Source organism: Acanthochromis polyacanthus, chromosome 5 (assembly GCF_021347895.1).
Source record: "Acanthochromis polyacanthus isolate Apoly-LR-REF ecotype Palm Island chromosome 5, KAUST_Apoly_ChrSc, whole genome shotgun sequence".
Classification (NCBI taxonomy): Eukaryota; Metazoa; Chordata; class Actinopteri; family Pomacentridae; genus Acanthochromis; species Acanthochromis polyacanthus.
The window spans coordinates 33,779,965-33,881,611 of record NC_067117.1 but is presented as its reverse complement, the minus strand read 5'-3'; the positions used below and the strand labels follow the sequence as shown (position 1 = coordinate 33,881,611).

The window sequence follows — 101,647 nt, the reverse complement described above, 5'->3', positions numbered from 1 at the left end:
TTTCTGCATCACTGACAGCTACTACGCTCTCAAAGTGCTTTTCTAGTTTGTTTTTTTTAGTTGGCATGGAATAATACTTGTTTGAGATTTTAATAGTTATCTGTAATTTACCAAAACAGGAAGATCAGTAAAAGCAAACACCAAGCAAACAGTAAATTGTTTGTAAAAATATGCTAAAAATTCTCAGTTTTACGGTGTGTATTTCAGTAGGAGTGACAGCAGTCAGAACTGCTTAAAATGTACAGACCTTTTCACAGTTAAATATTGTCTGAGTAGATTCTTAAAGGGTGTAATAGTTTCGCCTTAATTAAAGTTGCTTCTTAATTCCACCTTCAGTGTTCCTAATGCAAATAAAAATTGTTGCTTTATAAATATTTTTCAATCATGAACAGTTCAACAACCGTCGTGCAGGTCTTTCGTAAACCACAGTCATGCGCCAGAAGCTTGTATGATGTTGTAACTCAGAGCTGTATGTGGACATTAAGGGGTGTTGCAGTGATTTCGTCTTACAGGCTCACTGTGTGCGCTGCCTACACTGCATTAAGGTATAATTACAGAGATAAAGCATGTAAGCAAACAGGGTCTCTCTTCTAATCTATGCGAGTCAAGCTACTACAGCAGCGATAACTTCACATTTCCGTAATGTGACCGGCACGGTTCCCACATCCCCGTTCTGTCTCAGACATCAGTTTCAAAACAGGAACTCCAAACCTGTTACCCTTTCAACAGACTGGAACAAGTACAAACGATGCAATCGCTCCTTCTCCTCCCACTGCTGTCACTGCAATCTGCACACTAAAACAGAGTGCACACTTCATGAAGCGCTCAGTGAATGACGTGTGATGTTACACATTTTTCACTGAGCACTAATGACAGTGTGGCTGCGAGCATTTTAAGGTTTCAAACACTTCATTTAACACTCGTGATGTGACAGAACCCACTAATTTCTCCTCTACTCCATGAAGCCGGAGCGTATTCCAACAGATCAACATCTATCAGAGGCTGTACAGCATGTGGTCTGTAATTTATTGACTGTAAACAGGATTTACATAATAAGACCTTCACTGATGTGACAATAACTGTAGGAAGGATGGACGAAACTATTACAGAAATCAACAATCTTAATGTTTTCATGCATTTCATTTGGACTTTGCATAGATACTAAATAAGATAAGAGAACAGTGTTGCACTGTGTGCCACACTGTACTAATAACCTAATTTCCTATGAAGAAAGGCCAGTAACGTCAGAATTAGTCATCATGTCTTCAGTTCAGTTGAAGGATCTCACAGCTCACAATAACTGAAAAAAGGCAAACGGTAACTTCTAAGGCACAGCATTACATACAGTATTTTCAATTCTCTCCTGTTTCTAACAGTCCAGTGTTTTCAGCGTTGCTACCAGCAAATATTCATTGAATTTTGCATACAGGGAGAAAATAATAAGTTACAGAACACAAAGAGAAATTCTTCATGCCTGTAAGTGCCACATTCATTATAAAAAAGACTCAGTATAACAGTTCCATTCAACACCTGTCTACTTAAAATAGTAGGTGGTAACAACAGTAACAGCGTGGGAGCAGGATGAGAGTTTTTCCTCTGCATTTATTCAGCAATTTTGTAGCCAGCTCTGCAAATAACACGACTGTCTTTGTGAAATTAAATTCGATATTCTGCCACATTTCACTCTAAAACCCAAACAGATAATTATTTTACCGTAATAAAGGTTTCAGCTCAGAGAAACTAACTGTGCAAAACACAGAGACAGCATAGAATTTGATGGTAGAATTTGCCTGTAACGTTTGCACTGCTGCTTGTAAGTCAGAGGAAAAACGCTGCACTGTTCAACGCCTGCTGCTCTCAGTATGTGCGGCCTCCTGGTTTGCTGTCCTGGGCCTGGTTGAAGGGATTTGCTGGACTAGAAGACTCATCCGGATGGTCGATGGACTGATAGTCGTCTCTGTTTCGTGTTACTGAGGGGAAACCTGTAGAGACAAGCCAAAAGTCTTCAACACACACAGCATCTGCCATACAAATGCATTACTGTTCATCATTACAGCCCTCAAGAGTCTGGACTATTGGTGATATACATATTAAAAACTGTTCCCAGACAGAATAAATCCTTAGAGGGCTTCCACGCAACCTCCTCTGATGTTTTTCACACTCCTTACACACAGATTCATGACACAGTTGGGCAGATTTGTTATCTTGACTCGAGCATCTGGCTGCCTCTGGATAAATTTGGATTATACTGTTGGAAACGGTCTTTGCCAAGATATAGAACACACACGTCCTGCTTCTGATGAATGCTAGATTACTAAAATTGACAATTTTATATACAATTCTCCTTTGAGTGGTGCTGAACTTCCTCCCATTTCATCACCAGTGGTTCGTAGATCCACTCCTGTCTGATTAGCCATTTGTATTGTGGCTTTTAGAGGACAGTTCGACCACAGGTGCAATCTATGATAGGAAATTGAATATGAAAAATCTCTCTTTGGCACAGAAAACTGGTTTCTGAGTGTATTATACCTCATGTAAACATGTTTTAGAATGAATTTTATGCATGGAAAAATCATCTGAAAGATCTTATAGGACTTTGTGTGACGCGCTACAACAAAATGCCCTGACTGTGACATGGCCAGAATACCAATGATGGGTTTTTTTAAAAGTTCAAAGCACTGCATACCTCTGCATGCCCCAGAGTCCTGTTATTATGACAAATAAGCCGTTTACTTACATTGCAAGAGAATACAATTTTAAATAAAAATAAGCTGTATTTGTACAATTTCATAGCACAACCATGACGAAACTATAAAACCAAAGGACGGCATCATGTTAAGCTCTGATGTGTGCACACAACCAGGTCACATTTAATGTCTATTACGAGTCAACATTATGCCGACTTTAATTAGGCTCCTTTTAGAATGTGCACCATCATGCAGCAGTGCTTTAAATATATGCAAACAGAACACAAATGAGGTGTCTGGAGACGAAAAATCTGAATAAAACATACAGTGGATGCAGAGTTGCAGAAACATGTAAACACATATAAAACAATAGACAAACACACTGTGCTGATAAACAGCTGTGCAGGCAGGTAGGAGAAGGTAATGTGGAACTGTTGAGGATGGAAACAGATAAATGGTTACAAAGAAGGACAACCGAACAGTCAAGATAAAAACCGGAAAAGAAATGGCAAGAAAAAAAAACAAAACAAACAAACAAAAAAAAAGAGTTCTATTTGTTGGGTTTGTTCTGCAGCCTGATTTGTAATCTTACTTCCAGCATGGAAGGGGAAGGAAGAGGATGATCGGAGAGGAGAAATGGGGAAAAAGGAAGAAGCCAGGAATCAATATCGGCGGCCAATAAAAGCACTGTCAGCACTGTCCGTAGTGCATCGACTGTCCACAGAGGTCTCTAAGTCTGAGAGGTTAAAGGTCAGCAGAGAACAGAAGAGAAGAGACAGAAAACATGAGACAACACAAGTGTTCACTCAGAAACAACATTTACAATGAAGTGTGCCAAAGACAGTGTGACGTCAGAAATGATGACATGCAAGAACAAAAACAGGAAAATGTAGCTTTTGACAAAGACACAAGGATTACAGATGGATTTAGTGTTTAACTATCGCCAGCTGGGAAAATTTACATGGCAGGTTATTTGTGCAGCTCCATCTGTTGGCAGATTGTGGCAGATTTTACCACTAAAACTTCTGAGGAACATCAGTTGACTTTTTTCCAATTGTAGGTAATTAGGTTGCCAAATCTCTCTTTACCTGACTGTTTTATGGCTAAATCTGACTTATATTAAAATGAGAAACCTGAAGAAGGGTCTCAAATGGAGTTTGATGATTTTCATTTACTAGACGGACACATGGCTAAAGCTATTTTTTTTCAGGGTTGCTGGATAGATAGTTAGTATTTATTGTCCGGTATTATTAGGAAAATGTAACATCAGAATGTCTTTTTTTTAAAAAACCACATTACTGTCTGGACAATACACAAAACACACGGTGATTTGTGCGTTATGTTTGGCATTTGAAGAATTGCGGTTTCATTTTGAAAATTTTTTACCACGTATGGGGAAACACTGGAGACGGCTTGGTGGAGCAACAGTTAGCATTATGTGCTAATGCACATTGCATCATGTGCACTGGATATGCTAACAGGACTTTTCCTAATACCTCTTGTAACCCCTGAAGAGGGTAGCTAATGACATGGAAGCTTCATCTACACTGCCAGTCAAAAGTTTGGACACACCTTCTCATTCAATGGCTTTTATTTAATTATTTTATACATTGTAGATTATTACTGAAGATATCAAAAACTATAAAAGAATACATTTGGAATGATGTTGTAAACAAAAAAAACTGTTAATCTTCAGTATTAATCTACAATAAGAAAGTGTGTTCAAACTTTTGACTGGTGTTGTAACAACTGTAGGTAGAATCCATGGATGTATTTTAGGAACTGGCCTCCAAACTTAAGGGGGGAGTACACCTTATATGCCTCAAAAAAAAATTTGAATTTTTTTTTTTTTAATTAAACTATTCATTAGGTATCAAAGAAATGTTTAGTTAGTGACATACAACAGCTTGGCAAGTACTTGTGCATGGTTCACAATCTTTATCTGCCATTTTCTCAAAATCTGTATTTTTTGGGACAGGCGTTACATAAAACCTCATAACTTTTAAACTATTTGAGCAATCATGCTGTTTTTTTTTTTCACAGACTGTTCTTAAGACAATACTTCTTAAAATAATGGATGCTTTTTAAAATACTTTATAATCTGACCACTTAAGACCATTTTCATTCAGGAGTAAAGAGTTATTTATATTGAAATGGTTGCTGTGGCAATAAGAAAAAGAGTTCTCCCCAAAGCACCCATTATTTGTTCTACAGTAGGTTACTCTATCAAAAGGTATAATAGTCATTAACCCAAAATTTATGGACTGAGTAGATAGCATCTAAAGATGGGTCACCAGGAAATGTGTATTGGCATGTTTATGACAAGATTTTGTCCCCAGGGATCACTGCATGTAACTTTTAACTGTTAAAGTGATAATTTGCAACTCATAAGCTTTAAAATGATGTATAGCATGTTAAATTGGATCATATCAAACATTGTTAAGAGCCTATACAATATAATGGCTTTGCGAACCTGTGAAATAATGTGAACTTCCCCCTTAAAAGTGAAGCCCACATGTTTGAATAAAAGTAGCTTACAATTGCTTTCCAGCTTCTAGATTTGCACAAAAAATCCCCCCAAAAGAACATACACAACACTTTTATTATGAAATACATGGTTACTAAACTTTAAAAGAAAAAAACAAGCTTTTTCCATTGAACTTCCATAACCGATTATGCAGGTTTGATAAGCGGTACCACACAAACTGAGGTATTACTGGCTAGTCTAACCCACATAGAACAGAGTTCTGGAGTTTTAAAATGGTGCTCAAAATATTGTAAGAGAAATTTGAATACGGACATATAATCAGACACCAGGGCTTCGATATTATTTTACCCATAATCAGAGATTTGATGTACTTGCCCAATATTTTACATTTTGAAACAATGGCATGAGAAGAAATAACAGTTAAGATTTCAGGCTCTCTAATCATGCCTAAGATATTGTCATTCAAACAGTCTGAAATTTAAAAGAGCAAGAAATCATGCCGAAAGTGGCTCAATGCACAATACTGAGTCATTTTTGAGAACGTTTTAGTCATTCTGGACAAGTTATGTTGAAATGATACAGAAAAAAACTGAAGCAAGTCAGAGATGACTGAGTAGAAAGACCCAGTTGATTTCAGATTTGAGAGCCCACTTTAGAGTGATGTTACACAAATAAAACTCATTTTTCAAGCCTCTGGAAATAATTCACCAATACTGAACTACTGAAAATCTAAAATTAGAAAGGGCAACATCGAATTTATATTGCAGTTGAAGGTGTCCTGTCAACAGTTTAATCAACTTTCTTATTCCAAACAGTGGGCTATAGACAACGTTTGGGCAGCAAGAGAATTTTTGTGGAGTGGAGTTTATGGCTCAGTGGGAGCAGACAAACACTTCAAAATTCCTCTCACAATTTTGCTCATGGATTTTGCTCTGAAAAGGTGAAAACAGAAAAGCTACGTCCATAAAACTCAACAACTGCTCCTACTCATCTATTCACACCGTTTCAATCTATGGACATGCCAGAGCTAATTACTGCTTACCGTTTCTGAATGTTGCTGTAATGTAGAGCTTCTGTCTCACCTCTGTGTTCGAAACGTTTAAATAAAGCTTCAATGTGCCTAGCTACTGTTGCTAAGAAATGATGCACAATTTTGGTGAAAATGTGCAAATGTCTGATCCGTCCGACTTGAAGCCTTTATCCTTACAAGCGACGCCAAAGTTCAACCTAATACACAAACTCAGTGGAATTTAGACCACCATGAGAGGGCTGCCAATCAAAGTTCAGGGAGCTCTGACTACATGAATCAACAATTCACTCACATGCACCTGATTGTCTGATTCCCAGAGCGTTGGATGCAGCGGGGAACCACATCAATGGCAGCTACGCAATCAGACGGCAATTAAAACACACATTGTGTGAAACTAACATGAGCGGCATTCATCAGCCAGCGCACAGTCTAATGGATGTACCTGCTGTGTGAATGTGGCAGTAAAGAAAAGCCACAGAGAAAGCACATTCATCAATATTCAATTATCCTCCAAACAGTCAGGAGATGTATTTCGTCGACTGCAGTTATGGGTCGCAATGCGGGGAAATTTCATTACTTCTCGCAGTGTGCAGTGAAATGACTTCTTTGTTTTGCTTGGTAATATTACAATTAATAGCAAAAAAAAAAGCATTATACCTGCAATTTCCTGGTTTATTTTTTGTCATTTTGTTGCTCCTATTCTTTAAATGAAGGCAAGAAAGTCCTATTTGGAACTACCATCAGCAAATGATGAATACGTCAGCTTTTAAAGCCAAATAGACAGAGCAGTGATGAAGATTTTTCAAAGAGCCCAGTGTACGTCACAGCTCAGTGGGACCTCTAACAGAAAAGCTCTCAGCAGAGAGAGTTCAAGTCTACAAACCAATGACCACACACGGCTGATCAAAGAGCACATCTCGAGGATCCCCCTGACTCTTCAGTAGGTTTATCACTTATTTGTCCACAAAGAGAAAGCTATAAACTCAGTGGTCGATTACCTGCATAAAATCTCCTTGTCCGTGTTATTCCGTACCATCTCCATCTCTGCTTCCTCTCACATCAGTTCTGTACTATTTTTGTCTCTTTGTGCAATCGTGGCACATCACACGTTTCTCAACCTGCACGGGTTTGATATGTTCGTCCCAGATGACACGCAGATGTCATAAAGAACTCAAAGACAAAAGGTTCCTTTGCTCGGCCGAGTCAGAGCTCAAATATTTCACTACATTTAAAGTCTTGTGACTGTAACTAATTAGTTTGACGGTGGAGTCATCCGCCTTTAGTTTAGCACAGAGTCTTTCCAGTTTGTGCTGCACTTGGCAGGTCTTTCATGACAAACAGCATAAAACAACACACGGAAAATCTAAGGACACATGCACCACACCGTGCACTCAGGACTGAGGATCATCTCTGTACGGAGCCTCACATATTTTTGGGTAATTTTCTGACTGGTTCTGAATATATACTTGTAGCAGTATGCTATGTAGTGAATCATGGCTTTCTGTCAAAATGGATTTAGGAAAATTGAACAAGGTTTTTCCTGCATAAATTCAAGGAGATGGAATCAGTTTCAACTGTAAGAATGTTTAAAATCCTGTTAATGAAACTGAAACACTTGGACAGGACCTACACTACCATTCAAAAGTTTAGGGTCACCCAGACAATTTAATGTTTTCCATGAAAACTCACACTTTAATTCATGTACTAACATAATTACACAGGGGTTTTCTAATCATCAATTATCCTTTTAACACCATTAACTAACACAATGTAGCATTAGAACACAGGAGTGATGGTTGCTGGAAATGTTCCTCTGTACCTCTATGGAGATATTCCATTAAAAATCAGCTGTTTCCAGCTAGAATAGTCATTTACCACATTAGCAATGTCTAGAATGTATTTATGATTCATGTAATGTTATCTTCATTGGGGGGGGGGGGGGGGGGGACCAGTTTTTCTTTCAAAAATAAGCACATTTCCAAGTAACCCCTAACTTTTGGACAGTACTGTACTCAGCACATGACAGCATTCTGAGAAGTCCACAGACAGCTTGCGTGACTGTAGTCGACTCATCAGATGACACTTACCAAAGTTGACATTGTAATCTCCTCCTCGTTCGCGATACATTTGGTAGACAAAGAAGCAGGACGCAGGTTTGAGCAGCAGGTTGAGGATGGCCATTCCTGCGCTGAAGCGTAACACGTCTTGACCTCTTCCTAATCCCAACTCACCGGAGGGGTAAAAGATCCCAATATGGATGATGTCAGTCAATATCGTCACAATCATCCCCATCAGAAACTACAGGGATGAAAGACAGTTTAATGTGTTAATGGACACATGTAGTGGATGAGACTGCTAAACATACTGTGTATAGAAGTCTGTGCCGATACACATTTGGAAAGATAAAATAAGGTCTAAGAACATGTGGAAAATAAAGTTATTCCTCTGCTCAAGAAAATAGTTTCAAAAGAGATTTTTTTTTATGGAGTCAATTCACAACATGCAGTGAGTCACCTCAAGGCTCTTCACATAGCAAAACCAAAAAAGTCCAAGAATTCTGTTTGAGTAAAAAAAAATTGCTGCCAGCATCATGATAAAGAAGTGCAGCAGAAAAAAAGAAAACACTGATTTTTTTTTTCTTTTTGCCTTTATCATCCTGTGTGGTCAACATCTACGCTCCGATATGAGAAATAACGCTCCAAAAGACCAAAAATGGAATGGAATTTAACTATGGGACTAGTTTAAATTCTAAAACATTTGAGGCATTTTATTTACTACTGATGAAAAAGGTCCAAAGTAGGTTACAGAGGACATGAAGGAGGAAGGCCATTTTCATTCCATGCAACTGAGTGCTGACTGATTGATCTGACCTAAGACGGGCTAGTGTCAAAGAATTCTGCTTATAAGTCACATTTAGCTCTCCCAGTCCACAACAAAACCTGAATATGAGCAACAGTGACCTTGGATTGGAGTGTAGACAAGGTAAAAGGCTCCCCTGTGTTTGGTCCAGTGGCAACCTGGTTCACAGGTTCACTCTGGTGACAGCCAGGATCCATCACTGTCCAAACTGTCACTTAGCAAAAACACAGGAGTTTTCTCAAGGTGCATCTCTTCAGTCAGAGCTCTCAAAGCTGTGACACACCAAAGACACACTCTGACTGTGGCTTTGATCAGTCCAATAGTCAGACCTCAGATAGTCCTGTGGATTCATTTATTGCACAAAGCTGTCAAGTTGTTGAACATCTGAGGTAGAATTTCTGGGGTTTTTTTTTTAAACGAAAGAAAGTAACTTTTTCCCTCACCCCAGATGGAAATATTTGCTTTTGGGAATAAGTCAATTTTTACTAAGACCTTCAGTTGGAAATTTCGAGAGTGTAACGGCTAAAAAAAATCTCAGATAGCATCAAATTTCCATGCAGTGCAGACTTGAAGCACAGCGTCCTCACTGCTACACATCCACCCATTATCTGTACACCACCTAATCATCAATAAGGTCGTGGGGGCCCGGAGTCTATCCACCCCTGCTGACTTGGGGTGAAGGCTGGGGACAACCTGGACAGGTCAGCAGTCGAACTGGACAAACAATCACACCTACGGACAATTTAGAATTATAATTAACCTCAGTGTGTTTTGGGATTGTGGGAGGAACCTGGAGGACACCCACACATGCACAGGAGAACATGCAAACTCCATGCAGAAAGATCCCAGGCCCAGCTCAGGACACAAACCAGGGATGTTCTAGCTGCAAGGCAACAGTGCTAACCACCGATCCACTGTTATACATTCAAATCTAAAGATCGTGTGCTCAAGGAACTCTTTTCACTCTCTTTGCTCACTATGCTTCAGACAGTACAGCATGTGGTTCATTAAGTGCAATGCTGGTGGTTCAACCCCCACTGTCCCCACCGGCTGAAGTCTTCTTGAGCAAGACACTGAATTTAAAGTTGCTCTTGATGGTGAGTGAGCACCTCATGTGGCAGTTTTATTAAAAAAAAAAAATACATTGTAGAACATTTTGCAGATCTAAAGGTTAGAAGTAAGGCTGCAACTTATAAATATCTCCACTGTTGATTCATCTCTAATCTCAAATACTCAATTGTTTGGTCTTTAAAATGTCAGAAAAGTCTAAAAAAATTAATTAATAAAAATCTTGTGTTTCCCAAAGCTCATGTCTGCAAAGATCTTTTTTTGACACCCAAAGATATTCAGTTCACTTTTTGTAGACTTTTTTTTTTTCTTTAAAAAGTAACTTACATTGCAGCTCTGTTCAGAAACCAACAATTTATGAGTCCGATTGTGGTCAGCAGGTTTCAGGTTGTTACAGTGGGAACATGAGTTCAGTGTCAGGACATGATGACCTTTTTTGGCTTGAATTGAGAGTTCCACTGACTTTACACAAATCTAAAAACAAAGTTAAGACTGAACTCGCACATGTTTGCTGCTGCAGCTGTGAACTGCCTGAAAGCCACAGCCACTGTACTCTGTGCAGAACTAAGAGAAGGCTATCCCTCTCAAAGGGATGATCTCAGACTGTCCTAGATTCCACAAACAAATGGGTTAGCGCAGATATGCAGCGCGGCGCCTATAGTTAGACTCCTGCGCGTGTCACATAATGTTGAGATGAAGGAATCAAGGCGAAGACTCACCATGAGCACGGCATCGATCGAGTCCCTCTGTGCAATGGCCCAGACTCCCACTGCTAAAACACTGAAGTTCCCCCATGCAAAGGACATGGGCAGCCAGGACGCCATGCATCCCCTACAGGAGAGACACAGCACGGCTTCTTAAACACACTCCAGCAGCTGTGTTTGATTGCACAAAGTTTGAGACGTGCAGGTGAAGGAGTAGGCCGGGATCAGGAGTGTGAGCATGTGTGTGTGTGAGCCAAAAGAGGAGAGAAATTCCTCAGGTTTGTGGGAAAAAAAAGTCTGTGTTCACACTCACCATACTGCAAGCAGCCAGTGCACCAGTACTATGGCCTGGAGGGGAGAGGAGAAGATGTGTTGAGAAGAAATGCAACATTGTTCAGGATTTTATCTTCTCTGTTTGGCCAGTTTAGTCCACAGCTGGAATGCATTATCAATCAGCACAAAATTAATTACCACCAGTTCTGACAATCGATCAGTCAGACGCCAGTGAAAACCTGGAACATTCAGTGGTTCCAGCTCCTCCACAGTGAGGGCTTCTTAAGCTTCTCTGTTCGACTGGATTAGGTCTGGTTTTGGATGGTTGATGCGACAAATAAAAGATCTAAACATGTCACTTTGAATTCTCGAGTTGGAAAAACTGATGAATGGGTAATAAAAAGGATCATTAGATGCATGCTGGGTTCAATCTAACTGAGCTTGCAAACATCATAACCAAAAACTACAGAAGTAAACCAGAAGCATGTGATCAGTTGCATCTGGATGCTTTTTCAACCCAAAGTATGAAGAGAGAAACGTTACAGTGTGGGAGTCCCCCTGCCCTGCTTTTCACATCACAAGTGTTGAGTCAAAGTTTGAAGACTTCTCGACATAGTTCAGCTCCGTAGTTCTCCATTTTAAAGGCTGACTTTAAAGGATCAGAGGTATCACTTCACTAATGGAGATAAAGCCACTGCTTTCAAGAGCATTTACTGCCAAAATTCCCAAATATAATAAACTTAGCAGCCAGAATTGACTAAAGATTTGATTTAGATGTTGAAATAACAGATTTTCAGTGGCTCATTTACTACATGGGTTTTTTTCCTCACATACACACAAATAAATAGTGATTATGTTCTATCTGATTAACACATTTCTCAATTTGTTTGCACTTCTCACATCCCCAAAGGCAATTTATTTTGTCTAAAGGCCTGCTGCCCATCACTTTAAACATATTTGTGAGCTGGAGGCTATAGCTCCTAAATACTTTTCTAACTTCATTAAAAAGCAGCAGCAGAAGTGCAGCTCACTGAGGTCTGTGGTTGCAACACAGAGGAATTACCGATGAGAAGTGAGCAACAAAAGCTGGCATCGACATGTAATTTACGGTAAGCCGAACAAACATTTGCCATTCTGAAACACAACAAGCAAACAGCAGTCTCACCTTTAGATTTATGGCAGGGATTTCCATAATTAGCTGTTCTGGTCAAAAGCAGCTCTTCCTTGATCCGTTTCAGCGTTTCAACTTGTTGAAGCGCTACATGGAAAGAGGAGAGAAAAAATAGAAAGGAAAAGAAAAATGCCGCTGCTTCTCTGTTCCACAAACTTCTTCTCCAAAAAGCCCTCCTCCCCCTTCAGCTCAACCTACAAACACAAGCCATGTGACAGCAGCCTGACTACTGCCCATGTGACTCCCTCCCCCTCCTCACCCCTCCCTCCCACCCACCCACCCGAGGATCCGAATCGGTCACAGCTGAGCTCCGTGTACTGGGCTGGTCCACGAGGGATCAGGAATAGAGCAGGAAAACAGCAGCCCAACAGAACATACGACATTTAGATTGAGCAGGTCAATGTGTAACTGAAGGACTTTTGATGTCTATGGGATGTATGTGGCATACATTTTTTATTAAAAATAAAATAATAATAATAATAATAATGATGTTTTTTCATATTTATTATGATCATGTCTTTACCAATTTTATAATTACTGATTATGAAAACAATCACTTAATAACAACAAAAAAATGACTGGATACCACTAAAACGTCAACTAAATATCCGTCCAAATTTAATTAGCTAAACAATAATAAAATCAGCTTATTCAAAAATAGTTTGGATTGTGTTCTTTTTGTTAAGTTGAGATAATCATGAAAGATGTTTCTTTTTTGGCAATATATGAAATTTTATATGGAAAATAACAAATTGTATCTGTGTCCAAGAAATCACTTTCAGCTAAGTTCCCCATTACAAAAACACCTCTCAAGGAAGTTTGCTAATTTCAAATCACATGACCTGCTCCACATGATGTCATTTCCTCCTGAAGGAAAGACTGGCAAGACTTCAAGGCTTTCTTAGTTATTTAATATAAAGTAGTATGTGAGTCAAGTGTGGATTTATCGCATGTCAACAGGTTTACTACGATATCTTTATAAATAACTTTCAATCGTACTCAATTGTATATATAATATTTAGAAGAATCTTTCTCTAAAAATGCCATGTGGTGTTTGGTTGTAGGCAGCCATGTTGGTTTTAGGCCTGAAAACAGCAAAAATGTGAACTATGATACCTGTCAACTATGTCACAAAAGTCCCGCAATGGTTTATTGACCCTAACAGTTACACATACACTGACTAGAGCTCCAAAAACCTTCTGAGAAAGTTCCTCCAAGTTTATCGGTCATTCCAGAAGTGGAGGACATTTTACGTCTCACCCACATCAAATTCCAAATAATCCATGTACAAAACCCTAAAGTATGCAATTGCTATGTAAATTTATTTGTCCTGGGACCAAATCTAAAGAAAAATGCAGCATTACTGCACAGAAACAAATGAGTGTCACACAATCAGGATGGCATCAAGTTATAAAACCACTGATGGTTGCTTTACTAATAATTCAGTTGCTACTTTATTGCACAATCAATTCATTGGTTTGAGTAATTTTAAAGTTAAAAAAAGCCAAAATTTACTTATTCCAGCTTCTTAAATGTTGATATTTTGTGATTTCCTTCCTCCTCTGTGACATTAAAGTAAAAATCTTGAAGTGTGTTGACATTTGAGAACATCATGTGGAGCTTCGGGTAATACTGATTGACATTTTTCAACATTTTCTGAAAGCTTCAGCTTGTAGAAAGTATCTGCAGATCAGAAGTGTACCTACAGAGCGGTAGAGAGAGGATAAAACACTGTTTTGGGCAAACTACAGGAGAGAAAATGGAAAAACGTTAATGGCATGTAATGTTGGCACATAAATAAAGAGGAGCGTAGAGGAGAGGAAAGGAGAAGTGTCTGGTGCATCATGGGAAATCCTCTAGCAGCCTGTGCCTATAGCAGCATGAATTAAGGGATGGATCACCATTACCTGAGCCAGTCCTAACTATAAACTTTCTTGAAGACTTTAAAGAACAGTCTTAAAAGTAGAGAGGGTGTCTGCCTCCTGAACTCACACAAAGAGCTGATTCCACAACAGAGGAACTGATAACTTAAGGCTCTGCCTCCCATTTTACTTCTGGAAACTCCAGTAACCACAAGTAAGCCTGCACTCTCAGAGTAAAGTGCTTTGTTGGGATAACAGTGTACTATGAGGTCTTTAGGATACAGTGGAGCTTGGCCATTAAGGGCTTTGTGTATAAGGAGAAGGATTTTACAGGGAGCCAGTGCAGAGGAGCTAATATGGGATAAACATGATCTCTCTTGCTAATTGCTGTCAGTACTATGGCTGCAGCAATTTGGATCAGCTGGAGGCTTTTCAGGGAGTTACTAGGACTTCCTGATGATAGCCCAGCTTAAAAGTAAGAAATACATAAACTCGTTTTCCAGCATCGTGATACTGTGCAGGTGAAAGAAGGCCTTCCTACAGACTTGTTTTATGTGTGAGTTAAAGGACATGTAATGGTCTAACATAACTCCAAGGTTGCTCACAGTAGAACTAGAGGCTGAGGCAACAGCATCCAGAGTGACTGTACAGCTAGACAGTCTGTTTCTGAAGCGTTTAGGGCCAAATACAAAAACATCAGTTTTGGCTGAATTCTACAGTTCTGTAATTCTGCTATTTCATTTCGCAGATGCTTTTATCCAATGCGACGTACATCTGAGAGTAAATACAACACAAGCAAGGACCTAGTCAGGAGAAAACAACCAGGATAAGAGCCTTAAAATCAATTCAAGTGTGGTAATAGGACCTTGGTACCTAGAGTACTTAATAGGAATATTATTTTTTTGCAGTCTGTCAATGCAAAGGTGTTAAGTGAAGAGCTGGGTTTTTAGTCTTTTCTTAAAGGGGAACTTCAGTTTTTTTTCAACCTGGGGTCTGTTTTCATATGTCATTTCATACATGTGAGTGATGGAGAAATGAATTTTCGACATAGCTCCAGTATTTAGCCAGACAGACAGCTTCGCAGCTCAGCTAGCGAAAAGTATGGGGCAACTTGTCCCCCCGCGTCAAAGTCTGCCCTAACATGCTTTTTTCCCCACACTGACCGGCTCGGATAGTCTCAACAAGTGTCCCACAACATACTAGAGATGAGAAGTGAACGAAAACCTCCACATTGCTTGGCGATAGCTATTTGTTGTGGTCTGTATCCAAATCTCAGGATGCTAGAAAGCAAATCTTGTTCCGAAATCGTGTGATAGCTCGCGAAATCGCGCGATAGCAGCGCGAGCTATCACGCGATTTCGGAACAAGATTTGCTTTCTAGTATCCTGAGATTTGGATACAGACCACAACAAATAGCAATCGCCAAGTAATGTGGAGGTTTTCGTTTACTTCTCATCTCTAGTATGTTGTGGGACACTCGTTGAGACTATCCGAGCCGGTCAGTGTGGGGGGAAAAGCACATTAGGGCGGACTTTGACTCAGGGGGGAAGTTGCCCCATACTTTTCGCTAGCTGAGCTGTGAAGATGCCTGCCTGGCTAAATACTGGAGCTATATCGAAAATTCATTTCTCCATCACTCACATGTATGAAATGACATATGAAAACAGACCCCAGGTTGAAAAAACCAAAGTTCCCCTTTAAGGACTGAGAGAGACTCTGCAGATTGAACAGAGTTTGGTAACTTGTTCCACCACCACAGCAGAGAAGAGTCTAGCTATGGACCGGCCCTGTTGTGGTGGTTGGATCAGGAGAGTTTTGTTGACCGAGCGCAGTGATTAGACGGAATGTAGACTTGAGTAAGAGAGTGCAGGTAGGTAGAAGCTGTTTTCGTTATAGCTTTTAATGCAAGTGTCAGAGTTTTGAATTTCATGCGGGCAGCAACTGAAAGCCAGTGAAGTGATCTGAAAAGTGGGGTGATGTTTTGTTTTTGGCTGGTTGAAAACCAGACGTATTGCTGCATCCTGGATCATCTGCAGAAGTTTGACCATGCATGAGGGGAGGCCTGCCAGTAAGGAGTTTCAGTAGTCGATGCGTGATATTACGAGAGCTGTACCAGGTGTTGTGCTGCTTGTTCAGACAGGATGGGTCTGGTCTTCCTCATGTTGTACAGAATGAATCGACATGACCGAGCAACAGAGGCTACATGAGCCTTGGGGGTTAACTGGTCATCGTTCATGACACCCAAGTTTCTGGCAGGTCTTGTGGGTTTGAGTTGGGTTGATTCAAGCTGGATGTTGATTTCTTGTTGTGTAGCGGGCCTTGCTGGGATGACAAGGAGCTCAGTCTTGCAGAGCTTTGAATTGAAAGTGGAATTTTTCAACCAGGCCGAGACATCTGCAAGACATGATGAGATCCGGGCAGAGACATCGTGGTCGTCTGGAAGGAACGACAGGAGGAGCTGGGTGTCATCAGCATAGAAATGGTATGAGAAACCATGGGAGTGGATTTTTTGCACCAAGTGAGGTTGTGTACATTGAGAAGAAGAGGACTTGGAGGTTTTCATCCAACTGTTAGGAGACCCTGGGGTAGACCCAGAACTTATTGTATGGAATTACATATCTCATCTGGCCCCAGGAAAAGCTGAAGAACGTTGCTTGGGAGAGTGTTGTTTGAATAGATGTATGGATGTATGGATGTATGGATAGACGGATGGACAGACAGACAGATGGATCTCCACATCTCACCTTTCAAAATGACCAGAATTATGAACTACAGACCATCTTACAGTGGGATCACACATGTAGTGACGGCTGTCAACATGTTGACATTATGACTCATGAGTAGATGTTACTACCTCAAGCCTATTACATGTGTGCTCAGTACTCATTGGTTGAACCACACAAACTTTTAAAATTAGCCTTCATTTCGGGGTGGCTGTGGCTCAGGTGGTAGAGCGGGTCGTCCAATGATCGAAGGGTCAGTTCCCGCTCTCGCCTAGTCATGTGCTGCATGCCGAAGTTTCGCTGGGCAAGATTCTGAACCCCGAATTGCCTACCAGTGACTGTTCCACTGGTGTTTGAATGTATACTGACTGATGTTGCAGGTTGATTAGCAACCTGCACATTAGTGTGTGAATGTGTGTGTCTGGGTGAATGGGAACAATTGTTGTAAAGCGCTTTGAGTACTCTGATGAGTAGAAAAGCGCTAAATAAGAGCAAGTCTATTTACCATTTGATCTCAACTGCACCTGTGAATATTCATGACTGTGTTTGTGAGTTGTAAAGCTGCTATGTTGACAAAGTCTGTCCACAATCAGTCAGTGGACAAGTTAAATAAAGCCCTGGACTATTGCCCCCTACAGGGAGCGGATGTGTTGGATCTGTTATGCTGTGGAGGAATTTTCCTGTCATGGTTTGGGTCCACTTGATTCCTTATAGGGAAGCTGCAAATAACACAAAATTGTTTAGTGCTCTCTTTTATCCTGTGATTCTGATGTGAATCATGTGCTATGGCCTTCACAGTCACCAGAACTCAGTCCAGCTCAATATCAAGGAGAGATTTTCAAATTAGCATTTTAGAAGCTCTCTGCCACTATAAGGCAATGTCTTTTGGAGAAATAGTTTTCCATTCCTCCAGTGTAGTTTCTGAGACTTGGAGAATCAATGCCAAAGTGCACTGAAGCTGTTCTAGAAGCATGTGATGACCTAACTCAGACACTTCAAGCTGGTTTTTGTTTATTTGTCACCCATTTGTATAAACCCCTGCCAAAGCACTCAGAAAGACTTTTAGAGTCGTTCTCACTACAATAAGTGTTTCCAGGATGACGTTTTGCCATTGTGACAATGCACAGAGACTCCTCAAGGTGAAAATAAAACCGGCTATTGTGGCTGGTAAATATTTGCCGCCTTTGCGTTCTGCGACTGACATTTCCCTTCCTTGCTGTTGCTCCTCTGAAATAATGTCGGAACTTGAGCACATTTAGCCTTTGAACTCACAGTGAGTCGCTGTGGACGAGACCAGCAGCCAAACCTTTTAAATGTTAATGTGAAATTGGTGATTTTTGCTCTGGAGTCTGACTCATTTCTTGGTGCTTCTTTCCTTTTTTACCTTGAAGCAGATGATTGATTGTGTGAATCCAGCAGGGCAGATGAGTTCCGTTCTATCCAGTTTGAACTCCGACCCCCAGGTGACCTCTGACTGCTGTGACGATGCCTGACTCAATATTCTTCTCTCTGATTGAAGTATTTATGCTTCTAAATCATTTAGAGCTGAATTTATCTGTATGAACATGCAGCGCTGAAGGTGTGGACTGAAAATGAGATTGTTGCATTACTGCTGTGGAGCATGTTATTTAATTTAGAGGTGTAGTGTCTTCAGAGATAAAGCAATCACAGAAAAGTGATTTAGGGGAAAATAAATGATTCCTTTAACATTCTGACCTGCAGTGACAGACTTGGAAAGTAAATGACAGTTCATAATGCTACACAGACTGTGCTGAAGGATCACCTTCTGCACTTCATTCACCCACATTTTTATCTGTTGTCAATACCTCCCATGAAATGATTTATGGACAGTTTTATTGTCTCTGGAGCTCCGGAGAAGAATTTCCTGCAGCTTTGTTTACTCACATGAAAATTCTTGTCAGTGTTGTTCTCGTGTCCTTTTGAGAGCAGCCTGATTGGGAAAAGTTGCCTTAAGATAGCAACTTCGGTAATTAATTATTTCAAGAAAGCATTAGAAAAGGTAGAAGTGCCTTTGTTGCAGCTGCAGCCCTGCCGGGATGTTGTTGTGTGTAATCTATCATGGCGCTGGCTGTTGGCCAGGTTTCAACAGGGCACTCCAGCAGAGCACTCTGTCAAAGGTAAGTATTAAAAATACATCACTACTGCTTTTATTCTGTAGCCGTAAATCAGGATGGTACAATCATAGTTCGACTGAGCTGCTCCTTAGGAAAGAAAGATGAGTGTTACTTTCTCCATCTAATCAATTATTGAAATGGATAGATTTTCGTAGGTCTTGTGTGTTCAGATCAGAGGCGTGTTTAATGTTATTGCGTGCACTTGCTCTACTGTGTCGTAAGCTTTGCATTGAAAGGTTCTGGCAGTTCGGGGATTTTGGCGGATCTTTTTATTACATGGAGATAGACGGTGCCTCATTACTGTCTGAAAGATCCCCATTTTCAGGAAATTATTATGTTAATAATCATCATGTTAATTCATTTTGAAGTGACAAAATTCTGTTTGTCTCAGTGAACCATATAATATCAGTCATGATCTTTATTCTACAGTAGTGTCCCAAAGAGGAACTGAAAATTTTCTCAAAGTTTTAACTGATAGGAGATAATAATGGAGAAAGGAGACTGGTTATTAAATCTCTTGCCCTTGTTCAAAGCACCCTGACTCTCCACAGGGTCAACTAAGTGCACTGGCCAACTCTACCACATCCATCCATTATCTATACACCGCTTTATCCTCATTAGTTTCACAGAGGGGCTGGAACCTATCCCAGCTGACTTAGGGTGAAGGCAGGGTTCACTCTGGACAGGTCACCAGTCTATCACAGAGCTACACAAACGGACAAGCAATCATACCTACGGACAATTTAGAGCTGCCAGTTAACCTCAGCATGTTTTTGGGGACTCAGAAAATCAGTCAGTATCTGGTGTGACCACCATTTACCTCATGCAGTGCAACACATCTCCTTCGCATAGAGTTGATCAGGTTGTTGATTGTGGCCTGTGGAATGTTGGTCCACTCCTCTTCAATGGCTGTGCAAAGTTGCTGGATATTGGCGGGAACTGGTACATGCTGTCGTATACGCCGATCCAGAGCATCCCATACAGGCTCAATGGGTGACATGTCTGGTGAGTATGCTGGCCATGCAAGAACTGGGACGTTTTCAGCTTCCAAGATTTGTGTACAGATCCTTGCAACATGGGGCCGTGCATTATCCTGCTGCAACATGAGGTGATGTTCTTGGATGTATGGCACAACAATGGGCCTCAGGATCTTGTCACGGTATCTCTGTGCATTCAAAATGCCATCAATAAAATGCACCTGTGTTCTTCGTCCATTACAGACGCCTGTCCATACCATAACCCCACCGCCACCATGGGTCACTCCATACACAACATTGACATCAGAAAACCGCTCACCCACACGACGCCACACACGCTCTCTGCCATCTGCCCTGAACAGTGTAAACCGGGATTCACCCGTGAAGAGAACACCTCTCCAACGTGCCAGATGCCATCCAATGTGAGCATTTGCCCACTCAAGTCGGTTATGACGACAAACTGGAGTCAGGTGGAGACCCCGATGAGGATGACGAGCATGCAGATGAGCTTCCCTGAGATGGTTTCTGACAGTTTGTGCAGAAATTCTTTGGTTATGCAAACCCATTGTTTCAGCAGCTGTCTGAGTGGCTGGTCTCAGACCATCTTGGAGGTGAACATGCTGGATGTGGAGGTCCTGGGCTGGTGTGGTTACACGTGGTCTGTGGTTGTGAGGCTAGTTGGATGTACTGCCAAATTCTCTGAAACGCCTTTGGAGACGGCTTATGGCAGAGAAATGAACATTCAATACACAAACAACAGTTCTGGTTGACATTCCTGCTGTCAGCATGCCAATTGCACGCTCCCTCAAATCTTGTCTGTGGCATTGTGCTGTGTGATAAAACTGCACCTTTCAGAGTGGCCTTTTATTGTGGGCAGTCTAAGGCACACCTGTGCACTAATCATGGTGTCTAATCAGCATCTTGATATGGCACACCTGTGAGGTGGGATGGATTATCTCAGCAAAGGAGAAGTGCTCACTATCACAGATTTAGACAGATTTGTGAACAACATTTGAGAGAAATGGTAATATTGTGTATGTTGAAAAAGTTTTAGATCTTTGAGTTCATCTCATAAAAAATGGGAGCAAAAACAAAAGTGTTGCGTTTATATTTTTGTTGAGTGTATGAACTTCTGGAGATAGTCCGAGAACCATCATCTTGTTTAGTTGCATCACTGAGCCGCTGCTTTCACATCAGTGCTCGATCATGACTGTCCTAATAGCATCATATCCGTCTGCAAAGGCACTTACTTTACTCTATTTTAGTTGTTTAAAAATACATCCATCCATTCTCTATACACCGCTTTATCCTCACTAGGGTCGTGGGGAGTGCTGGAGTCTATCCCAGCTGACTCGGGCAAAGGCAGGGGACACCCTGGAGAGGTCAACAGTCTGTCACAGGGCTACATATACAGACGAACAATCACACTCACATTCACACCTACAGATCATTTAGAGTAACCAATTAACCTCAGCATATTTTTGGACTGTGTGAGGAAGCCAGAGTACTTGGAGAAAACCCATGTATGCACAGGGAGAACATGGAAACTCCATGCAGAAAGATCCCGGGAAAGCCGGGATGCGAACCAGGGATCTTCTCGCTGCAAGGCGAAAATGCTAACCACTACGTCACTGTGCAGCCCCTAGTTTAAAAATATAATGCTAAATTGAATCAGTTACTCGACAGTGGTTCATACATATCTATTGTTTAAACACTGGTTTTGTTATCGTTTTACCTTCATCTCTGCTACCCTCCACATCTGGTTCTACCATGGTTAAAATGGATGTAGCATTCATGGTGCTTAATTGATTGCTTCAAAATAGAGTTGCAAATTTTTACAACAGGTTCAATTCATCACTGTCACTGACTCATTGTTATAAGGCTTTTAATAACTCTCTAATTTGCAGTTTTTGTTGATAAAAAGTTTTAGCTGCAGTTTTTTAAAGCTCACTCTGACCGGGATGTAAGATCAGGATTATTGTATTTCAAAATACTCCAAAGTGTCTTTCATCACCAGGTTGTTTAATTTGGCCTCACAGTTGTGGTGCTGTTACAAACTGAATTTGGGAATGTTTTCCGGGTGCAACTTTCAAAAAATAGCCTTTTACTTAACACATTAACTGCTCACATTGCACCACCCTGTATGGGTACAGGTAAAATAAATGAATAAGTGACAGATGCCTACAGTTCAGCTTGGATTATTTCTTTGGAGTTGACTATTTTCACATTGTTGTTTTGGTGCTTTGATCAATATTCCACCACTGTTGTGTCCTCTATGTTTAACTAAATATCGTATGAGGCTGAGTTAGACCTCTGTCCCATTAAATGTCTAAAACAGAAAAACACAAGGAGAAGTTTGTTTTGCCTCAGACTTCAGACTACACACACAGTGATGGACACTGAGCTCACCCTACCCCTGCTCAGGTTATGGATACTTAACTTAAGGCATGTTGTAATGGCTGAAAACTGCCTTATAGGACTACACATTAACATTAGTGATACATGCTAATAGCAAACATGGAAGAAAGTGCTGTAAGTCTGTGAGCACCACACAGTGTTTATCCTAGTAAGTGTTTAATCATGGAAACAAAAAAGGCAGAAAAACACAATATATAGACAAACATGTTGAATACAGAATAAATAAAACATATATTAAGATATGTAAAATGGAAAGTCCAACAGGCATCTTTGTTTATCATACTACCGTTAAGTACATAAGAATCATGGCATCAATTAAAAAAACGGTGATTGAAACACATTCATATTTACAATACAGGATAGCAGACAAATAGCAGTTACAAATAATTTGTAGCAATGTTTGGAGAACCATTGTTGGGAGGCGAGGAAAGTAAATGTAACAGAAAGTTCACACAATCATAACTAATATCCAGTTTTGTCATTTCTATAGGTGAGTTACTTGACTCAGTATGAATGGTGTCAAGGCTATAAAAAGCACCGATCAGGGACTCCAAAGACATTAACCAATACTAAAAAAGATTTTTAACAGTATTTCACTCAGGTCAGCAGGACACAGACAATCAGATGCAGAACAGACTCTGAGATTTGACAAAGAGGTTTCTCAAAACTCTCAAACTCTACTTTTTCCCTAAACTGAAACCATAACAATGGCAATCGTAATAGTAGCAAATGTTAGCACTTAATCTCTCTGACATCTACTAATTTTACTCGGCATATGAGCATTTTATTCAGTAATGTGTTGCCTGCTGACTGCATCATTTCAAACAATTACAAGTAGATAAAAAAACATTTTCTTACTGGGTGATTTTGGAAAGGCCAATTTCCTGCAGTGATGCCAAAGTGAACAAAACAGAGTTAAAACTAATTAACTGGATTAGGGTGCATGGTTAATCCCACAATGCAACATTCTCAGGATTACCAGTTTGGTTACCTGTTAATTGGCACAAACTGATCAGATTTGGCCTCTGGGTAATTTATATTGTGGAGTTGATCTGAAAAAACCAGCAAGCCTTCATCTTTAAGTACTTAGTAGTGTCATGTGGTATCTTGGCTGTTCTGTCATCTATGTCAGAGTGGTCATGGGGTCATTCTTCATGTCCGTCCTCCATCTTGTCCTCCTCCTCCTCATATAGTGATGAAGCCCCCTTGGTCACTGCTCACTGACTCTGGCACCACACAGCGACCCCTCCTCCTGGTCACGTGTCGCTTCCGATGGAATTTAGCATAACAGCGAAACCCTGAAAGATCGTAATGTGTTACGTGAGAAGAGTAATGTATAAAATGAACTAATACAGTTTAGATCAGGGGGGTCAAATTCATTTTAGTTCAGGGGCCACATTCAGCTCAATTTGATGCCAAGTGGATGACACCAGTAAATTCAGAGCATAATAACCTATAAATAACCACAAATCCAACTTTTTCCTTTGTTTTAGTGCCAAAAAGTACATTTTGAAAATGTTCACATTTCAGGAATTATCTTTTTGCAAAACATCATGAACAACATGAAATTTCTTTTAAAAAAAAAATTAAATTTCAACAATATTATACCTCAGTTTATCATTTAAACATTACAACTTACAGATCACAGTTTATCTACAAAGGCACAAAACATAGGCATCTGGAACTTAACGATATACATTTTACTTTATGATCAAAATGACAAAAGTCAGACAAAAACAAAACAAAACGAGATACAAAATGACAAAAAATGAGACAAGCGACCCGAAAGGAAACAACAAAGAGACAAAAAATACAAAAAAAGTTTGAAAGTGATAAAAAAATGGACAAATGACAAAAATGACACAAAAAATGACAAAAATGAGAAGCAAAATGACAAAAAATAGACAAACAACACACGTGAGACAAAAAACACGAAACGACAAAAACAATACACAAAACTACGAATAAAGCAAAACAAAATGAGAAAAAAAGACAAAAAACACAAATGAGACAAATAGGAGGCACAAAATGACAAAAAATGAGAAACAAAATGACAAAAACATGAGACAAATGACACACGTCAGACAAAAAACAACAAAAACCTGACAAAATATTACAAAAACAAAGCACAACATGACAAAAGAACAATGAGCAATATCATATTTTTATTTTATGATCAAACCAATCTGACATGGTCAGGAAGTTATTTTAAGTCTGTAGTTTTACAAATTTACAATTTGCAGTTAATGTCCTCTCTGTAATTTTTACACTTTGTAAAGTCGTCCCGTGGGCCAGATTGGACCCTCTTGCGGGGTGATTTTGGCCCATGGGCCACATGTTTAGCACCCCTGGTTTCGATGATCGGGAGCAGTTGTTTTCCAAGTTACTGACAATCCCTTCGGGTACACTTACATCCATCATTAAGAAACATGGGACGTGCATAAATCTCCCAAGAGCTCAAAAACTGAGTGATTTTGCAAGAAAGACACTTGTAAAAAAAAGTCCACCAAGACACCTATGAAGGTTTAGAAAAGACAGTGTTGAAAAAAGCTCATATTGAATCTTCACTACAGTTCATCAGAAGGCATGTGGGGAAGAAAAAAAAATGGAGGAAAATCTTTTGGTCTGACATGATAAAAAGTGAGCTTTTAGACCTCCAGACTAGACCTTCTGTTAGGTGGACACCAAACACTGCATATCATCATAAACATGAAGCATGGTGGTGGCAGCATCATGCTTCCCAGCAGCAGACCCTGGAATATTTCCAAAGGTAAAGGGTAAAATGAAAGCAGCAAAGTGTAGGGAGATTCTGGAGGGCAACCTGATGCAGTCTGCAAGAGAACTATGACTTGGGAGCAGATATGTTTTTCAGAAACATCCAGTGATGCAATGTATACAGCCAAAGTGACACAGAAATGGTTTAAAGCCAACAAAGTGAATGTTACTTCTTTGTTTTTTATAGGTACTGTATCTGTATGTGTTTTAGGATCACATGTTGTGGTTAATCAGCAGTGCTACAGTAGTTCTACTGTAAACTACCATCATGGTAGTGTGTGTTAAAGCCCTCTTTAGATGCTTATGGAAACAGACCCTGGAGTGCTTTACCAGCTCAGAAACAAAATCTATCAAATAAATATTTCTTAACATGAAAATTGAAATGCGTTAACAGTGGGACATTTTCTGTTGACCATAAATTCAGTCAGAAATCATTTTGTCCACCCTGGGGATCCATTCCCGTCACAAGTCAATGACTTTTAAATCTTAATTCTAAACAGTGAGACTTGGGAAAATGAGCTAAATGTAGTGCATTAAATGAAAAGAAGAGCTGCTGCTATACATTTTTCTGTGGAGTGCTTCTAAGTAGAGAAATGATTTTAAATTGAATGTTTCCCAGACTCACCTTCCTCACACATGCAGTCATCGTAGCATTTGTTGTTTAGGCCTCTGTTGTGAGGTTTGCACTCGTGTTGTCTCAGGTCACAGCAAGAACCTTGTATAAGACAAAACCAAAGCTTTTGACAACCAAACATATGTGATATTAGCACATACACATTTAACCTCCGAAACCCCAAGCCACTTCTGGATGTCTTTTACTATGCCAAGGAACATGGTGAAGTTATTGGATGGATGGATGGATGGATGGATGGATGGATGGATGGATGGATGGATGGATGGCTGTAACATTACTCAAAAACAGACAAATGGATTTGGATGAAATTTTCAGGGAAGGTCAGAAATGACACAAGGACCATCTGATTAGAGTTTTGCAGTGATGTGGCTTACAGTCTGGATCCATGGATTTGTTAAAGATTTCTGTATTGTGAGATAGTGAGACAGCGTTACTGTAACTGGTGAACGCTGCGTCAGCTGTCTGCTGCCAATCACACATCGGAAATCATACAAGAAACGATTAAATTGTGGGGGGGTTTCCGAGTCCCGTCAATTCTCATCGCCCGCTACATATTTAGGTCATACACTTTGGTATCTGTACATTAGGTACACATATATAACACACTCCTGTGCTCAGTGCAAGGAAATTTTTAATTAAAGATTTCATCCATCAGAAATGATGCAACCACCGAGCAGTCTTGGCGGAGTATTGAGCTCTCTGAGTGTTTTCTTGTTGCTCCTGTAGCATTTTTGTTCACTGTGGATTAATTTTTCCATGCAATATAAAGTCCTGCACCTCCATGGAAACAGCACAACTCTAGATAGAAGTAGAGAGAACTCAAAAAAGTCGTATGTGCAGTATAACATCTTTCTGATGCCATAAATCATTTCAATGAAAATGAAAGTTGGATTTCTTTGCTTTTTTTATTTTTTTTTATATAAAAACCTGGAGTTGAAATTTGCAACATTTTTCCAGACAGGTGCTGCAAATACTGTGAGTGGCTTTACATACTACAGATATTTACCTACATACATTTTAAATTATGTATAAACTTGTTTACTCTGTGTAAACAAAAACTGTAGTTAAAACCAGTTCAGCTGAAAAGTTTCAGAGAGAATCGATTTACAGCACTGACTTTCTGTCTTTTAGGAGAATTTTTGAATGACGTGGAGAATGAAGGGATTTTCATGAAATATCACGACGTTAAGCTTAGATTTGGTTATTTTTCCTGATGGAATACCACATCACAGATTAGTAGTTCAATAAACATTGTGAAATTGAAAATCTGATATTTTTTCTGTTTTGGCTCTGATAAATGGTGTAATTTTGGTGATTTCTTTGACATGCCTTTTAAACCTGGCAGCGAGTCTTGGGTTTCAGAGGCTTAATATATAGCAATGCGAAACAAATCAAATAAAAATAGATAAACTGTATATGGTATCCCACACCTAAGAGTGGACTCCATCTCTTGTACGGTGGTGACTGAATGCTCTCTGATGTATTATCACATGAATGAATGGCAAATTAAGGTACTTCTAGATGGATGTCGCAATTTGCCAAAAACTGTGAGCTGTCAGTGAGAAAAACAGCTGAGCGTTTATGTGTATTCAGTCCTTTGTTGTTTGGCTCATCACGGACTCGTGCTCCGGTCCAGACTGACGTGTATATGACTCATGCTGGTACTGACCTGGCAGGCAGTCCAGGTGGTGGTCACATGGCTCGATTGCGTCAGCATCTGCAGTCACGTTTCCACTGCTGAGGTTCTTACTCCTCCTCTTGTCTGCGGTAAAATAAAAAAGAAAAGGAAAAAGAAAACAACAAAAACATATAAACAGTTTGAACTTAAAGCTTTCCTATCAATACACAGCCTCTACAAAACAGACTGAGCATGGAAAATTAGGCTTTCTGCGTGTTTGGTATTTATGTGTGCAAAGGCCATTGTCAAACACAATTACTTCAGTTTCACAGTTGTTGCAAAACAAGCTTCCTATAAAATTACATAAATGTGCTATTACAAAAAAATACTCAACATCTGTGTTTTGCTGAAATATTATCAGGAATGCAGTTTTTAGTTTGCATGTCTGTGGAGGTCTGATCTACACTACCGTTTAAAAGTTTGGGGTCACTTAGAAATGTCTTCATTTTTGAAAGAAAACCATTTTTTTCAATGAAGATAACAAAAATAAATCAGAAATACAGTGTAGACATTGTAAACGTGATAAATGACTATTCTAGCTGGAAACGGCTGATTTTTAATGGAATATCTCCATAGGGGTACAGAGGAACATTTCCAGCAACCATCACTCCTGTGTTCTAATGCTACATTGTGTTAGCTAATGGTGTTGAAAGGCTCACTGATGATTAGAAAACCCTCGTGTAATTAAGTTAGCACATGAATGAGTGTGATTTTTTTCTTGGAAAACATGAAATTGTCTGGGTGACCCAAACTTTTGAATGGTGGTGCATCTCACAACTATCACATGGATTACAATGTAATCTGCTGCAGTTGTTCAAGATCTCTTGAGGATAAATTCAAACAGTGACGGAGAGCCTCGTGACTTCTCTGTTTCACCTCCAGCTGATGAATGTTTTCATTTGATCAGAAAGATATCTCAACAACAACTGGGTGAAATGTCACTAAATTGATCAGAGGATGAGTCCACGTGACTTTGATGATGTCGTACATCCAGAAAATTATATGATCCCGTGACAGTAAGATAGCGATTATGTCAAATATTGTAACTGCTAAACATCACCTAGTATTATCATTGTGGGGATGTAAGTATTCTAATGGTGAGTACTACTGTCTTCTGAAGTCTTATTTATTCATATCAACAACCATTGTAAAGTTTGGGCTCATTCAGACAATTTCATGTTTTCCATGAAAATTCACACTTTCATTTATGTGCTAACATAATTGCACAAAGACTTTCTCATCATCAATGAGCCTTTCAACACCATTAGCTAACACAATGTAGCATTAGAACACAGGAGTGATGGTTGCTGGAAATGTTCCTCTGTACCCCTATGGAGATATTCGACTAAAAATCAGCCGTTTCCAGCTAGAATAGTCATTTACCACATTAACAATGTCTAGACTATATTTCTGATTCAGTTAATGTTATCTTCATTGAAAAAAAAAGATTTTCTTTCAAAAATTAGGACATTTCTGAGTGACCCCAAACTTTTGAATGGTACTGTATTATAGAATAATTTAATATGGATAATCTGAGTTGGATTTCTGTTATTTCCACCCAACCTTTTAAACTAAATAAATATCCCATTACCAACCTTTCTTCCTGGAGGATGGCCAGGTGTCCACAGGTTTCATGTCCTCGTAGTCTGTCCAATCAAAGAGCGTCATGTCCAGCGTTGGCATCACCTCTCCTTGCCCTTTTCCACGTCCAGACCTCTGAAAGTACAAGCCACATCCTACAATTTAGAACATTTTCTTTAAAAAAAATCATTTGCAGTGGAAACATTTTCATTCTGACTTAACTCAGAAATCCACATGAGACAGCTAAGACATGCTGATATGTCGATCTATAAACATCTAATCCCATCTTCAATTAGTTTCAGCATGTTACCCACTGTATTTATGCATTCAAACTAAATTGTGATCAGAATAAGCAGATGTGTTTATAAACTAATCCAGAATTTGACGCTATCCAATACATGAGATGCTGCACAGAACACATCGGAGAGCTCACTTCTGAGTCCTCTGATTAATGCTCACTTACTTAAATGAAACCACAGTGGCAGCAGAAGACTGCGGTTTGATTTGTTCACTGTGTTTTGCAGGTAAAGACATTCAGGGTGTTCTTAATGAAACACATCGAACTTGTGTTGTGACCAGCAGCAGTAATGCCTCATTGATTCATAAAACGCCCTCACAGAGACTACAGAGATAGCAGCAGAGCTTTAAAAGCCAATCGATCGCTTACCGAGAAAATGAACGCCCACAGACCAGCATACTAATACATATCACACCGCATTCAGGTAGGCAATACATATACTGTTAACGCACATATAGATTGAAACTTACACATCATTACCCACAACCAAGAGCTGTACTTCTGATCAGTGAGGACAGCAGGCAACGAGTAAATACTGCCTGCAGGCAATCAACAGCTCAGGGTGGTCATTCTAGTATTCCTGTACTGTATGTGTGATTTAGTTAAGATATTTATTGTCATTAAAGTGAAATAAACCTAAGTAAGTAGTTTATGAGAGTAGTCTTGTCTTGTGCATTCATTTCAGCACAGCAGTGAGTGTAGTCTGCAATATCACTGTGTGCACAATATAAAGGGAATTTGAGCTGTAGTAAAGTGAAGTGCTGTTTCAAATGATTTATTGATAGCAATTTACTTTTGTGGATTCTATCAAAAGTTAAGTTTACTGCTTCTACAATTCTACCATTTAGAAAACGTTTTTATCCAAAGCAACGCACATGTGAGAGTAGATAGAACACAAGCAAGGATCTATTCAGGAGAAAACAACCTGGATAAGAGACATAATATAAACTCAAGTGTGATAATAGGACCGTGGTGTCTACAGGGAATGTGGACATAATAGGAGAAGGATTCTGCAGATGAAACAGAGTTTGGTAAATCGTTCCACCACCGAAAAACCACAAAAGAGAAGACTCTAGCTATCGACCTGTCCTGTTGTGGTGGTTGGAACAGGCGCCATTTGTTGGCCGAGCGTACTGAGCCGGAGGAAGTGTAAACCTGAATGAGAGTTCATGTAGGTAGAAGCTGGTTTCATTGTAGTTTTGAATGCAAGTGTCAGAGTTTTGAATTTTTTGTGTGCTGAAAGCCAGTGAAGTTATCTGAACAGCGGGGTGATGTGTTGTTTTTGGCTGGTTGAAAACCAAACGTGCTGCTGCATTCTGGATCATCTGCAGAGGTTTGACCATGCATGAGGGGAGGCCTGCCAGTAAGGAGTTGCAGTCGTCGATGCATGACAATTCAAGACCAGGAGTTGTGCTGCATGTTTAGACAGGAAGATCTGATCTTCTTGATGTTGTACAGGCACCGAGCAATGGAGACCACATGAGCTTTGAGGGTTAGTTGGTCATCAGTCATGACACCCAAGTTTCTGGCAGACTTTGTGGGTTTGAGTTGCGTTGAATAAAGCTGGATGTTGACTTCTTGTTGTCTAGCGGGACTGGCTGGGATGGCAACGAGCTCAGTCTTAGAGAGGTTGAGTTGAAGGTGGATTTTTTTTGTCCATGATCATCGTGAGCGAGAGGGAGTGTAGACCTGAATGACAGAGTTCAGGTCAGAGGGAGCTTCTTTAGCACTGTGCATCTGATGTCATGACACTTATGTTTGTTCAGTTTTTCTATTGCAACTCAATCAGTGTTTTCCTCTGTTTCCTCTGGTTCCTCTAGTCATATTACAGAGTTAAGATAAGGAAAGGAAAGCAAGTCTAATGGCATCTTTTTTGTTCAGTGTGTGTTGAAGGTCCTGTCTTAATCAGGGTTGCCAGTCTGAGTGAGAAAAAACTCCTTCATGTTTCCACTTTTTCCAGCCTGACACTTACGTGGTAAAAACATTCACTTGGAATCTTAGTTGTGGTTGAAAAACCATTAAACGTTGGAGAGGCTATGAGGCTATACAAACATCAACCATCTGACATTTCTGTATAGAGATTTTATGTCTGTCAAAGAAACATCAATAACTTTCATTAATTTGCTTAATCTTCCTCGGGGGATGCACATCATATATTTGTAACATTCTAAATCTTTGACTGAAATAACATACCGCTAAGTATCTCATCATCAAAATTATTTTTTCATTGGATTTGATTCAAAATCCTGGACAAATGCATTTTGGCCCTTCAACACTAAGGCTTGTCTACCCTGTCTTTGTGTAATTCATTGTTTCTTCCCTACATATGATGGTTCTGTCATTATTCTGTGTTGAATATTGTCCTCTTGCATTCTGAGCTGACTTTATTGCCTCAGCTTTAATTGCAAAAACCATCTCACGTTATCAACATGCAGGACCTTAAAAAGTCACAACGAATTTTGAAATAAATTAGCTTAATGGATTCAGAAAATCAATTAAAGAGTCATGGAATGGTTATTTTTGTGACAAACAGATAATTTGACTATTCCAATGGGACAACCTCACCAATACTGACGAAATTTAACTGAATAGCAATTATGCATTATGCATTTTTAATTATACTTATGAATTTTATGTTTTAAAACATTGTTCCTTCACATTTCTTTACACATTTTCAATAATAAAAATTTGGATAATAAAATGAACTATAATAAATCACTTAGATTTCTGCAAGCTGCCTTAACAGTTGAAATCAGCTGACCCAGTTCATTTAAGTTCTCATAAACATGAAGGTGTCATAAATTAAAATATCCTACCTCAATAAAATATTGTCATTCAGATAAATATTTCATGGCATTGCTATAAAACAAACCTCCTTGGTGTATGGCTCAGCCTTAACTTTCTGCAACAAAAGCCATAAAAACATTGCCACTGTCATTTTCCTCACACAGGGGAAGCAAAATAAAAATGTTACACGGTATAATTAAATCAGCAGGACTTTGAGCTGTCTCTTGGGGAACACTTCAGACATTAAAAAATAAGCTCTTCGTGGAAACAGATCCATACTTGTTTCTTTTCACCCTCAGGAAATAAGCCTATGGAAATATCAATTAGATTAATTGCAAGGGGCTACCTGCTTGTGCTCGGCTGCTCATTAAACCATCAACAGAAGATCGAACATTAATTAAGAAGCCTTGACGCGTGCTTGTGCCAATGAATCTGGGTTCAGGAAAGGCTATCTGTTTTTTTTCCTGTCTTCTATGGATCCCTAATGTCTGACTGCTTTCAAAGTAAAGAGACGCATCGTCACCAGGAGTCTCAGAAATCTCAATGTAAAGCAGAGTGATTGTCTCCAGACATCAAATATGCAGGTCGATAAGGGAGGTCAGACAGAGGAACCATGACTTATTCTAAAACTTCAGCCAGGTGCTCAAAATCTAAATACCAAGTTAATATCAGTCATGCAAGACTGGCTGTTTTGACGAATAAAATCAATGGTTTCGACAACTAATGAAAATCCTTAGTCGACTAGCTGGGCACCATACAAATCGAAAGATAATTTTCGGACTAAATTAATACTCAATTCTAAGCAATGAACAGGGGCGCCGTATAGGGGTGAAAAGTTAGGACAATTCCAAGGGCCCATGGATGACAGGGGCCCATTAGAGTGCCTATATAATGAGAGTGGCGACAACAGGGGATTTGAAGCCATTTTGTTTCCATTCACTCAATATGGGACGCGCAGCGCGAGGTGCACATTCACGGGAACTATGGATTGTTTACTGATTTCAAGACATGTTTTAGACAAAATAATTTACTGGCTTGTTTTGTCTGGATGTCCAAGGTTGGATTATGGACGTTTTTTGGAATATTTTCATCTGTGACTACTTTTGAGCCTTCAAAGGTGAGTTGTGCCGTTAACGTTATTTGCTGTTTGTCGGACAAATGTGTTTATATTACCCGCTGTGGTAATCACATCTGAAAGTGGTTTATACCGGCGGATTCATGAGAATCTAAGCTTTCCATGAGTGTATAATGTTTCTATCATCGAGCTTGCAGCTTCGGTCAATTTAGTAAAATACGTTTTCCCGTCCGCCTGTACGCTGCTGCAGCTGTAAGCATATGGCTAACAGCATCCTCATGCTAACGGCGGCTAACAGCCCAGAAACAGGTGAACAACACGGAGCCTGTTCGGGTCATATGAGGCTGATAAGTGACTGCAGGTTGGACGGAAAACAGAAAATAGGAAACAGAAAACTGTCAGCTGTTTGTTGAATTGGAAATCATGTGAATGAACAGGGAGGCTGTTGTCGAAGCTCAGATGGGCCGCTGAAGTTTAACGGGTTACCCCGTTAAACTTCAGCGGCCCGTATTTCATGCATCTCCATGCATGAAAATGGTCAAAGTCAAAATAACCACAACTGCCTAAAATCACATCAAACTTTTCTATCTGTCATTCACCCATACATCATAACATGAAAGTACATACAAGGGACTAACCTGGCACAAAAACGATGATGAAGTCGGTTTCCATCCCACTCTCCGGACTTTATTTTCCCAGTTTCATTCTTTCACTACTCCTGGGAAATCTAAACATGTGTAATCCCTTCTCCGATCGATTTGTGCACCCAAAGGCACAACAGCCCGTCATTTTTCAGGTATTTATGAAACCAAAAAAGACCTAGAATTACTCTCTGCGTTGTAAACAACGTTAACAGGCATAACCGGCGTTCATGAATTGGAAACAAAATGGCTCCTATAGATCACGTGACCAAAATTTTTTGGACCCGTCATGTCGCCACTCTCATTATATAGGCACTCTAGGGCCCATGGATGACAGGGCCCCCAAAAAATATGTAGAAAAAATTAAATTATTAAACTTAATATTAAGCGCAGTATTTTACTATTGTGTGTTTCAAATATAATACAGTTCATATTCGCTATGCTTTTATTGCACTAAAAGTTGAATATCCATTGACAAAAAGTAAACATCTATATTGACTGACCACCCCCCTGTATCTGCATGAAATGGTTTGGTCCGTTTTAGCGTCACTCACTAACGGTGCTTAATTGCAATCAGACAGGAGATGCGCCAAACAGACGTTGCTGCTGTGTGGCCACAATGTTGTCAAAAAACAAAAATCTGGCTACCAGAAGAGGAAGGAAAGGAAAGAGAGAGAGGAAAGAGAAAAGAAAGGCGTACGATCTCTGAGCCAGTTTTTCAATAAGAAAGGTGAGTAGCCTGTAGTCTGTGAATTTAGCCTGTTGGTTTAGGCTAATGTCCATGGTGAAATAAACCAACTAGCTATAGATTAGTGTTAGCTTACATTTTAGCAACATTTAGTCAGTGCAGGGAAACGTTTAGGAAGGTATTCATATTAAATCACTGCCCCTGCCCCTTTTAGCAGCTGATGATGATGAGTCAGCAGCACCCCAGTCTCCCCATGCCATCACCCCTCCCTGCCCCAGTGAAGAAGGTGAGCAACACTGTGCTAATGACATTGGCATGTCCGTTAGTATCATTGCAGGGCGTCTGAGGATTTCTGTCAATCTTGCTCTTTTCACCATTACAAAAAAGAAAATGAAATATTCATTAATGACATAAATTCCAACAAATTATTTTTTATCACATCATGAGCATTATGAAATAATTTATGAATAAACAAATAACCTTTTGTCTGTACTGGATGATACAAATCACCAATAGTAAATCTTGCTAGTACTAGTATAGAACTACAAGAAGAAAGACAGTTGCAAGCCTTTAATTAGAGTCATGTAAAGCTTTGATGGGACAGTTAGGTCCTAGAGATGTGGTAACAACGGTAGCGCAGCAGCACAGAGGGGGCCCAATTTAATTTTTTTTCATGGGGCCCAAAATTCCTGGCGGCGCCCCTGGCAATGAAACTTCACATTGACTTCATTTAAGCAAAATGCAGAACTGTAAGAAGAAAATATGGCACTAGCAAAGCAAAATATAAAGAAACTATATTTATCACGCAAGATATTTATTCAAAGGGCTTAAGTGAAGGGAGTGCTGGACTGTGTTGGTTGCTGCTTAATTTGTGCAAAGGAACCCAGACTGTATTTTTAGTAGCTGTGCAGAAAGAGGATTTTATCCACTGTATCTGGGTCCAGATGTGCTCAGTAGATAAATAGCAAAGCATTCTCTTTGCCATTTGAGCAATGTTGGAAAGCATGATTTTTTTTTTTGTTGCTTCTACCACTCAGACAAATGCCTTTGAGTTTGGCTCTGCAAGATACTACTTCAGCCTGGGTGTTAGCATCATCTTCATCTTATTACCTCAATTAACCCGACTTCTGGACTTGCAGAAAAATAGTCGACTAGTCACTAGCTAGTTGTAGTTGACTATCATGACCTTGGTCCCAAACCCAGTAAATGACAGTAGCAGTTGTCTGGTGTTTTCCCAACAAGCAGTCTCTTGCAAATTATGACTGTGGTCTCTGAGACAGATTAGGATGGCATTGTTAAAGGACAGCAAAACTTCAGGATGACTTGGTGGCAATGACTTTGATAGTGGAGATAATGATTTGCATCCACTCACCACTGAAAAGTATTTTTTTTTTCTTTTCATCTTCATCAGAAAGTTTTTAGGGCCTAGAAATGACCAGTTTCTGTTCACCGAAGAAGCAGATCAGGAAATGTTTGCATGAATCATTCAGTCTGTGCCAGTTTAATTGGTACCAGTTACATAATTCATATCATAATGAAAAACAGTCTGTGAATGTGGAAAAGATTCATAAGGGTTGTTTTTAGAAAGAAGACAATGGATTTATATGTATGTCTGAACAACAATGCTTTTGTGGCTTCTCTGTCTGTCCTGGACAGGGGAGATTTCTTCCATTTTTTTTTCCAAATTTTTTGGAAAGGAGTTTTTCTTTATACAACTTAATAGTCTACCAAAATGACTGATGTATAAAATGTAAACTCCCTTGAGAAAAATTTATGATCTGTGATATTGAGCTGGGGCTGCACAGTGGAATAGTGGTTAGCACTTTCGCCTTGCAGCAAGAAGATCCCGATTCGAATCCCGGGGTGGGCCTGGGATCTTTCTACATGGAGTTTGCATGTTCTCCCTGTGCATGCGTGGGTTTTCTTCGGGTACTCCGGATTCCTCCCACAGTCCAAAAATATGCTGAGGTTAATTGATAACTCTAAATTGCCTGTAGGTGTGAATGTGAGTGTGATTGTGTGTCTGTATATGTAGCCCTGTGACAGACTGGTGACCTGTCCAGGGTGTCCCCTGCCTTCGCCCGAGTCAGTTGGGATAGGCTCCAGCACCCCCTGAGACCCTAGTGAGGATAAAGCGGTGTATAGAGAATGGATGAATGGATATTGAGCTGTGAACATGCTGGACTTGACTCAATTTTATAAAATGGAAAAAGTCCTTCAACAACTCCATAGGCTCAATACAACCTGTAGGATAGTGGCTGCACCAAGAGATAATGAGCCACTGCTAAAAATCACCTGTGAAAAACACACAAATCAGCCACAACATTAAAACCACCTGCCTAATATTGTGCAGGTTCCTCTTGTGCTGTTCAAGCAGCTCTGACATTTTAGAGCGTAGTCCTCTGAGGATGTCCTGTGGTGTTTGGTATTGTGATGTTGGCAGTAACCCTTTAGATCTGGTGTTCGGTGGGGTGGGGCCCCTGTGAATCGGAGATTGGAAGGCAGCACTCAATGCCTTGGGTTCTTTGTCGTTTTCCTTGAGGTGTTCCTGTTTTCTTTTCGGGAAGCGGCTGCCACCTGGGAGTCTTATTGCCATAGCAACATGGTTGTTCATCGTAAGTGTCAAATTAACATCCACATGAATGTTAGGACCCAAGGTTTCCAAGCTGATCACTGCATTGTAACAACATGATCAGTGGCACTGACTTTACCCTTTAGTGGTTTTAATATTGTAGCTAATGAGACGACTAATGATGGGTCTCTGTTCTGGGTTTTGTTGGCCCATCCACCAACTCCAACATGTCACCTGACATATTCCTTCTGTATATCTGTTCATCTCAGTTATGTAGGAGGTATAAAATGAATCTTGAACTTGTATTTATCTTTATTTGGAACTTTCTCTGGTTAAACTTGATAAAATGTACCCCTAGGTTCTATTGTACTTCTAATTTATCTGTCATTCACAAAACACAACAAATGTCCGTCAGTTCAAGTCAGTCATCCAAGGGCAAATATTTCCCACAATCGCACTACAAGCTGATGTGTGTTTTTAACCTCAGATGTAGTGAATGTTAAGCTTCTCTGATGTCTGGAGTCTTTCAACATCCACTGACACCTAATTTGTAACGGTTCCAAGACTGACAGAGTCTCAGGAAAACATTTATAATTGTGTTTTCGTTTCATAAATGCTGTTAAAGCTTCACGCTGGGTGGATGTGACAGGTGGCGAGTGGTGCCCCACGCACCCCTGCAGATTTTTCATAACATGTGCCCACAGTCAGACAAAAAAAAATAATGAAAAAATTGTCATTGCTCAAATGATTTTTGTCCTGACATGGTTTCTAATAAAGGAACAGGAAGGTAGTTACAGAGAATGTGCTGCTGGACTCTGAACTGTGTGGTTTTGATCCCAGAGGTGTAGTTTTATTATACAGAACACGGTCACAGCTACAGTATCAAACACTCTGTGACCAAGAGCCGGTGAACTCGGCCTGCTGGAGGCCATTTTTCACCGGCAGCACTTTCAGGTTCACACTGTAAAACGTACCATTTCTAAGATGAGCTATGAGGTTTGCGGCGGCGTAATGGCAGTAATGGGGCCCATTTCCCCCACACACTGGAATCACACTGAGGCCCAACAGATGCAGCCTTTAATAAGCACTTGAGTTTCGTTGGGGTTACCTGGGGTTTGGTGGAGGCCGGAGGCAGCGTTGGGGGATGCTCGTTCATCACCGTGGTAACCATGGAGGAGCCGGAGCCAAAGACGCCAGCGATGGGGGAGGGGGGTTCACTGGGTGGGGTCGCACTGAGGGAGGGGGAGGTGGCAGAAGAGGAGGAGGAGGGAGGATCTTCGAACAGATCTCTGCTCTTCAATGCAGAGCTCAGCTCAGGCTCTGGAGGAAACCCTGGACAAACAGAGAGGAGAGAAAATATTGTTCCAAAGCTTTCATGACTGCAAAATGTTTCCCATCAAACATTGATTCAGTTTGTTCTGAATAATCTAGTGGTCCACAAATATCAGCTTCCCAAAATTACAATAAAGAAAATGTTCTTCCAGCAGTATCACAGCAAGATCCATGAACTGCAGATCAAATTTGAAGCCACTAAAATACATTAAAGATATCTGTGTCTGGAAATTCTTCCTCCCTACAGGTAAATAGCAGTGCTCACAGCACTGATTATATGAAGTGTATCTTCTTGTTTTAAGTTGGGTGAACTGACCTTTAATTAAAACTGAATTTATTTATTTTTTTCTATTTTCTCTCACAACAAATCATAAACATTAAATGGCAGCATCTACCTGATTTCAATGCAGACATTTACTAAGAAAAGCATAAATTAGCAATGTCACATTAACACATGCAGCTTTTGCATTGCCAGTGTGTTATTGAGGCACCTGGCACAATATGAAGCTCTCTACACTTAAACTAAACAAGATCATTTACTGTTAATTATACACGTGATTTTCCTACATTACAAAATCTCTTGTAAATGCCTATCGGTTCTTGTCAGTGAAGGAAGATTAGTTTGAAAGAGAATTTTGCTGCATGTGTCTGCGTCTATTTAAAGTTCACCTTTTCTATGCCGCCCCTTGTCACGTCGGCTCCCTTGCCTCCTGTGCTCAAAGTGGTGCCCATGTCCATTCCCCTGTCCATGTCCTCTCCCTTTGCGTGTCCCCAGGAGGTTATTTTCTCGAGTATGTGATGGACTCTTCACACCCATTCGGATTCTGTCTCTGTCCCTCCCAGGACCCATCTCTAGTCTGACAGGGCTCAGACCCTCCAGGCCTGTCCCATCATCCTCAGGCCTGGCCAGTGGGTGCAGGGGTCTGTGGGAGAGCAGCCCGGCTCCACCTTTGGCAGCGCGAGCCCCCTGGCCACCATGCCCTCCACGCTCCCTGCTGTAACCGTGGACCTGCAGACCCTGCAGAGGGTACTGCAGGGCATTGCTGCCACCTGCTGAGGTCTGTGCTTGCCTCCTCTTGCCATGAGGCGCTCCAGGCTCGGCACTGTGCGACAGTGCCAGGGCAGTGACCAGGAACGCCAGCAGCAGACTCCAGGAGAGGACCATCATCTGTCAAACACAACGCCACCTGCTGGGAAGAGAATTTGTATTAGTACTGAGCTGATTCTGCTTTGAAATTATATTTAAATGAGAAAAGTACTCAGAGAATGCAGTACCCCACCAAGCTGCTCATTCCTTCGATCATTTCTGACGGATAAGTCCCAATAAGTCTGCAGAGGTCTATTCGTAGCAGAATCACAATCATGTGATCATCCGCAGGTAGCTGATGTCGTGTTCACTTGTCACAGTTGCGGTGACGCCGTGCCGTTATCAATGATACAGAAATCATGGATCCAGACTATAAGCCACATCACTGCCAAAATCTAATCTATTGGTCCTTGTGTCATTTCTGACCTTCCCGGAAAATTTCCTGTAAACCTGTTTATCTGTTTTTGAGTAATGTTGCAAACAGACAGACAAACCAGTGGTGATCATCACATAACTCAGCTGCGTTCCTTGGCAGAATAATGTGGGTCCCCCAACATAAAGAGCTGGGTTCTGCTCAAAGTTTTTTTTCCCTGTTGAAAGGGTTTTTTTCTTGCCACTATCGCCTTTGACTGTAATTGGCGCTATATAAATTGAATTGAATTGAATTTAACTGATACAGAAACTTAAAGTAGATTTTATCAGCAATGGTGATCGGTGAAAACCAGGATAAGAAGACCTCTCATGATGTTTCTCCTCCTGACCATGAGTCCGTTTTCATTTCAGGTCTTTTCTTGGATGATAGTGTCTTTACTAATGTTTAAAAAGTATTGAAATAATTTTACTAGTCTGAGGAAGTCCAAAGAAATGGTTTTGAGGTAAGATGATGGAATATTCTGATGGCAACAAATCAGCCACTGTGGTTTTCATAAGAAATTAGATCTTCAAGCTTTTCTTTGCTGCTAACATCACAGTCATGTGGAGGGTTATCCACAATTGTAAACATAAATATGACCCAAACCTTTTCTCTAATATGTGAAAATGTATGAGTAAGACTTTTAAGAGAAGAAGTCCTCCTTTCAGATCATCAATTTTCAAAACTCCAGCGTTGTCAGTGTTAATCTCTGATACATTATATACACTATCATGTGATGCAGTAACATAATAGCTAACCAGGAGTAACACGTGTTATTATCAGTCTAACAGGCTAACCAGCTGACTTTATGTTAAGCTGATAATGTTTTGCTACATTAGCTTGCTTTAGCACTAGCTAGCTTGCTTGAATTCTTTTCTATTGTTGGCTAAATATCTCTTTTGATTTTGTATTATCTAATAAAGTAAATAAAGCTAAAATAAGCTTTTGTTCTTATCAGCCAATTTTTTAATAAGACGTTCTTACTTATTAAAGTGACTAGTGAGGTTCAAAACTTTCCTTTTTAAGATTTTACATTAAGTTTGAAAATAACAAAGTTGCAATCTGGTGTTTTATTTACCCTTTAAATTTGTGCACTTAGGCATACTTCTAGTGTACATATTATACTAATGTTCCAAAAATATGGATTTTAAATGAGAATAGACATCGTCCTTATGGGTGGGCATCATCAGCTGATTTACCCTACTCACTAAAATCTGATAGCTTCTTCTTTTTGAACTAGTTTTGCATTCTTGCAAGATTAGATACAGTTTGTTCAAGGAAATATCTTGTTTTTGAGTATCAGTAACTCTTCACATGTCTGTCATCACAGTCCTGTTATTATGTAATTATTATGTCTGCACGCTCATAGTTGATTCACAACAAGCAAAAACCCTCCTCTGTCTGTGAGTGACTGTCAGTATCCAACAGATCGAATTTAGCAATTTACTGCACAATGAAGGAACTAGTGATTTAAACCAGTGCGAGTGTGAGCAGGCATGGTTGTATAGAGTATGAACAATGGATGGATGGATGGATGGAACATCAGTTATCTGGGATCCAATGGATGGCTGAATGGAGAAGTAGACTATATTGCAGCAGGTTGTTGCTTGTTGACTGGATTGTCTGTTTATGGGCCCTCTTCAGGTCAGATGAAATTTCCAAACCACTTGATCGACTGAAATGAAATATACAGACGTTCGTGGCCCTCAGAGGATGAATCCTAATTACTTTTGTGATCCATACACTTTGCTTTTGGCACAAGCACGATGTTGACATTTGTGGTTTTGATTGAAATTAATGCTATGAACTTTGTCATACGTTTCCCTCTGGATACATTTTGTGCTTCTTTCAATTTTCCTCCAGCACTTTCAAACTTACACAAATAGAATTTTTTTTATCAAATATTTTGTTAAAGAAGTTGAATTAGCTGACTATGAGGACATGAAACCTGTGTACACCTGACCATCTTCCAGGAAGAAAGGCTGGTAAGGCGATATTTTATATATTTAAGTTTAAAAGGTTGGATGGAAATAACAGAAATCCAACTCAGATCATCTATATTATGTCAGATTACTTTATTATACATAACCGTTCAAGAGTTTGGGGTCTCTTAGAAATGTCCTTGTTTTTGAAAGAAAAGCTTTTCTTTTTCAATGAAGATAACATTAAATTAATCAGAAATACAGTCTAGACATTGTTCATGTGGTAAATGACTATTCTAGCTGAAAACGGCTGATTTTTTTATCTACATAGGAGTACAGAGGAACATTTCCAGCAACCATCACTCCTGTGTTTTAATGCTGCATTGTGTTAGCTAATGGTGTTGAAAGGCTCATTGATGATTAGAAAACCCTTGTACAGTTATGAGAGCACATGAATAAAAGTGTGAGATTTCATAGAAAATATGAAATTATCTGGATGACCCCAAACTTTTGACTGGCAGTGTACAATAATGTAACTTCTCTCAGAGTGGACACACTTGGTTTAGCAGTGATTGTTGGCCTCTTTGTGCAGAAGCCATAATCTACATTCACATGAGTTCTGAAACGTGGTGTTGTGTTCCTCCACTCTGCTGCGCTCATCATCACTCTATAGATTCAGACTACGTCACTGTCAGTCTCCTGAGCACATCCATTTATCTTGGTGGCTTGAAGGAAGCGATAAAGAGATGGACAGACACTTGTTCTTCTCCGTCTTTAGAAATGATTTTCCAGCCTTCATTCCACAACCTTCGTGCCTCACTCAGTATGAGAAACGGCACTGCACACATCCTTCATCGGCGCCTATTCAGTGGTCTCGAGAGCCCTCCTACCGTACCTTTCATTACAAAAGTCAACATATCTGTGAGATGTGACTGCAATGAAATATGAGGTTCTGTATATCTGCATTGAAAAGCCACCTCTTCCAAACGTGAACAAAATGGTGTTTAGTCTAAATGCAAAGGACTCAAGTGGAAACATCTTCCCTTTTCAATTCCAGATCCCGAGGTACACGGCAGACGGGCTCAATTTAAATTGTAATTTAATGTCCCTGGAGGATTCTTTGTGTTCATAATGATATTTACTTGTACATGTACTTTCAGTGATTATAGTGTAAGAAAACCCCAAAAATCTGCATTTCCTGGGAGATCTGCCTATAATTTGAAATCGCAGTATATTTAAGGAGCCTTTTCTTATTCTCAGTATGATGCAAGTGATGTTTAAAACCCTCAAATGGATTCTTAATGCAGTTAGCCTATATGCATGAAATTTTTTATGTGTTCAAGAAACTACTTTGTTCATCTGGTTTACTTCACATCAATTAGATTTGAAAGAAGTAAACTAAATTTGCAAATGTTGGTACGGCCAACAGGCAGATATAGTAAGAAAATCGGGAAAATATTAAAATCTACCTGAGAAAATAAGTTATTGACATTGAATTAATTCATTGAATAATGTTTTTAATTGACTTTAAAATAATAAAACTGTGTAATTTAACAGCCACACATTGTAGAAGAACTAATACACAGATTTAGATGTGGACATCTTTTATAATTTTGGCCTGTTTTTTGTTTCTTTTTTGAGTCAACATGTAAATCCATACTTTCTTTTCTGGGATTTCACAAGATCTGAAATTGAAATATGGAAAGTCTGTATAATAACAGTTAAAAAAAGATTTAGCTTTTTTTTAATCCTTAATGTTCTTCTTTCTAATAATGGCAAATATCTATTTTTTTGTTTTTCAAAGTGTGCTGATTTACATCTAACAAAAATATTAAAAATACAATGAAAATAAATGCAGACAAAATAATAATTATAAAAATACATCGTTTAGGCTACCATGTTAATGAATACTTGCTTGTGATTATCTGAATTTGAACAAAACTGGGAAAATCTCTAAAATAACAGTAAACTGTTCAAAAGCAACAGTTAAAATAGTTTTTATGGTGAAGGACCTGTGCACAAAGAATGGTCACTGCCATTGGTTTACAGTGTGGCTACCCTGCTTTCTGTTTACATACAGTCTGTGACTGATAGAAGCATTTATGTTACACAAAACAGCATTTTCATCATTTTTAAAAAGGATTTTTGCAAAATACCATATTTAGGTCCAAAGTAAATGCTTGAAATATGAACACTAACACACTGGTGAGAAAACATGTTTTGTTTTTACTCTGCCAAAAAAATGCGGTGGAGTTATGTGACAAGCTGCATATGTCTGTCTGTTAGCAACATTACTCAAAAAGGGACCAACAGATTTGAACGAAATTTTCAGAGAAGGTCAGAAATTACACAAAGACCAAGTCACTAGATTTTGGCAGTGATACAGCTTATAGTCTGGATCCATGGATTTGTTAAAGATTTCTGTATCATTGCCAGATAGAGACATGGCGTCACTGTAACTATGACAACAAGTGAACACTACATCAGCTGCCTGCTGATGATCACGACTGCGATTCTACTACAAATCCACTACTGGGGACTTATCGAGATTTATCCATTGGAAATGGAACAAGGAAAAGTTGATTAAATTGGGGGGTGTTTCTGAGTCCATCAATTCCCGCCATCCGCTACATATTTAGGTCACGCCATTCGGGATTCGTACATAACGTACACATGCATAAGACACGCCTGTTTGTAGGTACACTGATAATAAATGGCCACATTCTATAGTGCCGTGATTTCTGTTACGAATTTTTTCAAGATTTCAGCCATTGAATACAATATAACCAGGGGTGAAAGTAAGCTGGTATGGGCCGGTACTGCAAAATATCTGGTGGCAGTACACAGTACCGGGAAAGGATCGGGTGGTGGTACGCCACTCTTCCACTGGCACGTCACCCAGCTGCCTGCTATTGACTGCCACTCAGCAGTACGTGAGTGCGCATGCATGTCTACTTTCCGTAACACAGGGACTGCTATGGCCAATAGCAGCCAATAGCAAATAGGTGCACTTGATTTATTGCACTGGGACATTTTCCACAACCACTCAATAGACATCAACAAGCGCAGCTTGCACCGTGACGGGGTGAGCAATAAATTACACCTGAAATTCCACACGTTCTTGTGATTGGCTGAAAAAATTTCAACTGGATTTACTATGGTTATCATCAACAGACAGATATTTTAAATAAAAACGGAGAGAAGCACTACAAAACAGTCAAGATTTTTTTTGTAAAAGTAATAATGCAGAGGAAAATAACCTGTTTGATTAAAAGAAAAGACAGGGACACCGAAGATGGGTTACCACAGAAAATCAGAAACTAACTGCTACTACTATAACTACTTTAGGCCAGGCGTGAACTAACCGTGACGTCACCCGTTGAAACGGCGAGAAAATGAAGCCCGGATTTTGCTACTTCCTGGTCGCCGTTTTGGATTTTCTGGAGCCAGTGACGTAAAAAGCGTCATCAAACAGACTGGACCGGAGAGCAACTAGGGGCAGGATTGGCTGAGGACTCTCTTATCCCGCCCACGTTTTACCGCAGAGGCTTCTGTTGCTGTCTATCAAGTATAGCCACGCCCCCTGGCTCCGCCAACTTTAACGATTTATTTAAAATTCAGTATTGATTTATTTTAAGATCGGCCACCTGATCTCTCATTTTGACCATGAAAACTAACGGGGAAAAAATCCTGAGCTGTAGAAAATCTGTCTATCAAATTTTATTTTTTCCAAAAATGAATTGGGGAGCAAAAGCTTTTTGGAGCCAACCCTAGCGGACGGCGTGATATTGCAAGTTTTTGACACTTCCGGGTGGACTTCAATTCTGGAGCCAGATGCTACGTCCACTATACAGGACTGTCTCAGAAAATTAGAATATTGTGATAAAGTTCTTTATTTTCTGAAATGCAATTAAAAAAACAAAAATGTCATACATTCTGGATTCATTACAAATCAACTGAAATATTTCAAGCCTTTTATTATTTTAATATTGCTGATTATGGCTTACAGCTTAAGAAAACTAAAAAATCCTATCTCAAAATATTAGAATATCATGAAAAAGTATACTAGTAGGCTATTTAACTAATCACTTGAATCGTCTAAATAACTCGAAACACCTGCAAGTGTTTCCTGAGCCTTGAAAAACACTCAGCTTGGTTCAGTAAACTAAACACAAGTATGGGGAAGACTGCTGATCTGACTGCTGTCCAGAGGACCATCATTGACACCCTCCATCAGGAGGGTAAGACACAAAAAGAAATTTCTCAAAGAGCAGGCTGTTCACAGAGTGCAGTTTCAAAGCACATTCACAAAAAGTCTGTTGGAAGGGAGAAATGTGGCAGGAAACGCTGCACAACCAAGAGAGATGACCGCAGGCTTAACAGCATTGTGAAGAAGAGCCGCTTCCAGAATTTGGGGGAGCTTCAAAGACAGTGGACTGAAGCTGGAGTCCAGGTATCAAAAGCCACTGTTCACAGACGTGTCCGGGAAATGGGCTACAATAGCCGTATTCCCATGGTCAAGCCACTTCTGAACTCAAGACAACGGAAAAAGCATCTGACTTGGGCTATGGAAAAGAAGCACTGGACAGTTGAAGAGTGGTCCAAAGTTCTCTTTTCAGACGAAAGCAAGTTTTGTATTTCATTTGGAAGTCAAAGCGCCAGAGTCTGGAGAAAGGCTGGAGAGGAGCAAAATCCAAGTTGCTTGAAATCCAGTGTGAAGTTCCCACAGTCAGCGATGGTTTGGGGAGCCATGTCAGCTGCTGGTGTTGGTCCACTGTGTCTCATCAAGTCCAGAGTAAATGCAGCTGTGTACCAAGAGATTTTAGAGCACTACATGCTTCCTTCTGCTGAAAAGCTCTATGGAGATGATGATTTCATTTTCCAGCATGATCTGGCACCTGCCCACAGTGCCAAAACCACCAGTAACTGGTGTACTGACCATGGCATTACTGTCCTCGATTGGCCTGCCAATTCCCCTGACCTGAACTCCATTGAGAATTTGTGGGGTATTGTCAAGAAGAAGCTGAAAGACACCAGACCCAACAATGCAAATGAGCTAAAGGCCGCTATTGAAGCATCCTGGGCATCCATAACACCTCAGCAATGCCACAGGCTGATTGCCTCCATGCCACGCCGCATTGATGCAGTAATTCGTGCAAAAGGATTCCCAACCAAGTATTGAGTGCATTAATGGACATTTTCAAATGTTTGATTTTGTTTTGCTGTTATAATTTTGTTTTTTTACTTGGTCTGAGGAAATATTCTAATATTTTGAGATATGATTTTTGAGTTTTCTTAAGCTGTAAGCCATAATCAGCAATATTAAAATAATAAAAGGCTTGAAATATTTCAGTTGATTTGTAATGAATCCAGAATGTATGACATTTTTGTTTTTTTAATTGCATTTCAGAAAATAAAGAACTTTATCACAATATTCTAATTTTCTGAGACAGTCCTGTATATACAGTCTATGCTTTAGGCCTTTGTGGAAAATCTTTTAGGTGATGTGTTTTGATGTTTAGTGCCATTCTGAGTGTCATGTCTGTTCTTAGAGCCTTGTATTCTGGATGTTTATCAGTGTTTCAATTAAAGCAAAAAGTTTACCATATTTTCAAGTGTTATTAATTCCTACCTATTCCATTGGCCTACAGTAAAATATTAATATGTTTGCATTTGTTCGTGTTTTAACTTTGCTATTTTAAAATGCATGAAGTGAAACTGAGCAGCCTTGGCAGAGTACTGCACTCTCTGAGTGCTTTTCTTGAATATGGTATGTTTTGCATTTATGTGTGCTTCCCTAATGTTCTTTACATTTCTGTATCTACCAAGAGTAACTCATTTCTTTAAAGTGTCTATGCTGGTATGTTAGTCACATGACTAAGTAATATAACCTTTATAAGAAATGCCTCCATGATGAAGGTAAAACAGCTGAAAACATTTTGGGAGGTAACCAAAAACCAAAACTTATTTACACAAGAAAAGCACTTAGAGAGCGCAGTACTCCACCAAGGCTGCTCAGTCGCTGTATCAATTCCGACAGCTGAAATCTTTCAAAAATCCGTGGATCCAGACTATAAGCTGCATCACTGCCAAAATTGAATCACTTGGTCTTTGTGTTATTTCTGACTTTGTCTGAAAATTTCATCCAAATCTGTTGGTCCATTCTTGAGTTATGTTGCTGACAGACAAACCAACGCTGAACATCACATAACTTTGGCGTATTAAAGGAGTTACATTGTTGCTCACATTGCTCTCCATATGTGTGCATAAATATGTCATTTTTGCCCAGACCAGTTTTGCTGACATTTTCAATCATGACACCACAACATATACCAGCCCGATCTCACGAGGATTCGTGAAACTGTCACGTAAATTTTTGTTTCGGTTTTGTGCGCACCAACACGATTTCGTCATGTTTTTCGTGCCGCTCACAACGAAATGCACACCAATGTATTTTAAACGGCGGACTTTTCGTGCCACTCAGAACGTATTTCAAACGAATGGGTATATTATATTTTTAATGTAAAAGCGTTGTGAATCCAACGCTATATTTTGCATTACATCATCCCTAACCATAATCCTAACCACAACCCGGTGGTACACTTACCAATTTGCATAGGAATTTAAAGAATGTCCAAAGGCTGCAAACGCGATTCTAAGAATGTCCGACGGCTGCAAACGCGATTACACAAACAGTATACGCCGATGGACAGCTTAGATTGTCATGAATCCGCCGGTATAAACCACTTTCAGATGTGATTACCACAGCGGGTTTCGTTGTGAGCAACACAAAAAACATTTCGTTGTGAGCGGCACGAAAAACATGACGAAATCGTGTTGGTGCGCACGAAACCGAAACAAAAATTTACGTGACAGTTTCACGAATCCTCGTGAGACCGGGTTGCATATACAGGACCAAAAGTCCTTCGGTCTAAAAACTGATGTAAGGTGCCAGGTGGTGATGTCATTTCTAAACATGATGTGGTTGGTTTTGTCTTCTGCCTAAATAGACTGAGACAGCCCATCGTCACGGACATACACAGCGCCTTTATGGTGCTGTGGCAGGCGACTCCTTTGTGTTAAAAGACAAACAGCGGTGCAGGGCATACAGAAAATCAATAAGGGAGAAGTATTGAGCTGCTGCTGATGGTGGGTGTGTGTCTGTGAGGTGGAGCTGGGGGGATGATAAGGTCTCTGTTCCTTCATCACACTGACACACAGTAAGTTGAAGAAACACACCCTTGGATTTTACAGTGGGTTATTTAGGTGTTTCTAAAAACAGGACACAGGCGGCAGGTTAAAGTGTGTGTGCAGGTAGAAGAGGATGCTGGTGATCTCAGGGGAAATTTGCGGTGCCCCCCCCCGGGGGAGTTTAAGAGGCGGACTGCGTTGGTTGGCTTCTGGGAGTTCGGCCAGCTGTGCAGTTTGCAAACAAGAGTGTGAGGCTGGCTGCTGAGGTGAGACCTTTATCTCTAAACAGGCTCTCAGAGTGTCCAAGAGGCGGGTAATCAGCCGTGTCACACACAGTGTTTAGGCTGGATCACACTCTGTCTGACACATGAGGTGACGCCTGGAAACTGGATGGCCAAAAGGCTCATTTAGAAGAGAAAACAAACACAACATCCAAGTTTTATGTGGGTTAGAGCTGAAAAAATTCATTTCACATCTAAAGTGTCCAGAGCAGAAAGATTGTTTTAACAGATTTTTAAATGTAATTATTTTAACATTTTATAGATTGTTCTAATTTTGTGAAATTATGGATAATATCCAGTAAAAGCACAGAAGACAAAAGATTAATTTACATATTAACCATAACAAAATGGACCAAAACTATAAATAGTGTCCACATCAAAAATCGGCATTTGGTAATTACTCCTTCATGTAATGCAGCAGAGCCATGTGACAATCAGCGTGTGTTTGTTCGTCTGTCTGTCCATGTGCAACATTACTCAAAAACAGACTAACAGATTTGGATGAAATTTTCAGGGAAGATCAGAAATGATACAAGGACCAAGTGATTAGATTTTGGCGTTGATGCAGCTTATAGTCTGGATCCACGGATTTGTTAAAGATTTCTGTATCATTGATAGCGGCACGTCATCACTTTAAACTATGACAACAAGTTAACACTACATCAGCTGCCTGCTGACGATAACATGACTGTGATTCTACTACAAATCCATCGCTGTGGACTTATCAAGACTTATCCATCGGAAATCATACAAGAAACAGTTGATTAAATTGCATGGGTGTTTCCGAGTCCCATCAATTCCTGCCGTCCGCTACATAGTTCAGTCCTGTGATGCGGTATCCATATATAACGTACACACGCCTGTGCTCAGCGCAAGCTCATTTTGCTTGTGGGTGCATCTATGTTAAATGGCCACAGTCTATGTTTCCCTGATTTCTGATCATCAAAACATAATAAGCTGCATTTCTAAAAAAAAGAAAAAAATGCTGCATTTCTGACAATGTCATATAGGGGAACAGCTGATGGGTCCCCTCATATAAGCCAGGGTCTGCTCAAGGTTTCTTCCCATTAAAAGGGACTTTATCTTGCCAGTGTCACGCTAGGCTTGCTCTGGGGGTTCAGGCATATGGGTTCTGTAAAGCGTCTTGAGACAGTTTGAATTGTAGTTGGCACTACATAAATAAAATTGGATTGAAAGATTTAATTGAACCTCCTTGGTGGAGTACTGTGCTCTCTGAGTGCGTTTCTAGTTTATCCTTTTACACACCACAAAATTGCAAAATCTTTTTAAAAATGTATTCAAATCGGCAAAAAACATAATCATTTTACAGATATTTACTGTTATTTGAAGGAAAAAATACATATACAAAGGTTGAAAAGTGCAAAATAATGTTTTAACTATTTTTATGAAGGTTTCCACTCTTTTGGTAAATTACACATAATATCTAGCAAAACTGCTAAAAAATTAAAACATTTCATCTATCTGAATTCTGGACAGAGCCAGATGAGCGGTTTGTGTGTGTTAGCTTTGTGCTAAGCTAAGCTGATTGGTTGTTGCTAGAGGTACGGACCCGTACCCGTAGCCTGTAGACTACGGATACGGCACTTGCCATTTGCCAATCAGATACGCGAGATCTGGTCACGTGACTCCCGGTAGACGCTAGCGGTACGGACCCGTAGTATCGGTACTACAGGTACAGACCCTAAACCTGACCCTAACACTAACCCTAACCTTAACCTTTGCTTGCCTTTCAACAGTTTACAGTGGTTAGCAGCTTCTTGACTCGCGAGACTCGCGTACGGGTCCGTATCTGTCTGGCAAATGGAAAGTGCCGTATCCGTAGCCCACAGGCTACGGGTACGGGTCCGTATCTGTAGACACTACCAAGCAGATTGGCACCAGCTTTTATTTCTCATATTCTACAAGTAGTTTTTATGTTCAACTTAGAAATGTCAACCAAAAATGCTTGGTTGAGGCTCACTTTAGCTCTCTGAATGTAAAGCAGCTTCTGGGAGTGTTTTTGCTCATATCCCATTTCTACTTACTGTGGGCTCAATTTTCACTGCAATATAACGTCTTGAACATGGAAACAGCACAACCATGACTAGAAATAGAGAACTCAATGATGCATTTTGTGGAAAATACCAAAGATATGATTTCCACAAGTAGTATAATAAAGCAAGAATAAACAATTAATTTCTATTATCATATATTTTACAAAAAATGGGAAAAAAATTAATTTTTTTCATACATTTTTCCAAGTGCCCTGAGGCAATACCAAAAAATGTTACTCTGAATACTATGGATATTTAACTTGATATTGTACTACATTTTTAATGTGTTTCCAACGCCTCCATGCCATGTTTCTGTTATTTTTTATTTGTTTTGTTTTGTTTTTTACAGCATGTGGTTTTAAAAAATACTTTACTTTTGGTGATTTTTAAGACATGTAGAATAACGTGTTTGTGATAAAATATCTTGATTTTAAATTTAGATTTGACGTGAAAATATTTTTTCGAAAGCTAAGTTTTGGCCATGTACAGATGAGTAGTTTAAGTACCCCGGTTCTTGCTATTGTTCCAGTTTCTGGCTTGTGAATTCTATCGGGCCTTGAATCCTTTCACAGGCATGACATGGTGTCTGTGATGCTGTCTTTGTTTTAATAAACAACACGGTGTTGGCGGAGAATTTCTTTACCATCTTCACATCATCGCTACACAAGAAGATACAACAGGCTCTTATTAATGGCTTGAAGACAACGTGCCTTTTAAATTCTACTGTGTGTTATTGGGGTTCATAGAGTTCATCCAGACCAGGGTTTCATCTTTTTGTTGATAGAACTCAAAAGACAAGTCCATCCATGCCTTATGTGTGCCCACATGTGTAATTTAGGATTAAATTACAGATGGTTTTTCACAGTCACAGCAGAAGCACCTGGATTGGAAATAAAAACAAAAGCAAAGCAATGCCACAGTGATGTGACCCCTCGAAAAATTAATTTTCCCAACATGAAAGGAAGATGCGACACCTCCATAGAAACACAAGGCATCCAATCAAATGTGAGGTCTGAATAGACCTGTCATGTGAAAGGGAAAGCGGGCGGTGACGGAGGGAGCGCGAGTGTGTCGGCGCAGCAGTGCCCTGTTTTCCTCTCAGACTTTCATGTGCTGCTAACAGGTGGCCCTTTGAGGAGACACAGGATGGAGACGATAATGGAGCACTCTGGGTGGCATTCCGGGTTTTAAGCACAGCCTCTTGTGTGTGATAAACAACCTCGGCGAACAACACAGCCTCCTGCCAGAGCCGGCATTATACAAGGCTGTGTGTTGTAGGTAGGGCACAGCAGGGCGAGCATCTGCTACTGAGGCGATGGCAGGCCCAAGCAGTCGGCTGACGACTTCCATTCCCAAACGAGATAATCTACCCCTCAAATGGCAACAGTTGAAGTGTGAAAGCTGCTCTGTGAGGAAATGAAACAAATTACGGGTCGAATTAAGCTTTCATGGCTTCATGGACATGGCTATCGCTCTTTGTTTAAACAATCAAAGGCACTAAAACTCCCTTAATTACACTATTAATTGCTTCCCTTTTGCTTTTGCTCTCCACAAATACATCCACAAATACATTTTCTCCTAATGTTACATCAGTTTTGGTTCTGTCTCACAAAGGCTTGCTGTTTTTTTATCAAAGCACATTAGACAGGCTTTATGATCACATTTTCACGCACCAATCACAGTCTAGCAATATCTGAATCAAAATCTGAGAGCCGTTGTTACCTCTGGTTGTCATTACTGACCAAACTACACCAACACAATCCTGAAAAATAAATAATAGATGGGACTACTTTTCCCTCCAAAAATGCTACTTTTTAACCCAAAAACTTGTTTGTGTTTATGGATAACTCACTGAGTGGATTACTGAGATCCAACATAGCATTTCCGACCTCATAAATCATTTGTAGCACTTCTTTTTCTGTACTCTTTACATAGATGTTTACAAGCTTGCAGTCTTCTATTCGGCCTTTGTTTGCAGATTTCTGTATTTCTTGGTAACAGCATATGTACATCAGCAAATACAACTGCCCCAGCACACAGGAGGTCCCCCACCATCTTTTATTTCTTACAAGAAAAGTTGTTTCATCCTGCCTGTTGGTTGCAAAGACTGGACTGAGTGATTCTCTCTGAGAAGAGAGTCTCTTTCACTTTTAGTTCTCCTTTAATTCTTTAAAATCCACATATTTGTGTTTTTTTTTTTTTTTTAAAGTGAGGTCAGTTGGCTCCAGGTCTTGAAATGACAGTAGAGAAAGTTCATGACACATACACTCTGAACTGGAGCAGCTAAGTAAAAGGGGACATGGCACATCTTGGATAGCCTTAGATGCTACTTTGACCTCAGTCTCACTTTCTGATCTGATCATCAGCCTTTCAGGTTTTTACACTGACCTTTAGGCTGTCTGAGTCCAGCAGTGTGCTGAGGGAATTGGTGCACTGCAGTATAGAATGGGATAAAATCTTAAAATCAATCCTACATTTCCAGGAAGCTGGAGCAGGTAAGCTAAAGCGGGGCTATTATGGTTTACATTTTGTAGAAAACAGAATACACAGTATGTGTCTGCCAGGAGCATCATAAGCACAGCGTACAGTGTGAGACGTCCACCCAGGAGACATGAATCAGAGCAGAGTGTGATAAGTATGAAGTGATAGGTAATCTTGCATGAAATTGCAAAGGGGACTCTATTGGAGGGCTGGATGATTAAGCTCTGATGAGATCAGAGACCTTTCTCCAGTCTGTGATCAACTGGTCAGTCCCTTAAGCAAGGAGGCGCCTCAGTGACACACTCGTTATAAAAATATACTTAGCAGAGACTGGACTCAGATCTGGGGTTGAGATGGGGAAGGTGAGGGAGGGACAGCAGTGAGGCAGAGCAGGAGGCCACCCTGGTATTAAACTACTGCATGTGTGCATCTTTTAGCTTCACCTGCTGTGACACCAAACCTCCAGGAGCCATCTGCTCCTGTTGTTTTATCTCTCATAGCAACCAGCAGGGCCAGAAGGATCCGCCAAACAAAGACTGCAGAAACAGGCTGCTGAAACAGAGCTGTCATGTCAGGGAGAGGCCACCTCTGAGACTTTTTTCTCCAGCAACGATTCGAGGTTTAAATCAGGAATACTCTCCTGTTGATTAATGTCAGAATTACTCAGTAGATTCTATCTACTGGAGCAGAAAGTCGTCAGCCAGCTATTAATCAGGCTTTTGAGCATATGCTCAATTTGCAAATTTATTACAGGCTGTCAAAGAGAGACCTACGGGTCACTCAGGAAAGTGTGTGGCTGCACAGGAACAAGCTAAATATCTCCTTTCAGCTGCACGGTTCACTGGGCAGCAGCTCGAGTATCTACTTTAAACGGACCCGCCAGATAATAAGAGGAAAAGTGCATGATTGAATGTAATAGAAAGGAAGAATGCTTGTGTAATCTAGAGTGACGCAAATGCAATTCAGCTTTCTAAAGAAACAATGCTGAATATTTGCTGCACAAACACTTACTTTTATGTCTCTTATCTTGGGTAAAGTACGTCTAGTTCGCACCACCAAATTATCATAAATATCATCACAATAACAAGCACCCAAATTACAGCTCCAGTTAATGCCTCTGCATAATAAACATGTCTGCCAAGCTGCAGTTAACACCATAAAACTTCATTTCCTCGAGGGCCGATACCACTGACTTCAGCGGTATAAAAGTGCTTTGTCTCCCAAATCCTCCGCAAACAATGTCGGTGGGATTCACACATTGAGCAGGAGGATTTTTGCAGCTTTTAGGTGTGTATTGGATGGCGAATGCCCCTTGGAAGCTACATAGGGTGATAACAAAAAAAAACAAAAAAACCAAGAGCCATAAGGAAGGTCCATCTGTCAGCAAGTGAGCCGGAGCAGAGAGCAGGGAGACACCAAATGATTCGGTGGTAATTTGGTAGCAGGTACAACAGATGTGAGGGGAGACCAGAACATTGTCACTGATGCAAAATAACATCAGCCGGCATCCTGCGACGTGGCCCTCATCTCCCCGTTTGAATGCACCGACACACACACACTTGTGCTCTGTGAGAGTCAATGCATGCACACAAACACACACTCACAGCAGGGGGAACCTCCTCCAGACACCCACATAGAGGCATGTTCCAGAAATGCTGTGAGACACAAACAGCAACAGAAGCACAGCAAGAGGCATCCCACAGAGAGGAGAGAGAATGAGAGAGACAAAGGGGAGGAGGAGAGGGGGGAGAAACTGAGCAAAAAAGAGAGAAAATAAGATGTAATGCTGAAAGAGAGACATGGAGAGAGAGAGAAATTTAAAAAAGGAGTGAGACGGAAACTGAGAGGGAGCTAGAGGAGAGACACGGGAATCAAAGCGGGAGAGAGAGACAGAAACAGAGGGAGGATTTATCCTGTCTTAATTAGAACAAAGTGTCGGTGGCATCTTTCATTTGGTGGCAGAAAAGGACACCAGCTGAATCCTCCCTCCAACACACACAACACAACAAAGCTTTGGCTTCTGTGACCAACAAACAAAACTCGTCTTTGCTAAGCCGTGAAATCTGGACACCTGGGCCTGAAGCTGGACATTCCTCCTGGGAACAGTTTGACCGGCCAGCGGGGGGGAAACGCTCCTGTTTAGAGATGATCTAGTGAAGCATGCAAACGCATTATATGAATCCAAAGTTTCTCCCTCCCTCCCTCCCTCCCTCCCTCGGTGGAGGCGAGCAGCACTGACTGCCTGCCAATGTTGAAAGAGTCTTGATCAAACAGATGCAGCCACGCTTGGCAGTGGCGTTCAAGGCGAGTTTCACACCACGGTGGAGGAGACTGGGTGGATGTTTAGCTATGTAGCCTTTATTTGGCTGAAAATCCAAATCAGGATAAAGGAAGTAAAGAGATTTGCTTGTGGAAAGAATGGAAACACAAAATTAAACAAACTGATTCTTTCAAAGTAGTTGAAAATGGTTGACACTTGTAGTTCATTCCAGAAATTCATGGCAAAAGTAAGGACAAACCTCTATCTGCTAAATATTAGAGTAAGTAGAGATGAATGAAGCTGAAAAGGGATGTCTCTTTTTTGGATTGGATTGAATTAATTTCCACTCGAGCAAAAAATGATGTAAGAGTGTCCTTGGGTTATCTTTTCATTTTCAATTCACTTACTAGTGAATCAGAGTTCTGTTTTGGCCCCAGGTCTGCTCCCTGTGGGGTCCCTCCACACTCCTTCTGATCAGTCTAACTCTTCCCTGCTGATCGACTCGCTATTAATTAACACGAACCCCTTAATTCGAGTCCACAGAAGAACTCCTTTGCAGCGTGTTTCACTTTTAATTGCACGGTGTCACACTGAGACTCCTCTCTGTCTGCCACACGCACTTTCACAGTCTTCTGTGGCACTGAGCAACAACGAGCTGTCAGGAAGAGATAATCTCTGCGATCGTTTCTGATTCTCCACTAACAGTCCCTTGTGCGCTGATCTGATTTTAAAGCATGACAGCAGGACACACCGCCACCACAAAAGTTAAATTGATTATCGGACAAATCTGTTTTTCCGGCAGCAAACACCAAATCCAATTTGGGGTTTGCACACACTAGCTCTTGCTCTGTTCCTTTTGAGCGTCTCTCTTTCTGTCTTCCAAACTGCCCTTTTCATCAGCGGAACCATCTGCCTTCATTAACTTATTAACTTGTGTGTCATTATAGAGATGCGTTACGGATGCGTTTTTACGCACGGAGGGAATCTATGCTGTAGTAAATGTGATAAACCCTCTGACTGGGTTCTAGTTCATTAAAGCAGCAGAACTGTCAACTGCAGACGATCTATTGCTAAAATATTTTTAAAAGGCAATACAAAATAGATTTAAATTACCCAAAAGTCGCTGCAAACTCGTTCGAGCATCACAGAAACGCCACAAAACAAAGGAGGGACATAAAAGAAGCGATGCTGCTGATTTTTTCTCATCATGAATCGCTGTGATAATCAACCACTGGAAATAACGGAGACCTTGTGTAAAGAAAATTGCTTACTTTCTGTTTGTTTGTCGTTGTTTTCCTTTGCTGTTGTTGGGCTTCGGAGAGCAGCTGGGTCACACGGCTGCAGGCTGACAGCGGACAGCAGCAGCAGCAGCACCTCTCAGGTCCGATCCCCGGGATGTGCCGAGCATCCGGACAGTCTCCTGCGTCTTTATGAGGGGGAGAGTCACCGGCTCCCGGTGCGCGCTCCCAATGCGCGTCCGCGTCAAGGCTTGCCATACCTCGGAGGGTCCTGGCAGGTGAGGAGAGAGAGCTTCAGTAAAGGTGAAAGGACCGAGAATTAGCTTTTTGTGTCAGTTTTGTGGAGGCAGAAGTGAAGAGAACAAAAAGAGAGATCAGAAGGTCGATTTTGTAAAAGACAAATGGCTGTCTGTCACCTCACACAGAAATGTCCTAATTCTCCCAATAATTCAAGAGGAACAAATCTATTTCATTCTGCAATACACATAACTGGAGGGTATTTTATGTCCCATCCATCAAATTTCAAATGTACAAAATACTAAAACATGCAGTTGTTGTGTAAATGTACTTGTCCTGAGACCAAATCTAGAAAAAATAGTAGAAAAGAATGTCTGAAAATAATTCGAATTATACCAAATAAGTGTGAAGTTCCCCTTAAAATGCCATTTTTCTCTTGTCCCGCCTCCCTGATGACCAAATTGAATCTCAAATAAAACAATTAAAATGAAATTTAAGTCTCCTTTTTTGGGTTGGTCCTTATTTTTTAATTGATGCCTCTTGTAATTGTTGGAACATTTTTAATCAACATTTTATTTTAAATAATAATCATTATGCATGGAACGTGTGTCCCACAACAACCCTGTTAGCATAAGCTTTTTTAGCTTTTCTCATTTTTTACATTTTTTGAAGGCTACATTATTCCACCATTTTTAATTCATTTCATTGTCACCCTTGCTGTCAGATTTTCACTGTTTTCTTTTTTAACAGAGATTTATTTATTTATAAATTGAAGTTTGCTCTTGGCCCCTCAGTTGCAATGTGGGTAGGATTGTGATGCAAACTTTGTTTCACCAGTTTGTGTTTGGAGCTTTTCTGCCACAGTAAGACAATGCAAGTGTGAACAAGTCCTGACCCCTGAAGAAACAGATGGACGAGATCAACGTAGAACCAGCAGTAAAGACACTCCATCCATCCAGCGCTGTGGAAATACTGAAGTCCCAAGTGTTAACAACACAGCTCACTTTACTTGCAAAGGTTTATTCTCGTTAAAAATCTTTGTTTTGTCCATGCATGGTGTCCACTGCAGGAAACAGTTATTTCAACTTCAACTGAAACCCTGTCATTTGCAGCAATTACTCCCAGCCCTCCAGCTGTAAGATCATCGTCGTGACTGATATTTGTTCAATTCAAAACAGTGAATGGTGGTGAAAGTGTGCCTGTCACCTGTAGAATGTGTTAAAACATTTAATTCCACAAAAAAAATCCCATTAAGGTACAAATAATAAGTGGATGTCATGCACTAATGGTTCATGAAGTCAGTGTGAAGTCCAAGTGAACATTCCTGCCAAATTTATAGAAATTCCTTAAATATATCGTGTTTGAGAGGAAGGTTATAAATATGAGGCCCATATGTCTTTTTTTTCCATTAGTTGGGTTCTTGTCATCTACTTTTAAGTCTTGTGGAACATCTGTTGATGTTTTGGGCAGATTTTTGCAGAAATCTAAAAAAATCTAAAGTGTTTACAATCTTCAAAGCGCCATTGTGTTGGGATTTGTTGAATGTTTCCATGATTTTTCATGGCTGTCCATTCAGGAGCTGTCAAGAATATTGGTATTCTTGAGTGATGAAGTATGTGGGCTGTCAGGATTTGCGTTCATGGCATATGAAAGTGAAAATATGTTGGACAAGACTTTAAATAGTTCATTTAATTCATACTAGTTCAGTGTTTTGCCTCAAGATCATCACACTCTGAGATCTGACTATTACTGACCACTGAATTGCGCTTTTTTTCAGTTTATTTTATCTGTATTTATACAGCACAAGTTCACAAAATACAGTGCTTAACAAATTTATTAGAACACCTGTTATAAAAAATGAGAAACACAAATTTATTAGAAATCTGTACCCAAACTTGTTTCCAAAAAAAACTGTGTTGTTATTTATTGAGCAGATTACAAACTAGAACAACTAAATAGTCCTAACACATATACATTTACCAAAAATGTCAATATTTTGTATGACCTCCTCTGACCCTGATATCTGACCTTGTATTCTTGCTGTTATTGCTTTACGGATTTTTCTTCAGTCTCTTTTGTTATTAAGTTCCAAATAGTTTCTAGCTGTTCCCAAAGACTTTGAATGAAACTTTTGTGTGATCTATTTTTATATTCAATAAATCTTAGATCTGTTCAACAGGATTCAAGTCTGGCCTTTGATTTGGTCATTCCATCAGTTCCAGATTCCTTTTTATGGTCAGGAAGTCTCTGCACAGCTTTGAAGTATGTTTGGTTCTTTGTCTTCTTGGTCTATGAACCCACAACCAATCAGATTCAATCCAGAAGGGATTGTGGTAGACCTTCTTCTTCATCATACCATCCATTTTAACTCATTTGTCATTTCCACAAAAAGAACCCATTCCATAATGGATCTCCACCGTGTTTCATTGTGGATGCATCTAGCATCAAAACATTCTCCAGCTTTTCTGTCAACAGAAATGCAACCGACCAGCCAACTGCTGACTGAAGAGTTCAAACTTGGACTTGTCCGTCTAGAGTATCTTCTTCCAGCCTAGTGTTTGTGCTCCCTGTAAAATTTGAAGTGTTTTTGCATGCTTGCAGGCTTCAAAAATGTCTTCTTAGCAGCTGTTCTTCCCTTTAAGCCTTGTTCTATCAGTCGTCTGCGTATGATCATTCTGGAGACTTTCTCAGATCAAATCTTGAGGTGCCTGACATCTGCTTCAGTTAGCTTTTGTTTTCAACCTCTTCCTTGGTGCATTTTCCAAGTACCAGTCTCTGCAATCGAGTCCAAGACGTGCTTGACCAAACTGTGAGAACACTTTATGTCTTGCCCTGTTTGTCTCAGAGACCATCCAGCATCATGAAGTGCTTTTTAAGGGCCAGCTGACGAGAATTCTCAGAAATTAATCAAGAACAACATACAAGCACTAAAACAAGCTTTTCTGTTCAGGAATGCAAGCAAATAACTGTTATTTGGCATCTCAATCAACAAAATAAAAACAGACTTTACTACTTCTTTTGCTTTTTAAAAAAAAAAACACTAAATTTGAACATTCATAACAATAATTATATTTTCACATTAAAGATATCATTTTGATTAAAGAGCTTGCACATACTGGTGGATTAAGCATTAAAGAAATGTATATATGGTTAATTGTAACCATAATATTGTATTAAAATTATTTCATAGGTTTTTGATACAATTTAAATTTAGCAAATTTCTTTTTTTTTTGTTTAAGCAATTCATATGCTAAAAAATATTTACCAGTACAGTGCATTTGAATCACGGATTCACACTGTGACAGTTGTGCACTCTGGACCGGTCACCAGTCTATCACAGAGCCAGCATCAAGAGACAGGCAATCGAGCACACTCATTCTCAACCTGAAGCCAATTTAGAGTCACCAGAGCATGTCTTCAGACTGTGGGAAGAAGCCAAAACACCTGGATAGAACTGTTGTAGGCACACAGAGAACATACACAAAAACATATTCAAGCTGAGAGGCAACAGTGCTGCTTCTTGTTTAGAATAATAGGCGATACATTTTTATTTATCTTTTGAAATAGGTATGGTCTAAGTCCTTTTTCAAAGAGTCTTGATACTACCGACTGAGTCCATAAACTCATTCGTAAAATGTTTAGTGAGGTAACAAATCAAGTAAGAGGTCAAGTAATTTTCTCATACGCTTCTATGCAGTTGGTCTTCTTTTTGCAATCAGAGGAGTCGCCCCCTGCTGGCTGTTAGAAAGAATACAGGTTAAAGGTACCTGTGTCTATTCTTTAGTTACTGTTATTCTCCGTGTGTTTTAAATCCCAGGATGTTAATATGTGCTTCAAAGCCATCTTCACACTGCCTGAGAGTAAAATTGTTTTGCTAAAACCCACAAATTGCCTAAGTTTAAAAAACAAAACTAAACAAAAACAAGACACATCTCAGTGCCCTGCATGCCAATCCAACATGATTGGTTCGCCTCACTTTGTGGCCAAATGGAAGCAAGTCCTTTCCAAAATCAAGTAAGTGCCTTTCTGAGAGAGCGGCGGTGGTTGAAGCAGCAGTTTAATGATCATAGTTTGGGAATTTTAAATTCTACAGTCACATGTGGGGGTGATGTCTACATGTCCTCACACTTTTGGTCATGTGGTATATGTCACACTTTAACTGAAAGTGACCAAAATACACTGCCGTTCAAAAATTTGGATTCACTCAGAAATGTCCTTATTTTTGAAAGAAAAGCATCTTTACTTAAATGAAAATAGCAATCAGAAATACAGTCTAGACATTGTTAATGTGGTAAATGACTATTCTAGCTGAAAACGGCTGGTTTTTAATGGAACATCTCCATAGGGGTACAGAGGAACATTTCCAGCAACCATCACTCCTGTGTTCTAATGCTACATTGTGTTAGCTAATGGTGTTGAAAGGCTATCTGATGATTAGAAAACCCTTGTGCAGTTATGTTAGCACATGAATAAAAGTGTGAATTTTCATGAAAGACATGAGATGAACATGAAAACATGGAACTTTTGATCGGTGCTTTATGTCTGTACAGTTTATTTGTCATGTGTGTCAAAATAATTCTTTGCATCATGGATTAAACATGTTTTGAAAGTAAGTAGTCTGGTTGTCATGTCCTCTGAAACCCACAGCCAGGGCCGGCCGCTGGCATAAACACTCTATGCAGTTGTTTATGGGGATGGCTAGTAACTACGTCATCGTGTCCAAAAACGTCACTTCCGTGTCCTACCAAACCAACGATATAATGGTGCTGTGTTGTGTCCTGTGTTGCAACAATAGAAATGATGTCAATAAAACGATATCTTTCAACCACTTTCCTCTGGACGAAAAGGAGAAGAGAAGATGGCTGACACTGATAAGGTAAGTCGGATTTCTAATCTTAGAAAATACATTTAGCGCCGGGAGCTAACGTGCGCTAGCTAGTATTAGCCGCTTGAATCATGTTATCTTTTTGTGTTATGAGGAGTGTTTGGGCCACATTACAAAAGAAACTAAAAGTGGTCGAGATTAAAGTCTCTGATAATAAGTTTATACTTTTAATTTATAAGAATAAAGTCTGCCGAGGGAGACTTTTGTCCCAGTTTTGGGGACTTGGACTTGCTTGACCAATCTGCCCAAAATACTCGACTTGACTAGGATATGGGTCTATGTGACTTGGATTTAATTGAGTCCAATACTTGGACTGACTTGCTAAAAATGTTTGACTAAGATTGTTTTAACTGTTATGGATTCATGATTAGTGTAAAGAGATGCGTAGTTATTTACATATGCAAATTAGCCATGTGCTCCCGGCAGAAGTTAGCGCGAGAGTGTGCTGCTGGGAATCTTTAGAGTATACTTTTCAAATCTAACATAACAACTCTAACAAAGCCAAGTAAACGACATTTAACCTCACACAGATGATAAAGCTAGCTTTATTTCTGACATCCTGTGTTTGTTAGCTTACACTACTTAGCTACTCACCTCAACACTGTACGTTTTCCTTTTCATTGACGCCTGCACTTTCCCTTTAAAACCACCTGCCAGCACACTAACTCTTACAACTCTGTTTGAGTTGTAAGAGTTAAGACCTCGCTTTACCGACTTCGGAAAATCCGCAAAATAAGATGTCACAGTGAAAAAGGTGACCGGTTCTTTCGCTACTGCCATTGTGTTTTCATTCGGTACGCCGCGGCTTGGACACGGAAGTGGTCCATGACGTCACACTAGCCATCCCCATAGCCACATCCACTAGAGGGGGCCACACCACAATAAGTGTGTGATTCGCATTTTGTCCCTGTCTTCATGGGCGTAACGGACGCGGGGTACGCATGGGACATGTCCCCCGCACTTTCCACATCTGTCCCCTCTGTCCCCCCCGCACTTTTTTCAGTCGTTACAACAGCTAAACCCGTTATTAGCATCCAGTAACGTGTTTTCCCGAGCCGTCTTTGAATGCACCATGAGCGCATGCTAACGCAGGTGTTCAGAGGAGACGTGCTGCTGTGCGTCTGGAGTAATGTTTAGCAAACCAGCCAGAGCCAGCAAGAAGCAAAAAACTTTACACAATTTTTTCCAAACAAACCGTGTAAGTTGTGTGACCTTGTTGGATGCAAACAATGTTAGACTTGTTAGCTAAATGATGACAAGGTAAAACGTGGCAATATATCAATATGTTAAGCTAGTTAACAATAATTTAAATGTTGTTGCCTCTGTTACATTACTGCTAATTAGTTTATTCTTGGAATAAACCCAGTCCTCTTTAATTTCTGGGCAGAAGATGTGCTCACAATTGCTCACCGTGTATTTAAGTATTTTGGTCCCAAAAGAGGAGAGTCAGGGAGGAGAAAAAAGAATAGGCTATCTATGGTATAAATTTACAACTGTTTTTTACTCCTTCTCTTTCTAATTCTATCTCAGAATTTTGATTTTCAGATTTTTAAATGATTATTTCCATAACAAAGAGCAGAGTCAGGCAGGAGATGGACCAGAGGCGGCGGCCAGCAGTAATGTTGACCATGCAGGGTCTGCAGAGGTGAAAAAAATATATAAGTGGCTGAGAAAAAATATGTATCTATGGTTAAAGTGATTTTGAGGTTAAATTCTACTGCAATTTTTACTCTTCCTGATGCTATTTCAGAATTTTTCTTACCACATTTTTTAATGTTTATTGCCATAACAGAAAGAGCAGAGTCAGGGAGGAGATGGATCAGAGGCCAGCAGCAGGGACAAGGATGTAGGGTCTTTACAGGTAAGGAGAGATTATAACTTCCTGGAAATAAGATATCTATTGCAGGGAGAAACCAGGCAGTACTGATCATTTCATGTTCAGTGTTTGACACCTTTGGTTACTCGTCCAGTAGATGTTCAAGGGACATTGTTGTCAACTCAACTAGAGTTTGGCCACTAAAACTTTAGATTTTATAGTTTAAAGTTTTATACTTTATAGTTTAAAGAACTAGCCTAGTTGGTCCCCTGGTATTGTACTGTGGCTGTTAGGGATTATGTGGTTCTTTAGCCACTAAGGACGGTGCAATTAAATGTAAGAGAATGATAAATCGCTCTGAAAAATTTGTCCCCCTCACTTCTGAGATGGTGGTTACGCCCATGCCTGTCTTTATTCCAATACAACATAAATCATCATGGCAACATATCAATTTAAACTGGCTTATTAGAAAACTATACGGGAAAAATACAGGAAAGAAAAAATAAACCAGCAGTCAGTTGGTGACTCCATGCTTCGTGCGTAAGTTAGGCTACTGTGACACCACGGCACCGTTTCAAACTTGGTCGATTACATTGGTCTGGAGAAGCCACAGATGGAAAAGCAGTAGCACTAGAGATGGCATCATGGCTCCAAAAAGGAAGTTCAGGAGTGGGCTGAATATTTGCTGTTAATCATGTGCATGTGTGTTTCAACCCAATTACAAGCTGTGCACGTGATTTGGTAGTTGCCCTGTGCATGTTTTGGGGCCACAAAAAAAATCTTGCTTAGGGCCACCAAAGTCCTAGGGCCAGCCCTGCCCACAGCATTCAGCCAGGCTCATTCTAAACTTACACTGAGCCTGTTGTATGTTGGCACATTTAATGCTGTGTATTTGCAGAATGATTAAGCACACATCACTTCAGGGAATTGCTTGACATTTGGAAATAAAGTCTGCTATTTTGTTTTGTGTGTTCACGCAGAAAGAGGCTCTTGTTAGCTTCACTAAAACCAATGAGAAATCTTTATTCTCATTTGGTGTGAATGCAAAACAATGGTGACAAAACACTCAGTAAAGTGTGAGTGTAACACAGAGGGACTGAGTCTGCTGAAGGAAGATAACAGCTAAAAATTCAAAAATGCCTTTAGAAATGAATATTGAGTGTTTCAACATCTTACTGTGAGTCTATTAAATACCAAAAAAATCTATATACTGTGCATAAAACATGCACTTTGCACATATAAAACATGTTTCATTATTCGCCCATGTATTTACAATCAATATGACACTTTCGAAGATGTTAGTAGGCATTCTGAGTATTGCTGATGCATAAAAATATATTAAACACTTTTTTTGGTTGAGTTTTCCACTTTATTTCATGCTGAAGTTTGTCAGGCACATCTGAGCAAGATGTCAAGAGCTCTGTAAAGTACGAGGTGGCATTTGAATGGGGACCCCTGTAGCTCCTGTGTGACTCCAGTGACACAGAAAAGGCCTTTTTAGTGATCATGATGGGAGTCTGTGGCACACGTATTGGAATCAAAACCTTCTTCTCAAAAACACATTCTCAGGTCGGAATTTTGAAGCGATGTCAAGATGAACAGTAGCTGCAGGTATTCTAGGTTTTCTCCCCTGGAAATGCAGAGGGGTGCTGTTTATTGCAGTGTTGTAGTGATTCCCTTCCAGGGATATGTCTGCAGTTGCCGGAGGATATCTGCAGAGATTGTGAAGTCTTTCTGTCCATTCAAAAATACACACATATACACCTTAATATTTATGTTTATAGGGAGAATAATCGCACATTACAAATCAAGGTAAGACGTGACATTTTACGGTAATTATCACAGCAACCAACTACAAAAGCACTCAAAGAGCGCAGCACTCTGCCAAGGCTGCTCAGTCGTATCATTCCGACAGCTGAAATCTTTAAAAAAAATTGTGAATCCAGACTATAAGCCGCATCACTGCCAAAATCTGATCAATTGGTCCTTGTGTCATTTCTGACCTTCCATAAATAAAAAAGGTGGCTAAAGGTACGCCGATCATCACGTAACTAATAAATGGTTGTGCTGGGCATTATTTCAGTTAGACCCACTGAAATAAAGAAAAGTTCAATAATACTGCTACCATTTTGAGTAGAACAACTGCAACAGTATATATTTTTACCAAAGTTTTATCGTTATTTAACATTATATTTCACAAAAACAGCTGGGAACCAGGGTAACACACTAATGGAGCTTATTAAAATACAATAAATAATTTTGCATGAAACTCCAAAGGAGAATAGATGAGTGGCAAATAATTTGTGACCAAAGATATCCAGCTGTGGAAAATGGTCATACAAAAAGCACAAGAGTCACTACGAAGACATCATGTACTTACATGTATCTGAGCCGTGGTGATGGACACACTATTGTATGCGTCAGAAACACTTGGACAATTAAATTAGTGTTTTTGTTACTCACAGTAACAAAAGGTTTAGCTACAGTGTGATCAAATCAAAGCTCAAGAAAAAAAAACGCCTTTTCAAATGGTTGTTTACTGTAACTACAGTAATTAGTGTTATGCAAACAGTTACAGTCAATGCTGCACTGTTCTCTCAGGGCCTGGGGTCTCAGTGTGTTGGGAACCTTGACTATAATTAGAAAGTTACACAGAGAAAGAAAGAAAAAAAAAACATGCAACGAATGTTTTGTTCCTCTGCAGCTGCAAAAACAAGTCTATTGAAATCGTCCTTGGGTCTCGTAAAGTGTTTGGTGCATTCATAGGGCACCGATTCAATCCAACTCGCTGTTATGGACAAACGATTGATGTGTGACTGAGAACGTTAACTGCCAACAGAGTGCCTCACATAGGTGTACATGCATGTACAGCTGATAGTAGTATAGGCTAGGTTACCTCCAAAACAGTCAGCAGTGATGCAGCAGCTCTGTCTGTGTTGAATTCTAATATTAGCATGTTAACATGTTGATGCTCTGCAGGTATCTTGTTCACTATGTTCACCATCTTTAACTTCAGCATATACATGTGTACTTTGTTTTGTGTAAGGTGCACAGCATGTTGTAAGTTGGCACAAGAAGATCTGGCCTCAGGCTGCACCATTTTTGTTGCTGAATGGTTTTGAAATTTGCACATTAATTGATAGCTATTGTTTAAGCAGGGACCATCAGCTCATACACTACCAGCCAAAGGTTTGGACACACCTTCTCATTTTATTTTTATTTAATTATTTTCTACATTGTAGATTAATATTGAAGACATCAAAATTATAAAAGAATACAGATGGAACAAGAAAAGCACTTGGAGAGCGCAATAATCCGCCAAGGCTGCTCATTTCCTCTATATGGCATTTTCAGAAATGCAGCATTTTTTTGTAGAAATATAGCACTTTATCATAATTATAATAATAATAATAATAATTATTATTATTATTGTTGACAATGATCAGAAATCAGCTGAAATCAGGAACCATAGAATGAGGTCATTTAATATAGATGTACCCACAATCAAAACGACCATGCACTGAGCACAGGCGTGTCTTATGCATGTTTACGTTACGTATGGATACTGAATCGCGTGACCTAAATATGCAGCTGGTGGCAGGAATTGATGAGACTCAGAAACACCCCAACAACTTAATCAATTTTTCCTTGTATCATTTCTGATGGATAAGTCCCGATAAGTCCTCAATGGTCAATTTGTAGTAGGATCCCAATCATGTGATCATCAGCAGGCAGCTGATGTAATGTTCACTTGTTGTCATGGTTACAGTGATGCCGTGCTGCTATCTGGCAATGATACAGAAATCTTTAACAAATCCATGGATCCAGACTATAAGCTGCATCACTTCCAAAATCTAATCATTTGGTCTTTGTGTCGTTTCTGACTTTCCCTGAAAATGTTTTCCAAATCTGTTGGTCCACTTTTGAGAAATGTTGCTAACAGACAGACAGACAGACACCAATCATCACATTACTCACAACATTACTTGGGGCAGTAATAAAATCGTAATTGACTTAAAATTTTTCATTGAGTTTTAGTAAACAAGTAAATGGCATGCATGGATCACATCCTTGGAGTCCATTTGTCACCATCATCTGGAGACCCTGAATCCATCAATTACATGTTTCGACCTTTTTGTTTGTCTCGTGTAAAAAAAATGGGCGTAAGAGCCATGAATGGATTGTTGTTTTGTTATAAGGGCATATTGATTGTTGTTTGTTTTTGTTTGGTTCTGACAGCATTTTGTTATCATTAGAGGGATATCGTCACATGGATATGGGCGGGAATAATTTAGCTGATACATTGACCTGTTCAATTTTCTTGATTTTTTCCATTGGTTCAGAGAGAGGTATTTTCTGATCGCTTTGATTAATTTTTTATGACTTTGTGTACATTATCGTGAGTTGAACATCTTTTTTCTTTAATAAAAGGTTGAATTCATTCTTTGGAAATCTGTGAATTCTTTTGTGTAGCGCCCCAAACAGATCCAACCTCAGTCCCACAGAGACTCTTGTTTGTTGACATCGCTACACTGGGGTTTTAGTTTTATTTTATTTTGCATATGTTCACCTAAACAGGCCTATGTGATAAAGAAGGAGAGTCCTTGGAGGTCCTTGGGCCAGAGGTTCTGTTTGAAGCGGTTTTAAACAACACTGGTTGAAAAGTCACAGAGCTTAGCTTGGATCAGGATGTCCTGATTGTGATTCTGTCCTGCTGGTCCTGATCAGACTGTTAATACCGCTTATCAAATCCAATCCAATATATTACAGCTGCACAGCATATGGAGACTGCAGTGACATTTCTTTAAAACACCATAAAAACAGTAGCCTAGCCACGCTAGACCCATGCTCTGAAGACACAAGGGTCTAGGCACGCTCGACAGGGAGGGAGGCGGTCTAAAAGGTTGTCTATCAAATCACTCTGCAGCAATTGGGTAGGTATACAACCAATCAGCGCAACGAATAGGCTCCTAGAGCACCGGAAATCAGAGGATGCGGTAGTTCGGTGAAGCCTTATTTATACAGTCAATGGGTGAAGCTCAAGTATATTACAGACATGTTAACAGAAAGATTATTCAGAGTTGGTGCTAATGGAGCTCAACGACTGTTGTCGTTTTTGTTGTCGACCCTGGCAGAGAATTAAATTCGTTGCCGTGGGTTGTCTAGCGCGGCTAGGCTAGTTGTTTCCGGTTGTTTCTGTCAGAATCGTCGCGCCTCTGTCATCACTTAGTTACGCCCGCCTTCTGACTCTACACTTCATGGTGATTCATCCGGCCAGTTTTAGGAGCATCCAACCTCGAGCCTTATGGAGGGTAACTAGACCCACCCTGGCAGAGAATTAAATTCGCGGCTCGGCTATAAAAACAGTGGAAAAATGAGTAGAATGCCTGAGAATTCTTTCCAAAAGAGTCAATCTCTTTTCATCATCAGCAATAACTAAATACTGAAGTTGAGATGCAGGTTTGAACCAACAGCAGCACTGAGCAGTTGCCAAACGTCAGTGCAAGAAATGCAAAATAGCTACAAATGAGTTTGGATTTGAAGGAGACAGTAAATCAGAATTAGGTTTAGATGGATGCCAGGATAATCGGTATCAATACTTACACTGATACTTTGTTAAAGCAGAGAATCATGTAACAGAGAGAAATGTGTCATGGTTTATGAAATGAATGCATGATTAAAAGGTGACTTCTGAATACGTTTTAATTAGCACTAAATTATTTGCAAAACATGACATATTTCTTTTTGCTATTCTCTATTAATTACTTAATCGCATGCATGTTTAATCACAAGCAGAATGAAACAAATGTTCATTATGTGTGCTTCAGACATGGAAAGCAGCAGCAGAGATGCAAATATTGCAGCAAGAATACAGCCAGGATTTAATCTGACGCCATGTTTTGGCATCAGGCACATCAATACTGGTACTCAGAACAAAATTTTGAAGCAGTAATGACTTTGGTGATCAATCTGTTCACCTCTAGTCTGGATCCTGGGTCTTTAGCGGGAGATATGAGCTGCCTGTGGTTTCATTATCGGTCTGAGTTCACTGATGCTGGACAGAAACACTGCTGTCCACACTGGAAAATATAAAACAACAAAAGAACATACAAAAACAAAACCACAGCAGATCTTACATACTTCATAAGCACATGTCGCTAAATCCATGAGGGCATGTTGCAGAGCTGGAGTGTGTGTTTTGGCAGCCAGAGTGATGAGCAAGAGCAAAAGCAGGAGGACCCCCTGCCAGGCCTCCTCATGCATTATCAGCTCGCAGCTCCCCAGCAGGCATCAACCACCACATACCAGGGTGTCGAGCTTTTACACTGCCAGGGGCAGGTTGGGATTTTTAATATGGGCCAACTTATTTCTCTATGCAGCTGAAACTCTCCTGACACATCCACAAAGAGAAAAGAACACAAACACACACACAGGGAGATAAAATAAAGATTTTCACCATTTAATTAAAATTGATTGTCAGGAGAATAATACACAAAATTGTGCTTGGTTCAAATGTAGCGATGTAATAGAATTGTATATGTATATATATGTATATATATATATATATATATATATATATATATATATATATATTTATGTATACACACACCGATCAGGCAGAACAGTATGACCACCTGCCTAATATCGTGTTGGTCTCCTTTATGCTGCTAAAACTCCTCTGATCCAGTGTGGCATGGACACAGAACCTGTCCTGTGGCACTGAATCCTGTGGGTTGCAGGATGGGATCTACCTAGATCAGGATATCCTGGGACTTCTCACAGATACTCAATAAGATTTGGATCTAAGGCGCCCCATAAACAGGGCTTATCATGCCTGACGCAGCGGCCTGGGTTCGATTCCAGCTCACGACGCTTTGCTGCAGGTCTTCCCCACATTCTTCTCCCTGCTTTCCTGTCTGACTCTCTACTAACATGTCAAATAAAGCCAACAAAAGCCCAAAAAAATACAACCAAAAAATAAATACATTTGGATCTGGGGAGTGTGGAACCCAGCTGAACAGATTAGCGGTGTCGTTCACATGAATGTCAGGACGGAGGGCTTCCCAGCACAACACTGCATTATAACAAGATGATCATGTGGATGTTTGTACCACCCACCTAAACATTGCAGGTCAAGCAACACCCCCTCCATGGCAACAGCAGACCTTGATGCCAATTGCCACCCTCAGCAGGACAATGCACCCCACACACTGCAAAAAATGCTCAGGAGTGGCCTGAGGAACACGACAGAGCTAAGGTGTTCACCTGAGTTCCACATTCCCCAAATTTAAATCTTACCGAGCATCTGTGGGATGTACCAGGATAAGCCTGATTTAGGTAGGTCCCACCCTGCAGCTCACAGGACCCACAGAATTCCCTCCCACCATCCTGTGTCCATGCCCCACTGGGTCAGAGGAGATTTAGCAGCATAAAGGGAACTAACACAGTACTAGTCAGGTGGTCATAATGTTCTGCCTGATCGGTGTGTATATATATATATATGTGTATATATATATACATATATATATATACACACACACACACATCACGTGAATGTACAAATGAAAAATACAATACTGCAATGGGTTCACAAGTGAAGCAACCGTAACTTTGGGAAATACTGTCACACCGAGGCTTTAGAAATCTGACCCTGCTTTGAATTCAGATATTTATGATGAAGCTACCAGTACAGTCAGCCACTTCACAATCACACAGCGTTTGATGTTTTGTTACAACTAGGTGCCGCAGTGTTATTGCCTTCAAACAATTGCATTTGTGACTTAGTTATGGATTACAGTGTGGATTTGTACATGCCAGGTAACTACAGTGAACACATGGACTCATGCCATGGCCAGCTCGGGACATTGTAGCTCCATGTGATGCTAAGAATATTTATCCTGATATATGCAGTGTTAATTTTGACACCAAGCACCTTGGGAAAGATTTGAATATACTATTAAAAATCTGCATCACAGTAGAACACTGCCATCTTGTGGATGAACACGACCCGATTTCTTTAATGGCGGTGATAAAGTGCTGCTTCTCCCACTGATGAAACGTCTTCCCTGATTCCACTTCAACAGCTACACAAGTGACGGACACAATGATTCATTTCTTAATCTCAATACATTCTCTGGCAGTAATGAAAAACAAAAAAATCTACGGAATCTTTCAAGTCTGTGGCATGACGGTGCTGGAAAGCAGATACCAGTGTAGTAGTGTAGTGTTCTAAAGGAATTCAAAGCAATCTGAGTGAATGATGCTCGTCATCATATCATCAGCCTTAAGGCACATTAAATACCCTTTACTGAATGTAAAAAGTCTCATCGCTGCAAGCTGTAATTACTCCTGTGGCTCTTCTTCTCTCCCACACACAAACACACAGCAGCCACTCTTATTTTCCCATATGTGTGCAGCGTCGTGTTGGCAGAGTGTCAACAACTGAAGCACGCTTTTAAAATAAAAGCTTAGTTTCTGATTTGTTTTTCTACAGGCTGAAGACCGCATCTGTTAAAGTTTACTGAACGCAGCCAGCGATGACTTCACTCAACATGAAAGCATAGCCAGCGTGGTGAATGAGCTCATCAGTTGGCAGTAACGATTGAGGCAAACTAAGTGATTGAACTGGAGATCGGGCAAAGATTTTCCTAAAAGCTTGTTCATGAAACCGACAGTGAAATCAAAATTGTTTTAAAATAAGAAATGAATTCTCCCTATCAGTGATCACCCTTAAAAACTCACCTAAACTTTAACAGTCAAAGTTACAATCATTCAATCGATCAGTGGCAGTTACACGATCGCCGTTTTACATTCGGACCTCCAACTAAGCCCACCTGGTCGCTCAACTTCGGTGTTCTGTCTCACTCAAACGTGAGTTTTGTCGCACTCATGAGGGTGTCAACGTTTCACAGTCCTGACTGGGTTTTCCAGCAGGTACCTCGTACTTGAAAACCACGCTGAAAAGCTTTCCTCCCAGGCGGTCGGCCAGCCATGAGTTTTTGATGACGGCCATCTTGAGGCTCTCGCAGCTCAGCATGGCGTAGTAGTTGGTGTGTATGGCTCGGCCCATTCCCTCGATGATCACCAGGTCGGTCTGTCGCTCCCGCACCACCATCGCCAGCACTTTGTCCAGGCGACTGGAGAACGACAAAGACAGAATAAAACACCTCCCATCAGGTTACAGTTCTGCTGCACGAAAATACACAAGTTCTTCAAAATGGGGTAGACTTCTTTGCCTGATAATTAAACTGAATCGACTTCCTTTCAGCTCAATCACTCAGTCAAACTGTTTTAGCTGATTTCTTGTTGGCACAGGGGGGATTCACTTGTTTTTTTCTTCCTCTGCCCACTCATGTTTACATCCCACCGTCAAAACTTGCATTTGGCACAAAACCTGCTCTGGTGTTTGCTCGGCGTGGTTAACTAGCATTGGTCAGGACATTTTTTGATTGATTGATATATTTTTCTGACATCCAACAACTTGTACAGCTACATTGTTGTCATGTATATCTTATATCACATTCTCACACTTTTGATCTCTGAAGTCCTAAAAGTCCTGCCAGCCCTCTACTGTCCCTGGAAGGAAGCATTACATTACAAAAGATGGGAATTGGACAGAATAAAATATATGAAAAGACAGGGCTATTGCTACGTAAGTTTCTTATCCTGATCCAGATTATCTTGAATACAGGACCGTCGCTGAAGAGCTACGATATGTGTTTTAATTTTTACATTTTTGTGTATTGAAGGATATGCTCCTCAACATCTCACCAACTGTTCCCAGACGCGCTGCAGCCCCAGACTTACCCGGTCTGAATCAGCTGCAATGGACATTAAACTGACTTTACCCTGCCAGCTCTACAGTGCAAAGTCTGTGTGATATGTGATTAACCCTGTGCACAAACACAGCAGGTAAATGACTGGAGAATTCACAGGGACTGAGTGGGTGTGTTACTCATGTTTCTATCACACAACTAGTGTGAAATTAGAAGAATCCAAACATGTGAGTGTGAAGGAGGACCGTAATTTAAACAAAGCCCAACATGTCTAACTGCAAAAGGCAACAAGATTTGCCAACTTCAGTTCCTCAGAGTAGATACCAAAACTGTCAGAGGAATTCAACGAGAGGCAAAGAAAGAGGTGTTTGCAATCAAATTATGAATCAACTCTGTGACTGGAGGACAGTTTTTGCATCTCCTACACAGACAGCAGTGAGAACACGTCTCATCCAGCCTCCCGATGTTTGCTACATACAATATGTAAAAGAGCTGCAGAGCACTTCACTGAGAAAACAGCTCAAGTCTGCATTCTCAAAGTAAGACAAGGTTTTAGCTTCTGTCAGTGTCTTATGGAAATGCATGCTTTTCACAAAATGTACCTTTAATTTAATGAAAAATAAATAAATGTAAGTAAAAATGAGCATGACAAACCTTAGATCCAGACAGGGAGAGCTGGAACCACTTTGAACCAACGTCAGCCTGTCATCCCTGAGACCAGCCCTGCACAACAAAAACACCACAGTTCATTGGTTTTTAGCAACAACCTTTTGTACACAGAATTAGAAATGTCTTATAAATACGTTGTTGCACCTTTTAAACTAAAAAAAACTGATTGCTAACAAGTCAAGTTGCTGCCAACATGGGACTGCCCACTCCAGAGGGTAATCTGTTAGTTTCTCCACATCTGATTTCAGAATGAACCTTTATGCCTTCTTCACCTTGTCTTCTGAACACTAAATCACATTAAAATCACTCATATGCACTCACTGAATCACAGGATCCATAGCAGCAATTCTTTCCGTTAGTATTTGCAGTTCCCCGTTTGTTACGTCATTCAACGCTGGACCAGAGTTGCTGGCTAACACAACCTAAAAGACAGAAATATGAAGTTTAAGTGACATTTTACGAAACATCGTATTTTTGTAACCATGTTGTCGGTTCCTAACCTCTGTTCCTCGAGAGAGAAGCTCTCTGATAAAAGGCATCACCCCTAGAATGATGTCCACTCCACTATTATCTACGAAAAACAAGGCACACTTATGAGGAGGACCCTGCAAGAGAAAACCAGGATGATGCATTCAAGCATTAATCATCAAGAGCACAGTATACACAAACACTATAGTAAGTATGTGAAAGACCACTTATGAACACACTAAAGGTGACGCTTCTATGTGCCTATACAAAAACGGTGCCTGGTGCTAATAATATCTGACAAGACTTATGTGTTTAATTCCCTCTGGGACTCCCACTGTGGCTAACCACTGTGTGTGTGTGTGTGTGTGCGTGCGTGTGTGTATGGTATTATGAAGTGCATCTGACCTTTATTCTCTCAAGCCACTGGTCATAGGAATCAACAAGCCATGGCCGCTCTGAGAGGGGAAAACAACACAGTCTGTCTGAGCACAAAGAGGTATGAAACATCTGCTAATTTTGAACATTTTATGTGGAGTTACTGCTGTTAAAAAAAGACATCAAAAGAGGTGAAAGCAAAGAAGCAAAGCAGCATCTGGCAGTAAATGAAATCGTTAAACAGCATGTTATAAGGTTCACTGGTACAGAAACTGACATCTCACATGTGTAGAACAGAACAGATACCTAGAATCCTACTGGCCACATAAAGGCTGTTACTGAAACATTAACAGACGGAGCACTGAAGCTGCTGCTCAGCAAACATGCAGCTCACATACACCTGCTGTGTAGACAGTGAAAAGAGGAGCACTTGGATACCTTCCAGCTGCCGTTTAGCTTCCTCAAACCCAAACTCAGGATCAGATTCCAGGACGCTGAGCATAGTAAGACAAAAAAATAAGACAAGTAAGATCCTACAAACATACATAAGAGGGATACCTATGAGTCACAATGTACAAATCAGGAACACAACCTTCCAAACTTTGGGACAAAACTGGCCGGCAAACATGAATAGGGGCCCGTAAAGCAACCCTCGTCAGGTGCTCACACAGTTAACAGTTTGATCTGGCCAGGAAAAGCCGGGCCACACTGATCCTTTGGCAATCATCTGCTTTCAAAACGCAACACAAATTCAATATTTTAAGAGTCACTGGGGACCTTGGTACATTGGTTTTTAGTAAGCACCACTTAAGTACGATATTTATTCCCTTTACTGGAATATTTGAAGGTTACCAATCACTGAAGCCACTGCTAAGATTGCTATCAAAGCAGTGAAAACCTCCCCCTTAAGTAAAGCTGTAGCAACATCAAACAGAATGTCTCTCCTACTACCCACAATCAGCCACAATACAGCAAGTTATCAAGCAGGCTGCTCACAGAGTATAAAAACGTTAACCGCACTCACTCTGACACGGCTTTGGCTCCCCAGTCAAAAACATTCCCCGCCAGGACCCCTCTGACCAGAGCAAACTGTCTCTCCTCCCAGCTCAACTCCTCCAAGGACTTCACTGCCTTCTGGTAGTACTTGAGAGCAGCATCATTCTCCCTCTGTTTAATCTGAAACACGAAAGAAAAATCATACTGCTGATAGTTCTAACTGCAAAAAGACAGATTACCTACCCACATTTAGAAAGGCAAAAACATGTGATGATGGTAAACAGCATGAGAATATGTTTAGGTCTCATCGAATGCTTATATTTAGTAGGTGGTAACAAACTGTGTGTCACCATGAGAGTGTCGGGTGACATAAAATGGCAAAAAAGTCCCGAAACGAATCAGTGAAAGCCAAACCAGCTGTGTCGCACAAGAAAAGAACATAAACGAAAAACAACAGAATTGGTAGATTTCGCTCAGACCTTAGAGTAGGGATCAGGAAAGTTGAACTCGTTTAAACAGTGTTCCCTCGTGTCTAAGAGACTTCTGACAGTGAGGGATCCATAAGCACTAGGTAAGAAGAGAAGCACTCTATATTAGCCAGAGAGAAACACATACACACAAACGGGACTGGGATGGTAAAATGCAATGCACTTTTTACGGATTTTTTTTACCCCTGTTTTTGCTCTTGACTGAATTACCAGAAAGTTACAATGAGACCTGATGCTGATTAGTGGGATTTTTCCTTTCCGGTCTCCAGATTTTGTGAGTTTTGTGTTGAAGACAGTCAACATGTCTATCATTGTCATACCAATGCTGATTATTTTGCTAATTACTAACACAATTAATAAAACTGACAGACACATACTCAGTCCACCCCATTTCTAAAAACTGTAACAGTAAGCAGAAATAACATCAAGATCGCTCTTTTTCGTTGACAAAGCACATGGGCAGTTACAGCAGTTATGAAGACATTAAACTACTGCAGACGACAAAGAAAGGAGTTTTAGTTTAGACTAAAAGCAACCTCTACGTTGGACAGATGCATGCAAATTTAAAAACAGTCCTTACAATGGCTGGTGGCGGAGGGTCTGAAGCTTGTGTCTATATTTCTGACGAAACTTCTCAGCTCGCAAGGCTGCCTCCGGCATGTCAGGTTGGCTCGCTACAGCTCGCTTAACCACCTGCTCAGGGAAACAAGAACAGTATTTGGTTGTGTTCACAACCTCTGAACCAAAAAAGCTACAAGGCTATAGTAGATGAGGAAGATGCAGCGCCTGCATAAAGTGTTCACTCGTCTTGATAATGTTGCCCTGTTATTGCTTTTTAACATTGAAAGATGGTCGATAGAATTTTTTGCTTTTTTTTTTTTTTACAAGAATATACAAAAAGCTCATTTCATTTCTAGGTGAAAACAGACCTCTACAAAGACACTACAATACTCCTCATTCTTGTTTGCAAAACTGCTCAAGCTCAGTCAAGTTCCATCCATCCCTCCGTCCATCCCTTCATCCATCCCTCCGTCCATCTTCTTCCGCTTATCAGGGGCTCGGTCGCGAAGGCAGCAGGTGAAGCAGGCTGTTCCAGACATTAAACCCTTCCAGTGACGCTTTCCAGCTCTTCCTAGGGGATCCCGAGGAGTTCCCAGATCAGATGAGATATATAATCCCTCCAGTGAGTTCTGGGTCTTACCCTGGGGTCTCCTCCCAGGTAGATGAGTTCAGAAATCCTCCAGAGGAAGTCTCCCCGGAGGCATCCGAATCAGATGTCCAAACCACCTCAACTGGCTCCTTTAAAGGTGAAGGAGCAGCAGATCTACTCCGAGCACCCTCCGGCTGTCTGAGCTCCTCACCCTGTCTCTAAGGCTGAGCCCAGACACCCTACAGAGGACGCTCATTTCAGCCGCTTGTATCCACAATCTCATCCTTTTGGTCACTACCTAGAGCTCATGACCATAGGTGAGGGTTGGAACATAGATGGACTGGTAAATCGAGAGCTTCACTTTATGGCTCAGCTCCCTCTTCATCATGACGGTTCGGTACAGTGCCTGCATTACTGCTGACGCAGCACCAATCTACTTGTCCATCTCTCGCTCCATTTTCTCATCACTCAAAACCAAATCCCGAGATACTTGAACTCCTTCGCTTGGGAAAGCTACTCTTCTCCCCCCCCCCCAACCCAGAGGGAGTAATCCACCGTTTTCTGGCAAACAACCATGGCCTCGGACTTGGAGGTGCTGATCCGCATCCCCGCCGCTTCACACTCGGCAGCAAACCGCTCCACTGCTGCTGAAGGTCACAGTCTGAGGAAGCCAACAGAACCACATCATCTGCACAAAAACAGAGATGCGATCCTGACGTCCCCAAACCGAACACCCTCCTACCCCTTGAGATTCTGTCCATGGACACCACAAACAGGAACAGAGACAAGAGGCAGTCCTGGTGGAGTTCAACACCACTCGAAACGTGTCTGACTTGGTGCTGAGTATGTGGACACAGCTCTCACTTTGGTTGTACAGGGACCGGATGGCTCGTATTAATGAGCCCAGGTCCCCAGTTAAGCTCAGTCCAGTTGTAAACAGATAATGAGTGAACTACCCTTCTCATGTTCGACCACAGATTCTCAGTTGGACTGAGGTCTGGACTCTGACTCGGCTACTCCAGAACATCTACCTTGTTGTCTGCATTGCTGCATTCATTTTACTCTCTATAAGTCAGCAACACACCTTCCAGGGCCTGCTGCTGGGAAGCATCCCCATGCCATGATGCTGCCACCACCATGCTTCAAGGTGGGGACGGTGTGTTTATGATGATGTGCAGTGTTTGGTGTCTGGCAAACACAGCATCTGGTCTAATGGTCAAAAAAGCTCAATTTTGGTCTCACCAGATCAAAGAGCCTTCTTCCAGTTGACTTCAAAGTCTCCAGCATGCCTTTTGGTGAACTGTAGTAAGATTTAACATGAGCATTTCTTTAACAGTGCCTTTCTCTTTGCCTCTCTTCCATAAAACTTTGACTGGGAAAAGAACAGTTGTAATATGAACAGTATCTCCCATCTCAACTGATGCATGTCACTCCTTCTGGTGAGTCGTAAGTGTCTTGGTGGCCGTCCCCACTGTCTCTTTCTTGCATTTTCTTTCAGTTTTTGAGGACGGTCAGCTCTAGGCAGATTTACAAATGTGTTATATTACTTCCATCTCTTATTTATAGATTCAACTGCACTTCAAAGGATATTCAGATACTTGGAATTTTTCTTATATGGCTGACTTATGCTTTTCAAAAACCTTCTCATAGAGTTGCTTGGTGTTTTATGCTTTCATGGTATAGTTATAGCATATGGGATAACTGATTCACCAGTGACTGGACCTTCCACATACAAGTGTCTTTATACTATAATGACATGGGACACATTCACTGTACTTAGAAGATCCCCAGTTCACCATCTGTGACCATTTGGCTGTTCAATTAGGTGAGTTGCTTCATATTTTACATTTCATATTTATAACTAACTGACACTACATCAAAATCTGTTAAAATTCTTGTCAAAGAAGCCAAACTAAATTGACCATGATTCAATGTAGAAAAGGAATAAAAAGGGAACACTTCCAATTTACTCAGTCATTTCTTTTTATCACCTGTGTCGATTTTTCACTTTTGAGCACATGGTGTGAATTCATTTTAGATCCTAACTGTAACTGTTGTGTGCCATCCTACCCCATCTAGGGCCTCTTCGAAACAGTAGAGCCAGTATTCACGCGCCAGAGCATCCTCTGTGAGGTCCACAGTGTCAGGGATGTAAGAGGAAGGGTCTTGCAGCAGAGGCAGATTCACCAGCTGCCTCTCCAGACGGTCCATCTCCAGCATGTCAAACTAGACACAACAAAGAGAAAGAAACGATTCATGCACTCAGTCTTGTCTGTAAACTCACACAGCTTGATGCCTCTCCTAGCTCTTCAAATCAAAGCCCATTCCTGTTGTCTAGGATGTATTTCAGAACACTCTCCTTTCTCTTAGCACAGTGTCAGTTTCCACTCATGTTAGTGCTTTTTTCTTTGAGACAAGAAAGCTGAGACAGAGATGCACTCAAAATTAAATACGTTTTTAGGATTTAATCCTAAAAGTCAGTGGATTCATTAGTTGGACACACAATCAATAGTCCATTAAAGGGAGTCAGTACCTTTGAAAGAACATATTATATCTGATGAGGGTTTCTTGGGTAGCAAGAAGAACAATGAGCTAATATTTAATTTGCAGTCGTGTGTCCAATGTTACCAGTTTGTACTAATGAAAATTAGCAAATGGAAGTTGGGTGAAGGGGGCATTAGAGTAGTTTAAAGTGTTGTTTGAGCAGCTAATACTGATGTTTTACAGAGGCCTACGTGCTCAAGGTATCACATCAAGGAACCAAACAGCAAAGTGCACACTGTTATTGACTGTCCAAAACATCATTTATATTGCCTTATAACATGGTTTTCCCAAATAATTATTTAGTAAGGTAGAAAACAGTAGTAGGATATCCAAAACTAAATTACAACCCCCTCAAAAAAAAAAGTTCTCTGGTCTCTCTTGTCCAAGTGAAGACACAAGTGAATGCCTCTCATACCAAAATACTTTAGTTGAGCGTCTAAAGCTAAACAACAAGCCACTGTGAGCAGAAGCAATGTGTCATCAAACCAGGACAGACAAGTGAAACAGGCGGAAGTACTTACGGGAAACTGAAGGAGAGAGTTAGGTAGACAGAAATGTGTGGAGAGAAAATGAAAAGAAAGATTGTCAGTCTGCAAAGATTGATGTGATGAATATCTTTCTATGACTGTATGGATTCAGCGAGGACAAAGGTGATGCTACCTCCACAGTAGGGGATCAAAAATAAAAACATTAAATAAAGCTCAAATGCACGAATTGCAAAAATCTGATGGAAGAAGACGGGAGGAATAAAAATGAAAAATGAATGACCCATCAGTAGCCAACACACAGACCATGAGGTTTAAAAGTGCTTATATGTGATACGTGACCCAACTTCATATCAGATCTCCAGCTTTACTTCCTCTGTAGACTCACCGTTCCACTACGAGCACGCTGCATGGGATTCATGTCTGGAGAAACGCTCATCAGGCCTGAGCTTCCTGCATAATTCTCACCCCAACTGTACTGGTTTGGATCTAGAGGAGAGATTATAGCACCTTTTATAATAACTGTAGGTTAGCATTTACACATTTCTCTTGCAAAGTCAGCCTGCATATTATGCCATTTGTAAATTTAGATATTTTTTATTTTGAAGGTATTTGTAGTTATTATTTTTACTCTGCCAAGGGGCGGCTGTGGCTCAGGTGGTAGAGCGGGTCGTCCAAGGGTTGGCGGTTCGATTCCCGCTCTCGCATAGTCATGTGCTGTTGTGTCCTTGGGTAAGACACTTTACCCGCTTTGCCTCCAGTGCTGCTCTCACACTGGTGTATAAATGTGTGTGAATGTTGGTGGTGGCCGGAGGGGCCGTAGGCACATATTGGCAGCCACGCTTCTGTCAGTCAGTTCCAGGGCAGCTGTGGCTACAAATGTAGTTTACCACCACCAGAGTGAGAATGTGTGAGTGAATGAATAATGGATCCATTGTGAAGCGCTTTGAATGCCCAGAAAAGCACTATATAAATCTAATCTATTATTGTCTGTCTGTCAGCAACATTTCTCAAAAAGGGAATAACGGATTTGGATGAAATTTTCAGGGAAACTCAGAAATGACACAAGGACCAAGTGATTAGATTTTGGCAGCGATGCAGCTTATAGTCTGGATCCATGGATTTGATAAGATTTCTGTATTGTGAGACAGCGGTCCAGCATCACTGTAACCATGACAAGTGAACACTATGTCAGCCGCTTGCTGATGATCACGACTCTGATCCTACTACAAACCTACTGCTGTGGGCTTATCGGGATTTATCTGTCAGAAATCATCCAAGGAACAACTGATTAAACTGTGAGGGTGTTTCCAAATGTTTTCTTTCTTACTGTCTTCCTCTGCTCCTTTAAGAAATGCTCCAATGGCTCCAAGATAGCCTTCATGTCTCAGGAACAAGGCCTGAACTTCACCCTACACCAACAAAACAAAAGGAGGAAAAAATCTGGTTTGGAACTAAATCTTCAGACAATAGAAATCCAACTTCACAACACCGATAAATTAAAAAATAACAGACGCTCGGGTACTTCTGCAGAGTTTGTGTGTCGGCAGAGGAGGTTGGCTTGCCTTGGTGAAGAAGTTGATGCTGTATGTGATTGTGTGCATGGTAACAGGGTGTCCTCGAATGAAGAAGCCTCCAAAGTACACTCTTGACAGGTTGTGGAGCTTGGCATACAGACAGGCCAGCTGCCCGATGTCGTTGCTGATCATATGTAGTAAGCTCTTGGCCATGTCTTCTTTAGAAAACTCTATAATTCAGAAAATACCAAAGTGAAGTTATATGACCACTAAAGCAAAATATTACTAACAGTTGTTAGAGTAAAACTGCATCCTGACAGGTTAATACCAACCACAAAATTACATTGAAACCATGTTTTGCATATTAAAATTCCAAATGTATAAAAAAAAATACTGTTTTTAATCTAATAACCCAACAAAGGCTGCTGATTTCTCTGGAATAATGCCATCGCTTCACAACAAAAATACAGCACTGAGTGAAAGTTGCTCAGTTTGCTTCAACACGATTTGTGCAATTATGCTAGAAATACTAAACCTGCCTCGTCGAAGCACAAGCACAACTTAAATGCGTATCTACATGACATTCTTTAAGTTTATTTACGCTTAAAGCTAGAATCCATCCTTTGATATTTATAGGTTACAGTTGGTTCCAAGAGTAATGTGATGTGTAAAGATTGAAATGAGAGAGGCTCAATTTGTTATACATTGGGGGAAAAAAAAAACAGTCCGACAGCAGTATTCAGGGGACGTGACCAGCAGGAAAGTGGGTTGAAGTGACCAGAGTTTCAATGGAAATTCTTTACACCTTGAAACTGTGCCACCATTGGAATACATTTCACCCACCATGAACAGAGCATACCAGCAGCTGCTACCCTTCAGAGCGAGTCCACAAAAACTGAGTGTGTGATACTAAAAAGATAGATTTTAATGCAGGTCTTTGCTTTTGTTGTATTAACTGAATAAACTACAAATAAAAGACAAATTACACTGATACTTCAGGTAATCTACATATAATCATGTGTCCATGCGTCACCTTTGTCAGCAGTTGCAGATTTCCCAAAACTGCTCGCAATAAGATCTCCAGTCAAACCCAAACACCCATAAGATCCTCCGTAGATATCTTTAACAAGCATATCGACACTTGTATGCTGCCCTTTAGAGGCCAACTGTAGCAACTCATCAAATCTCTGCAGGAGAAAAAAAGGCATAATGTTCAAGAGGCTGAAGGTAAGAAAACATTTCACTGTGTCTGCTATTAAAATGATAATTTAGTACATTATGTTATCTAAAATACCTTTGTTTTGGTGAGCAAGGCTCCAAGGCCCCAGAACGTCCCTCCACCTATTGAACTTCCTCCTATTCGCTCAAATTTGTCTTCTGCTTCAACCTGTCCGAAGAGAGGAAGAACAAGATATTGCATATTGTGTGAATCACATAAAGAAGATGATTTATACAAATGAAAATAATCTGTGAAGTCCAAGATATTAACTATGAGACAAATTTGCTGTTAAACATATATTACCTTTTTCTATGTCATTCAGAGAAGACATTTCAGCGTAATATTTACTAGAAACTAAACATAACTCCCCATCGCTGTTCATTTAAAAGGGAAAAACGCTCAATTCACTGAGCTGCACACAAAAGACACACCCTAATATTTGTCTACAGTCTATAATGCTGGTTCTCAACAAGATTTGTAACAAAATGTGGACAAGTGAACTTAAACAATGAACAGACTGTCTATAGGTTGTGATAAGCTATTCTGCCAACTAAGTTATACGTGTGTAACTCATAAATAGGACTGCATAGACTTTGTAATGATGGCACTGTTCACAAATTGACTTCAGCTTTTTTCTGCAATACACTCTCTAATTTGTATACATTCCTTTCCAAGTTGGCCAGTATTATCACTAATACAAATATCCCTGAACAACAGCTGAAACCTTGATTGTTGGGTATTACCTTAACTATGGACACTCCAGAGCCAATGTTTACAAGCAGGTACGGGAAGATGTCTGGATTAGTCGTCTGAAAGCGGAACTCGGAGTCAGCGTGCTTGGCATACACAAAAGCCTCATGGGGTATGTTCTTCAGCACAAAATTACATCCCTTAATGAGGCAAGTCATCTCATCCTCTTTGTCCACTCTGTCAAAATGAAACACACGAAGAGGGCATTAGCACAATGTGAAATACAACCAGGGCAAGCGGCTATGCATTATGTCGTCAATCTGGTAAAGCAATCTCCTTATGACAATGTTACTACACATTTACTCTGTTTTGTGAATTTATTTAGTTCAGCCATGTGTGTTCAGAGCTACAAAGGCAGACTAAAATACCAAATACTAGTGAACTAACTATACAAATAAATTGCCCTTTCTCTAATTTGAACTGAGACAAACTGGGAATACTGAAAAACCTGCATATACTGTATATTGTCCTCAGTATTGTGTGGATGCAGACAAAAGCCTCCACATCATGTGAATGCTTTTGTTTACACATGTATGGTTACCCAACAAAGTGGCTGCCAAAGCTGGCAGGTCGGTAAAAGGCAAATATTTTCCAGAAAAAAAATCTTCATTAAGTCTCCCAAAGCTCTCGCCTAAAAAATGATTTGTTCTGCAACCTCCTATGTCACAGGCAGAGGGCCGGATATTGTTTTGTGTGTGGATCATTTACAGGAAGGAGACTATTGTTTTTTTCAACTTGGTCATCCAGAATATGCCAGAAATTTACCTCCCTTTCCGTTCATTTTGGACAAACAGACTGTACAGTTCAGCACTTTACATTAGACAAAAAGCTGGATTATAAATCATAATTTCAGACTTTTTTGGCTGTACTTTCCTTCATTCGTTAACTCACTTGAGACCCAGTTTCCTCTCGATTAGTTCTTTGAACTTGTGTGCCCCTCCCCCTGTGGCTTTGATAACTTTGGTTTCAGTGTTGACCAGATGGTCTTTGATGAAGTCCAAGCACGTTTCAATGTAAGCATTTTCAAACTTGATGAAATGCAGGCGTGCAGTGACTTCCTCCTGCACTGAGATTTCATACAGCTTGTCACTGGCAGCCTCCTGGTGTACACATTGGACAGAACGGAGAAAGGATGAATGCTTAAATAAGTCAATCTGAGACAATGCCTATGCTGAAATAGAGTGCAACCTCTACGATTTCATCCGAGTATAGCCGCATACAGCAAGTGTTTATGTACCTTTGCAGTGTGGTCGAAAGATCGCACTTTGGCCACTTTGTGTTGGACAGTAGAGTAGTAGGCTAGCTTGGTCAGAGATCCACCTGTTAAAGCAGAACATGATCGATAAAGTCCAATAACAAACCCGTTAGGCAGCAGAAGAAAAACAAGTCACAGCCTGGATTCAAATCGAGATTTTAAACGGTCCGTGAAGTGTCAAACTGAGATATTAGCTTAACAGAGACGACAAAACATTAACACAACGTAGCTAGCAGCTAACGTCAAGGCTGTTGCACTTTCCAAAGTTGTCCAGGTCATGATCGACACATATCCGCTTAATGAGGAACACAATAATCCCGACAGCTCGTCAGACTTCCATCTTCAGAGCAAACACATTTGTAGTCAAATAATTTATCATTATACGCGAAATAAAAGCGGCTAGCGTTAGCTTCTCGTTGTTTACTTTCATTAAAAGTCATGTGTTGTCAGAGTGTTTAGGCTGCGGCAGAGCACGAAGATTAGCTACGTTGGTGCAAAACTGACAGAAGAAACGTAGAAAACTTTTTAACTCCCAGGTACCTATGTCTATTGCGAAGCGCTTTGCGTTCTCCAAATTGCGGAATATTTCGTCTGGTGGAAGAGTAATGCTTTTATCCATGGTGTGACTACTTGGGTTGCTGTCAACTCCACTACATTCCGCCATGGTCGGCAATGATTTGACGCTGCGTGCGTGGCGTACGTGCTCCACACCGTCCAATCAGAGCTTACGCACAGCGTGAGGAGGGGGCGTCGTCCTGGAAACAGCTCAGAGCCTCTGAGACCACAGTAAACAGTTGACCCGCGGTCATATTTGGTTAATGTGCTGTATATGTGAAGCTAAAGAGTAGATTACAGAGCCAGTTATACAAGTAAAAGTTATTTACACATCCAAAAAATGAGAATTAATTTAAGCATGAGTAAAAATTTGCATGATGTGGGTATTTAAATAGTTTATTTATTTACCTTTATTTAACCCATTGACATCAAAAATCTCTTTTACATTGGAGACTTGGCCAAGGTAGTAGCCATAAAAAATTTCAAAGCTATATGAAACAAATATATGATACACAAATAAACAATAAACAGTAAAACAATGAAACAGGTGAACCCTTCAAGGGCAGTGACCTCTCAAGGAAATCATTGGCATTTTTCCTTCACTTCATTCTTTATGATACTCTAAAACTCATAAATGGGCATGAATGTTTCCAGTTTAAGAATTTTTCGAAGATTATTCCATGACCATTGTGCATGATGGGAGAATGCTGTTTTGCCAAAGTCCATTAGAACCCTGGAAAGATTGAAAAGCAACCACTTATACGCACAGATGGTATCTACTAGAGGTGAAAGTGAGAAGGGGGCTGAGGTATTCTTGGAATTTATTTGCCTAGCAGACCTTTATACATGAACATATACTGTACCAATTTTGTTGTCTATGAATGCATAATGATGTCCAGGCAACCAAATCATAGAGAATGCAGTGATGAGTGGGAGATTTTGCATTGGAAATGAAACGCAGTGAAGCATGATCCACTGAATCAAGTCTCTTAAGGTGGAGGAGGCTGCATGGCTGTACAGTAGATCACTATAATCAGTCACAGATAGAAGGGTGGTGTCTGCGAGTTTTTCTTTGCAGAGAATGTGAAGCATGTTTTATTTTTAAAATAAAGCCAATCTTCCATTTAAGTTCTAAATTTGAGATATGTACCTTAAATGAAAGCTTTTCATCAATCCATATTCCCAAGCACTTATAGGAGGACACCCTTTCAATCAATGTACCATCCGATGTAAAAATTCTCAGATTGACAAATTTCTGTAAGAGATCTTTTGATGAAATCATAAACTTTATTTTCTAGGCATTCAGAAATACAGTCTGAAGTTCGTCTATCTCCCGTGCTCCAGAGGAAGCAGATGTGTATACGATTGTATCATTCTCATACAAGTGCTTGTCTTGAATGTCTTTAACTAAATCATTCATATAAAAAATAGAAAATAAGATTAGAGTGAAAATGGAACCTTGGGGCACACATTTAGTTAACTCAAAGTCTTATTAGTAGCCCTCTGTTTGGATACACTGAATTCTACATGTTAAGTCATTTTAAACCATTTAAGAGCCTTGGAAACAAAGCCAGCATCTCTGAGTTTGTCTAGAAGTAGTTTGTGATCCACTGAATCAAACGCTTTTGAAAGATCTACAAATAAGATGGTACAATGCTGTTTCCTGTCCAAGGCACCCATCACAGCCATGGCAGCAGTGGTAGTACTCTGACCACTTCTAAAACCAGACTGACACTCACGTATGAAATAAACACAGGATCTTAGCCACTATTGAATGTTTGGAAATGAGACAGTAGTTATTTAAATCTGCAATGCCTCCACTATTCTGTAAGGAAAGAACATTTGCAGCTTTCTAAATTGTAGGTATTGTGTTTATTTGGAGACTTAAATTAAAAATGTGCTTAATAAGCTCTAATATTTGCATCTATCTTTAAAAGGTAGGTTTAAGGTTTAAATACTGCATGCTTTAAGGTGTAAAGCATGCTATATATAAATGTAGGATGTAATACAGCAACTATTTGGTCAAGAGTTTTTGGAGAATCTCTGTTTTATTGCTGCAAAATTGTACATTCAGCTCTGGGAATTTGGCACAGGCATAAACTCAAAACAGTAAAAGTAAAACAGTAAAAGATGTCAGGTAATGTCCTAACAATATGTGCAGCTCCCCCATTTGAAAGAGATTGATCCATCTGCTCCAAGTTTTTAATTGGATTCAACTTAACTGCCAAACAATTTCATTTCCACTTGTCAAAATATTTTACAAAGTGAGATTTATTATCAAATCCTTAAGAGGCAGCAGCTTCTAGGTGGATCAATCAGATCAAGTGTGTCACCACATTTTGTTTGAAGCCAAAGAAGTTTATTTTAAATTGTACTGGAGATCCCTATGTTTCAAACAACAACAACAACAGCAACAACAACAACAAATATGTAAGGTTCAAATCTGGTGTAAAATGGTGCACAAAGTGTGTGAAATATCTTCATCTGTTAATGGAGTAGTGAAGCCTAAAATGTGAACTCATCGGTTTGATGAGTTCAATCTGTGACATCATGTAGCTACAATGATGAGATGCAATCAGCTGACATAGTATATACTGTAGAAATATGTGGTGCTGTCAGATAGTGTGGAATACGTGGATTTTACAAACTGTGTGGCCAGTAAAGGAAGAACTGTATGTTACACCTACCATAAGTATTTAGTAATGTAGCTGCTTCCATGTGGTTCTTTTTACTGATGGCAGAATACATGGAATAACCACCAGAGGGTAGCGGTCAGCCATGACAGAAAGTGTCCTCACTGAAAGATACTGTTTATTTGGCGTAAAGACTGAGAGATGGAGAGAATATGACCAATAATGCCATCTCTGCACTGCTGCTGATTACCAATGAGCTCAGTCATTGTTGATTTCTGTTAATCTAAGAATGAAATGATTCACTTCAAGATTCAGATTTTTGTTTTTTTGTTTTTATTCAAGAAGAATAAATGGGTAACATCATGTTTCCGTACCTCCATAGAGGCGCTAGTGGTGATGATACATCACAGCAAAACCTTGTATGCCAAGACAAGTAGAGGGAACAACTTCAGCATCTTTATAAAAACAAAGGCTCATTTCGTACAAATGGAACAATGTGAACCACCTCTCTTACAAAGAGAGAAAAACAACTATCGTCCTTCTATACATTTACACTGTTGACACAACAGAAGATGTTGATAGCAGAACAGATGTCTGCAAAACCCAGTATGGGTCAATGAACTTTCTCAGTTGAAAACAAACATTTAACAGCATCAGAAAAGATGCATATTGGAAAAAACTACCACCACGCAGGTAAGATTTCCCTGTTCTTGTCACTCCATTAACACAAAAGGACTTCCAAGAATTTAAGGTAGGTGTTTAAAAGCTGACCATTAATAGTCGATTTTGATCATATTGATGCTAATAAGGGAAATATGTTATTCACAGAATAGAAAATTTTACTTCACAAAAGTTTCAGAAAACATTTTTTTCAAAAAGAAAGAAATATTCAGTCCAATAGAAGATTTGCTGTATAACAATAACTGGTCTAATAATAAGTTTCGACCATGCTGGTCATCTCAGTTTGTCAGGTTTAACTCTTGAGATGTCTACCACGGCCTCCAGAGGGCGCTGTTGACTGGACTCTTGTCTTTGGTGATGCTGCTCTGGACTGTGGAGCTGAGAGGAGAGAAGTCAGCCTCTGTCAGGTTGTTTTCAGAGGACGGCTGCAGCTTGCTGAAGTGGTTCAACAGTCTTCTCTGGGACTGTGTCTTCACCTCCTCCTTGGACAGGAAGTTCATCACCTCTCTGACACAGCTGGAGTAGCCCTGATCCACAACTGCTGTGTTCACAGCTTGATGCTTCTGCTGCAGTCTTCTCAGGAAGCAAACTGTCATCTCCAGGATGTCTGCTTTCTCCATCTTGGAGTCTGGCTGCTGTTTGAGGAACTCTGGACCCAGGAGAGACTTGAGCTGCTCAATGCTGCTGTTGATTCGCTCTCTGCGGAGCTTCTCCACCAGAGGTTTTCTGAGCTGCAGAGAGAAGAACAAAGTCATCAATGAAAGTGTTCAGGACTGCATAGTGTTCAGCATATAAAGCTGTCATAAATGATGTTAAAGTGTCCATGAATGTCCAATTTACCTTGTGGGTCAGAGTCAGATGCTCCTGAGAATTGGTCATTGCTGCAGTGATTGTAGGTGCCATGGTTGGATGTGTGAGCTGTAGAGGTCTGTGTAGAGAGAATGTGATGTGTGCTGGTTTCATCTCTCCTATTTATAGTCCCACATCTCCATATGAATGTGTGGGTCTCACTCTGGTCGAAGTTTCTCACAGTCTCAGCCAATCAGAGAGCTCTGTGAGACAATAAAGCACGCGGAGCAGCAACACGCTGAATGCTGTTATATTGCTTGAGGGACAATAGTCAAATCTCAGGGGAGCAGGTGGAGGACTGGGGGGAGATGGACAGAGACTCTGTGTGAATCTGGGAAAGTGGTGACCCTGTGGAGAGATCAAATCTGCTGCCTGATGCTGGGATCAATGACTTTGACTGAGCACACACTTATAGTCTGATCACACACGTGGGAGAATAACAGAGAAACTATCCTCAACAATAAAAACAGCTCCATACTTGAAAATTAGTGTTACATTTGTGCTTTTGATCCAATTATCAGCTGTTGATATTTTAATGAAAAGTCATGACGTAAAGGTAAGCCTTGCATTTCTTTAAAATTATATAGTCATCTAAATGTCTAAACCAGCAAGTAAATGGCAACTGTCTGAAAGTCACACGAATATGCATGTCTCATTTAGGTGTTTAAAATTAGATATAAGCTGAGAAACACATCTCCAGATGAAACAGATGTGCTTTCTGTCTTGTCACATGCTATTAGTCATTTCACACAGTGACTGAGTAGTTTGAATGGTTCTGCGTTGTTCAGGAGAAGAAAAAAATGACAGTATGAGCCATCTGTAGCATAAAGAAGGCTGTGTTTCAAAATTCATACAGTTCTTGTTCTTATGATTGTTTACCACAATATTGTGTTCCTATTTTCAAAAGTGAAGGGGGACTTGAGTGGAATGTTGGGTGTGGATAAGTAATTAATACTTCAAGGGACACCACATTCTTTGTTTTTCCTGAAACAAAACCCGACAAAAATATATGTGCTCTCTTTTGTTTCTGCATTAATGCCTGTCAATTAATTTGGCATTTAAACAAAAGTATATGTATGTTAAAACATTGGGCAAAACAAAAGTCTTTATAAGCCTTGTTATAAGGCCGACATTGCCCTGACAGTTTGGCTCCCATCAATGGAATAAATATAAAGGTTCAGATACAAATAATGACCCAGAGTGGAAATGAAGCTGGCGAAAGTTACAGAGTTGGCACCTAGGAGAGACAGTCAGAGACAGAAATACAGAAGAAAAAAACAGAATAAGGAGAGAAAAAAAATCTTCCTCTGAAGTGTGCCAACTCCCTTTGGAGAATAGTCAGGTGCTGGTGGGGTTGAGGATGCTAATCACACTGAACTGTGACTCGCTCTCTCGCAGCTTTCCCACACTCTGTCCATTGACAGAGCTTCCACTCAACAATGGACATGTGCCTTGTTAAATGCTAATTCATCCACACACAAGCAGCTCCCAGCGCTCCCCTGAGGACACAGTTTGCTGTTTAGACACTCCTCAATTAGGGAAAGAGAACAAGAGAAATAAACACAAGTATTTTGACTGGGGATTAACAATTAACAATTCCAACTGAGTGGAGCTTTTATGATTGCAGACATCTTCTATGCATTTTTTATAACATCTTCCAACCTCAAACCACACTGAGGTTTTTCATGAAGCATGTCAGCATGTCATAAAGTTTCTCTTGTATTTATTCAAGTAAAATATATGTCAGAAATTTTAAGTTTTCCTTGAAGACAATTCTATTATTAAGGGGGTAACTGTGTTTTAATATAGTGCACTATACTTGAAGGAATTTGTATTTTGGCAGTATTTAACATTAGCAGGTTTTTTGAAGATGTAGCAAAATGTACTATAAATAAATTATCATGTGGGAAGAGTTAAGCCCAATAATCTGTCCTGTTGTATTACGTGCAGCCCATTACATTATTAATCAGTTTAATCCACTGTATCTGCTTATTTGAAAGGTTTTTATGCTGCTGATGAATACTTTTTAATGGATTAAGCTTATGTGTTTTTAGTTTAAAGCATGCTTTACTGTTAAAAATAATGATAGCTATAGAATTTGATGAATAATATAGTGTGACTATAAATTAAACTGAACAATCTGATCATTTATTACCATTGTGCTGTTTTGCAAATAAACATATGTTTAATTTCCAGTTCTGAAAGACAGAAACAGTATTCCTACTAAAATATCAAACAAGCATATTTTCAGTTTTAGTGAGTAAAATATGTAAACATTTAAAATTCAGTGGTAAAGAATTCCTCCCCTCTTCACAGACATCTTTGTCTGGTCTGCTTCTATTGTCCCTCAGGGGCTCTGTGAGTGAGTTTTCTCTGGTTTCCCACACTCTGTCCATTCACTGGCTCCAAGAACAAAAGAAGTGTGTCTGGTTGCACATCACATTAATTATGGAGTCAGTTTACGAGTTTTGTCTCACCGACTCTGAATGGAAATTCCTGTCATGAAGACCCGTCATTACCAGGCTTTTGTAAAATGGCTACGAGGAATGCAGACATGCTAAGGATTAATGAACATTCAAAAGCACTTTTTACCCTCCTTTAGATTCAGATTGTTCCGTTGCATTCCAGGCGGTTTATTTTGACAGAAGGATAAAAGGGAGTTCATTCCTGAATTGATCATGTGCCGGGCATTGTGCTATAGAACTATGAATTTTAAGCAAAAACTCAACCACTATCAAACTTTATTTACAAGATGGCCAAGGATCCATCTGCTGATAAAGACATTTAGTTTTAGATTATAAAAAATAATATTCTGTTGTTTCCAGGATAGTATCATTATGTTAAAATATAGTAGAGAGCTGGAATGTGACTAAGAGCCTTTGCTCAAATGTTGAACTTCATAACAAATTCAAGGTACTTGAAGCACCTTTATTCTGTGCAGCCTCATACTTCTGCTGTACATTCTTTCAGAGTCAAATATTGTGCGTTTTTACTCCATTAAATTTGTCTGATAGCTTCAGTTACTTTCACATTTTTTACACTTTTCCTGACCAGTTTAAACCAGGCATCACCAAAGTTGCTGCTTTTGAATGATTGTAAATGAATGAATGAATGAATGAATGAATGAATGTTTTAAATTTACAAAGTTGTCGTACCTCTTGAAGTAAATTAACCATTTAACCTGCCTTAGATTAGCTGCAGAATGCATCATTTCAAAGATGAAAGCAGTGCGGTTTCTGTGACCTCATGAAAACTTTTTAGAAAGGCACACTTCTCATAGGACTGATACACTGTCAGGGAACACTATTCTACTCAATGATTATGTTAATTTTGATAGCAGTCCCAGATAGCAAACTATGGGTGAATCAATGTTGAATCTATGTTGAGACCTAACGTAGAAATTATACAGAAAGCGCAAGGTTGATAAAATGTTGAGTCAACGTTTGCTTACATAGATTACATGTTTGCAAACATAGATTCAACATTAATTAAACATTGACCTGTCAAACATTTTAATTAAACCAAAATACAACGTAGATTCAATGGTATCTTTTAAACACAAACTTCAATGTTGACAAAATGTTGTTGAATCAACGTTGATCCAACCATCAGTCTTCAACCGTAACCACAATTCAACCTTCTTAACCCGAAATTCAACATTGATTTAACATCTTTTGCTATCTGGGTAAAGTGTGATTTATGGTTGAAAAGCAAACGTTGACTCAACATTTTATCAACCTTGCGCTTTCTGTATAATTTCTACGTTAGGTCTCAACATAGATTCAACATTGATTCACCCATAGTTTGCTATCTGGGGTTGTATATTTTGCTAACAATATGTGCATATTTTTACTAAATCAGCAATGGTTTAAACGGATCCTTTATTACCACAGCCAGGTATTAGGACTTATACTTCAGTAACGCATCAGCCAAGCATGAGAAACATTTTTTCTGCATTAATTAGTGTTAAACTAACACATTAATTTGAGAGGGTTCCTAAATATAAACAAGAAATACATGAATGTTCTGGTTTAGAAAAATGAAACTAAAATACAATTTCATGATTAGTCTCTGATGTGTGTGATGAGATGATGAGCGTGTGCTCAGTCAAAGTCATTGATCCGATCATCAGGCAGCAGATCTGATCTCTCCACAGGGTCACCACTTTCCCAGATTCACACAGAGCTCAGTCAGTCTCCCTCCATCTCCCCCTCCCTCACCAGTCCTCCAGCTGTTCCCCTGAGATCTAACCATTATCCTTAAGGCAATAACACCATTCAGAGCCTTGCATCCTTTATTGTCTCACAGAGCTCTCTGATTGGCTGAGACTGTGAGAAACTCCAGGCAGACCAAGACCCACACATTCATATGGAGATGTGGGACTATAAATAGCTGGGATGAAACCAGCACACATCACATTCTCTCTACAGAGACCTCTACAGCTCACACATCCAACCATGGCACCTACAATCACTGCAGCAATGACCAATTCTCAGGAGCATCTGACTCTGACCCACAAGGTAAATTGGACATTCATGAACACTTTAACATCATTTATGACAGCTTTGTATGCTGAACACTATGCAGACCTGAACACTTTCATTGATGACTTTGTTCTTCTCTCTGCAGCTCAGAAAACCTCTGGTGGAGAAGCTCCGCAGAGAGCGAATCAACAGCAGCATTGAGCAGCTCAAGTCTCTCCTGGGTCCAGAGTTCCTCAAACAGCAGCCAGACTCCAAGATGGAGAAAGCAGACATCCTGGAGATGACAGTTTGCTTTCTGAGAAGACTGCAGCAGCAGCATCAAGCTGTGAACACAACAGCTGTGGATCAGGGCTACTCCAGCTGTGTCAGAGAGGTGATGAACTTCCTGTCCAAGGAGGAGGTGAAGACACAGTCCCAGAGAAGACTGTTGAACCACTTCAGCAAGCTGCAGCCGTCCTCTGAAAACAACCTGACAGAGGCTGACTTCTCTCCTCTCAGCTCCACAGTCCAGAGCAGCATCACCAAAGACAAGAGTCCAGTCAACAGCGCCCTCTGGAGGCCGTGGTAGACACCTCAGGACTTGTTTAAAAGTGATGCTTAGAAGTGAAGCTCCTGTACTTATATCTTACTATGCAGAAGAATTGTCTGCATTAGAGCATGTTTTCATTTATATTGCCTTTTGTAAAGGTCTGATTCTGTGTTTCTATGATATTTTCATACAGCAGGTTGACTAATATTTTGTATTTCAAAATCAGTCCCCTATTTCTGATTCAGGTCTGTGAAGTAGACATTATTATTCTCAGTGTGAATCTCTGTATATTGTTGGTGACACTGACAATGATGCATGCACATTGTTTCTCCATTTTGGAGACACATGTTGTGTTTTTCATGTTGAACATGATTTATATGTGATATCCACATACCCTATTGATTGAAATGTCTTTAAACACCTTACCTGTCTGCATTTTGAGCAGATGAAGTCCCAGACAAATGTGCTGTTTTATAACTCTGTGAGTGACGGCACCTACGCCTTCAATGAAGGACTTGTTATTTGGATTGTGTCTCAAAAAATGAATGTATCTCTTCAAGCCAAGTGATGCGCAATAAAACAATCAGAAAAAACAACACATGCTTATCTCATTTTTATCAGCTACTTACAGAAATAAAATAAAACACCACTGCATGGTTGAAAATGTACTTTATGATAACAGCTACCATCTGTAACAGCATGTAGCTGCAATATGCTGAGATAAATACCTCTTTGATCAAACTTACTACTCCTCACTTGGTCAGGGACTGATTAATACAGTCAGAGAGCTTGTTAAGCGATTCAGCTCAGATCTATGAGCTGACACTACATCTACACTGTCTGTCATTAATGCAAAATGCACAGTTGGATAAAAATGGATAAATGAACAGAAACATCAGCACAGAGTGTCTCAGTTAGTGTTGAGCCTCTACCAGCCTCCAGAACAGCTGCAGATTAGCTTCTCTGTGTCTCTGTACCTGTACTGGTGGGATGAAGACTATCATTTAGTGTTTGGATGATGTGGATGGACAGCGCTGCTTGATGTGTCTCTGCAAACTTTATAGGCGCTCAGCTGGATGGACATCTAGTTAGCAGTTCACATCGTTCCATATCCTCCTGAAACCCAGCCCATTCATTTATGTCCTCTGTATTGGACATTTGTTTTTGTTTTGCATCATTTGACTCATTTGAGCTACCTACTAAAACCTGATGTGTTCAATAGAGGGCATCCTGGCCTTGGCTGGGTTGGAAAATGGGAACTTTGTTTTCATGCTGAGACAAGACAGAGACTGCAGCAAAACTCGCCTGCCAGGAAAAGAGAAAAGTTAAGTCAAGCAGTGTTAAGATATCGTTGCTTTACTTATGGTAATCATACATGTTCTTGTTTATGAACACATCAGGACTTTATGAATGTCAGCTGTAAGGGACATGAGAACGATTTGACATATTCTCTATGTAAAGTACTTCATGCAATAAATAAATAGTTGTTTAGAACTATGTTTCATTCAACCTCTTAAATTTTGCACTATCATTATTTAATTTAGTTTCTTAAAATTTAATTAGAAAATGGATCGGCATATTTCATGTCAATCTGTTTTGAAGTGTCGCTGTTTTTTTTAACGGTAAAATCGTTGTATTACAGTGGACATACTGTCAAATCTAAAAGAATATTTTCATACAATTCTAAATTGTGAGAAGTTGTTTTAGCTCCAAAAAGACAAAAGTTACATTTTGAAAAATGCTTTTTTTCCTCGGTTCTCAGGAGGATTTACACCAGACCACACTCATCAAACTATTCAAGCTGCCCTTTAGGAATCTGTACTTGTTATACTCCACCCTGTCATTCAGGGTTTTCCTTTAATTTGTCACGTGTATAATGACAGTGATAGGGAATCTGTGATAGAGCAGGTGATGCTTCTCTTCATAGTGTTTAAAATGTACAGGTTTTTTTTAGATTGAAAAGAGTGAATTAGAATAAAATTCCTTTAAAAATGTAACTATATATAAAGTATCTAACTGTATTGGTAAATAATGGTGAGTTAAGAGCTTAATTCCCCCAAATGAATTCAGATCAAGTCATTTGACAGGACTTTGATTTTCAGATATTTATTTTCTCAAAATATGCAAAAACACAAAAACAAATTTAAATCCATTTTGGATGAATAAAAATAAAAGTGACGAATAAAAACAAAATATGCATACACAGCATGAACAAAACAATGGTGAAACCCTTTTCAGAAGAAAGGCAGGTATTAAAGGATATTATACACTATACCTTGAAACAAGGCAGTAAGACTCATATGCAAAAATGTAATCTCACAATGTTAGCCTGTTCTGTGTTGTCACAGGTTAGCATTGCTGTTTGGCTTCAAATGGTCAGTTTTAGTCAAGTTAAACAGTAAAAACTCCGTTGGTAACATAAAATCCGTTAAAACATTCTGTAATATCTAAACATCAACAATGAATTGTTGCATAGTTAAGAGACTGGATTTGTCTTCTGCGGTCTTGTTGGACCACAAGAATCCTAAATCCTACAAATAGCAGCATGCCATAATATAGCTAAGGTCTCCTGCGCCATCAACAGTCTCTTCACTTTTGACTTTAAACTCCCGTTATCTTCTTCAGTTCACTGTTGAAGCTGAAACCACATCAGATGAGGCGGAACAGCTTTTCTTTCACAACCCTACAAAAGAAATCTTCTGTAAATGTGTAAAACAAGCCTTGTTGGTCTCCTTGTCATGATGCAAATAATGCATTTCTCTTCAGTCTGCAGATTTTCAACACAGATGCCGATGGCATCACTGACACTGGTAGTCCACTGGTAGATCACAAAGCTCCAGCAGTTTCACTCCAGCTGTTTTTAGAAGCACAGTGGAGCCAAGTCTTCCTCTGCATCAGGAAACAGACGTAAAATGTCCCGTGAGTATTTGGAGTAGCCGTTGTGTGACAGCAGTGCTTTTCTCAGAGTGAGCAGGGATTTTGTTTTCTCCAGGAGGTCTGAAAGAGGGATGCCATTCTGCAGGTGTTCCCCAATCAGAGCCTTCAGCTTCTCCACTCCTGTGCTGCATTTCCTTTCCAGCATGTGAAGTTTACACCTGAAAGAAGCAGAGGCACGGCTTTTATTAACACGTTCATCGGTTGACTGAGAGGCTAAATTAAAATAAGTTAACAGTCATAAAAATGGGAAATGAAAGTGTAGCTCACCTGAAGAGTTGCTCCTTCACGGTGTCCTGAAGAGCGAGGTCAGCATAGAGAGCCATTTCGAGGTTGGTTTCTTCTGGTGGGAGGTCCTGGCGTTGCTTGTGGAGGTTCAGAGGAGATCTCTGTTGCGTCTGTGTCTCTGCTCCACTTTTATGCTGCTCATCCTGCGCTCTCTCTGCTGCTGGGCCAATCAGAAGCCTCGGAGATCAGGACAATGGAGTGAATTTAATGGCTGTCAAGAAGAACAGGTGGGATGCTTTATCTGCATGCCACACATCCATGGGGTCAGTGGGAAAATGGTTTGCCTCAAGTGGACACGGGAAAATTCAGTTTCCTGCTGTGATGCCAAGACCTGGACGGTGATCAGGAGGGGACGTGGGACAGACACTTTAATGACTTATCTACAAATAAAAATGATTCAAAAATGATGCATGAATGAATAAATCCAGTAATGTGTTGTCTCATGTTAATGTTGGAACTAAAGCAGAAATTGCAAGTTTTTGACTTCCATCATTAAAAAGAAAAGAAACCGTACCCTAATTCCAAAAAATAAATGCTGCTTTAAATGATATACACCTGCTCTTCCCACTTTGCACAGTTGTTTTCACTATCCACTTCTTTCCACAAATAAAAACTTGACCCTAAGGCTGTAATAAAGCTTTAAAGCCACATTTTCTCACTCTGTGTGTGTCAGCAGTGAGTTGCAGCCAAACCAGATGGTTTATCTGTGAAGTGGCCTTCTGTCCTCTCCCTGCCTGAGAACCAGTCCTCGGGCTTTGTTGGGGCAGACACACTTCTATTGTGTGTGCGGCTGAGCAGGCTGCATACAGAAGTGTGGGAAGCCGTGTGTCGCTGTGGCTCCCAGCGGCAGAGAAAGAGGAGGGCGTGTGACTGGGGCACGTTCAGCCTTGTGCAGGGAGCTGTGGGGGCTCAGAGGAGGGCGATGGGAAACCTGAGTCCCCACACAGACAGCAGATGGAGCAGAGATAAGCGGGAAGATAATCCCACCTGAGCCTGGTTTTTAGTTGTTTCACGGTGTAACTGTGTGTTAAAGTCATAAAATGAAGAGAAAAATGAAGAAAAACATTCAGCGTCAGTGTTCAGGGTGTTCACCCAGCCGGATTTTTTTTGTTGTTGCTCCAAAACATGCTCTAAAAAAAACTCGACAAAGTTCTGCTCATGTTTTCAGCAAAACATTTTCTTTTAGTTCCTAGAATGTTCTTCTTCAAGGTAGAACAACTAAAAATGGTTGTAAAAAGTTTCAAGAATGTCAGACTGGGATTTTTTTTACTTTTGTTTGGATTTGATTTTGAAAGTTTATTTTGAACTTTTTAACATAAATAGAAAACATCAACAAGAGACAATGAATAAGTTGCTCAAAAAGGAGTGGGAAGAAGTTGATGCTTTTCTAATCCCATCCCTTCTCCTTACACAAATGATTGTAAATCTATTCTTCCTGCTTCTTCAAAATACCATTTATAAGCAATAGCATAATAATAATAATAATTACATTTATACTAAAGGACCTAACAATAGCAAAACACAACAGAAAGAAAAGAGTCAACCAATAATATACATAAATAAAAATAGAAACAAATCATTAAAGAAATAAATAATTGTTAACAGTAACCTGTGCACACCTAGTGATTGTCACACCCCCACTTCACCCGTCTATTCTGTGAAAACATTCTCTTTATATTTAGTTTTAAACAGTACTGGTTTGCTAATCAAACCAGTGTTAGACCATCGTGCCCTAACAAGCTCGAAACTGAACGTTGCACCCCGCTGTTGTCCTTTGAGACCGTGGAAAATTGTGGGAACATTTTTTCCGATCCTATAATTTGTTCTCTCAACAACCTCTATATCACATTACAGGAATGTCTTTAAAAAGATGTTCTGTCATCTGAGGCTTTGATAAAATCAGTAAAACATTGTTTTGAATCTTGTTTGTGTACCTCTTTTCTTTGTTATCATGGAACATTGTGAGAATGTTTAATAGAAAAACCTTTTATCATGTATTTCCTCAACCACATCTCCAAAACATGCTCAGAACAATAAAGTAAGAATTTTCCACCATTTTTTTTTTAAATTGTCACTTTACTCGAATATTTTTGAAGAACTCATGTTAGGCTTCAAAATCATCTGGAAAATGTTTTTTGATTGTTGCTTTGAAAATGTTCCTCCTTTGTTATCATTAAACATAATCAGTGTTCCTATTGTTTAGGTAGTTGGTGTGAGAGAAGAGGATGCAGCAGACAGGGGTAGATGGAGGCAATTGATTCGCTGTAGCGACGCCTGAAGGGAAAAGCTGAAAGGAAAAGAAGAAGAAGAAGTGTTCCTATTGTTTAATTACACTTTAGCTTTTGAATGCATGACTTTAATTTGTAAACGGAGGATTTTTCCCGCCCGACTTCTACTTAATAGAATTACTTGTGCTATGGGAACCTAAATCTGTTTGCACAGTCTAATTACAGGAACTTGTCCATCTCAGGTGTGTGTCTGTGTTTGTCTCAGCATGGTAATGGGTGTTAAAGGTTTTCACACCAGTGAGTATAAACCAATGGTATTTTAAGGAAATTTTGAAACAGCAATTTTTAACCTCTGCTTTTGTGTTTCTTTGCTCTGAAAAAAAATCTACATAGATACAAATGTGTTAGCTTCTGGCTGGATGGTGGCAATAATTCACTACTTAATGCTATTCTG

The 101,647-nt window shown here is 40.0% G+C and overlaps 5 protein-coding genes across 7 annotated transcripts; 1 reads left to right on the top strand and 4 right to left on the bottom strand.

Annotated features, from left to right (window-relative positions):
• Positions 1 to 1,007: 1,007 nt before the first annotated feature.
• Positions 1,008 to 12,485, bottom strand: agtrap (angiotensin II receptor-associated protein). Its single transcript, XM_022192625.2, has 5 exons — positions 12,275 to 12,485; positions 11,150 to 11,184; positions 10,852 to 10,963; positions 8,293 to 8,503; positions 1,008 to 1,982 (listed from the first exon to the last, which is right to left on the bottom strand). The coding sequence occupies exons 1-5, from the start codon at positions 12,299 to 12,301 to the stop codon at positions 1,858 to 1,860; spliced, it is 510 nt and encodes a 169-aa protein (XP_022048317.1). The 5' UTR covers positions 12,302 to 12,485; the 3' UTR covers positions 1,008 to 1,857.
• A 10,049-nt stretch (positions 12,486 to 22,534) lies between these two features.
• draxina (dorsal inhibitory axon guidance protein a) lies at positions 22,535 to 57,615 on the bottom strand. Of its 2 annotated transcripts, none has more exons than XM_022192628.2 (7): positions 57,416 to 57,615; positions 39,126 to 39,643; positions 38,233 to 38,456; positions 29,078 to 29,198; positions 27,474 to 27,566; positions 25,796 to 25,885; positions 22,535 to 23,693 (listed from the first exon to the last, which is right to left on the bottom strand). In XM_022192628.2, exons 2-7 carry the CDS (start codon positions 39,622 to 39,624, stop codon positions 23,581 to 23,583), a joined length of 1,140 nt encoding a protein of 379 aa, XP_022048320.2. In that variant the 5' UTR covers positions 39,625 to 39,643; positions 57,416 to 57,615; the 3' UTR covers positions 22,535 to 23,580. The 2 variants fall into 2 exon arrangements, with proteins under 2 accessions (XP_022048320.2, XP_022048319.2); XM_022192627.2 differs by having other exon boundaries at positions 39,126 to 39,646; positions 57,416 to 57,613.
• A 13,144-nt stretch (positions 57,616 to 70,759) lies between these two features.
• pank4 (pantothenate kinase 4 (inactive)) lies at positions 70,760 to 86,709 on the bottom strand. Of its 2 annotated transcripts, XM_022192629.2 has the most exons (19): positions 86,553 to 86,709; positions 85,995 to 86,077; positions 85,649 to 85,857; positions 84,751 to 84,934; positions 84,083 to 84,175; positions 83,822 to 83,975; positions 82,837 to 83,018; positions 82,602 to 82,683; positions 81,660 to 81,760; positions 80,313 to 80,468; positions 77,673 to 77,785; positions 77,084 to 77,171; positions 76,633 to 76,784; positions 76,047 to 76,102; positions 75,639 to 75,688; positions 75,266 to 75,370; positions 75,087 to 75,187; positions 74,751 to 74,819; positions 70,760 to 73,457 (listed from the first exon to the last, which is right to left on the bottom strand). In XM_022192629.2, the coding sequence occupies exons 1-19, from the start codon at positions 86,674 to 86,676 to the stop codon at positions 73,208 to 73,210; spliced, it is 2,352 nt and encodes a 783-aa protein (XP_022048321.1). In that variant the 5' UTR covers positions 86,677 to 86,709; the 3' UTR covers positions 70,760 to 73,207. The 2 variants fall into 2 exon arrangements, with proteins under 2 accessions (XP_022048321.1, XP_051803775.1); XM_051947815.1 differs by lacking the exons at positions 85,649 to 85,857; positions 86,553 to 86,709.
• A 2,801-nt stretch (positions 86,710 to 89,510) lies between these two features.
• On the bottom strand, positions 89,511 to 90,859 carry LOC127533990 (transcription factor HES-5-like). Its single transcript, XM_051948153.1, has 2 exons — positions 90,722 to 90,859; positions 89,511 to 90,612 (listed from the first exon to the last, which is right to left on the bottom strand). Exons 1-2 carry the CDS (start codon positions 90,842 to 90,844, stop codon positions 90,190 to 90,192), a joined length of 546 nt encoding a protein of 181 aa, XP_051804113.1. The 5' UTR covers positions 90,845 to 90,859; the 3' UTR covers positions 89,511 to 90,189.
• Positions 90,860 to 95,107: 4,248 nt separating this feature from the next.
• On the top strand, positions 95,108 to 96,339 carry LOC127533989 (transcription factor HES-5-like). The gene is made up of 2 exons (XM_051948152.1): positions 95,108 to 95,250; positions 95,360 to 96,339. The coding sequence occupies exons 1-2, from the start codon at positions 95,128 to 95,130 to the stop codon at positions 95,780 to 95,782; spliced, it is 546 nt and encodes a 181-aa protein (XP_051804112.1). The 5' UTR covers positions 95,108 to 95,127; the 3' UTR covers positions 95,783 to 96,339.
• Positions 96,340 to 101,647: the final 5,308 nt, after the last annotated feature.

Bases quoted from the DNA above. Each gene is read 5' to 3' on its own strand.
- agtrap (XM_022192625.2), bottom strand. From the start codon at position 12,301: ATGGAAATCCCTGCCATAAATCTAAAG. The intron at 8,504-10,851 runs GTGAGTCTTCGC...TCATCCCTGTAG, and splicing joins CGATCGATGCCGTGCTCATG to TTTCTGATGGGGATGATTGT. The intron at 1,983-8,292 runs GTAAGTGTCATC...TTGTCTCTACAG, and splicing joins AGATTACAATGTCAACTTTG to GTTTCCCCTCAGTAACACGA.
- draxina (XM_022192628.2), bottom strand. From the start codon at position 39,624: ATGATGGTCCTCTCCTGGAGTCTGCTGCTGGCGTTCCTGGTCACTGCC. The intron at 29,199-38,232 runs GTAACCCCAACG...TTGTACTTTCAG, and splicing joins CGGCCTCCACCAAACCCCAG to AGGTCTGGACGTGGAAAAGG. The intron at 23,694-25,795 runs GTGAGTCTGGGA...ACGATCTTTCAG, and splicing joins TGACTGCATGTGTGAGGAAG to GGTTTCGCTGTTATGCTAAA.
- pank4 (XM_022192629.2), bottom strand. From the start codon at position 86,676: ATGGCGGAATGTAGTGGAGTTGACAGCAACCCAAGTAGTCACACCATG. The intron at 84,176-84,750 runs GTAATACCCAAC...CTCTTCGGACAG, and splicing joins CTGGAGTGTCCATAGTTAAG to GTTGAAGCAGAAGACAAATT. The intron at 83,019-83,821 runs GTGACGCATGGA...TCTGAATTATAG, and splicing joins ATCTGCAACTGCTGACAAAG to AGTTTTCTAAAGAAGACATG.
- LOC127533990 (XM_051948153.1), bottom strand. From the start codon at position 90,844: ATGAAACCAGCACACATCACATTCTCTCTACACAGACCTCTACAGCTC. The intron at 90,613-90,721 runs GTAAATTGGACA...TTCTCTCTGCAG, and splicing joins ATCTGACTCTGACCCACAAG to CTCAGAAAACCTCTGGTGGA.
- LOC127533989 (XM_051948152.1), top strand. From the start codon at position 95,128: ATGAAACCAGCACACATCACATTCTCTCTACAGAGACCTCTACAGCTC. The intron at 95,251-95,359 runs GTAAATTGGACA...TTCTCTCTGCAG, and splicing joins ATCTGACTCTGACCCACAAG to CTCAGAAAACCTCTGGTGGA.